At 41.1% G+C, this 144,179-nt stretch overlaps 1 protein-coding gene across 1 annotated transcript; it reads right to left on the bottom strand.

Moving 5' to 3' along the window:
* Positions 1-50,423: 50,423 nt before the first annotated feature.
* TMEM192 (transmembrane protein 192) lies at positions 50,424-142,720 on the bottom strand. The gene is made up of 6 exons (XM_063460023.1): positions 142,619-142,720; positions 112,379-112,525; positions 100,869-101,136; positions 88,817-88,951; positions 58,877-58,979; positions 50,424-50,994 (listed from the first exon to the last, which is right to left on the bottom strand). Exons 1-6 carry the CDS (start codon positions 142,646-142,648, stop codon positions 50,868-50,870), a joined length of 810 nt encoding a protein of 269 aa, XP_063316093.1. The 5' UTR covers positions 142,649-142,720; the 3' UTR covers positions 50,424-50,867.
* Between the last annotated feature and the right edge of the window lie 1,459 nt (positions 142,721-144,179).

The raw sequence follows: 144,179 nt of genomic DNA, 5'->3' as shown, positions 1-144,179 counted from the left end.
ACACACACTCACTAACATACACTCACACTCACAAACACACACACACTCACACACTCACTAACACTAACATACACTCACACTCACAAACACACACTCACACCCTAACACACACTCACTAACACTAACACACTCTAACACACACTCACACTCTAACACATACTCACTAACACTAACATACACTCACACTCACAAACACACACTCACACTCTAACACACACTCACTAACACTAACATACACTCACAAACACACACTAACATACACTCACAAACACACACTAACATACACTCACACTCTAACACACACTCACTAACACTAACACTCACAAACACTTTTTTTTTTAAATCCCCCCAGCCTCCTTACCTGTGGGAGAGCTGAGGGGATTCCCTGGGGTCCAGTGGTGCTGCTGGGCTCCTGGGGGGCCGGTCACCCGGTGGGCAGGCAGGCTGGCGGGCGCGCGAGGGAGCACTGTCTCCTGGGTGCTTCCTCTTCAGCTCCCTCGCGCGCCGCGTACTGATGCCGGAGCCGGAAGATGACGTCATCTTCCGGCTCCGGTATCAGTGCGGTGCGCGAGGGAGCTGAAGAGGAAGCACCCAGGAGACAGTGCTCCCTCGCGCGCCCGCAGTACCGGCCAGCCGGATGACAGCAGGGCCAGCCTCGGGGGGCCCGGAGGTGGCCGGCTCCTGGGCCCCCCAGGAGAAGAGGCTGGCCCAGTGACATACATACCGGGTCGCAGGGCGGCCGGGCCCCCTGGTGGGCCGGGCCCGGTCGCAGCCGCGACCCCTGCGACCCCGGTATGTACGCCACTGCTAGTGCCTAATGGAGAAAGATCAAGGACCCAAGGTTGTACATTTCTTTTCTTCACAAAAAAAGATCAAAAACAGTATGTTGCCCCTGAAGCACTGTCCTTGCTAGGTCATAGGCATCCAGTTACACTGGATTGAATGCAGAAACAGTGGGGTGAAGACTGGGGACTGACTTAAATTGCAAGTATAAATAGAAACCAAAAATCAGCGCCCAGATGAAAATTGTGTTAAGATATTTCTTAAAGAGGCTTGTAAGAGTGGGATAGTCTACAAGGAATGCTTAAAGATACAATATAGTGTTAGGAATACAAAACTGCATTCCTAACACGATCGTGTCCCTGTGCTCCTCTTTATAATTTCCAGTTTTTGACATCTCATGTATTCCTTTGTGCCATTTTGTATATGTGCTTTATACATCATGAGCTATGCTGGCAATAGGAAGATACACATCAGATTAATATGGAGTATTATTATCACTTATGCAGATAAGGTACACTCACATGTCAACCAACGGTGGGGGTGGAATTCAAAAGGAGAACAACATAGCTTCATGGATAGCTATTTTCATTAAAAAAAAAGTAGTCACAGTTAAACAAAGCAAAGATAAAACAATACTCTTCCAGGAGTTCAGGACGTTTCTAGACAAAGCTATTCATACGCAAAATTGAAAAATGTGTATTAATATATATTCCAAACAATATTTTAAAATACATATGTTAAAGTTATGGCACTTTGGCTGACCTCAGAGCCTAGGGTTGTCCATGAAACTGGACACCTGAAAAAAAAAATTTGGACTGTGATCCCAAACTGTTCATCTAAATGGAGGACCCTATATTAATGTAGAGTTTTTGTAATGCAGGTATTTCCCATGGTTCAGCTAATCTCAGTGTGCATTGCACTCTTGTTGTGGATGCAGTGACTTGATGACAGCAGGTGTTCCTGTCCACTGTGGTATGTAATCACTTACATGGGCTTACCCAGAGCTCTGGATAACTTGGAGATTTTTTTTTAAACAGTTGGACAAACAGGAATCCTAAATTAAACATAATCAGGTCTTAGTGCAAAGGATCTGCTTACTAGGTCCCTGCCACTGCTCAATATACACCGAAACAGTAGAGCTAGAATTAGTGTGACACTTTAGGATGGAGTCCACCCATTCTTTTTTTAATGCATTACACAGAGCGTTCATTCAAATTATATTAAAAATAATAAAGTACAAAAGATGTTCACCTTTGAAGTCCATGCACTTCCTGCTAAATTTGCATTTCCTATATTTCCTATATCATTCTTGAACTTTTATCCATAAACAATGGTTTATGGGCACAATGTTGGTTTCTGGGAGATGTCGATCAAGTGTCAGCTTTAACTCATGACATCGTGTATGGAAATACTTTTAGAGCAAACAAGAAATAAACTGCAAGATGGAAGGGAAAGCTTGGAAAGTGTAAGGAAAGTGAGCAAACCTAATTAATAATATCAGGGTTAGTTACAAAAGTGTGAATTCAAAGTAATTCAATATACATTTCAAATCTAAGGCCAGAGTATCCAATCGAAAGCTTATCTGACGTGGATAATTTTTGTATGGTAGTTTTGACCTTACATTTCAAATTAGCTAATTCTCTTTGAATAATCCCTATACTGAATAATCCTGTGTGTAATATTGAAAGGAAAAAAGGAGACTGAAAACAAAATTACCAACTGTAGCTAAACTTTTACATTGCATCTAACTTTTTTTAATTACTGATATGTTATTCCGTCTGCAGTTGTAGTAAACTCTGGAACCATCCTGCAGACTAGGATCTACCAATTACTGTATGTCTTACTCTTTCCCTTTAAGTAGACTGAGTTTCATGGGAAATTTTGTTCTTAAACATATGCAATGTCAAAATCAGCCATTACTGCCATATGACATTTGTATCTAATATAAATTGTGGACAGGCTTATGGCAGGAAGCAATCACATGGCTTACAAATGCTTATTACATTTATCAGAATAGAATGTTGTTCTTTCCACCCTAAAGTTCAGCTATTTATCTCCATAACAAGAACAAATTACTTCGCTGTTCCAATAAATTGTCCATTTCCTGACTTGTATTTATTGGACTAAGACCACAAAGTTAATTTTTACTGTTATTGTAAGAGAAATATATCTCATAATGTAAGAGTGTCAGTAATTGCTTTTCTTGGAAGAAAAAAAAAAGTAATTCAGTTCTTTTTATCTTTTGAATACATTAAGTTTGTAGTATATTATTTGACTGAGATGTATATATAACAAACAGGTCGTTAGTCATTGGCTGCCAAAACCAAGTACACATAGGAAGCAAAATGTTAATGACATGTGGGAGTTCTTATAAGTTCATATACGAGTATATAAGTTTTTCTGTTCATATATCCAGCAGCTAATCTCCCTAATACAGACACATTACTGTTTATTTATAGGTTTGGCAACCTGTTGTACGCCAACTGTAGTATTGACATGAGATATTACTATGGCATATATATTTAACATTTTTGGACACCATATATTGTAGTTTATTAATGTCACTTTTTTATTATGTCTTTTACTTACCTTTTTCCCCTTGTCGCATGGGTCTACCAGCTCAAGCTCCACCTCTTTGGCTGAGATAATCAATGTTGATGATCTCAGCCAATCCAATGCTTCCCATAGGAAAGCATTAGAGGCTTGTACACATGCGCAGCAAAACGACATGCTGAGCCAATCAGATGGTCTCCTGAGAGCATCTGACTAAAACAGCTGATTGAGCTGAAATGGTCTGGGTTCCTTTAATGTTTCTCTGAGTTAAAGGCGAGGTAGGATTTACCTTACAGTACACTTCAATTTAAAGCAATTGTGAGCAAAACAGCATTTGTGTCAAAGCTGCCGTATATCACTGGCAGAAATGTATGGGTCAGCAGATACATGTGTTTTTAATAGCTCTCAAAGCTATTATACATGTCACTTGTCGTAATGCTAAATCATACATTTGTTGCTGTGGGAGGTTATATACTCAGGTGAACCTGTCATAAAAGTTCACTTTAAAATAGGGACAGTAGTTGAATTTCATTTTGTTTCCACTGTTTGTTCGGCGTTCAGGGGAGGGTTGGCAACTTTTGGCCTGGGGCAAGTACAAACTAATGGGCTTTTTTTGTGCATGAAACTCATAGATCTCTGTGTGGATTGGCCTTCACATGCAGAGCATGCAATATTTGTATTTGACAGATGAAGGTTGCATGAGTTGCAATCCCTGCTACCTCCATCAGGTAGGTCTGCACACAGTGACACAGCTTTCACAGAGATATGTGCACACATGAGAGACACAGACTCCATTGGCACTGAATGTCATACGCACTGTCTCATCACTTGTAAAGACCCCCATTTACATCACATATCATCATAATGTGGAACAAAGGACCCTTCCTAAGGGACCAGTCTAAGTGTGAAGAACACTGAAATTGTTAGACATTAGTACACACTTGTACAGTGTTGGGCTGCAAATGATGTCCACAAATCCTGTCTGCTGCCTTACTCATAAGTAGTGTGCCTCCAGCCATCTCAGCACACCTCCTGTAACTGTAATACACAAAAGATTGGTGTGAGGCTGAAGCCCACAATATGCTAGTGACCCAGGGGCAATCCCCCCTTCCCTATGAAAGCCCTGCAAAGACTAATATGAATGATGTGATACTGTAACAAATCCAGGAGCATCCTTGTTGCTTTGCAGAGTTCTAATAACCTTGGAAAGATAAGTATATTCTTATCATGACCTTCCCAATACACTGGCAGTGCATATTGTTTATATGAGTTTGTTTTTTGTCAATTCAGATGTATCAAAGAAAATAGGGGCAGAGAGTGAGAGGAGAAAGAAAAGGGAAAAAAAGCTTTTTTGAGAGGGAAAGGGAGGAGGGGATTAGGGTGGGGGCACAATATAACTTTGCCTTGTGTGATCATTAACCTTGCTAGAGTATTCAGTGAACTCTGTGAGGTAGCCTTATTTGGAACATTGACTCACAGAGAGAACCATCCGAAGGATTCGCTACTTTGTAGCCCACACTGAGGACTAAACATGGATTTTAAGAAATTATTATTTGCTTTATTATTTATCCTGATGAGCCTACTTCTTATCAATGGCCAGAGACCAGGTATGTAGTGACCACCTATTGTAGTTTGTATATGTATGTGCATACATATTACACTTTGTGTGCAAAATGGGTATATTTAAATATTTGAGTGCCAGAGGAGAGAATTTATTGGTTTGAAATTTACAGTAAAATCCATTACATTTGAACTCTAAATTGTTTAACTACTACTGTGTTTAGATCATGATCACCTGTCATTGCTTCATTTATTTATTTATTTATTTAGTTCTATACAGAACTGGAGCAAATGTAATACTATTACCCTTTATTAAGTAATCAAGCATGTGATTTTGGAATTAATAATTTGGGATTTCCCTAATGTTTTATTCTGCAGCAGTTTATTATATAGCAGTTCTTTACATCAATCACCTTAGCAGGTCAGTGACCAAGTATGTTCTTACTGTACAATCTGTGGTGTGCACAGTGTCCTGTTTGAATGACAGGAGCGTTTGCAGCCTCTGGTAGTTTAAATAAAAGGTTAAATATTTACTGCTGTTACTCTGCACTGTGGACTGGTCAAGGATAAACAGCACACAAACTGTACCCATGTACCTTACCACCTATCCAGTGTCAATGCAATCATTTTCCACTGGAGCTTAGTATTGTAGCAACATTTTAAAATAAGAGATGGCATGAGCAGATAAGCAGCTATTCCTGGGCTTTTTTTGGTCTGTTACTCGGTAGATTTGCTGCCATTGTGCTAGATTATTTTAGGACATAGTGTGGATATCTATTGTGCAGCACTGCTTTATATGTTGGAGCTATATACTAACAGAAATAATGTTAACATGAATTATAATTATATCAGTGTAGGATTTTCCCTGAGTTTGATAGGTGGGTATATCCTGTAAAATATTTGATGGTAATATTAAAGAAACCACTGTATGAAAAATAGTGTGGTGACAAAATGGACATTTGCGATTTCTGTCCATTGTTAAAATCAATGTGGAATGTTGTTTGGTAAACCAGATATTTCTGTTTTGTGGAAATGATCAATATTGAGTTTTCCCTCTCTATTGATAATTTACAGCTCCATAGTGTGGTGATTTTAAATATGGATTTCTAGAAGTATGGTACTGTGTACTACAGTACCTCCAAAATATCTCAAGGGCTACAATGGAGGAAAGTTATCATCACACTTAAAGACAAGTGATGCATATATTTATTATAATAGTATTAATCCTGTAGTGTTGGATTAATTAAATAGTCATTTGTGATAAGTTAGCAACTGACTTTAAAATTTAAGTTAAAATAATCAAGCAAAAAAAAAAATGACATCTCAAATTTTCGAGAGCCTTTACTTCCAGTATTGGCCTTCATTTTGCTTGTCAAGTCAGTACAATTAACCAATCTGGAAAGATTCTCCAACTCATATATAGTTTCAACTTTGTACGAATATAGTTTACTTATAAGGTTATTTTAGTTGTACCACTGGGAACTCAACTTGCTTCAAATCAGTGTTTAGTGAATAAACTCCATAGTGAGTAGATCATTCACAATGTGGTCTAAATTTGATTTAAACTCTGTGGTGTCTACATATTTAATAATATATAACCTCTTATACAAATAAAGTTACTTTTTATTTTACAATTTTGTTTTTGTAGCTGACAATAGTATTGCTATTACTGTCATTCTCTCTCATGTTAGAAAAACTATTTTCGAATACTCTTGCATGGAAACTGTTATCTCAAATGGAATAAAGAGTTTTGGACACCTAAATGAACACATGCATTTAAAATGAGTGTCTAAAACTGTCATAAATAGATCTGCTTTATATTTTGGCAGGGTAGACTAAACATTTTACAGGTAATCACCTTGGTCTGTTTTTATTTACACATCTAAGTGCCCATGTTAAAATAGAATTCATTTCATGCTTCGTTAGTTGTAGGAAAGTTAACAGATTAAAATTGCTGTAGGCCTTCACCTGCTCTTCTGAGCATGTAATCTGTCTGTTATCTTAATTTTGTAATTTAGAGTTTTAATTGGAGTAATGCTGCCCATTTTCATATTTTAGCATTTTTAATTACCGTTGGGGCATTGGGTTAGCCATTAAAACTCTTATACACATTAGAAAATAATAAAATGCTAAATTAACACTAATGATCAGTTTCTGGATGTCTAATTATGGCAGTAATTGTGATAGATCTTTAAATCATATGTTTGTGAACAGACTGCTACCAACTAATATCACCAACTTTTCACCTTGCTTTTTTTTTCCCTATATAAATTCATGCTTGATAGAACTTCATCGATTCAAAAATAGAGCATTATGGGTGTGTAGCCTCTTAGCTACGGATATGTAGCCACATTAATTGTGAACGCTGAATGCTTTGAATGCACTTAACTGACACACACCATGCAAATATGGTAGCCATTGTCACTGTGACTGGTCACCATACTTGTGAGCTGTTAAGAAATAGCTACACATATGCAGTTGCACAGTTATCCCTGCAGATAAATTGGGATAACAGACTGGCTGCCTTCATCAACACATTCCAATAAAAAATAGATTTGTTGGTTAAACAAGCTAAAATCTTAACATCATACAAATGCGTATCATTTACCAAAGTTTTAATACATATTAAAAGAAAGAAAATCAGTTAGGAATTGTGCAAACATTTGAGGGCTGTATTTACAGGAAATTCTATTAGCACAGTGGCAATAATCATTTCATAATTCTCTCAATTCTTAAAGGTGGAAACAAGCATTTTATTTCATACGTTTGTCATTTAATGCTCTATAAGTACATCAGTAGACTGCGTTTAGACTGATTATAAACTTTTGTTCCATGAAGTCCTTAAATATCTCAGATTTTTTTTTATTTTTTTTTAGTAAATTCATAACATGTTATTGCATTTACGACCCCGATCTTAGCTTTAATGTTGTTGGCCCTTTAAGATATGAATGGGTTAATGTAATGTTCCTCTTACTGTAAACATTAAAGGAGAAGAATTTTATGGAGGGGCACTATAACAGTGTTCTCTCTTCGGGCGGATTTCTGATCCTTGCTTAACAAAGCTTCAGTAGAGTAGTAAATGCATATCAAATGATAATGGGTGAGGTGCACAATGGGAGACAAGAATAGATTGAAATCAGCAAATGAAAGAACTTACTGGGATTGTGTAAAACTCTACCTGGTCAGGAAAGGTTAATTGTTTCCTTTGTAAGTTTAGAAAAAAGCCAAAAGTTTCAAATGTAGCTGTATATAACGGAATGACAAACTGTATTCTATACCACTTTCAAAGCATCTAAAGTTATTATCATTTTGAAGAATAGAAGTGAGAAACAGTCTTCCTGTATGAATCATGTATGCTTTGCATGGAGTTTCAATATCATATTTTCATAGTGGAAATTATAGATAGAGCATATGCCATTGCTGCTCTCGAATCATAATGTATATTTCAGATTATTGACAAACAAAGGTCAATGTGGATACAAGATTTGTATTTCTCTGATGGGGAGATAAGGCAATTTTACTGTCTGCATGCCTCATTAAGGAACACTATAGGATCAGTAACACAAACATGTATTCCTGACCCTATAGTGTTTAACCCACCATTTAGGAGGTTTGCCCGGGGGCCCTTAGCCCACTTAAAAGTTAATAAAACTCACCTTATTTCCAGCGCTTAGCGGGTCTGCCGGTGCTGGCCCCACCCCCTTGGTGACATCAGCAGAATTGCCAATTTTTAGCCAATTCAATGCTTGCCCCTGGGTAAAGCACTGGATTGGCTAAAATCGGCAAGAGGCGGGGCCAAACACCATTTTGGCCAATCCGCACCTCCTCATAGAGATGCAATGCATCTCTATGAGGGAAATTCAGCATTCCCGTGCAGAGCGTGGAGACTCTGAATTGCACTGCTGCCTACTGTGCAGCACTGAGCCAGGAAGCACCTCCAGTGGCCATCTGAGGAGTGGCCACTTGGAGGTGCCTGTAGGAGCAATGTAAACACTGTCTTTTCTCTGAAAATGCCTGCATATAATAATTATTTTCATTCATGATTCATGATCACTAAGCTGTAGTTGTTCTGGTGACTATAGAGTCGCTTTAAATGTCACACTTTAAAGGGACACTATAGGCACTAAATCAAATTTCGCTAAATGAAGCTGTTTTTGTGTATAGTTCATGCCCCTGCAGTCTCGCTGCTCAATTCTCTGCCACTTAGTCGTTAAATCACTTTGTTTTTGAAGCCCTTGGCACACCTCCTGTGCATGTGACTTACACAGCCCTCTTAAACACTTCCTGTAAAGAGAGATCTAATGTTTACACGTCCTTTATTGCAAATTCTATTTAATTTAGAGTTTCTTATCTCCTGCTCTTTTAGTAACTTTCTAGACCCTGCAAGATGTGTGTGATTACATTTCAATTTACAGAGCAGGGAATAAAATCTTCTAAAGCAAGTTAACATCTGATTGAAAATAAAACCATTTTTTAAATGTAGACTTTTCAGGGGAGGTGTTGCCTAGATGGCAAAGAATTTAGCAGTAAGACTGCAAGGGCATGATGTATATACCATAACTGCTTCATCGAGCTAAAGCTGATTTTGTACCTTTTAGCTATCATAGTTTTTCTCCACATTGTTTTCCTGGAATCTTTATCTCTCTTTCCAATAACCTTGACAAGCATAAAATACTCAGATTTATCTTTCTACCCCTGACCTTATACCCTTTTTTTATCTCTGCACATTTACCTTTCTATCACTCATACTTTGGTTCCTCTGAGTGATCTGATATTTCTCACCAACATCAAAACCCTCCCAATTTAATGCATAAAATAGAAATCAATTTTTTAAAAATCCAATAAGTCCATGTGAACTTTAGTGTTCAGCCATACTTTGTAACATGCATTTCAGAAACACTGTTTTATGAGAGCAATACGGTTAATGTACTTATGTTTAAAGGGACATTCTAGATAATCATAATTACTACAATGCTACAAATGGTGAGGTTCTGGTGTTTAGTGTGTCTCTTTAAATAGGCTAATAAGCATCTGAGTAAAGAAGTTGGGTTCTTGGTTCAGTATACAAACATCAAAGTAGATTTAACTTTAACATTATATTGCTGTCTGGCATAAAACAGAAGTGCAAATATTTTTATTGTGGCGTTTGCAAGTTTAGGATCCATAACTATTACACATTCAATTTGTTCTTGCTGGTTAAAATCTCTGAGGGTAAATGGTATCTATTGATTTAAATGTTTTCTTTTTACAATAAAAAGATAGTTAAAGGCTACATTATTGCTATGCTTCTACTCAAAGGCAAGTCTTGATTTACATTAGTTTTACCTACTGTATGCCAAAATCCTGTCAGTGTCTACAAAAGACATCTATTGTCTTTATGCAATTGCTGCACAAAGCATTGAACAACAGAATGTAAATGAAGAGAAACCTTATATAAATGGGCTGTGTGTGCACAGTTTAACTCGACGTTTCTGGTAGATCCCTAAAAATAAAAGGTTCTATTCTCTTTCTTTTTCGAATTCAATGTTCATCCACCTGGATAAATGGGGGTTCATTTACAAATGTATCAGCTGCTTAACTCAATGGATAGGGCTCCTTTATGAAACACACATTACAATATGCATGTTAACTGTGTTTGTTTCAATGTAGAGTTTTTAAGTATATTGGCTTTAACATTGCTTAGGTACTAAGGATATGCTAGATTCAATTGGTAAAAATTGTGTAGCTCCTTACAGATCCTGATTCTCACAAATTAATAAAAAAATAAAAATGTTTTAGGCATTTCACTTTGGGCTTGATTTTCTAGCAGACTAAATTGAAAGTATCTTAAATAATTCTGTTCCATTTCATTGATAAAAAAAAAAGTCATTAATGTCCAGTAGCAATTTATGGGATATGTAGTGCATCCCGACTCCATAGTTTCACTCAACCTATCAGTTGAATGGAACCGTTGAATCAGCAGATAGCCATATTGTAGCTGATATCAATGTATTATGGATTTGTGAATAGGGCTGTTATCTATACAAGTGTGCATCCATAGGGAAATATTATGTGTGCATGTCAAGGCCCCTGTGCTCTGCCGAAGACATAAGTCTATCCTCTGTCTGTACTCCCAAATGTGAAGCTCGCCTCCAAGATTTCTCCAGAGCTGCACCTTTTCTGTGGAACTCCCTTCCCTTCTCCGTTAGACTTTCACCCAGTCTCCACTCCTTAAAAAAAACTTCTTGAGGAAAGCATATAATTTAAACTGTTAGCGGGTTTTCAACCCCTTCCCCCCATGACTCTTCTACTGCAACTGTCAATATTACCTAAGTTCTCAGTGAATACTTTTCTAGCAATCTATTTCATTGCCCCTACTTATACCTTTGTGTCACTATCCCCCATTCCCTCTAGCATGTAAGCTCATTGAGCAGGGCCCTCAACCCCTCTGTTCCTGTGCCTCCATTTGTCTGGTTATGTGTCTGTTAGTCCACCCATTGTACCGCGCCATGGAATTTGCTGGAGCTATATAAATAATAAAATAATATCATATACACAAGTTGGACAGATGAATAGAATACAGCAAAGGAGGCAGTATTTTTTTTAGTATTTTGTACCTGTGTGAGTGCCTATATGTGTTTCTGAGAATATATCTATATGTGCTTTGTCTGTGAATAGGTATTGGTATGTGTTTGCTTGGAATTTGTGCATCTTTGTGAATATGTATCTACCTGGATATGTGTACACAAGTCTGGAACTGTATGTTGGTGAGCAGCACAGCCAGTAGTTCTGTAAGGGCCTCCCTTGACTTAGGTGCATATATTCCTTTCCCATAGTCTTCCCAAAAGTAACAGGTCCACTTTAACTGTAACTCAAGCAAAAACTAAATTTACTAAATAAATAAAATTGCAATAAACACAGTTTTAAGCAGTAATTTATATGGCGATAAATGTACAACATTGTATAAATGTACAACATTGTAAAATGAGCTATTATAGTATTGCTAAATCTATATTATCAAATTACAAATTGATTTCCATATGGAATGAATATAGCCCTTTCAAGACTGCTGTAATCTTTTATTAAGTTTAAAATAAAATTATTACATATTTTAACTTTTCCCTGAAAACTTTACCAAAATCTTTAAAGTTCCTAGTGTTCCTTGAGTTATATTATTATTTTTTTGTTTGTTTATTTATATATTTATTTTTTATTACCAAACTACAAATGTAATTTATATTTTATTATACCTTGCTTGGCTGTGCTGTTTTGGAGTTGAGCTGCGGCGCAGGCATAAGGGTCAATTCCTAGTCAGGCAGACAGGTAGAAACTGTAAAGATCTATGATGACATACTATACTTTCACAGAGTAATATATTCTTAGATGTTTAAAAAGTGTTATGGTTAATCCAGATAGACATGGACCTCTTGCTCACCATACTCTCTACTGCACTCCAGTTATGGACTGGCCATGTGGGACAAGTCTAGTGCTTTTGGCATTTCCTCTGTAATGACACAATGACACAAGTGAGCTAAAACATGTTTGAGACCTTGTGGATTACACTCTGCATAAAGCAAGAAGTTCAAGCTTGTGTCTAGTGTCTATTAAAAGTTGTTGTGGCTACATTTGCATACCTGAATCATCTTAAAAGTAGAAAGGCGTAAAATACCAACCATTGTTCTCATGTATAGAAAGGTGTGAAGGTATTTCACATCCACATGATGATAATTTTTCGGTTTGTAAATGACTATTACAACAATGAGCCTGTGTGAAACTGGAGTCACTAAAGTCAAACACACACAAACTTTCCATAATTAGTGTAGTTAGGCAGTACCTGAGTTTACTTTTCTGAACTCTTGAACTTTCGGTGAATTCACAGAGTTTATCTTCTAACACATCAAATGTTCCAACAAGAGAGAATTTATAGGTGATGTGACTTATTGACTTTTTTATACTTGTGTAAGTTATTTAAATGAGATGGATACATTTTATTTACTGTATATTATTATTATTATTATTATTATTTTATTATTTATATAGCGCCATCAGATTCCGTAGTGCTGTACAATGTGGTATATGTGTGTGTGTATATACCTGACAATGATATATATATATATATCATTGTCAGGGAGCTCTGTGACACACTACTCTGCAACAAATATTCCATGCTCTAGATTTAAGAGACCCCTTGTGATGTAATTCCAGTAAAATACAAGTTTAGCAGGCTAAGATTGCCACAAGGCATATGTATGTATATGTGTTTGTAGTATCAGTTACTTAATTACACGTAGCTAAGATACTGTCATCACTGTACTGACCAGGTGCAGGAATGTAAGAACTGGAATTACGCGTCCCTCTCCTTTGTATCAGATGAGCCACGTGGTTAGACCGGATGGATGAGTTTAGACTCTATTCATTAAATAGGTTAAGGGTATGTGTGGGTGTAGTTAATTGTGGGAGGAGCTACAGTGCTATATAAGGAATGTACTCTATGTATTCAGTACTCAGACTTTGCTGTATTTTGGTGACGCTAGTCCCTCTGAGTCCCGATCGGTGATCCAATAAAGAATCTCTTCCTTCCTGAAGAAACCTGTGTCCATCTCTCTGTGCTTGGCTTCCGTCAGTTTCTCCGGTATCATTTGGTGCATTGGCCGGGAAGCTCATCGTTCAACGGTAGCTGAGAGGCAGAGGCGTGAGACGGTCTATCTTTGCCCACGTTCTCTACGGCTGCACCCCTGAACTTCTGCGTGGACCTCCCTTCGTCTCGGCGCCACTGGTCTGTTGTCCAGGAGATCATCGGCCTCTACGTGAGAAGTGCTGGGGTGTCCCCGTCGATGAGTGTGAACTCAGGTTCAGGAACGAGGAGGTAAGATAACTGCTGTTTTAGACGGCAGGACCCGCTAGGGGTATACCGATTGTGCGGTAGGCCCAAAGGGGTTTTTGAATCTGTATCTGCCCCCTCTGTCGGAGGGAAGGAGCGAAGGCGCACCGCTCGATCGAACGCTCTTTAGTCAGACCGTTTGATTTGGTTAGTCAGGCGGGGTCCTGGTGTAAGATAGCCCTAGCCGGACACCGGTGTCTTGTCTAGACTAGCGTTCTAGGGTGTATATTACGTTCGCTAGGTCGGAGGGACCGGGAGACTAAGCGGCGCCTGTGTAAATTCGGTTCGCTAGTTCTCATCCTATCTGGGCTAAGTGGGAAGGCGTGTAAATTTGGAACCCACTAGACTTTTGATAGTGCGACTAAGAGGCGCCTGTGTAAATTCGGTTCTCTAGCTCGCTATATATGTGGTGATTGGGCAGTGTGGCTAACCAAAACGGGTGTATATAGTTTTAGGTAGTCCATTCAAGGTACTGACCAATAGTTTAGTAGGGAATTGTAAATGTGTTAACGATTGTTTAGTAAAGTGTATATCTTGTTAGATAGCGCGAGCTCAGCCGTCTAGCGAGAGTGTTAATAGTGTGTTGCTGTATTATAGTGCACGGTACCATAACCCTGTATATTTACTGACATTATATAATAAGTACTAATCATTGTCGTCCATTGCATGTTTAACACCATAACCACTAATAATTGTATTGTGACCTTAACTTGTGCTTTGACCTATGCTAACCGTACTGTAACCGCTATTTGTAAAAGACGATGTTACTGGGGTGTGTTATAGACGGGTAATTCGTATATAGAGAATTATAGCGTGGGTGACTGTGTAGTTACGCCAAAGGGCATAATATTGATTATATAGTGACTGGTGTAGCAGCTGTGTGTGTACGGGAATTCCCTGAGTGTTTATTGTTATTGTGTACGTTTCACTTGGTAACCGTACCACGTGGTGCTGTTGCCAGAGGAAACGGGTGTGACTGTTGAATAGTACGCATGTATAGTAATCGTTGTCGACGACGTTCCACTGTTAAATATGGGTGCGTCGCAGTCAACGATTCCGGATCCCTTAGGATGTATGGTTAAGAATTTTAAAAAGGGATTCAAAGTTTGTGATTTTGGGGTTAAGATGTCCCCTGTACGTTTGGTCACTTTGTGCACTAGGGAGTGGCCTACTTTGGTTGCGGCATGGCCGCCACGTGGCAGTTTGGATCCAACTCTGGTACAGCGCTTACACGTGGCTGTATCAGGTAGGCCTGAACTTTACGGCCAGTTTCCTTATATTGATTGTTGGAGACAGGCCGTAAATGACTCGCCAAAATGGCTCCGGACATGCCACGAGGAACAGTGTCGCCTCATGGTAGCTAGGACTTGTTCGTCCACTAGGGCTGGTGTTAGGCCCATTTTGGACACGCCCCCTGAGTCCGAGATCCCTTTGCCGCCCCCTTACTTTCCGGTAAGAGGAAGTGACGCAAATACAGGAAGTCCTGTAACCCTTCCCTCATTACCCTCATCCACTTCCGCTTCCTCCTCCAGTACAGGATCCACCCCCCCTCGTACTAAATCTCCCCTTCCGGAACCAGAACCCACCCCCATTAGAAACGAATATCCTGATTTGGCGCCACTTCAGACTTCCGGTCAAGCTTCATCTAGCTCGGCCCGAAGTGTTCTATTCACTACCTTTTCCCAAAACCAACCTCCCACATCCCCATACCCTATATCTCCCCGACCGGAACCCATGACTGACGCTTCCCTACGTAGCCCCATCCAAACCCGACAGTTGACTGGTGCCCAACAATTAAAGCACTATCAGATGCCTCTTCGCTTAAATCCCGGGTCAGCTTATATCGATGCCGCAGGTCAAATGGCACACGCTGACCCTGTCTTCGTATATGTCCCTTTCACCACTACCGATCTTTTAAACTGGAAGAAGTGCTGAAAAACCGGTTCTTAAAAGTCGACTCTGTACATTGGGAGGCCACGTAGTAAAACACCAATTCCTTTATATGCCTGAATGTCCAGTCCAATTGCTGGGACGTGATATGCTATCCAAATTACAAGCGCAGATTACGTTCCTACCAGATGGAACAACATCTTTAAAGTTTAATGGACCTTCAGGTATTATGACTTTATCCGTACCAAAGGAAGAAGAGTGGCGACTTTATACAGTGTTGACTAGCCAAAACCCTAGGAGTGATGAGACATTGTTTAACATACCAGGAGTTTGGGCAGAGAACAACCCACCAGGACTGGCCCGCAATATTCCACCAATAAAAATTGAACTGAAACATGGGGTTTATCCAGTGAGCCTAAGACAATATCACATTCCGCAGAAGGCTAAGAAGAACATCCAATCCTATCTGGATAAGTTCATACGGTATGGTATCCTAAAATTCTGTACTTCCCCCTGGAACACCCCATTGCTGCCTGTTCAAAAGCCCGGCACAGATGAGTATCGACCTGTGCAGGACTTAAGAGCAGTCAATGATGCGGTTGTTAGCATACATCCAGTTGTACCCAATCCATATAACCTGCTTGCTTTAATTCCGGGCGGGGCTACTTACTTCACAGTTTTAGACCTCAAAGATGCCTTCTTTTGCCTCCGAATTGCCGCAGAAAGTCAATGTATTTTTGCTTTCCAATGGGAGAACGCTGTAACGGGCTCAAAACGCCAAATGACTTGGACAAGACTGCCCCAAGGGTTTAAAAATTCACCTACCCTATTTGGTTCAGCCCTAAGTCAAGATCTATTGGATTTCGAGTCCATCCCAGGAGAGTGTGTATTGTTACAATATGTAGATGACTTGTTGATAGCAGCAGTTACAAAAGAAATCTGTCAGCAAGCAACGCACGATCTACTACACATTCTCTGGAAGGCAGGATACAAGGTGTCTAGAAAGAAGGCTCAGTTGTGTTTGCCAACTGTCAAGTATCTAGGATTCCATATCTCTGAAGGTCAAAGAATTATGGGGCCAGAGAGAAAAGAAGCTGTCTGCCAAATACCAATACCCAAGAATAGAAGACAAGTGCGAGAATTCTTGGGGGCAGCAGGCTTCTGTAGGATATGGATTCCCAGCTATGCGATACTAGCAAAACCTCTGTACGCAGCTATCAAAGGTACAGAGCACGACCCCTTCTTATGGACCCAAGAACAGCAAACGGCATTTGAAGATGTGAAGAAGGCTTTGATGAGTGCCCCAGCATTAGGTCTACCTGATCACACACGACCATTCTACTTATATGTACACGAGCAAAGAAGAATGGCTGTGGGAGTATTGACACAGTACTTGGGATCATGGCAAAGACCTGTTGCCTACATGTCTAAACAATTGGATGCAGTGGCCAGCGGATTTCCACCTTGTCTAAGAGCCGTAGCTGCAGCCGCCCTGCTAGTAGCTGAAGCCGATAAACTCACTCTGGGTCAAGAACTTTATGTACGAGTCCCACATGCAGTACAGACGTTGTTGGATTACAAAGGAAATCATTGGTTTAGTAACAGCCGTATGACCAAGTATCAAGCAATGTTGTGTGAAAACCCAAGAGTGCATTTAGAGACTGTAAACACCTTAAATCCAGCTACCCTTTTGCCACAACCTACTGAAAGTCAACATGATTGTTTGGAAGTAATGGATGAAGTATTCTCAAGTAGACCAGATCTTCGTGATTTTCCCATCCAGAACCCCGATGTTCAATATTACACCGACGGCAGTAGTTATGTGAAAGAAGGGATCCGCTATGCAGGATATGCAGTGACAACAATAGACAAGGTGATAGAAGCTCGGCCACTGGCGAAAGGAACATCAGCACAAAAGGCAGAATTAATAGCACTAACACGAGCGTTACAATTGGCTGAAGGTTTAAGAGTAAATATCTATACGGACTCTAAGTATGCGTTTTTAACCACTCATGCCCACGGAGCTTTGTATAAAGAAAGAGGACTACTGAATTCAGAAGGCAAAGAAATCAAGTACGCAGCTGAAATCCTACAACTATTGGAAGCAGTGTGGGAGCCGAAAGAAGTCGGTATTATTCATTGTCGAGCACATCTGAGAGGTGATGGTGATGTAACCAAGGGAAATCGGATGGCAGATAGTGCAGCTAAGCGTGCTGCTGAATCAGGAAGACAGGAGTATGTGGGGCATATAGCTGCTCTTATACCAACTCCACTGTCCCAATGGACTCCAGTTTATACAGCTCAAGAAGAGGAGTGGTTAAAGACTGAACCGGGAAAGTATCTGGAGAACAAGTGGTATCAGCTAGAAGATGGAAGAATAGTTATACCAGCATCGCTAGCGGTAGAAATTGTCCAAAATTATCACAACGGGACACATTCTGGGAGAGACAGTACTGAAGAATCTCTCAGGAAACATTTCTACATACCAAGATTGTCCAACTTGACTCAGGCCATTGTACGTAGATGTGTAACGTGTGCTAAAAATAATGCAAGACAAGGACCAGTAAAGCCACCAGGAGTCCAGTTTATGGGGGGACTCCCCATGTCCGATCTACAAATAGACTTTACAGTAATGCCTAAGTCGGGTGGACATCGTTACCTGCTGGTAATTGTGTGCACCTATTCAGGCTGGGTAGAAGCATGTCCTACTCGTACAGAGAAAGCAGGAGAAGTTGTGAGATTCCTGCTACGAGAAATAATACCCCGATATGGACTACCCTGTTCTATAGGATCGGACAATGGTCCAGCTTTTGTTCACCAGTGCCTACAACAACTGACTCATATGCTTGGTATAAAGTGGAGGCTTCATACTGCATATAGACCCCAGAGTTCTGGTAAGGTAGAGAGAATGAATAGAACTATAAAGAACCAGTTGGCTAAAATGTGTCAGGAAACCCAACTTAAGTGGAACGTTCTCTTACCCATAGCTTTATTGCGAATCCGCAGTACCCCTACCAGAAGGATGGGCCTCTCTCCTTTTGAAATCATGTATGGGCGACCACCTCCCGTACTTGGTAACTTAAGGGGGGACTTGAGTCAGTTGGGAGAAGGAATTACTCGGCAGCAGGTTGTAGAGTTGGGTAAAACTATGGAGGAGGTACAGAAATGGGTACAAGATAGATTACCTGTGAATATTTATCCCCCTGTTCATAGTTACCATCCAGGAGACCAAGTGTGGATTAAAGAGTGGAATACTGTACCGTTAGGGCCCAAGTGGAGAGGTCCTTATGTTGTTCTTTTGTCTACCCCTACAGCAATAAAAGTAGCAGAAGTGACTCCGTGGATACATCACTCCAGGGTTAAACCAGCAGCAGTCGATTCTTGGCAAATTACAGCAGATCCAGAGAATCCCTGCAAGATCCGGTTGAAACGCACTACTCAGTCGGAGTAACGAGGAATTATTGTGGATTACAAATTTTATTGTTACAGGTGTGAGTGAGAAGGCCATAATAAAGCCTGTCCGCTTACCAACACATAGTGTATAAGCCAGGAAAGTCTCGAAGGGACACCTGTGAAGACGAGCAGAACTCCATTCCCTGCAGCCCTCACATCCTGGAAGCTGAGGCGCCATCGCACGGACGAAGACTGAGGATGACGGCGAAAGATGTGCTTTTGATAGTGTTTATTTATATGTGTTTTTATATTCAGGAAGGTAGAGGTACCGACACTCCTAGCTGTGAGGTATGCATTAAGACTACGAGAACAGGTAACCATATTTCCCAAACCCTAATTTGGCATTCACAATACGAATGTAAAGGAGATGTATCGAGATGTAGATACTTAAATATAGATTATAGTGTGTGCCATTTAGGAGTAGGAGAACCTAAGTGCTTCAGTCCGGAGTATCAGCCTCGTACAATTTGGTTGACTCTCAGGAATGGAGATCCTCAGGGGACCCTAATTAATAAAACGGTGTTAGAATCCGTACATTCTTCGGGTGTTCTGCTATTTGATGCATGTAAGGCGATATCAAGTGGTAGAAAACCGTGGAATGTATGTGGGGATCTTAGATGGGAGAGGACGTATGGGTCTAATGATAAATATATTTGTCCCAGTAGTAAAAATAAATATGTGAGTCCTAGATGCCCAAATAAAGACTATAACTTTTGCCCATATTGGTCTTGTGTGGGGTGGGCAACTTGGGGACAGACAGTAGACAAAGACATGATAGTGACTAAGTTGCCGACTAGCCCTTATTGTAAGTCTATGGAATGCAACCCAGTCCATATACTTATTAATAACCCCGACAAGTTCTTAGATAAGTATGGAAATTTATTTGGGTTTCAGATATACGGGACGGGTTTAGATCCTGGGACATTATTGTTTATAGGAATAGAGACTGATACGGTATCCTCCCAGACTCATCAAGTATACCATTCCTTTTACGCAGAGATGAGTATAGATAATAAGATCCCCCATAATGCTAAAAACCTGTTCATCGATTTAGCTGAAAGTATTGCCGGTAGTCTTAATGTTACCAACTGCTATGTGTGTGGAGGTACTAACATGGGAGACCAATGGCCTTGGGAAGCAAAGGAGGTAATGTCCGGTTCTGAGGCAGTTGACCAATTAATATCTACACAAGCCGATTATCATATGAGTGTTAGAGGTAAATCTGAGTGGAGATTAAAGACCTCCATCATAGGTTATGTTTGCATAGCAAGGAAAGGAATGATGTATAATACTTCTGTAGGAGAATTAACTTGTCTAGGGCAAAAAGCTTATGATGATGATACTAAAAATACAACTTGGTGGTCGGCTTCAAATGTCTCAGAACCATCTAACCCGTTTGCTAGATATGCCAATTTAAAGGATGTGTGGTTTGATCTATCCATCACATCTACCTGGAGAGCCCCAGCAAATTTGTACTGGATCTGTGGTAAGAAAGCCTATTCGGAGTTGCCACAGGACTGGGAAGGGGCATGTGTGTTAGGTATGCTCAAACCATCCTTCTTCTTGTTACCGATTGAAACAGGTGAGACTTTAGGTGTTAAAGTGTATGATGTGAATCATAGGAAGAAAAGGGGACCCATAGAGATAGGCGCCTGGGAAGATGATGAATGGCCTCCCCAGCGTATCATAGATTATTATGGGCCAGCCACGTGGGCTGAGGATGGTACCTTTGGTTATAGAACCCCTATTTATATGCTCAACCGTATTATAAGATTACAGGCGGTGGTTGAGATTATCACAAATGAGACATCACAAGCGCTCAATCTTCTAGCGAAGCATAATACCAGGATGAGGACAGCAGTGTACCAAAATAGATTAGCCTTGGATTACCTTTTGGCAGTAGAGGGAGGTGTATGTGGGAAGTTTAACCTAAGTAATTGCTGTCTTCAAATAGATGACGAAGGGCAAGCAATAGCTGAGCTTACTAGCCATATGGTTAAACTAGTGCATGTGCCTACTCAGGTATGGAAAGGGTACAATCCAAGTAGTTGGTTTGGTAGCTGGTATGAGTGGTTTGGAGGGCTTAAGGCAGTGGTAGGTGGAGTCCTACTAATTTTAATGTTGTGTCTACTCCTGCCGTGTCTTATACCCTTAGTAGTTAGGTCTGTGCAAAGCCTGATAGGAACTATAGCAGAGAGGAAGGCTGCTGCACAGATAATGGCCATATATAAGTATAAGGCTTTAGATCAGGGAGAAACTATGCAGGAAGATGAGTGTTGAAAAGATTCACATCATAAGAAAAGTCTGGTCTGGTTCATGGTAACCTGAGGTATATGCAAACCAAGGTTAAGTGATGCCTCAAGTAATTGTGAAATATCAGAGGCATCAAAGGGGGGAATGTGATGTAATTCCAGTAAAATACAAGTTTAGCAGGCTAAGATTGCCACAAGGCATATGTATGTATATGTGTTTGTAGTATCAGTTACTTAATTACACGTAGCTAAGATACTGTCATCACTGTACTGACCAGGTGCAGGAATGTAAGAACTGGAATTACGCGTCCCTCTCCTTTGTATCAGATGAGCCACGTGGTTAGACCGGATGGATGAGTTTAGACTCTATTCATTAAATAGGTTAAGGGTATGTGTGGGTGTAGTTAATTGTGGGAGGAGCTACAGTGCTATATAAGGAATGTACTCTATGTATTCAGTACTCAGACTTTGCTGTATTTTGGTGACGCTAGTCCCTCTGAGTCCCGATCGGTGATCCAATAAAGAATCTCTTCCTTCCTGAAGAAACCTGTGTCCATCTCTCTGTGCTTGGCTTCCGTCAGTTTCTCCGGTATCACCCTGGAATGTAAAAATGGAGTAAACACTGTGAGTATATACAAAAAGGTCTATACATTCAAAAGAGACAACTGCTATTAGTGTTCAAATCAGATAAAAATGAATTGCCCCGAGTAACGTGTGCAGTCAATAAACCCTACCAAAGTTAGGAAGAATAAGCTAGCTCCTTCAAGGAAACTATAGCGATATCAATACAAACATGTATTCCTAACACTATTATTTTAATCTATCAATACTACTGTTCCCCCCCCCCCCCCAATGTGTGAGAGTTGGAAGGATGATTTTTACTTGCCTTTCAGCCCTCGCCATGCCTCTTTGGCTGAGATCACATTGTAGATCAGGCTTCCCCAAACTCCGACCCTCCAGATGTTGCTGAACTACAACTCCCATGATTCTAGGAATTAAATAGATAGGCTGAGAATCATGGGAGTTGTAGTTCAGCAACATCTGGGGGGCCTGGAGTTTGAGAAGCCTGGTGTAGATGATCTCAATCAATCCAACGCATTTTCATAGTCACGCTCTATGAGACCATCTGATTGAAATAGCGGAGTTTCACTTGGATATTTTGGTTGAAGCACCGACAGAGAGACAGCCACTAGAAACATTTTAACCCTGTAATGTAAACATTCCTATTCCATTTTACTATAAAATAACAGGGACACAGCACACAGAGATGAAGTGGCCTTGGTGCCTATAGTGTCCCTTGAATTTTTTGCACTGATATTACCTGCTGTTTATGTTAAATGTATGCAAAGTACATTTGTGTTTCAGTATGCGTGACAGAATTAGAGAGACTAGTTTGGTAGGTATGAATACATTACTAATCATTTATGCTGATTGTTTTTAACTAAAGATTTGTCACTGCAACTGTATTATTTTAAGGAACATCATATAGTGCTTTGTAACATTTTTTTGCTCCAAATAGAAAGATCATATAGATCCCAGGGCCCTTCTTTAATTGTTTTATTTTTTTTAAAGCTAGTAATCCATTGCTTAACAGAAACAGCCAATTATTTGCAGCCTGATCCACCTAGGCTCATAGAGAAGCATTGTGGACTTAATCGACATGAGTGGAAATCACCACAATGAGTCAATCAAATGCTTCTCGGATCTAATGCTTCTCGATGAGAAGCACTGATTGAAAGTTCAACATCCTTGTGCAATGCAGGAGGATGTCAAATGTCAAAAACCAGTTAAACTTTGGAAGAGTGACAACCGTTGGAGGTGTAGTCAGCCTTACAATGTAAACATTGCCATATCTCCAAAATGTTTTACATTGCGAAAGCAAAATTCCAGGATCACTACACCAAGAGCACTTCATAGTGATAACGTAGTCTGGGTGCTTAAAGTGGTCCTTTTTTTTTTTTGGTCAATCTTTCTTTTTATTGAGGCAAAGGATTGCATGGGTACAGAATAAAGATGGGGAGACAATAAAACATCATGCAGGATGGGGATCTCACAATTCACGCTACATCTCCAAGCATTGTCAGCCTCATTTTATATGAATAAAGTGTATTAAGGCATGCATATAACAGTATTGTAAGGTAGTTAACATAAAACTGATGCTACTCTTGGAGCCTAACGAGCCTAACGAGCGATGTAGATATACTCATGCTATTTGTCGCGGCAAGTTCATGCGATTGGATAATTTTAAGAGTTGCGTGTTTAGGGATACATTAAATTGCTGCGTCTCAACTGTGTGTGAGCATAAAGAGTGTACAACATACTGAATAAGCCTAAGGTAGTAATTCTCTTGTAGGCAGCATGAGAGTGTGTGTTTGCCGTGTCAATGTTAGGCTGAATGCAGTGTCAGGCTTCACCCCTGTATTCTCTGGTCGCCCGCTAGTGGACCTGAAGCTAAATAGCAATTTAATACGATGCAACTTTGCGGATATATTGTGTAGGTTTTTAACTTGCGCTTGCCTGATATGGGTATCTAGTGAAGTGTGCGTGAACATAGATACGCAAGCTAACCTTAACTATAGTGTATATATTTTCCTCAAAATAACATTAACTGCGCTGGTCATAGTACAAATATAAAAAATTACATCAGGCCTAACTTTGAACCAGCTAGGATTATGAGATACACTGCGTAGAAGATAGGTGGGCTATGTGTAATTTAGCCCACCAAGGCCTTTTTACGTCCAACTATATTTGCACTGGGTAAGTATGGTACATGAAACAAGCCGAATCAGGCACATGTTGGTGTATTAATGAGTCATTGTCACTCGGTATTAAGTGTCTGGCTTACTACATGAAGAACGGTTAGTATAAAGTACACAGGGGGAACATGTCCGCTAGGCGGGAGTTCATCAGAGTGTGCCAATTGAAACAGGTCAGAGAGGGACCCTTGTGTCTCACAGCTGGGAGCTTTTACCGGAGGGGCTGTGAGGTAGGGAGTCTGTAATTATCCGATACCTCTGCTGCGGAAGTTGGCACCGTCTGTCTGGAGGGTCCACAGGGGAGCAGCAGGGTGCGGGTGAGTGTTGGTTACCCTCCAGCCCCAGGTCGGTAGGAAGGCCTGCACCTGTGTACCACTGACTCGGTTTCTCGGTGAGGCCGGGTCATCCCTTTGTTGGGCGCCATGTGGAGCTTGGGTGTTCTGCCGCCGCCCGCGACGGGCAAGCCTCCGGCGATGTGGTCGGTGCTTTGGAGACTGACTCCATGTGGTCTTCGGCCTGGGAAGGCATTGTGGGCGGCCCACGATGGTTGCCTCAATAAGGTAGTAGAGGTTCTGGGTGGTCCATTGTATCGTACGGGTGCCGCACCTCTGCCACTGTGGGGAAAGTTTTGGGCCCGGAGGCAGGCCTCTAGGCCTAGCTGGGATCCTGCAGACGATGCCTGGCTTGCGAGGCTATCGTGGCTTGCAATTGTGAGGCAGTCCGTGGGCAGGTACGCCTTGTATCCCTCTTTCTCGCTGTTCTAGTCAGGTACGGTTTGCATAGCCTCCATTTTGGAGCTTGTTTTAGTGCGGGCCCTGTGTTCATGTCCCGTGAGTCAGGCAGTCTCTTCTGTGGCAGTTCGGCAGCTGAGTGGGTCTGGGCTGGATGGTGCATCTTTTCCTTCAGTTTTCGCCAGAAGTCTTGAAAGATTCTCTCCAGCCTGGCTGCATATCCTTGCTCGTCCTGGCTGCTGACAAGTCGCGTGGTCGCCGCCATCTTTGGCGAGTCTCTTGGCCCTCCGATTGGTTTCTTTGTGCCCACCGTGGCTGGGAGGACTCCCAGTAGTGGACTGGGACCGCCCCCACCGGTCCATAGGGGGGGGTTGCGGGGTACTCGAGTGTGGTGCTCAGCTCTCAGGCCGCTCCGGACTGGGAACTCGGCCGCTGCTCCCTGCCATTGCGCTTTGGCCGCATGCCTCCGCGGGTAAAGCCTGTTGCCTGTTGTCCATTCACGGTCCGCATCACCGGTTCACCGTGTGGATTGAGTACCAGGTCATCGCTTAAGGTCATTGTGTGCCGTTTCATGAGGTTTCGAGGTGCTTTTTTAGCTTTTTTTCGCAGCTTAGTCAGGAGCTTCAGTTGGGCACGTCTTCCCTCCATGGCAGTCAGGCTCCGCCCCCCTAAAGTGGTCCTTTAATCAGTCTAATAATTAATGTCAATTCTACAAAAGTGAAGCTAAGAACATATTTTATCTTAACATGTTGAAATTCTAAAGTATTGCAAACCAAACAATATAATCCATTTTATTTTTATTTTCAGCTAACAACGGTCATCGCAGACGTCTACACAGACCCAACTGTTTCCTGAAAAGGTGTATGCCTCTGCATTCAAGAATCCCCTTTCCATAAGGTACGCATTCATATGTGGGTGGTGGGGGGAGGTACGAGGGAGCAAGCAATTATTTTGCAATGAATGGCATTTTGTGCCTTAATAAAAAAATAAAAATGCACTTTGTATTCGCAATTGCTACTACAATATGTCTAATAGCATATTTGGAGTCTTCTAATTGGTCAGGACACCTAACAGGTACCATAGCTGTCATTAACTGGTGATCTCCATAGGCGTGCGCAGCCTATTGCATTAGGGTGTGCACCCTAAAGCACAAGCACACGCGATATAGATATATATATATATATATATATGTGTATGTATGTATATATACACATATATACACACACACAAAGCTGTGTGATGTGTGTGTGAGGGTGCTGGTAGTGTACTATGTGGGTGAGGGTGTTTGTGTGTGCGTGCTTGTGAGGGTGCTGTGAATGTACTGTGTGTCAGGGTGCTGTTTGTGTGTGTGTGTGCACTTGGGAGGGTGCTGTGAATGTACTGTGTGTCAGGGTGCTGTTTGTGTGTGTGTGTGCACTTGTGAGGGTGCTGTAAATGTACTGTGTGTGAGGGTGCTGTTTATGTGTGAGGGTACTGGTAGTGTGCTGTGTGTGTGTGTGTGTTTGTTAGGGTCCTGTTTGTGTTTGTGAGGGTACTGTTAGTGTGCTGTGTGGGTGTGAGGGTGCTGTTTGTGTAATGTGTGTGAGGGTGCTGTGTATGTGTGAGGGTGCTGTGTATGTGTATGTGTGTGGGTGATGTGTATGTGTGTGGGTGCTGTGTATGTATGTGGGTGCTGTATGTGTGTATGTGCTGTGTATGTCTGTGGGTGCTGTATGTGTGTGTGCTGTATGTGTGTGTGTGTGTGTGCTGTATGTGTGTGGGTGCTGTATGTGTGTGGGTGCTGTGTATGTGTGTAGGTGCTGTGTATGTCTGTGGGTGCTGTGTATGTCTGTGGGTGCTGAATGTGTGTGGGTGCTGTATGTGTGTAGGTGCTGTATGTGTGTAGGTGCTGTGTATGTGTGTGGGTGCTGTGTATGTGTATAGGTGCTGTGTATGTGTATAGGTGCTGTGTATGTGTGTGGATGCTGTATGTGTGTAGGTGCTGTATGTGTGTAGGTGCTGTATGTGTTTAGGTGCTGTGTATGTGTGTGGGTGCTGTGTATGTGTGTGGGTGCTGTGTATATGTATAGGTGCTGTGTATGTGTGTGGATGCTGTATGTGTTTTGGTGCTATGTATGTCTGTGGGTGCTGTGTATGTGTGTGGGTGCTGTGTATGTGTATAGGTGCTGTGTATGTGTATAGGTGCTGTGTATGTGTGTGGATGCTGTATGTGTGTGGATGCTGTATGTGTGTGGATGCTGTATGTGTGTAGGTGCTGTATGTGTGTAGGTGCTGTATGTGTGTAGGTGCTGTATGTGTTTAGGTGCTGTGTATGTGTGTGGGTGCTGTGTATGTGTATAGGTGCTGTGTATGTGTGTGGATGCTGTATGTGTTTTGGTGCTGTGTATGTGTTTTGGTGCTGTGTATGTGTGTGGGTGCTGTGTATGTGTGTGGGTGCTGTGTATGTGTATAGGTGCTGTGTATGTGTGTGGGTGCTGTGTATGTGTGTGGGTGCTGTGTATGTGTATAGGTGCTGTGTATGTGTGTGGATGCTGTATGTGTTTTGGTGCTATGTATGTCTGTGGGTGCTGTGTATGTATGTGGGTGCTGTATGTGTGTGTGTGGGTGATTGTGGGGGGTGGAGGTGGGGGTACATTACTTAATATCCCCCCTCCCTTCTTACTTCATGTAGGGAGGGGGGATCCTTCCTTGCTGCCTTCCCTGGTGGTCCAGTGGAGGTGGGGGCAGATCAGTTATCCCCCCTCCCTTCTTACCTTATGCCTGGGAGGGGGGATCCTTTCTGCTGCTGCCATCCCTGGTGGTCCAGTGGAGAGTGAACTCTAGCCCCGCAGGGCTAGAGTTCACTCACGCGAGATCTGAGCGTTGCCGCGGCAACGCTCAGATCTCACGAGAGGAACTCGGCGGAGCTGCTGGCAAGAGCTCCGCCGGTCCTCTCCTGCCTCCCTCCCTGCATGTGAGCCGGGGAGGGGAGGCTGAGAGCAGAGCCGGCGCTCAGATAGCACCGGCTCTGCATGAGCCGGCAGGGGAGATCCTGAGATCTCCCCTGCCGATCTCAATACACAGGCGTGCCGCAGGGATTAGGGTGTGCCCAGGCACACCCGGCACACCCCGTGCGCACGCCTATGGTGATCTCTCAGTCGCCATTCTTTCGCCAAAAAAAAGTCAGAAATAAACTATAGGACTAAAAAAAACTAATAGACCTCCAGTTGAGGACTACGCAATTATATAAGATGCTTGCAATAAACCCGAGGCTCCAGAATTCGAATAAGTACTTTTTAAATTTAGTGTTTAGTAGTAAAAAGCTAAAATGAAAAATCATGCAAAACATAAACACTCTGTTATGTCTGCTACATGTTAATAAAGCGAATGTAAACACTAGACTTATTCATAAGCATTGTTGGTGTTTTCACACTTAACGTATACAGCAAATGTTTTGGGAGATTTTTAACTCCTCTAAGCGCTAAATTTTAAAAGTACTTATTTGAATCCGGACGCCTCAAGTTTATTGCAAACAACCTGTAGGGTGTCATCAGCCATGGAATGTGTTCAAAGCAGGGATTATCATGAGAACCTTGATAACACATTGAACCTGGTTGGTAAGTAATACCAATATATATGACTAGCCAATCATCCTAACTAGCTAATAAATGAGGTGTTTGAGGTGCTGGTTTATTCTTCATCATTGCAGTGAAATCTCTTAGTTGTCCATTCTAAACAGCTAACACAGTCATGCAATCCGTATGAATGTGGCCGCATGTAACATATAATACATGCCTTTCAACTTAAGCGTCCTGTGAAGCTGGATGCCAATGGGAAGGGTAAAATGGTGTGGGCCCATTATACAATTTGCATCACTGGCTCCACCCAAAGGGGCAGGCCAACTAGAACAGTGGACAGGTCCATCCGTAGAATGGACTGGTCAGCCTGGTGTGAATACATGCCAGGGCAGCCCACTAAGGGCGGACCCTGCAAGGAGCATTTCTTTAGGTCTCTCTGCAGAAATGTAACACTCAGAGCAAAATGCAAGTGCATCTAATAATGTGCCTGTGCAATGCTTGTTGGGAACAGTTCCCTGCTATCCCCCAAAACAGGAGACCAGGGAACAAAGTTCAGATGGCTGGACAGGACTTTAATTAATAAGGTTATATGACCAGTTGAACTTTTTTTTTAAAAAAAAATACAGCCATTGCACGAGTTCATTAGCTTATTAAGAATCCTTATTTTTTTTTTATTTAAATTTTTTTATAGATGAGTCATATTGCAAATAATATATATTCCTAGTTAGTACATGGCTTGTTTCTGGACCCTGGCCCTGTGTTTAAAACATTGTCCGTTGCTAAGAGTGTTTTTAGAATTGCAGTATAAAGTCTCAACACAATGCTTTTTCAATCTAGTGCTAGTTCTGGTCTAGAAGTTGAAGTCTCTCCGTGAGTCCAAACAAGATAAAAAAAAAAAAATAATAATTTAATGTAGATAGAAAAAAATACTATAGTATATAACCAGCATATCTCTAGTTAGACTTTGGGACATTCAAAGTGAATAAACCTGTTGGCTATTAGTCTAGCTAGTGAGTCAGACATTGGAAAAGGTCACAAGACTATTTCTTATTTCAACAGAATTTAACATGGTTTAAATACAATGCCCAGCTCATTACCATTTTAATCAAGAAATATTCAGTTTAATGAGGACACGGGAACACATAATGAGCACATGCCTGGCTGCCAGGATAATTTGAAAGTAGTATAATGCACTTGCTAGTGCCAGTCTGTCATTCATTCCTTATGCTTCACACATGAAAACACAGATCTATAAAATTCCACAAGGAAAATACATGTGCACTTTTCATAGAACTGCCCCATTAATCTGATCCCTAACAATTGAAGAAAACCAATTTTCACAACCCTGAAAGCCTACAATTTGGTGTGTTTAAGTTCCCAATTGAAATGTAGTCGGCGGCCTTGTTCTAATCCCTAATGGGAGCATGTTATAAAAGAACCACGTGATTAAGTAAAATTGGTCTCCTGGGATGTGTGAGCTCAGGAAAACTTTCAGAATGATTAATGTGGGCAGGTCGGAAACACATAAATACAAGCACTTTGTCAGATGGGTTGTAAAGAAGCTGTATTGTCCAAAGCATTTAATCCTGAAATCGTTTTACACAGGCTTACAAATTGAGCATCATTTGCACATTTATCCGTTAAGGGCAAACAAAAAAAAAAAAAAGAAAAGAAAATGAACCTCACTCATGACTAACATAAACAATAAACATGTCTCATAGTAGATGGTTTGAGAATACACATTTTTCATTTGCAACACCTGGCTAGTATTGGCTTAAATAATATGCACCTTTACTAATTCAGATGGGTGGGACAAGTGAATGTAATTATTTATGAAGTGTTTTATCTGCGATTTTTGTAATTTTTTATTATAATCAAGAATACATAAGCACTAGGACTGTTAAAAAAAGTTATATATTAAAAAAAAAAGCTCTATAGGGAGAGACACTTCTTCTGTGACTTGAACCCATGTTGCCTTTTTTATCCTGCATTATGTAATTGCGCATTTAAAAAATTTGGGGCAAATAAAAAAGAATTTGAAATGTTTTTGAGCTTATGACGTTTACATTTTGCAGCCTTGATTCCTTGTTGAAGCTCAATAAGCAATAACAAGGGGATAGCTGACCAACTGTCAGCACAGCAGTGGTCTCGAAAACAAATTTGTGGGAGCATTACTAAAAACACACATAATGACATCACATGCAAGCGACAATCGTCATTTTATATAGATTTTATTTTGCATAATCTTGACAACCTAAAGCAGATATATTGTAAGTTCTCGATTTAGGGCTACATGGACATGGAGTTGAATGAAGTTGAGGAGCCTAATGAGAAAAATTGAATTTCCATTTCCATTGTCATAGTATTTATGGGCAACACATGACATATAGCAAACCTACTAGTGGCCTGCTTACAAATGAAATAAAGCCACAAAGGGGATCAGAACTTCAAAACAAATAGAGTATTATATAATCTGCGAAATTCAAACAAAATCTAGCAGTATGTATCAGTGTACCAAAGTATCCAAAGTATCCAAATATATTAAAGTTGGCACTGTCACCATCTGAATTTGATCCCTGGTGGTGACATAATCGCTGAGATCTGGTGGCCAGGGGGGCAGGCAAAGGTGAGTTCTACTTACTTTAACCTGTACCTCCAGTTGTGCCGCCATCTTTCCTGGCAGGTTCTCTTCAGTTCAGATGCACAAGAGTTCAGCATTGAGGTCTATGGAACAGAATTGCATTCATTGGCAAATAGCGGTCAGCTGATGCTCTCAGCCACTGAATGGTGATGGTCAAGCATGTCACCAGGGAGCCACAGAGCCCAGTGCAGAGCCAGGTAAGGGGTCAAATTGCTAAATGGTTTGCCCAACTATCGGGAAACTGGGCCAAGGTAGCGTCATAACCACTACATTAACCTTAAATGTGGAAACTCTGACCATTACTTAGGAAACTCTTAAATGTGGAAACTCTGACCATTAGCTTGCTACAAAGCTTGATTAAAGAGAACCTGTAATGCCCAACAGTACTTTTGCTCTTTTTAAAGGCCATCAAACTCTATATATATAATGCTAGCAGTTTTTCTAGCAAATGTATAGCTTATCAAAAATACATATTTAATAATAGGTATTTCTTCCACCTATCAATCAATCGTTTGGCATAGACTCAATGCCCGAAGAATTGATTGATGAAGAGTAGAAGAGACAATCCACAGGTGGACCTTCTGCTCTCCGTGCATAGCAACCACAGAGCATGCGCTGTAGTTGCTATGGTAACTCTCTAGTCAATGCTGCTAGCATTGGCTGGGAGTGCAGGAACAGAGCGACTGACATCACTCTGTTCAGACACCGGCATGCTGACAATGAAGGCAGCATGTCAGTGTTATGGATGAGGTTTGCCATGATTGGGGAAGCATCCCAAAGCAGGGCAAATCAGAAACGACTGCAGAAAGGGCAATGGCAGATCGGAGGTGGGACAGTGCAATGCGGGAGTGGAGGGTAAGGTAAGTCTGTGATAGTTATCGTTTCATCTGCCATTGTATAAAAAGGCTGTGGTTTTGTCATTGACACAGTGCAAACAGACATAAATATTTAATAAAGCATTAACTCTTATTCAATTCATATTTTTTTTAAAATATCTGGTCAAAATAGTTAACTTGAATACAGCTGGTGAGAATAATTTTTTAATTTCTGCTATTTTGGTCTCAAGTTTGAAATTCTCTTTGCATTTCCAGTAGTTTAATCTAATCCTATAAGGTGTTTTTTGGTTAAAACGTGTCTCAGTCTCCTTTTTCAATCATATTTCATGTAGTGAAAATTGTGTAGTAAGTATTGCATGATCACCCTCCCTCCTATATATGATCTAATCCTTAAATAAGGTTCATTTAATATGCATACATAGATTGGCAAATTGAGAAATAAATCCCATTCTAAAGAGAACATAAACAGTACAACATTTAACTGAAATAATACTCAATTTTTCTAATTTATTTTTTTCATAGACTCTTCCTGAAGACTGCAATGTTTGCATGGTAAGAAAATTTAATTTATAGTATTTATAGTATTGGATAAATACTGGTGAATGCACGAGAATTAATTGTTTTCTTCCACCTCATTCTCTACCAGGGACGTGTTTAGTAAAGTCATAAATATAATTGACCTTTCAGGGATGTTTTTTCTCCTTTTCAGAGACAGATGTAAATGTTCCTTTGAGTCAGATTCATTATTCAATGTGAATTATGATGCTTGGTTGAGAAGTAATGTAAAAATAATTGTTGTGTTATAAATCAGATGTTTCTTTGGGGGGGGGGGAGAGGGGGGGGAGAGGAGTTAATTACCCCAAATGAAACGCTGTCAGCTGGTAGTGAGCTGTAAAGAGATCACATAAATCACAGAGATGCTCTGTAAGGAAAGGACAAGGTCAGTAAGTAATGCTTTTCCTAGTCAGTAAAAGACATAAATTGCTTCAAACAATGGATGATGAATTTTAAAAATGCACAAAAATTAATCTTACTATATTTTTCAATTCTATTTATTAAATTGTAAATCGAAATATAAATATAGGATCATAGAAGTGAAGTTTGTTTCACCATCTCATAAAGAATAATAAACACGAATTAAATATGTATCTAGAGGAATAAACAAAATATTAGAATGACTTATATTGTAATTTATGCTTTCCTACACACACTTTGAAATGTATAGGGTTAACAGTTCATGCTATTTTGGGAGATAGAGATGTAAAAATACAAGTATTATAAACGATTATATGAGAGGCCATGGATAATTGTGTTTTACGCATCTCAGAATATATTATAACTAGAATATTTCAGTGTTTCTTTTTCACACCAGTTTTAGGGGGTTGGTTGTTAATTTAGGGTAGGGCACAGCAAATGTACAGGCACTGACTTGTGCAGGATATGATGCCATCCTGCATGCCTGTCACACGTCTGCTTAAAATAAAGCCACTTTAATCTTTATTTTTAAGTCCATTGAGTGCACTCCGTCACATAGTATGTACGCTTTTCATATATGCTGATATGTTGCATTATTATTATTATTATGTTATTATTTACATAGCGCCGTCAAATTCCGCAGCGCTTTACAATGGGTGGACGAACAGACATGTAGTTGTAACCAGACAAGTTGGACACACAGGAACAGAGGGGTTGAGGGCCCTGCTCAATGAGCTTACATGCTAGAGGGAGTGGGGTAAAATTACACAAAAGGTAAGGATAGTATTAGACTAGTGACAGTTGCAGAAGAGGAATCAGTTGGTAGCTATTAAGAGTTTAATTGATACGCTTTTATGAAGAAGTGGGTTTTTAATGATTTTTTGAAGGAGTGGAGACTGGGTGAGCATCTAACGGAGGAGGGAAGCAAGTTCCACAGGAACGGTGCAGCCCTTGAGAAGTCTTGAAGGCGAGCATCAGAGGTGGGAGTACGGACAGAAGATAGACGTAAGTCTTCAGCAGATCGTAAGGGCCTAGGCGGGACATACTTGTGTATAAGGGAGGATAGATAGGTGGGAGCAGCATTATGTAGACATTTATAAGCAAGAACCAGAATTTTAAATTGAGCTCTATATTTTATATGAAGCCAATGTAGGGACTGACAGAAGGGTGCGGGCGGACAGGAAGATGAGCCTCGCCGCCGCATTCATTATGGACTGTAACGGCGCAAGTTGGGAGCACGTAAGACCACTGAGAAGCAGATTACAGTAGTCAAGGCGAGAAAGTACAGTGGAATGGACCAACACCTTAGTCGCATCTGGCGTTAAGTAGGGGCGGATGCGCGCAATGTTTTTGAGATGGAAATGACAGGATTTGGTGATAGATTGAACATGAGGCTTGAAGGAGAGGTCGGAGTCAAAGAGAACACCTAGGCAACGAGCCTGCGTGGTGGAGCTGATGGTAGCACCATTGACTTGGAGGGAGACAGACACAGGAGTAACAACACTTGAGGAAGGAAAGACCAGAATTTCAGTTTTGGTCAAGTTTAGTTTAAGGAAGTGGGCAGCCATCCAGTTAGAAACAGCAGAGAGGCAGTCAGAGACACTAGTATGTATTTTAAAAAACTTTTTTTCAAAGACAGGACTGCATATGAGTATCACTGTATCACCTGTCACGCAGGAGCAACAGATTCTCATTTGTCCTTTTTTGGTTCACATCTATCATATACCTGACAAAATGAATTGTGTATCTGGCACAGTGACTGGTAGCATTTTGAAAGTCCATCTTTTGTAGGCCATTCTTCACATGATGTTCAACACAAGATTATTCATCAATGTTTTCTGGAGCAAGTAGTTCTCAACCCAGTCTTAAAGGCACAACAATAGTCCAACTTTTTTTGGTAACCAGAAACTGAGAAATACCTAAATCCTGAAAACTTAATATAATTTGAGGTTAGGTTGGGAACCCCTGCTCTGGAGAGTGGTTAAATCACTTACCTTACAAGATATGTATCTCTCCTTTTCAGCACTAGGTAAGAGCAAAATATTATCACATAATCTGTGGCTTTCAGGTTTCAGCACTTTAGCTACCAGATCAAGTGATACATTATTCAAATGGACTGGAAAGATAGAGCTCTGTTTGTTAAATATCAGGTCCACTAATTGACTGATACAATGCCTATTAAAACATTACTATCTCAAGGGCTTCCACAATCCTATTGAAAACCTGAAAGCGATGATGAATGAGTTGTCTGATAATTTAACTGATTGTAGGAAAAGGCATTTAATCGTTTGACCCTCATTGAAGTGAAGTAGGGGCAAGCTGCCTCAGATGCATATGAGGGTATTTAACTTACAGTGTAAACGTCCCACCCCATTAGTCCAAATAAAATAGCCTGCAGAAAGAAATCATTGTTTGAATAAACACCATTGTCTGACATTATCAGCTTTTCTCAGAGAGAACATTGCAAGGAATGTAGCAAACAAAAACAGGTTTTGGGTGGCTCTCGAGACATGAAAATTGTGTATATTAAATCTTTACACTAGTTGTTTCCCCCAATATTTAAAGTGTTACAAAAATGTAGAAACCGGGCATTAAAACCTGATATGTGTTTTGGGAAATTGCAATTTAAGTTCTGAAAATAAAAATGTGGTAATTTATGATAAGCCCTATACTACACATCTGTCAAAGGGAGCAGGAATACAAAATATCCTAGAATTTGTTTTTATTTATATAATTAAGAGAAAACTCTTTATTTTGACTTCTCCCCCTCCATAAGTGATCCTAAAAGTAGGAAATATGTTACAATTTTATATAGAAACACTATAGAGTTAGGAATACAAATAGGTTACATACCTATTTAGGTCCCTCCCATGCCTGGAAGGTTGTGAAAGTTTTACTTACCTATCAGACCTCCCCTTGCTGGCCTCTGTCCTGCCACTCCACCTTCTTGGCTAAAATTATCAAGATTGATGATCCCAGCGGTGATGGCCGCCGTCACTGAGTACCATGCCCACTGCTTACTTGTGGGTTTTGCCCTTGTATCATGTGATCCCTCTGTGTTTCCCCATGTATTTCTATGCCTTTCGTGTATTGTGCCCGTATCTCTCCCCCTTCCCCCTCCCTTTTCCTGTCACAGCAGGACGTGGACACAGGGACACTGCCAGCTTAGGATGCAGGGGCTGCTGTGTCCCTCTTCCATCCCCCCTATCAGCTTCTTGGGATTGAAACAGACCCTATGTAGAGGTCTGTGCATGTAAAACCATGTGTGACATAATAAATAGAGTTCATTCCTGTTGTACCTCCAGAGCTGTGTGATGTGCCCAGTTACCGGGGGGGGGGGGAATTGATGCCTGCTTGTTGTAAGGGTCCCTGAATGGCTAAAGGAAGGGAATTAGCCAAGGTAACCGGTTGGGTTACCAGGGGTCTACTACACCAGCCATTTCAATATTTACCCATAGGTAAACATTGATAGTCTGGTGCGAATGCATGGAAAACTGCATGGCTACATAAATTAAATGCTATCTAGTAGAGTGGCAGAGCCCCTAGGAGCGGTGTTAACTCTGTAATGTAAACATTGCAGTTTCTACAAAAACTTGAGATGAAGTGGTCTGGGTGCCTTTAGTGGTCATTTAAAGAGCAGAGCTTTCAGAAACAATGCCAACAGGTTGTAGATTGTGCAAGTTTGTTCATACTCCAATCTATCCCAGAATCCTTTAGACTATATTACATTGTTGCTATTTTAAACGCCAGGGAAGGAGTTACAAGATTTAGCCCAGGTGGCAAATACAACCCATTGACGTGTTGGTACAGAAAGTTAGAACATTTGACATTTAATATTTTATTTAAAAATTTTGGGATTTGACCCAACAAATTCCTTTCCTATCACTTATGAGGTCTCTGCAATGACCTTCAAGGGTGATATGATCATTGCATGAAAGAACATGGACAGTAAGGGATCAACATATCATTTCAGTAGTCCTCCTTACAGAGTACAGCCAGCTTCCTGCTTCAATGTTTGGTAGATGAGGCTGTCAGCATTGTGCCATATTTGTATATTACCATGTTCTGCTATTATCTGACATATAATATAGATGTACAAATAATAAAATACAAAGTGGTTCCTACTATGTGTTATGTATGGAATTTAAATTTAATTCTGAGGCAAATGTAAGGAGGATTTCTCATAAAAGGGTTTATTCGCAAAACAGTGAATTGTGGAAAATGTAAAACCGAAATGCTAAATTCTAACTAAAATAGCCAAGCTGTGACAGTAGCAGAGTTGGAGAATGTGTCAATACCAGATCTCTTTTCAGTACGCTGTTCCAAGTTTAGTGAATAAACCCACAGAGTCTTTCAGGAAATTTCTATATACCTACAGACACACAGAATCACTTCAACCAGACAAACATACAGAAATACATATGGAATTTTTCATGAAACATTTAATTGTGGTGATTTAAATACTCAATTGCAACACTTAAAACAGATGTACTGTAAAACAACTGTTTTTTTTTTGTTAGCTAATGGCCGAAAATTCCACAATTGGGATTTAAATTAAACACAATTTACTATTTAGAGAATTTAAGCCCACTCATACAGACAGAGTTACATTAATGCAGATACTGACATAAACACCTAAGAACATAGACACATATGCATGCACACTCATGCAATTGCAGATACGCACATACATATACAAATAATAAAACATCTACACGCACAGACACAAAATCACATACACACGCGCAGAGGCGTAGCGTGGAGGGTGCAGGGGGGGCCGTACGCACCGGGTGCAACATCTGGGGGGGGCGCCAGGGGCATATTAGCCGCGAGGCAAACAAGGCATTTGCCTTGGGTGGCATTTTCCAGGGGTCGGCAAAAAAAGCCGCCCCCAAATGCCCAAGGCAAATGTCTTGTTAGCCTTGCGGCTAACAGAGATGCCGGCGGGCTGCTAGGCTGGGCGGGCGGCATTGGTGGGCGGCCGGCAAGGGAGCACTTCCCCTGAGCTTTCTGCTCAGCTCCCTCACGCGCCTCAGAGTGAGGCTGGGAGCCGGAATATGACGTCATATTCCGGCTCCCAGCCTCACTCTGCGACGCGAGAGGGAGCTGAGCAGACAGCTCAGGGGAAGTGCTCCCTCGCCAGCCTGCCGCCCGCCAATGCCGCCCGCCCAGCAGCCACTGGACCACCAGGGAGGAAGAGAACCCCCTCCCCCCAGCATTTCCAAAGTTAAGGATGCTGGGGGGGTTACATTTAAAAAAAAAATATGTGTTAAAAATGTGAGTGTGTGTATGTCTGTTAGTGTGTGTGTGTGTGTATGTCTGTTAGTGTGTGTGTATGTATGTCTGTTAGTGTGTGTGTGTATGTATGTCTGTTAGTGTGTGTGTCTGTTAGTGTGCGTGTCTGTTAGTGTGTGTATGTGTCTGTTAGTGTGTGTGTGTCTGTTAGTGTGTGTGTGTGTCTGTTAGTGTGTGTGTGTCTGTTAGTGTGTGTATGTCTGTCTGTTAGTGTGTGTATGTGTCTGTTAGTGTGTGTGTGTGTGTCTGTTAGTGTGTGTGTGTGTGTGTGTGTATGTTAGTGTGTGTGTGTGTATGTTAGTGTGTGTGTTTGTCTGTTAGTGTGTGTGTGTGTGTGTGTGTCTGTTAGTGAGTGTGTGTGTCTGTTAGTGTGTGTGTGTCTGTTAGTGTGTGTGTGTGTGTGTCTAAAAATCCACGGGTTAGGGGGTGGAAATTACTTGCCTTGCCCCGGGTGCTTGACAACCCACGCTACGCCACTGCACACACGCGCGAGAGAAAGACAGAGATTTTTATTTTTACATTATCTCCCCAACACAGCTTTAGAGGCAGGGGACATAGTGAATAATGACCAGAAGGGAATTGTAAATTTAATAAAACAATTTTATACAAAGGGTTAGAGTAATCCTTTAATGCTATCCGGACTATTCATTAAGAATACACTGCTTGTTTGGATTTCAGGATTTAATCTATACTCTTGTCACAACCCCCGAGGTACTCTATATTTCTGTGAGGAAGAGTCACTGTCCTCTCTTTAGAGGGAGAGCTCTCCAGCATTACAAAACATTTCTGGGTCTGGTGTACAAGCCAGATAGCATCAGTTTACACCTGGTTAATGGACAGCAGCACTCATATGGTCAGTTTGTCAGTGACTGTGAAGTGCTTTTTTAGTAAATGACCCTTCTAGATCAGAAGATCATAGAACAAATATGGACTTTGCCATGTGGAGATAAAAAACAAAACACTCCAATACAGGAATCCATTTTTTACTAAACTGATTTTCTGCAGCATGATAGCTCTGTGGAATTGCATAAAACAACATATACTCTGTTGCATGTTTTAAAATCCATTTTCTTCTGTCATGTACCCTAACATGTTCCATTGCACTTTTTTTTTTTTTTTTAACTCTATTATAGGTTGGATATAATCGTGGAAGATGCATTCGGAAAGAAGTTTGTTTCTGCTCCTATATTGCATGTGCTGTGCCACCCAGTGGTTTACTCTTTCAAAACCACAGTTTTTTCATCTTAGTGGACCAAGGCCATTCATCCCTTTATCCATCCAGCATCAAGAACAAGCGTCTTGCCTTCCAGAACAATACCATTGTCAAATCTGTTTTTTGGGGTTTAGTCTTGAACTAGATCAAAACACTAATTCAGCACAAGACAGATAATCAATATGAAAGTATAGATGTCAAAGATTTTATTAGAAATATATATATATACAAATTATGCAAAAATTCCAATCCTACCTTCTCTGGCAAGTACATGTTGACAAGATAGCAAGTTCCTAAATGCTCCTGCAGGGTTCTGTCTACAGCACCATATGTAGCCACAAGAGAAATAAACACTCTTAAATAGCTAGACACGTCTTTTGCAACCCCACATTGAGTGGTAGCAGTCTGTTCAAGTAACCAAAATATCTTGGGAAACATTCTGTTAACTTATGACGAAGATTACTTCCACAAAGGAATGTTGGAATAAAATGACGATATTGTATCTCTCATATTGGGATACATTTACGAAAGCAGCAGTAAGGTGAAAGCAGGAAAAAAAAATGGTCAGAATCCTGTGGATTAGTCATTTTCATGACGATTGCTTGATTTACAGAAATCTACTAGCCTTTCCTATTTGCCCCATTTTATTAACCGCCCTCATTACAGTTCACAAAGCTGTCTGTGCCAACATGATCTAGACAAACAAACCATTGCTTAAGCAGACTTTTTATACATGTGATGCCATCTTCTACCACTACAGTGTATTAAAGTCATCGTCAAATCATGTCATATAAATGTGAATATAATAATATTAGGCTATGAAAAAAATAAAATATATATATATATATATATGTACTTACCTGAGTACCTTACATATATATACTTACCTGAGTATTGTGTTTTCCCTTCAGTATGGCACAACTACATCAGTCACTACATAACACACAGCATCCCTCTATTAACACTAGGAGCTAGGGGATAATGACATGTCACCATTTATTGTGGCTACAGAGCTAATCTTGGCCTCTGTGATTATATAGCTTTGCCTAATCAGATCAAAAAAGTATAATATTTTATCAATACATGTGCAAGCAATTAAGCTGTCACAATGTGTAGGTTAAATCTTATGTGCAAATGTGTACACAAGAATAATCTATTCATAGCCTAAAGTGTTATTTTTTTTAGGAATTCAAGATAAATCGCAAATTTTAGGCCAAAGAACAAGTCTGTATTTTTGTTCTAAAATTTGAATTTCATTTGTTGCTAATTCACATTATAATTATTAATCGTAACAGTTTTGTTTCTATCACCTTGTTGTATTTATACTTATGTATATAGGAATATGTATATAAAATGTTAACGCATTTTTTTTACTGTAGAAAACATTGTTATTGTAATAAACATATAATTTTGTATGAATAAACTGATTTAAAGAGTTCAGTTTCTACTAGTAAATGATTTTCCTTTTGTAAGACTCCGTTTCTGAATGTATATTACATACCAAACCACTGTGGAATTGTTCCAATTTGAGGACATTTTAAGAAAAATACAGCTTTATTGAGAAAGCACCAGCTTGTGAGTAGTTGTCATCCAAATGGCAAATTACCTTTGTTATGCATTTAAAAAAAAAAATAATCACAACTTGGCTATGTTTGCAAAAAAAAAAAGCAACATGCCGTATTATCTGTCTAGCTATAAATGATCTATATAAAAGCATATGTTTAGAAAATGGCACATTTTCTACTGTAGAAAACAGAAAAGGAGAGATAGTTGTGTTGGCGCTCCCAATATAAAAAATATATATATACACATACAAAAAAATCTTACATCCACAGTGAGCACACAGAGTATACTTAATACAGGAGTACAGCAAAATTCCATTCATCTGAAAAACAAAAAATAAAGGTTAGCGATAGATATCCAGGACAGGAACACCGGATTAAAAAAAATAATAGATTTTATTGTAAATAAAATGTATACAATTTAAAAGTAAAATAAAAGGAACTAAAATCTATATAAAAAGCAGGGCACATATACATCCAGACATAAAAATATATATAGAAAACTGCTCAAAACAATGTATTGGGAGCGGTATGTGAAATAGCCATAAATAAATAAAATAGATAGTTCTATAAAGCAAGTTCCAGAAAGTCAGCAGACGCATTTAGGCTCAACATGCAGCCTTCTTCGCTGCTGTATGAAACTCCTCTCTGGTGGGTTTAAATATCTATTCCGAAGTGTTTAATGCAGTCCAGCTGTGTTTCCTGTTTCACATCACTTCTGGTGTGGCTGTTACTGTGCCATGTCACCACAGTCTGTGACAAAAAAAAAAGCTCCATTTTGTTTATGGGCAAAAAGCCCTTAAATTCATATAGGTGTAGAGAAATGGAAAATACTTACTGAATTATTCAAAATCTAAGGGAAAAATAATATATAAAATATATTAAAACCATACATACATAAAAACTATTTTAAAAAATTGTGTACATATAACCTTATGTTACACATATACTATTTACTAATCCAAGGATACATAGTTCAATATAGAAAAACAATTGGAAATATGAAATACATATAAATATAATTTATAAACAGGTAGTTACAAAAAAAAAACATATGTATAAAATTGTAAACAATATACTTTAAAATATGAATTATAAGTGGGTTCACCTGGAGAGGAGGAGACAAGAAGGAGGAGGTAAACAGAGAGAGGAAAAACAACCAGCCAAGAAATAAATTCATATTTAAAGGAAATGGATCAATTTAAAATCCAAATTGAGTCCTCTAGGGGCCAATCTGCCTAGAGCAGTGGTTCCCAACCCAGTCTTGCAGTACACCATGCCAGTCCAGGATTTAGGGATTACCCAGTTGTGTCTAAAGTGTGTTTTTTCTCTTTCTAAAAACACCTTATACACAAGTGAGTAACAACCAAATCCTGGACTGTTAGGGGTTACTTGAGGACTGGGTTGGGAACAACTGGTCTAGAGTAAAGATTCATCTACTCTCAATTTTACTCAACTCCCTAAAAGTATCCTTTCCTCTCCAAAAACATCGTTATTGTAATAACCTAATACTTTTCTTTGTAAACTGATTTTAATTAAATTTTGTTCTTTTTAAATTTTTTCTTTGAAGTTATTAGTTTCTGATTATAAGCAATATAACTGCTGTGAAAAAGTTCTCGCTTAGGGAAAATTATTTACAAAATAAAATGAATAGAGGTAACCCAACTGGCAACTGACATTTATGGAAGGTGAAAAAAAAACACCCAACAACACAATTTGGCTATTTTTCAACTCACTGCTTAGATAACCTCCATGATATTTGGAAAGCTTCCAAAATACATAGTCAGAGAAAAATATCTGCCTATCTGCCTAAACTACAAAGTACACGGCCTTCGCCAATGTTATCCATACTCTCCCCAAACCAGGGAAGGGGTAAATGGAAAAACAAAAACTTTAAAATAATATTTCCACTTACAATAGCGCATATAATTCTAACGAAAAACTGATTTTTCACAAGACTTTCATTACTGATAATAAAATAAAAAAAAATGAAAAACAAAATGCTACCAATGGATATAATTAAAAGGAACACTAAAAAGACGGCATATTCCCCAAAACATGCCTTAATCTCTGGCTGTCAATTATTATTATTATTATTATTATTATTATTAATAAAATATTTTGCCAGGAGGGATACATGGAGATTTCGCTAGTTTTCAAGTATGTCAGCTACCATTTAGTCTGGCAGTGGAATATACAATAGTATTCAGTTGATATACAAAATGATGCATGGCCTCATTGGGTCTACCCAGATTGAATATTCCAAGAGAGTCTAAAATATGATGCATGCACCTTAAAGAGTACTTGCCATGACAAATACAACTTAACCTTAGAGGGAAATTATAGGCACACAGACCACTTGCTCTCTTTGAGGTGGCCTGGGTGCAGTGTCCCTGTCCCATTAACCCTGCAATGTAAATGATGGCAGTTTACATTGCAGTGTTAAGCCTGCCTCTAGAGCAGCGGTGCCAAAAAGGTACAAACTACAGCTTCCACGATGCTTCATCATTCTAAAGTCATGCAAAGCATAAATGGGAGTTGCAGTTCTACAACATCTGGGGATATATCTTTTGGCCGCCCCTGCTCTAGAGGTGCTTCCTGCAGGTTCACAGAGTTTGACTCCATGTAACTATGTTTGACATTCTCATGCTTTGCGTGATGATATCCAGAATCTTCAAAAAACAAACAAAAAAACAGAGAGTCAATTGCTTGCTGCACATGTGCATTAGAATCCCAAATAACCATAAAGTTAGAGCAGGAACTCAACCCAGAATCAGGTAAGTGGGGAAAAAAGGGGTTTTACCCATTTATCTGCAGAAGGAGGGCATGCGGTTTTGTATTCCTAACACTGTAGGGTTCCTTTAAATATAAGTAAATCTAATTTCATCTATACACTGTGCTCGCCGAATTGCAGCAAATGTCAGGTACCTTACAAGTACATATAAGAAGGCTATTTGATCTCATCTCTTTATTTTTGAACCTATTGAATGCAAGGAAAAATTGTGTTTTTACCTTTTAAAAATTAAATGTACACAATGTGTTATGTTTGAAAAATAATCTATACACACAATTGCTATATACATACATATATAAATGTTATTTTTTTTAAACAAAAAGTGCTTTGTAGTGTAACGGACTAAAGATAGCTAGTTAACATGCATACACTTTTTAAAAAGCAATCCAACATACCAGGGATTTCTGTCCACACATTTGATTAAGATTGAAAAACTGATCAGAAGAGGCACTGTCAATATGGATATAAGGAGTCAATCTAAGATAATTAAATGGGTTTTATTGATGACATCTTTCCAGGGTTGACTACATCAACTCTGTGTTTTTGACATCATAAAAGGCAAATTAACTTCCCCTTCTATGGAGGGATTTATAAGAAAATGATTTGCTTAAATCTGCTGTACACTTCACCACAGGAATAGTTTATCCGGACAATTGCTCGCAAATAAAATGGTTACTACACCTAGGGAAACAATCGGAATTTTTTTTACTGGAAAAAATCATTAAATAAAGAAATATAAATATATATATATATATATATATATATATATATATATATATATATATGAATGTATGTATGTGTTTTTTATACATTAATCAGCCACAACATTAAAAACAAATGCTTAATATCCTGTATATGCGTGTACTGCCAAACAGGTCTGATGCGTCAAGGCATAGACTTTACAAGACCTCTGAACTTTGATTTATTGTCTTGGCACATCCCACAGATGCTCAATCTGATTGAGATCTGGGGAATAGTGATATCGCGAACATAAAATTTTCCGTTCGCGAACAGCGAACGCGAACCTCCGCAAATGTTCGCGAACGGGCGAACCGCCATAGACTTCAATAGGCAGGCAAATTTTAAAACCCACAGGGACTCTTTCTGGCCACAATAGTGATGGAAAAGTTGTTTCAAGGGGACTAACACCTGGACTGTGGCATGCCGGAGGGGGATCCATGGCAAAACTCCCATGGAAAATTACATAGTTGATGCAGAGTCTGGTTTTAATCCATAAAGGGCATAAATCACCTAACATTCCTAAATTGTTTGGAATAACGTGCTTTAAAACATCAGGTATGATGTTGTATCGATCAGGTAGTGTAAGGGTTAAGCCCGCTTCACAGTGACAGACCAAACTCCCCGTTTAACGCACCGCAAACAACCGCAAACAGTCCATTTGCACAACCGCAAACTCCCCATTTGCACAAGGTTGGATACCAAGCTAGCCATGTCCCGTTCCTTGTCCTCACTGATGTCATTAAAGGTCTCTTCCTCCACCCAGCCACGTACAACACCAAGGGTCCCCAAAAGGTGACAACAAGCCCCCTGTATTTTTTTTTTTTTAAATGTACACTACTGTTACACCAGATATGAGTTGCACTGGTGTGACACTGTGCCCTGGCAGGCCCTGAAACGCACACATGTGAAGGAAACTGACTGCTATTATTTCACAGTCAAATTTCTAGTTTTTTTTTAAATGTACACTACTGTTACACCAGATATGAGTTGCACTGGTGTGACACTGTGCCCTGGCAGGCCCTGAAACGCACATGTGTGAAGGAAACTGACTGCTATTATATTACAGTCAAAAAAGTTTTTTTTTTTTTTAAATGCAAGCTATTGTGACACCAGATATGAGTGGTGGCACTGGGCAAGTGGGCACAGTATACGCTGTGAGCCTGACACACACACTGGCAGGCATGCAGGCAACTGCAATTAGATTACACAGGGAAAAAAAAAGAAAAAAGCAGACTGATGTTCTAGCCCTAAAAAGGGCTTTTTGGGGTGCTGTCCATACAGCAGAGATCAGATGAGTCCTTCAGGACTGTAGTGGACACTGAATACACTAGCCTAGCTATCGATTTCCCTATTAAATCAGCAGCAGCTACACTGTCCCTCCTCTCACTAAGAATGCAGCTTCCGGGGGGCGGGGCCTAGCTGTCATGGAGGAAAGACGCACTTCGTGTGAGCTCCCTCAATATCTCACTTTAAGCAGCTATCAACAAGCGAATTTCACCCCCAGAAGGGGATGACCCAGCAATGTTGCTCCTACCTGACCGACCCGACATGCTTAATAGCAGTCAGCAACTCGACAGAGTCTTACTTACCTCCGCGTGGCAAGTGTGGCCTGGTGTTCACCGGGCGGGAGAGGCGGCCGATCTCCCGATCCTGGGATGCCCAGAGGCAGCTACTTCCCAGCAGGAGCTCCGTTACCCCCCCCCTCGGACCGGTGGGGGTTATCCCGGTCCACCCCTGAGAGGGTGTCTGGAGCTAATGGACGCACAGAGCACAGCCGCCCAGGCTTACATACTCATCTGCGACTCTCCCAATATGGCGGCAGCCGCGTGTCCTCCTGGTACCAGCAAAGCATGGCAGGATATTGAGCCTAAGCTGGACAGACTCTTTAATCAATTTTGGAAGCAAATAACAAGCAGGAAGCCCCAACAAGCTCCACCACAGCTAAGCGAAGCAGTCCCCATTAAAATCCACCAATGCAAAAGGTGTCGAAGACGGGACCGGAGGCACAAACAGAAATGCAGAGCCTGCCCCACGTCAAGCACTCGCCTCCACCTTAAGCCACCACAATCCCGCACTGGACGTGAAGCACCACCGGGACAGATCCGACCACCCGACAAAACAAGCTTCCAGCACCTCAAGCCGCGAACCCGGCACTCAGCCAGAGACTTGCCTTTGTTGTTCCAGGTATCAGGGACTCCCAGGGTCTGCACCTGGCTCCCAGAAGGGATCGGTTGAGCACAGGCAGTAAACAGCAGCCTGCCAAGCATGTCCCACTATAGCCGATCTTCCACACCATGCCTTTGATCACATGAACTGCTCTCTGCACATTAACTAATCGTAAAGTAGCAAGCGTTTAAACATGTCATTATTTCACCTCCTAAAGAGTTTATTGTCGTAGTTCCTTACATGCATTTACCTTAAACGTTCATGTATTATGTTATTCACTAGTCTCATCTCATGGGGCGACTCACACTTGATTTATAACTAGTGGTGGAGCTGCTGATATAAATACACAGTTGATAACATGCAAGCTACACCCTAAACATGACAGCCATCTTTCACAACAATGTACTGCTATATACTCATACCCTCAGTGCAACTAGCCATGATATACGCACGTTCAGCCTAGCATGCTCAAATATAACACACTTCTGTCTAAAAAAAAAAAAAAATACAAAATACAAAAAAAAAAAAGAATGCAGCTTCAGAATTAATCTAAATTGTATGCTGTCTAGGAGGAGGGAGGGTCTGCTGCTGATTGGCTGGAATGGGTCTGCTGACTGTGAGGTACAGGGTCAAAGTTTACTCAATGATGACGAATAGGGGGCGGACCGAACATCGCATATGTTCGCTGTCCACGGCGAACGCGAACAAGCTATGTTCGCCGGGAACTATTCGCCAGCAAACTGTTCGGGACATCACTACTGGGGAATTTGGAAGCCAAAGCGACAACTTGAACTCTGTCATGTATCCGAAATAATTTCTGTACAATTTTTGCAGGGTGCATTATCCAGCTAGAATAGGCCACTACCATCTGGAAACACCATTGCCATGAACTGGTTTACATGATTTGTAGCAATCTCTAGGTAGGTAGGTGGTACATGTCAAAATAACATTAAACATGAATGCTAGCACCAAAAGGTTTGAAGTAGAACATAACACTGCCTCCACCTACTTTCTTCCCAACATGCATCTCTTCCCCAGGTAAACGAAGCGCACGTACCCAGTCATCCACCAAAACAAAAACAAATAAAAAAAAAAAAAATATTCATCAGACCAGACATTCTTTCACTGTCCCATGGTCCAGGTCTGATTATCACGTCCCTATTGAAGACGCTTTCAGAGTTGGATAGAGGTCATCATGAACACACTAACCAGTCTGCAGCTACACAGCCTATACACACTATGTAGTAATATAATCAATGTTATTCACGCTGGTCAGTGGTTTAAATGTTGTGGGTGATCAGTGCACATTGCCCTTACAATATCATAGCTGTTTAGCTGTGGTAGCGTCACTCTAAGACCCTAATTTTCTCTTCCCAGTACCCAGCCTGTTGTGTACACTTTGTGGCAGGATGCCCGTAACAAGGAAACCGTCGGAGAAGGAAGTGGCAAACATGGCAGCATGTTCACCTTATGTTTAATAAAATATAAAACACAACAGGTGGGGAAAGGGTGGCACTTTTAGCTTAATTTGATATTATTTAGTATAGCTGCTGAATACACTCTGTGGGTACTCCAAAATCCCACCACAATATATAAATCGCAAAAAAACACAACTGAGAGTCTGGTTGGTGTTTTCACCTACCCAACACTTCGTTTGAGTGCAGCGCTGTATAGGTGTTTACAAAGGAAAAGGACATAAAAAACATACAATATTGCACCATCTCAATAAGTATAACAGAAGTAAAGTGATTTTTTTTTTGTGGGGCGAGTTAAAAAAAATATACACTTTTTTTTTTCAGAGCCTTTTATACGGATATAGGCTCTAAACACTTCAACTTCTGTGCCTTTCAGGTAGGCAACTTAACCTTTCTAGTGTTGTTCACTCTCCTTTATTCCTCAAAATTGTACATATAAAGGAAGAAAAACGGAAAACCTCTGGGTGACATATTTTAAGCTTTGGTGTATAAAAAAAAAAAAAAACTCAAGTAAAAGATGGGTACACACCTTTTTTAGAGCCTTTTTAATAACTGTCTCCAAGTATGCAGGCTTTGTGGCAATTCGCAAGGTGACACTATCCTTACTGGATCCAATGTGCAATATGGAGAGGACTGATCCCACAAAAATAAAAAAAATAAAAAAAATCACTTTACTTCTGTTGTACAATATTGCACCATCTCTTGTTCTTTATGTAATTTTCCTTTGTAAACACCTATACAGCGCTGCATTCAAACAAAGTGTTGGGAAGGTGGAAACACCAACCAGACTCTCAGTTGTGTTTTTTGTGATCACCTTCGGTTTAATCCTGCTCTGCATTGTACCAATGTCAGTGAAATGTTAAACTGCATGGTGCTATGAAGAGTCTAATTAGGTAATGTAAGGCTCATTATTATTGCTAGTATGGAAATTCGCATTCTGGATAGAATCAAACGTCTCGATTTAACAAGGGGTTTTAAACATTTGCAGCACAGCTGCCTCACAAATACTGGGACCATTGGTCTTACTGCACTTATAAAAAAAAAACCTCATATAGCTTATACACCAAAACTGCTTAATTTGATGCTCAAAGAGGGTCCCTGTAATTAGTTTAGTATGAAGCGGTCGGTAGTGTTACTATTTATTTATAATAATGTAAATTATTATACATGGAGAAAAAAAAAAAGACAAATGGACACAAATTATGTTCAAATATTCTTTATTATGCATTACAAAAAAAAAAAAAAATTAAAAAATAATTAAATAAGAATGCAACACCAGAGATGCGAACATATTTAATGGAAAAGAGGCTGACCACCACCCAGAAGGAAGTAGGCCTTGCTATAAATAAAATACAATGCAAAATAAATCTAGGCTCAATTAGAAAACAGTAGCTAATACTTCTTTTTCATATAAACTTGAGTTAAAAAATACACACATGATATTAGATAAGAATTTATTTATTTTTAAAAATAAACTTATATAATCCCTTTGTTTATCACATTTTCCAGGGACATTCTCAGATTTGTTTAAAAAAAAAAAAAAGGCAAAAACAAATGCCATAAAAGGGACAGTAGGCACCAGAACCACTTCTAAGTTTTGCGGATCTCTGGAGGTCCCTGTCAGACTGTTACAATGACTGCATCCACAGACAGTCAGTTAATGATCATGCTCTTCACATCAGCAAGAGAAAGGAAGGAATAATCACAGCAGCGGTGGTCGGGCTGGAACTGTTGGAGTATAGCTGCCACACAGGTCAATTATGGTCAAGGATGTTTAGGATTAAAAAAAAAAAAACAAAAAAAAAAAAAAAAACCTAAACACTCCAAGTATCATAACTACTACAGCTTAACACGGTTTTAAAGGAGTTTCATAATGAACATTAGATTCCTCATAATCAGTGTAGAATATTTTTTTTATTATGTTGAGCATTGGTATACAGTTGGTTTTGACCATTCAGAATTACCATTAACCCTTTCGGGGTGACCAAACAGGGAGCCCTTCTCAACTGGGCGGTGTGGAAATTTGTAACCATGGCCAAATACTATAATGCAGTGTTAATGCCATACAAAAACAGTGTTCATGCTGGAAATGATTAAACAAAAACTGAAAAGGCAGCTAAAGCCTTGGCCTCCTAGCACATTAACCAATGCAATAAGGCTGTAGTGTATGTGGTGCTTGGTGTGTCCCTTGTAACATATTTAGTTTAAAAAGTGATCCTGAAGTGCGCCATTTAAGAGAAATAATAAATTTAGAATATTCCCAGTGTCAGAGCAAATGAGCATAACAAGAAAATGTGTCAATGCATGTACTAGAATACAGCCTTTAAAAATAAAAAGTCACTAGTTCTCTTTTGCATTATTTTGAGGAGAAATGGAGAGGAATAAATTAATTTGTTCTAAAGTTACATAAAAGGTTTTCAATTTGCAACTTCCACAAAGCAACCCAGCTATTTGTGTCCCCAAAACATAGCCTTTGGACGTGAATGAACACTTGTTATTCAGTAAGTAATGCTGGATGAAGCAATTCTATGTGCTATAAAATGTTTTAATACAGATTTAAAGACCCCAAACAGACAGAACAGATAAATAAATTTCATTCTTCACAAAATTCTACAAAATGTTTAATACATATCCTTAAGAATAGTCAGGGCAATCAAAGACAAGCATCGTCCTTTAACAGGGGTTTTACTTTTTACGAAAAAACAAAAAATGGCCCTGATTGTAGGAGATCCCTGCTGGCCAGATCCTCTTCAGTCCCACGTAAATGTCCTGCTTTAGCTGTCATAGTTTGGTTGTGAAGTCAAAGCAAGTATTTGCTTACTGAGGAATGCATTGTGGCGTTGTAAGTATTCTATGGTATCGGCCTGTTTTTCACTCACTTCTTCCAAGCTTGCTCTGTCCCTTTAAAGAGAAAATTTGACATTTAAATAAAAAATAAATAAATAAAAAAAGGTATAAAACAAAGTGATCATTTTTTTTTCTAGTGCAAGTCATTTCTTGTTGTAGGATTGCTTAGTCTCAATGATTATGACATTCCAATATTAAATAGATTTATTTAACATGAAACATTGTCAAAGCTTGTTTAACCCCTTAACGACGCAGGACGGTTCAGGACCGTCATCGGCATTTTTGCGTTGCCGACCGACGACGGTCCTGAACCGTCCTAAATTTAAGAGGTACTTACCCGATCGCCGTCGTTCCCCCGGCGGTGCTCCCGGTGTGGGGAGACTGCCTGCAGCCCAGACAGACAGTCTCCCCATGGCGGATTAGGACCCCTGTGACCACATGGTCACAATAGGTGTCCATGTGTCTGCCTGCAGGGGGACTGTCTGTGTTGACAGGCAGTCTCCCTGCATGTGTAAAATCATAAAAAAAAAATAAAGTTAAAGTGAATAAAAAAAAAATTATTATTATATATATATATCATATATATGATATATGATATATAGACATATATTATACCTATATAATATACGTCTATATATCATATATAATGTCATGCTAAGTGTATTTTTATATTAATATGTACATATATTAATATAAAAATACACTTATAATTAAATTACACACGTATATATAATATATATAATAACTATGTTAGATGAAAGTGATGTTTGTGCCAGCATTCTCCCGTGCGCCATTAGTATTGCAAGTCCAGGATGAGTTCCTGGAATAGCAGTGGTCTGATTGGGATTCTCTTGGCTGTGGGATGATATTGGAAGAAAAACTGTAGGTTGGAACGAGAAAGGGCATCAGCTGCTGTGTTATGATTGCCCGGTATGTGTTCACAGATCAGGTGAAAGTGTTGTGTTCCTGCCAACCATGCGAGTCTCCTGACGAGACCTGTGATTGTCAGGGAAGACAATCCCTGTTAATTATTTCGCATGATGCCGTGTTGTCTGTGTAGCATTTTATGGTCTTTCCCTTCCACTGGTGGCCCCACTATCGGGCAGATTTTGAACAGGGTAGAGGTACTGTTAAATGATGGCAGAGTTGTTGTCTCTATTGGCCATTTGTCTCTCAACCATTCGTCGGCAAAAATGGCTGCAAACCCTGAGTGTGCTGCTGCGTCTGTCCAGAACACCGGAGAGTTTTCTGTTAAAGGTGGAATGAACAGGTCTACCCCGTTCCAGTGCTCAAAGAATTGGCTCCACATGGTCAAATCTACCCTAGCCTGTCCGTCCAGTGTGATTATACTGTCATGGTGTGGTAGGTTTGGTAATAGACTAAGTAGTCTTGCAATAAACACGCGACCTTGTGGGATTATCTTCATGGCAAAGTTCAAAGAATCCAGGAGAGATTGCAAGTCTTTCTGAGAAGTGGTCCCTCTGATGAGGAACAAAATCGACCTCTGCCTAGATTCTCTGAACTTTGTCATCGGGGAGACTTGCTTGCATCGCAACGGAGTCTAGGCATATCCCTAAAAATGTCAGTTTGGTGGTGGGACCTATGGTTTTCTCAGCAGCTACTGGCACCCGTAACGTGGAAAATAGCGCTATGGTCTTGGCTATACTCTGAGGTGTGGCATTGGGGTTTTCTCCGGTCAGAAAGTTGCCCAAGTAATGTACTATGACTGGACAACAGTTTACGTTCAGCATGAGGCAGCACAGTGTTTCTGCGAAAAGATCGAATAGTTTGGGGCTACTCTTGACCCCGAAAGTTAACCGGTTGGCGAAATAAAGACCATTCAATTTTATTCCATGCAAATGCCACAGTGACAAATGTAAAGGAAGTAGCTTGAAGGCATTGGAAATGTCGGTTTTGCCAAGCCACTATCCCAGCCTTCAAGATTGCCTGTATGGCATTGTCTACCATGTCATATTGCAATGACAATTCCATGAAAGGTTTCAATGAATTTAGACTTGGTACAACAACAGAATGTGGAACAGACAGGTCGATTATCAAACTTTTTTATGGTTATATTTCCAGGTTGCAATACCTAAGGGGTAGGTGCTCAAACATGTGAATGGTGGACTTTAAAATGGCCCAAGCATAAAGCCTCTCTACTTCTGTTTGAAACAGGTTGTCTACTCTAGTTGGTCCTATAGTGGCTGATTGTAGGTTGTTACACTCGAGTGTGCCTGTTGGTAGTGCGATTAACCCTGTGTGGAACCCTTCCATGAAACCGGTGATTAGGAATTGTACTAAATCCTGTGAAGGGTGAGTGTTAAGGTAAAAAGCCAACGTGTCGATCTGAACTTCGGTCAGTCTTTTCCTGGGGAAGAGGCGGTTTGGGCACATGGTCTTAGCGTGGGCTCGGTAACAGATGGAGCAGAAATGCAAGACAAGGTCTCCCCAGCTTGTCTTTTAACCCTTTCTGTTCGGCTCTAGTGCTAGGGGTGATGTAGCTAGTGGTGGCTAAAATGGGCTCAGAGCACAAATTGGTAGAGCGAGAGTTTGAAGAGCAAATTGCACAGGCCGGTGGTACTAGCCCGGCAAAGTGGCAACTGAACAATTCAGTGTCCATGTGACTCCAATCTATCCTAATGCTGAACTGCATAAAGGTTGCCGCTGCCTTGGCTGAAATGATTTGTGATAATCGTAAAAATTGGTACCACCGTACTGGTTTCCCAGATCTACCAACTTGTGCATGTACAAATCTAGTTCCTCTCTACGTGGGGGAAAGTTTAAGCATATTACATCTCTATATAACCCAAAGGCTAGTACAAAGTCTGGTATGGACAACTTCTTACTTATCCTAGGATCTTTGGCTTTGAGCACTACTGACAGGTCACCGTAGTTGTAAGTCTTGTTTTCAACTAGGTCTTGTGATGCAACCAGTAAGGACATGAGGTTTAAGTCTTTTCCCTCGCATATTTCTATCTTGAGGTTGGTAGGGACCATATGTGCTGGTGTGAGGATGTGTGTATCGGAGCCCTGTGAAATCTGTGACAATACCCTGTGAGACAGTTTGGTCGATGATTTGTGTAGGAGGGTTATCTGGGGGAAACACTGTGGTTGGTGCTGGAGATTCCAACTTTTCCATTCTTTGGTTCAAATTATTGATGGATGCCAGCATTGCGGTCTGAACCCTGTTAAGAGTGTCATAAATGTTATCTTGGGTACTGGACCCTGGCTGTGGATTTTCCGTACTGGTCATCATAATTTTGTATAACTGCCTTCCTGGCAGTGGCAGGATAAGGTATCCCCCTATGCCTCAGCTCTGCAGCGATCTTTGGGATTGTCCATGATCTTAAAGGACAGGGGCTAATAACAGGGTCTGGATTCTCGCCTGGTGTAGGGGCCGTAGTTGGAGTGGGTGGTCTAGCTATCGTATTTTGTAGGGAGAAGTCCTCTCCTTGGTCTGACATGTGAGACATGCTAAAATTAAATTTAACGTGAGTCTTATCCCAATATTTGGGACTTGCGTTAACTAGCGTCTCTTTAAATGCAAGGTGGCGAAGAACTTAACTACTTGTGAGATGGTGAGGCCCAGCTAATTGCCAGGTGGCTGGTAGAGGCGCTGTATTATTTGGCCCTGTGCCGTGCCATCATAATTTAGGCAGGGTGTCGGCCTCTCGGGAACTTGATAAGTGGTAAAAAGACAAGGAAAGGGACGCCCTTTCTAAACTCTTTTTTCTGACATATGTAGCAATTTAATAATACATGTACTGAGAACTTTAAGGGTTACTGCCAAAGAACACCCCAATATTTGTTCAGCAACATCTCCAGAGTACAGTGATACCACTCATGTATAGGTGTGTCAGGTTTCCTGGGGGATAAAATACCTTATTTTTAAGGGTGTGCATTCCAGTTTTCCCAACTTGGAATTTTCACAGCGGGTCATCATGCACCCATGTTCTTTTGGGGACATTTTTGAAGCCGGCCATGTAATTTACCCTAATCAAACCATATATTTTTGAAAATTACACAACCCAGAGTATTCAATATGGGGTATGGTCAGTCTTTTTTAGTAGACACTTAGTCACAAACACTGGCCAAAGTTGGCATTTTTGTTTGTGTGTTAAAAATGCAAAAAATACCTTGGGTTGTCTTCTTTTGCAAATGGAATGCCATTGTGGAGGTAATTCTCATTCCTGGGCTCTCAAAGGCAACATAACCAAACTGACAAATTTCAATGTGAAAAAAACAGTAGGGGAAAGAGGTATTGCTGAACACAAATATTAGTGTTTCAAAACAGTAAAAAGTATCACAACAATGACATCCTCAGTGAAAGTGCAGTTTGAGTGTGAAAAATGCAAAAAAAAAAAAAAAATAGTCATCACTGTGATATGTTTTCCGGTTTTGAAACACTGATATTTGTGTTCAGCGAAGTCTCCCAAGTAAAACAGTGTCATGGAAAGTTACAGGGTTAAATACAGTGCTAGCAAATTAAATTCTCTGGACTTTCGGCCTGGGTTGTCAGGCATGTCCCTCAAATTGCAATTAATCAAATTACTTACCGTATATACTCGAGTATAAGCCGACCCGAATACAAGCAGAGGCACCTAATTTTACCACAAAAAACTGGGAAAACTTATTGACTCGAGTATAAGCCTAGGGTGGGAAATGCAGCAGCTACTGGTCAATTTCAAAATAAAAATAGATCCCAATAAAATGACATTAATTGAGGCATCAGTAGGTTGAATATTGTTTTTTAATATTTATTTACAGTGTGTATATAATGAATGCAGTGTGTGTGTTTGTGTAGTGTGTATATAATGAATGCAGTGTGTATATAATGCAGAGTATGTGTTTTCGTGAATGCAGTGTGTATGTAATGCAGAGTGTGCGTTTTTGTGAATGCAGAGTGTGCGTGTGTTTGTGTAGTGTGTGTAAACTGGGTGGGGGGAGGGAATTTTTATTTATATTCAATTTATAATATTTTTTTTTATTTATTAAATATTTAATTGTTTAACTTTTTTGTTTGTTTCCACTCCCTGCTTGTTACCTGGCCAGGGAGGGGGGATATGTCATTCCATGGTGGTCCAATGGCATGGGCTGAGCAGTGGGGGCAGCAGCAAGCTGTTAATTACCTTTACCTATGCTGAAAAATCTCTGTTAACGCTTGAGTATATACGGTAATTATGGAAAAATATTACAGAAATATGCATGTAGAATTTAAATATACATATTTATAGATTTTTATAATTTTATAGACTTTTTTAAAACTTTTTTTCAAGTACGTCAGCAGTCCTTAAGTACTGTTTTTTTGTCGGACGTACCGGATACGTCCGTCGGGAAGGGGTTAAAGGAATACTATAGGTTTCAAAATAATGTTCACTTAATCATGTTTTGGTGTATTGCCCCTGCAGTCTCACTGCAATTTAGGAGTCATATCACTTGTTTTGCTTTATGCAGCCCTAGCCACACGTTCCCTAGCTGTGATTGATACAGCCTGCAAGGATAAATAAAAATGGTTTCACTTTCGGACAGTAACATGCTTTAGAATTTTTTTTATCTCCCGTTCTGTAAATTGAACTTTTATTGCACACAAGATTAACACACACGATTAGACTTTTATATCTATTTATTGTTTGAAGCAAAGAGGCGGCTATTAACAAAGCAGTAGAGAAGACATTTTAAATTAAAGGGGCTCTCCAGTGCCGTCCCCTCTCCCTCCCACCACCTATCCCCGGTTGCTGAAGGGGTGAAAACCCAGTCAGTCACTTACCTGAGACCTCTTCATTACGTCAGCCGGTGGGGGAGACCTAATGCGCATGCGCAGCAAAGCCGCACATGCACATTAGAGCTCTCCATAGGAAAGCATTGAAAATGCTTTTCAATGCTTTCCTATGGGGAATTGAGCGACGCTGGAGGTCCTCACACAGCGTGAGGACGTCCAGCTACGCTATAGCACAGGTTTTTTTGTGCTATGAAGCAGGAAGTGACCTCTAGTGGCTGTCTAATAGACAGCCACTAGAGGAGGAGTTAACCCTGCAAGGTAATTATTGCAGTTTATAAAAAAACTGCAATAATTACAGTTGCAGGGTTAAGGGTAGTGGCAGTTTGCACCCATACCACTCCAATGGGCAGAAGTGGTCTGGGTGCCTGGAGTGTCCCTTTAAAGAGATTGTGCAATACAGGATTATAAAATCTAGGTTATGTCTCAGGAAGTGTTTAGGAAGGCTGTGCAAGTAACATGCAGGAGGGTGTGCCCAGAGCTGTATAAACAAAGTGATTTAACTCCTTAATGGCAGAGAATTGACCAGTGAGACTGCAAGGGCATGATCTAGACACCAAAATGCTTCATTAAACTAAAGTAAATATAGTGTTCCTTTAAAGGCAACTTTCACTAAAACATCCTGTTTTAGCTTTATTCCTAGTCAGGAAGATCTTCATAGATACCTCATAGATACTTGATGCCTTTTTAGCAAATGTCCAGTGTACGTTAACTTTTATATATAGACATCTCTAAAATATATACCGTATTTACTTGAATCTAATGCGCCATCGGATCTAAAGCACACTTAAATTTTTTAAACGCGGAAGCTGGAATAATTTTTCACCGGCGAATGTAATGAGCATTTGCTGGGGCGAAACGAGCTGCAAATGGGAATTTTGCCCCATTTAATTTGAGTGATACGCCTGCCGTACCTTTTAGCAGTTGTTGTCAGAGCAAGTGATAAAGTGAGGAGCAAGTAGGTAAGCAAGAGAGTAGTACGCATGCGCGGTTTGTCTTTATTGCACTGTGCTTTCGTTTTTGTTAGTACCAAAGTCGTACTCTAATCTTGTGTGCATTCAAATTTTGTAGACTTTATTTTGCCAATAAAGGTGTGCATTAGACTTGAGTAAATATGGTAAGTTACTCCTTGTGAATGATCCTCTTCCACCACCAAGGTACACATTTTACTGGGAGGATGCAGGATGAGTTTTTAGCGAAGGTGAGCAAGTTTTCAGCCAACGGTGGGCAATTTATTTAATATTTTTATTTTATCTTGATCCTTTAGAACAGCATTTCCTCCAAAAGATAGGAAACATATTCTAAACTTTTTGAAGAGTATTACGGAACTCACAATCTTTTGCATTTATATAAAACAGCCTAGCTCCTGTTGGAGCAGTGGGACAGGAGAGGAAACTCTGCTGCACATTTTTGGGATTGTTTAGAGATGGTGCTCTTTTGGATGCATTTGCACTCTACCTTATATCATCTAGTAGAGTTTCCACCCGCTTCACTATACAAAATTGCAGGGGGAAGGGGGGTTTCTTCCATTCACTGCTCTCTTTTTGCTTGGTACCCCTATGATGCACATATTCCTCTGGATTTAGCCTGACCAAGGGATACCGTAATTCTGCAAAATTAAATTTATATCCTTCATCACTAGACACTGTCAGTAAGTCTTCTTGACACTATTAACTTAGAATATTATAATTAAATTTTTATGTATATTTCCTTTACATCACTTCCCATCCCCTGCGTGGGATGTTTGTTTAGTCGTTTAACATATGCTTAACATATGAAGACAAGGGGAATTTTATTTGAGGAGCTCCTTCACATGGATACCAAAATGGATTCCATTTTGAACTACCAAAATGTACAATGTACCTTCTTTCCATGAACTGATGCAATACTGTATGGTAATATATGAATCTTATCACTTAGAAAATCAGTAACTTTTACAGTAGTCTGTGGTAAAACCCTTTCAAATACTTAGCAGGTCCAACTGGTTCAGTTTAGCACCACCACCCCTGACTTTTATATGTATTTATGGTTTGTAGCAAAAAAAATAAATCCCTGACAATACCATGTTGGGCCGGGTGTAAACAAAGTGCTGACCAATAGATTGGGGATAAGTAAATAAAATATCTTGTTTCTATATATGAACTAAATGCAAACACATACCTGAATCCAATTCCAGGACTTGAATTTCTCTGATATGTGTTAAGATTCTCCTCTTCAATAATATCTGGTCTAGGCTTACTGCTGTTAAATCTATATATTTTCCCTGGCGAAAAAAACAAAACAAACAAAGATAAGAGTAAGGTTAAACATACGAACGCCATAATGCTTACAATGTGGCCCTAGTATATGGTATAGAAGCATACGAATGTTACAATAGTATATTCACAGTCCCTAGAGACACTAACTTTAAAGACAGCTCTGTATACATTCCCTAAAAAAAAAAAAAAAAAAAAAAATGCTTAATGTATTTAAAAAAATAAATAAATAAAAAGTTTTTAATTTAAGCAATCCAACAGAAAAAAAGGTGGAATCTTTACCTGACTGAGCAAATGTTTAACCTTGCTTGAGCTCTGATGAGTAACGGACAATAACACGAATCAAAGTCTCACTGACCATATCTGCACAAGCAGGGCAAACCCTGATTGATGAACAGACATATCTCCATGTGCATATTACGCCTAATGGTTGGAGAGTTGATGAAAATTGACACGTTTGCGAAGTATGCAGTAACCCTGCTGTGCAGGCTGACCAATAAGAGGCAAGATGCAGCTGCGAGACAGGTAGCTGTGTGTGTGTGTGTGCGTGCGCGCGCAACAGTGTCCATTAACTAGTTACCACTATGCTGACTACATAGCTATAAAGGCGAAGAAAGTTAAAAATACCAAAGGACATGTATACATAACTTATGATGATCTAAGAAAGTGTCAATCCACACATGGCAAAGCATGGATGGTGCAGGATTCCCTAATTGGGTCATGGTTGGCACACAGCTAGGTGCTGAGGTAGCAGAGAAGAAGGAACTTCTCTATATCAGAGATGTGCTCTCTGTTCACACAACGTCCTGTTTTGGTAGTTCTATGAATATATCCATTAATCAGAAGATCCTGCGTGAGGGTGCATACCATAGTTGCGCAAAACTCCCTTTCACTGCAATAAATGAATCAAATTTCTTTTAATCTACAACTGAATTAATCAATTTGCCCACGATTTACACAATGGATCAATTTGTTCAGACATAGATTAACAAGAATTTGATTTGTTCGTTGTAGGTGAAGTCATTTTGTGCACAAGTCTAGCACATACTACTCAAAGAACAACCAGAGCTTGAGACCCAATGCAAAACCATTCCAGTACTCATCATACAGGTGTATATGGTTTAAATGCTTAAACGGAAACTAGAGGGCCAGGAAAACATAGTTGTTTTCCTGGAACTATTGCTGCCTATAGGGCCATGCCCCCACCCCTTGTGTCCCTTGGCGCTTGTTCAGGACCCACCTTTGCTCCAATGGCTACGCTCACATTAGTATGTATAATACTTTCCCCAAGGTGTTTAACATGACAATGGATGTCTGGTAGACAGCCACTAGAGGTGGAGTTAACCCTTGAAAGGTAATTACTGCAGTTTATTAAAAACTGCAATTATTACCTTTGCAGGGTTCAGGGACCTGGGACTATGCACCCAGACCACTTCAATAAGTTGAAATGGTCTGAATTCCTATAGTGTCGCTTTTGGAAGCAGTTTCTACATAGGATTTTGTTTTACATATGAAAGTGCGGTTAAAAATAATGAAGTCTCAACTATACCATATGAAAAAGACACCTACCGACCTCTGCTGGCGAAACTGCGGAGAGAAAGGGACGTACACCCACATGTGGTGGCACTGCCCCAAAGTAAAACTTTTCTGGGCGGAAATCCAAAACACTATCATCCCAAATTCTAGCCAGACCGGTAGAACTAAATCCATGGACATTCCTACTGGCCAGACCCCTAGACGATTGGCCCAGACCAGACCAACAACTACTCAACAAAATAGCCCTAGCAGCCAGACGGGCCCTGGCCCAGACCTGGCTACAACCAAACACACCTCCAATGACCACAGTACTCAATAAAATCAAAAAATGCCACCTCATGGACAAGCCCACAGCCCAAATACGGGGCTCTACCAAAAAATTTACTAGGACTTGGGAACCCTGGGAAAATTACATTGACCAACAATGACACAGATAGACAGAGGACGTGTTACCCAAAACAAAAGACCAAGACCCTCACCCCCCCCCCCCCCCCACCCTCCTAGTTCTTCACCAGAGGACCGAACTAACCGGTACTCCGGCCCTATGTTCTACTCCCAAACAAGTTAAAAAGTTAATTCACGTTTTCTTTTTCTTGCTAAAACTAATGACAATGAGAAGCTACAAAACAAGTGTACACTGTATGGAATATATTATGAGCCTCTGTTTGTATTCATACATATAGCACTGAACCACAATTGGGCTTTTGCATAAGCCACACTGTACAAAATGTGATCACTATTGTCATTGCAAAATAAAGAATCATAAAAAAAAATAAAAAAATGAAGCCTATGAGGGCGTACGGACATGTTGGCCCCCCAAAAATAAATATGTTTAGAGAGTAAGGTTGTTTAATACTGCATCTAAAAAGCATTTTGCTAGTATTATGGTACCAGTGAGGGGCCTTTCTTAATTAGCTGAAGTGTGTACTATTAATAGCAAAGCACACCTTGAAATCCTGGTCTGGTCATTCAGGCAAGGAAGTGAAAATTATTTGTTTCTAATATCAAACCATTATTTGCCAACATTTATGGCACTTACAACGGATGTTCTACAATTGCGTCAGACACGCTGTTGTAAACTAAAACTTTCCACTACAAAATGCTGAAGATTAGGAACCAAACATTTGGTGTGTGTCTCTACAATTTAGATTTTATATGGGAGGATGTATGTACATCATGGCCTATTAACATACACCTTCTTGTAAATGTAATGTCCTTTCCTCCCCCCAGCACACACACACTTTTTCTTGTTAAATAGACCACCTGCTTGTGTGATCACAGAGTATATGGCTTTACCAATTCCAGCCACAATGGTAACCCCACAGAAGCACACAGATATCAAACAGCAGGTTGTTAAGTAATCAGACAGGCCACCATCAAATCACTTGTTGGTGGTCCATTTCCACCCTCCTAGAATGTAAAATACAATGAATAACAGAATTGCAGGGCACTTCATACCCATTCAAAAAACACAAGCAAATGAACAAACCATAAACCAGGACAAAGCAACACAGGCCTTAAGAGTTTGGGAAGCTGTTCATTTGGCTTGAATAATAAAAAAGCCAATCCCCTTAAACAGAAATATTCTGTTTGGGATAAAGGCATATTTCAAAGAAATAAAACATTTACATAAGAGCATCAAATGTTGTAACCAAAACCCCCACACTCAAATTAAGGCCTCAATTTTATATTTTTGCATAAGCTTTTCAAAACCTTACATTTTACTTATTTTTTTTTTCATCTCTAGGATAGAATATATATATATATATATACCTGATCCTGATGAAAGTTCCAGTGGGAACTGAAACGTTGATCTTTTAATATGGAAATTCAATAAACTAAGTTTTAACTTTACCAAGTCCGTGAGTGCTGATCACCATCTACAATTATATACATATATATATATATATATATATATATATATATATATATATATATGTAAAAAAAAAAAATTATATATATATATATAATTATTTATTTTTTTTACTTCTTTATTTTTCATTCGGCATGATAGTAGGTCACATATTCAAAATCGCAATAGAAACAAGAGTATATACGAACATGGCAATATGATATTGGTACAAGTAAAGCATGGTAAATGAGGTTTTATAAAATGATATAATAAACTACGGAAAACTAACAGAGCTGATGTTTGTATCCCCCGGGGGGTAAAATTACCGTGAACAACTACAATTACCGTGAGTAAGGATATGTGACAAGGAAACTATACTCCAAGAGAAGTTTTCCGCTCTCCAAAGTGCAACTCATTGACTACGGGCAGGTGGCTGTGGGCAGGAGGGTTTGGGTAAGTGCTACAGCGCACCTTAATGTTTCGGCCTATAAGCCAGTGGGCTATATGTGAGTAGTGCCATGGTTCCCAAATTGTTAGGATATATTTTAATATTTTGAAAAACTAATATCCAAAAATATTAAATCAAGACCTAAAATTGTAAAAAAACAAAACAAACAAAAACAACACCAGTGTCCAAAATCAACAAAGGACTTAAACTTCCTTTTTATTTTAGCAGAGTACACATACCAAAAAAAAGGTAAAAAAAAAAAAAAAAAAAGGTTGATTGTGAAGCAATTTTTTTTGTGGATTAAAGAGGTTAAAAAAATAAATTAAGTTTAATTTTCAATGAGAAAGATGCAATTTTTTAATTTTATTTTTTACAATTCTTTATTTTTGTCGTGCATGATGATAAAGATTGCATAAGGTATACTTGTGAGGTTGCAATGAGTGTACATCCAGGGCAAAATAAGTATATAGATACATTAGCACATTTTGAAAAGTGGGTAAAACGAGGTGCAGAGTAAGATAGTAGTTGAGACAGGTATCCCAAGAGCTGTATGCACCCAGATTAGTCTGGCTAGAATAGGCAGTGATAAAATAATAAAACGAGAGATAAACATTGTGGAACATACCAGAGTAGTTCCCCTAGGAGCCCTTCCCTCCCCCCCCCAATGGAAATGTAGGAGAGCTAAGAGGCATACATTTCTTAGGGTATGCGGCATAACAATATTCATGAGAGAGAGTAAATTGCTTTAAGTTCAGCACAAGGTGAGGTACGATGTCGTTGTTTGCCCATTGCGTCAATCACACTATGCCCTCCATCGGCCAGACCCAAACCTCTGAGATTATGCTATTCTGCTTGGCTCGTGTCAGATATGTAGGCAGGTGGGCTCTTGTTAGCTGTTGACTCCCCCTCTCATCTTGTCCCATGCTGACAGACCTTTGTTGAACTCTTGGGTGTTGGGGAGTAGCTTGTGTGGCTTATGCTTCAATGCCTTCTGCTGTAGTCTCCTCCGTCTCTGGCGCCCCGCTCGGGTGGTTGTGGGTGATGGGCGGCTGTGTGGACGCCGGTTAGCTTGATGGTGGTAGATGGGTGGTGTCCACCTTGAAAGAGTGGGAGGCTGTGGTTGATATAAGCCTATCTTCCGACTTCCTCCAGAATGCATCAAAATGGTTGTTCAGTCGTGTGAGGATATCTTGTGTAGCGTTGTTTGGGCCATCGACACATGCCGTGTCCGCCATCTCAAGTAGGTCTCCGTTTGCTTTAACTAGCAATATCCGACATCTCAGCATGCTCGAGGTAGCCTCACTTGGGTGGACCGGGATCACCCCTGGCGGTCCGAGGGGGAGGTGGGGGGGTGACAGGGCTTGCTCGTGCTGTAAGCAGCTTCAAGACACTTCCAGGTCATGCGAGCGGCCACCTTCCCTGCCTGATGCGTACCAGGCTGCAATGTTGCTTGTGGTACCAACTGGCCCCAAATGAGTCGCATAACATCCCTGTGTGCCCCCTGTTGTGGGTGGCAAGTGGGTGTTTGGAACGGATATTTGTCTCGCTTGAATAAGGCGTGGTTTGCTTGTTTTCCCAAGATTGTGTGGAAGCTCATGAAAAGCACGACTCCACACCATGATGGTCAGGCCCTGCCCCCAAAAAATGCAATTCTAAAGGGAAACTATAGACACCAGAACCACTACAGCTTAATGTAGTTGTATTGGTGTCAATAGCCTGTTCCTGTAGACCTCAATGTAAACGCTGCCTTTCCAGAGAAAAGGCAGTGTTTACATTGCTGCCTAGTAACAGTCACTCAGATAGCCACTAAGAAAGTCCTTGGTCAGTGCTGCAGTGTGCAGCACCTACGTTCAGTATCTCCACGCTCTGCATGAAGACGCTGAATGTTCCTCATAAGTATGCATTGATTCAATTTATCTCTATATGCGGATTGGCACAGTGCTGTGTTTTGCCACACATGCAAAATATTCTCCCAATGCTTTCCCATAGGAAAGCATTGGCTTAACTGAGATCATTAGGAAATTGGCAGGGCGTGGGAAATATAGGAGAGTAAAAACACCTTTTTCCTGCGATTGAACAAAAAAACAAAACAAAACGCACATCACTCACAGTACAGAGGTTACCTCATCTTTACAGTGGTCGCATCCATGGCTGATGTGAACCTGAAGACAGTCTAACCCAATGCTCATTATAGAGGGGACCGTAGGTGCATGTGCAGTTCTCGCAGCAATGCACGTATGATTCTGAAATAGCTAATCATTTATTCTGGAAGAATTATGTAATAAACATATTAATCCAGTGCATTTTAGATTCAGCTGAATTTGGGATGATTGTTTGGTCAAAGGTCCAAATTGGCCCTGAAGCAGTTTTGGTGACCCATGCAGTCTTGCTGCTCAATCCTCTGACATTTAGGATTTAAATTACTTTGTTTATACAGCACTAATCACACCTGCCCTGGCTGAAACGTACCATTTAAAAAAATAAAATAAAAAAATTCATATCAGATATTACATCGCGTTGTCTTCTGCTCTGTTAATGTGCAGGCTCTAGCAGGCTATTTACAGAGCAGAACATATTTTTTCATTAAACAAGTGAACAGCCTGTGCAATAATGGAAGTTTAAAACTTAGATCTCTTTGCATAAAGGGTGCAGGAAGGCTGTGCAGGGAAAGTGTGGCTAAGTGATATAACACCTAAATGGCAGAGAACCGAGCAGTGACATGGCAAAAATGCTTCATTATGCTATAGTTTGAGAAATTAGATTGTCCGTTTCAGCATAAAAAGAAACTGAAAGCTGTATTGTCATAGTTTATTTAATACTATAGCCATTGATCTCATGCTATTGTATGAGCATCCAAGGAAAATAAATATTTTAAAAGCAAACAAAAAAAATGCTACTTGAAAATCAAATTTGATTGCAAAAAATTAAACAAAAAAAAATTAATACCAAGAGGTTTTCTTTATCGATCATATCGAGGATAATGGAATGTCGGTATATCACTTTTTCTGTGCATGTTTGAAATGGTATTGATTTTAAATAGGGATTGACCGATTATCGGTCTGGCCGATATTCTGTATTTTAAGCAATATCGGTATCGGCCAATAAAGATACCGATATTGCCGATAATGCAGGCCAGGGCCGCCATGAGGGTCCTGGAGGGCCCAGCACATCTTACTTACCTTCCCAGCAGCTCCCTTCAGCTCCCCTGTAACTCTTGCGAGTCCTGCGGTAGTCAGAGGTTTGCCACGGGTTACCATGACAACGCTCCTCGCGGCACACAGGCCGCTAGAGAGTTAGACAGGGGAGCTGAAGGGAAGGTAAGTAAGCGTGTGCTGGGCCCTCTCTACACAGTCCATGCCACCAGACCACCAGGGAATGCCATATCCCCCCTCCCTGGCCAGGTTAGAAGCAGGGAGGGGGGACTAAAACATTAAAAAAAAAATTCAAAATTAACCCCCCCCCACACTTTACACACTTAACATACCTACACAATCACTCACTGCACAAACGCACACACTCTGCATTCATTATATACACACACTAAACAAACGGCACGTACACACTCCGAATTCATTATATACACACACTACACAAACACACACACACTGCATCCACTAATCAAATACTCTCACTGCATCCACTACACACACACACACACACACACACACACTCTTGAAAACAAATTCTGACTGGCATGTATATTTTGTGCATTTACCTTAAGAAACAAAAAAGATTTGCAAATAAATAAATAACATGTTCAGTTAACAGTAGATTTGTGTAGAAATAGTATTTTTATTTTTTTATTTTTTTTTAATGGTAAATGTACAGAATATCGGTAAGTTATCGGCCTGAAAGTTCACAGATTATCGGTATCTGCGCTAAAAATTAAATATCGGTCGATCTTGAGTGAATTTTGAGTGTCAGAGCATATAGAAAATACCATCAAACACAACTCAAATACAGCACATTAAAAACATACAGGTACTATTTTGTAGGATAGACAACCACAAATCATCAACATTTCTCTACAGTCATATTTTTGTTCCTATAACCTAAACTATGTACAGGTAGTGATTTGGGAAACCAAAATAAATTATTTTTTTTCAGCCATCAAGTATACAAACATTCACGTTCAGTTATAATTCAAGTATCTAAACGTTCCCCCCTTTTTCTTTTCAAATTGTATTTTATTGAAATCTCATTAAAAAGTAGTCATTCAGTATAACAACGGTACATGAACAGAACAAAAACAAACTTCACACCACCATGCATGATACAATTGTTACGAAGGGCTAACCATTTCTCAGGGTGAATGGATCACACAGGTCAACAGGTCATGGGAGACAGTAGTGAAAATTGTGTTAATCTAGTGCATTCAACCAAGGGTAGTAAGAAGAGTAGTGCGAGCTGGATGCCAAATTTTTTCACCTTCTCTTTCTGATTTTTAGTAAGAGCCAACATCACTTCATATAAATAGTCTGGCGTTTTGGATTTTATTTTTTTTTTGAGTGTGGATTACTTTTTTTTTCCCAGCATAGGATAATTAAGCTCTTAACTGATAAAATTATATAAATTGCTAAAGCATGTTGGAAGAAAGATAGTGAGGGCAGGAAGACAGTGCATGAATAAAGATCTTGATACATATGTAAGGTCTTCAAGCATAAGTCATAGAGTAAGTAAAGGATTCTAGTCAAGAAGGGGCGTAGTACTGCAATGTCCCACCTAATATGGTATGTAGTACTTTAAACTTGTAGACCTCTCCAATAGATTGGGCTAGCGGAGTCATACATTCTATGTAAACCTGTCTGTCATAATGTATTTATGGTGGGCCTCTATGTGGTTATGGCACCATATCATCTTATTCAATCCCTTGATGACCACAGCCACTCACACCTGGAGTAGGGAATATATATATGTCACATTGCCGTCCCGCTCCTACAATTGCATATACCGGAGATTGGTTTCATAATAGCATAACAAAAATAAGACAAAATTATCTTAATAGGGGAAGGTCAACACCTATGAAAAGTGGAGATAATGGCATAGATTTATACCAAGATAAATGTACATGTTCACTTTAATGAAGATAGAAGAAAACCAAAACCGAGAACGCAAACAATACTTCCCTTGTAAAGAACTAAAACCATCCAACGAAGGAGTACATAAAAAGTTTCTGAATACTATAAATCCATGGGCTCAGGCACAACTCTGAGACACCGAATGGGGCAGCTATGGGTGCAAAAAGATGCAGTTTAAATGTATGCACACAGCTATCCCATGTTTTAACAGGTAAGGAAGTTGTAAATTAGGAACAGAGAACCTATTCCTGTCTGAACCTTTGTGTGTCCACAGAAAGTCTAGCAGAGACTGAACTGGAATTTAGCAACTCTCCATGTCTACCCATTGAATAGTCCACTAGTTGGCATGTAAAGTAACAGAGCTAAAAATGGCATCCTTATAAAAGTTAAGCAAATTAGGAACTCCTATAAGTTCTTGGGAGGAAGGGCACTGAAGAAGCTGAAAAGAGACCCTTGCCTGTCACTTGACCCATATAAAAGAGGTAAGTAGCTGCTACGCCAATTTGCAATATGAGGAAGGTAATGAAATGGACAGGGTCCTGAACAAATACAAATGTCAGTAATATTGTGGTGGAATCTCGGTAAAAATAAATTTAGTAGGCCGAGATTACCACGTGGCATGTGTACGTGCATATACTGGTGTATCGGTCGGTTGGTTGCACGTGGCAAAGATACAATCAGTAGTGTACGGAGCATGTGCGAGAATACCGGATGTAGTATTCCCCTCCTCCATTGTGCTGGGCAAGCCATGCGGAAAACCGGAAGTTAGTTCTTATTCGATTGATTGGTTAAGAGAATGTGTGGGTGGAGCTACTTATGGGTGGAGTTACATGCTTATATAAGGAGCCTACACTATTGTCCGGGGCTCAGAACTTGTTGTATTTTGGTGACATTAGTCCCTCTGAGTACCGATCGTTGAACCGAATAAAGAATCTCTTCCTTCCTGAAGAAACCTGTGTCCATCTCTCTGTGCTTGGCTTCCGTCAGTTTCTCCGGTATCAATATAATCATTTAAATAGAAAGTATGCAATCCATCCACAAGATCTAAATGTGCCCCTATGAATTAAAAGTTTGCGTAATTTGGCAAAGAAAGGTAGTCAGTTTTGAATAAAGTGGATAATGATTTAGTTAGAAACAAGGTGTAAAAAAAAAAAAAAAAAACAGAATTGGAGATGGTGAAGAATGCACTGTCCTCATATTGTCAGTACCCTGCTGTGATTTGATAAATCCTTAATGGTCATTGTGCATCAATTCTGGGAGAAGGGGAGAAAATGTTTTGTATTACTATTCAGGAAAGAAATTGTCAGAAAAGTCTGCTAAACTTTGGGTACCTGTACAAAGTACCTGTTGCAAAGATAACAGTTTTTTCTAAAGTTCTAGCTCTTGCAAATTAGCTCTTATAGTAGATAATTTCTCTTGAAAAGCCAGGGAAGAACTGTGCTTGCTTGAGAATTAAACTAAACCATTACTATATAACTAATATGAATAATGCCTGGACAATTTGCCCATGTTGAGCAGGAGTCTAAAATAGAAGTGCCTGACTTTTTAGATTTGTAACAAGATCGATAATGCACTAGAAATTGGGGTCTCCACGAAATTTAAAATATGAGCATTCCCTTTTCTAGCTTCTTGTAAAGCTAACGATCTTTCAATGGGGTATTAAGCCCTTTGGTATTTGGAAAAAAATATGTCAATGTCATAAGGTGAGCATCATAAATACAGTGGGCGAATCAGGCCCAGGTTGATCTCAGCCATGGAGGCGCAGCAATACTGGCGTGGCAAATAAAGTGAGCAAACTCAACTTTTCACTGCACACATGGGCGGCGCGGTGGGCACAGCCACATCATCCCTACATGTTACTTAAATACACATTTGAAAAACAAAAACAAAAAACTGTCTTAATTTTTTTTATTTGCCCCTAGATTCAAAGTAAATTTGCCATGCCCTGACTTCACGTCTTCCCCAAATTCCCCTGATACAAATACTGTTGTACCTGACAATCCTCATAATCAGCCATTTGATTTCAATGGACTAAAGTATAGGAGTCAGGATAAGCAGTTGCAAGCTTCTGTAAATCACCCGGTGAGAATCGGAACTGTGGATTCACACGATCGACTCCATTGGCAGTCAGGCCATGCATCCCAATAGCTTACGTTATAAAGTGAACACGTGTTTTCCTTTAACTGAAGACTAGATTATATCATATCATCAATGAAGTCAGACATATTAAAAAACAATCAGGGCACTCGCCAAAGTAGGAATTCAAAGCGGATTTCAACTTTAAAGGTCAAAATAGACAAAATGAAAAAAATTCAGCTAGCTATACTTTTACTTCAGATACTGTTGTGTTACATTTCAAATTCACTTTAGTTAATTACTTTGTATATAGAGCTAGTATATACACACACACACACACACACACACACACACACACGGGAAGAATTTTTTTTTTGCAAAACTACTAAAACAAATCCCCAAATCTATTGAATCTAAGATTCAAGGAATCCAGAGCTTAAGTAAATTTGAAAAAGGTATTACCCGGTGTAATCTAGCCAACATACATTAAATATGTATAAAACATTCTAATTGGAACTTGTTTGTTGTGGTTTGTTGCTGAAATCGAAGAGCAGCCTAATCCTAAATATATACACAAGTGACTTCCATTTAGATAAGCGATCATTATCTTGAAACAGGTGCAAAGAACCAAATCCTAAAATGTATTGGAGCACAGCAAGACTAAAAGGACTGAAGCACAACTTCAAACACTGCAAATCACAAAAAAAACACTACTTATTTGGCCGATTGTGCATTTTCAGCAGCCTGCTCTGTGCTACTTACTTACGTTTAATTGTAGTCGGCTCTGCTCCCTTTGGAGCACCAATGATGTAAGAGTGAAGGGAGCAAGATTGAAAAGAACGAGAAGAAAAAAAAAAAAAGGAACTTTGATGTGGAGGATTAGACAGAAAACATTGAAGGTTTTATTTTGTTGCATTGCAAGTGAAAACCATCACAGGTCAAAAACTAAAGAGACAATTAGCTATGAGACTTACATCAAAGTAAACCATTGTGCTTCAAAGGGAACTCAAAAGAACAGAAAACAAACTTTTAGGCTAAAACAATAGGGATCACAAACCTAAGAAAGATAAGCAACAATTTAATTACCTTATAAATGTTACAGGAAAAGGTTCATACTGTAGTCAGACATTAAAAGGACACCCCGGAGGGAGGGGGAGGGGGGGGGTTACCCACAAGCCCTGCTTTTTTGAAGCATTATCAATAACAGAAGAATTATACTTCTGAACTTCCCAGTTGCAAAAAGTCAGAGCTCTGATCCTCTGAAATTATATATAAAGCATGCTTCAGACTTGAGAACAGGAGGTTCTTCAGAAAGCTTGTCATTAAAAAATTCTGTTAGTCCAATAAAAAAGGTATTACAAGATAAGAATTGTATCTGTTTTTTACACACACACTTATATTACATTACATTACGATAGCACAAGTGCATTTAGGAAATCGGTGAATTGGTTAGTAAATAGTCACTCACTAGGGCTACATTTTTAAACAGCTTGCAATATGACACTGGTTCTTCGGCACAATTAATTAAATGTTGAAATTGTATATTCGTCTTAAAGAGTCACACAGAGGGAAGGGGCTGTTAGTGATGAAGCCTCATCATTCATACTTTAAATATGGGCATCAACACAGTGTTTAGGTAACTCATTACTTGATCTAATTTGTTGTATACTAGTTTTCAAAAGGTTTTAAATAAAGTATTTCACCACTGCAACTTACAAGACACAACTGCAAATAGCATATTAATCATAAAAAAAAAAAATATCAATAAAAAACTGATTGAGTAAGTAAATGGAAGGCACCGGTTAAACCCTTTCATAATGAAATCTACAATCAATAGCTATCAAAGTCTAAAACCGTTTCACTTCCTGTACATACAAAAGAAAATACATTGATTTCATTGTTCCCAGTTAAATAAAAAAATGTAAAATAAAATTCTGAAATGCTTCAACAATACCGGGGCACATGGCTTATTTCCCTATCACAATGTCTAACTGATACCGGAGAAACTGACGGAAGCAAAGCACAGAGAGATGGACACAGGTTTCTTCAGGAAGGAAGAGATTCTTTATTGGATCACCGATCGGGACTCAGAGGGACTAACGTCACCAAAAATACAGCAAGTTCTGAGCCCCGGACAATAGTGCAGGCTCCTTATATAGGCACATAACTCCTCCCATATTAAGCTCCATCCGCACATTCTCTTGACCAATCAATACAAATAAGAATTAACTTCCTGCTTGACCGCATGGCTTGTCCAGCACAATGGAGGAGGGGAATACTATATCCTGTATTCTTGCACATGCTCCGTACACTACTGATCGTATCTTGCCTCGTGCAACCAACTGATCGATACGTCAGCATATGCACGTACACATGCCACGTGGTAATCTCGGCCTACTAAATTTATTTTTACCGAGATTCCACCACATTCCCCCCTTTGATGCCTCTTGATATTTCACAATTACTTGAGGCATCACTTAACCTTAGTTTGCATACACCGCAAGTTACCTTGAACCAGACCAGACTTAACTTATGATGTGAATCTTCAACACTCATCTTCCTGCATTGGTTCTCCCTGATCTAGAGCCTCATATTTATAAATTGCCATTATCTGTGCAGCAGCCTTCCTCTCTGCTATATTTTCTATCAGGCTTTGCACAGACCTAACTACTAAGGGTATAAGACACGGCAGGAGTAGACACAACATTAAAATCAGTAGGACTCCACCTACCACTGCCTTAAGCCCTCCAAACCACTCATACCAGCTACCAAACCAACTACTTGGATTATACCCTTTCCATACCTGAGTAGGCACATGCGCTAGTTTAACCATATGGCTAGTAAGCTCAGCTATTGCTTGCCCTTCGTCATCTATTTGAAGACAGCAATTGCTCAGGTTAAACTTCCCACATACACCTCCCTCTACTGCCAAAAGGTAATCCAAGGCTAATCTATTTTGGTATACTGCTGTCCTCATCCTGGTATTATGCTTCGCTAGAAGATTGAGCGCTTGTGATGTCTCGTTAGTAATAATCTCAACCACCGCCTGTAATCTTATAATACGGTTGAGCATATAAATAGGGGTTCTATAACCAAAGGTACCATCCTCTGCCCACGTGGCTGGCCCATAATAATCTATAATACGCTGGGGAGGCCATTCATTATCTTCCCAGGCGCCTATCTCTATGGGTCCCCTTTTCTTCCTATGATTCACATCATACACTTTAACACCTAAAGTCTCACCTGTTTCAATCGGTAACAAGAAGAAGGATGGTTTGAGCATACCCAACACACATGCCCCTTCCCAGTCCTGTGGCAGCTCCGAATAGGCTTTCTTACCACAGATCCAGTACAAATTTGCTGGGGCTCTCCAGGTAGATGTGATGGATAAATCAAACCACACATCCTTTAAATTGGCGTATCTAGCAAACGGGTTAGATGGTTCTGAGACATTTGAAGCCGACCACCAAGTTGTATTCTTTGTATCATCATCATAAGCTTTTTGCCCTAGACAAGTTAATTCTCCTACAGAAGTATTATACATTATTTCTTTCCTTGCTATGCAAACATAACCTATGATGGAGGTCTTTAATCTCCACTCAGATTTACCTCTAACACTCATATGATAATCGGCTTGTGTAGATATTAATTGGTCAACTGCCTCAGAACCGGACATTACCTCCTTTGCTTCCCAAGGCCATTGGTCTCCCATGTTAGTACCTCCACACACATAGCAGTTGGTAACATTAAGACTACCGGCAATACTTTCAGCTAAATCAATGAACAGGTTTTTAGCATTATGGGGGATCTTATTATCTATACTCATCTCTTCATAAAAGGAATGGTATACTTGATGAGTCTGGGAGGATACCGTATCAGTCTCTATCCCTATAAACAATACTGTCCCAGGATCTAAACCTGTCCCATATATTTGAAACCCAAATAAATTACCATACTTGTCTAAGAACTTATCGGGGTTATTTATAAGTATATGGATGGGATTGCATTCCATAGACTTACAATATGGGCTGGTAGGCAACTTAGTCACTATCATGTCCTTGTCTACTGTCTGTCCCCAAGTTGCCCACCCCACACAAGACCAATATGGGCAAAAGTTATAATCTCTATTTGGGCATCTAGGACTCACATATTTATTTTTACTACTGGGACAAATATATTTATCGTTAGACCCATACGTCCTCTCCCATCTAAGATCCCCACATACATTCCACGGCTTTCTACCATTTGATATCGCCTTACACGCATCAAATAGCAGAACACCTGAAGAATGTACGGATTCTAATACTGTCTTGTTAATTAGGGTCCCCTGAGGATCTCCATTCCTGAGAGTCAACCAAATTGTACGAGGTTGATACTCCGGACTGAAGCACCTAGGTTCTCCTACTCCTAAATGGCACACACTATATTCTATATTTAGGTATCTACATCTTGATACATCTCCTTTACACTCGTATTGTGAATGCCAAATTAGGGTTTGGGAAATATGGTTACCTGTTCTTGTAGTCTTAATGCATACCTCACAGCTAGGAGTGTCGGTACCTCTACCTTCCTGAATATAAAAATACACATAAATAAACATTATCAAGAACACATCTTTCGTCGTCATCCTCAGTCTTCGTCCGTGCGAAGGCACCTCAGCTTCCAGGAGGTAAGGGCTGCAGGGAATGGAGTTCTGCTCGTCTTCACAGGAGTCCCTTCGAGACTTTCCCTGGCTTATACACTATACGTCGGTGGGCGGACAGGCTTTATTATGGCCTTCTCACTCACGTACCAAGTCTCTGAAACAAATAACATTTTGTAATCCACAAAGTTCCTCGTTACTCCGACTGAGTCGTGCGTTTCAACCGGATCTTGCAGGGATTCTCTGGATCTGCTGTAACTTGCCAAGAATCGACTGCTGCTGGTTTAACCCTGGAGTGATGTATCCACGGAGTCACTTCGGCTACTTTTATTGCTGTAGGGGTAGACAAAAGAACAACATAAGGACCTCTCCACTTGGGCCCTAACGGTACATTATTCCACTCTTTAATCCACACTTGGTCTCCTGGATGGTAACTATGAACTGGGGGATAAATATTCACAGGTAATCTATCTTGTACCCATTTCTGTACCTCCTCCATAGTCTTACCCAACTCTACAACCTGCTGCCGGGTAATTCCTTCTCCCAACTGACTCAAGTCCCCCCTTAAGTTACCAAGTACGGGAGGTGGTCGCCCATACATGATTTCAAAAGGAGAGAGGCCCATCCTTCTTTCACATAACTACTGCCGTCGGTATAATATTGAACATCGGGGTTCTGGATGGGAAAATCACGAAGATCTGGTCTACTTGAGAATACTTCATCCATTACTTCCAAACAATCATGTTGACTTTCAGTAGGTTGTGGCAAAAGGGTAGCTGGATTTAAGGTGTTTACAGTCTCTAAATGCACTCTTGGGTTTTCACACAACATTGCTTGATACTTGGTCATACGGCTGTTACTAAACCAATGATTTCCTTTGTAATCCAACAACGTCTGTACTGCATGTGGGACTCGTACATAAAGTTCTTGACCCAGAGTGAGTTTATCGGCTTCAGCTACTAGCAGGGCGGCTGCAGCTACGGCTCTTAGACAAGGTGGAAGTCCGCTGGCCACTGCATCCAGTTGCTTAGACATGTAGGCAACAGGTCTTTGCCATGATCCCAAGTACTGTGTCAATACTCCCACAGCCATTCTTCTTTGCTCATGTACATACAGGTAGAATGGTCGTGTGTGATCGGGTAGACCTAATGCTGGGGCACTCATCAAAGCCTTCTTCACATCTTCAAATGCCGTTTGCTGTTCTTGAGTCCATAAGAAGGGGTCGTGCTCTGTACCTTTGATAGCTGCATACAGAGGTTTTGCCAGTATCGCGTAGCTGGGAATCCATATCCTACAGAAGCCTGCTGCCCCCAAGAATTCTCGCACTTGTCTTCTATTCTTGGGTATCGGTATTTGCACAGGTATTACACAGCTTCTTTTCTCTCTGGCCCCATAATTCTTTGACCTTCAGAGATATGGAATCCCAGATATTTGACAGTTGGCAAACACAACTGAGCCTTCTTTCTAGACACCTTGTATCCTGCCTTCCAGAGAATGTGTAATAGATCGTGCGTTGCTTGCTGACATATTTCCTTTGTAACTGCTGCTATCAACAAGTCATCTACATATTGTAACAATACACACTCTCCTGGGATGGACTCGAAATCCAGTAGATCTTGACTTAGAGCTGAACCAAATAGGGTCGGTGAATTTTTAAACCCTTGGGGCAGTCTTGTCCAGGTCATTTGGCGTTTTGAGCCCGTTACAGCGTTCTCCCATTGGAAAGCGAAAATACATTGACTTTCTGCGGCAATTCGGAGGCAAAAGAAGGCATCTTTGAGGTCCAAGACTGTATAGTAAGTAGCCCCGCCCGGAATTAAAGCAAGCAGGTTATATGGATTGGGTACAACTGGATGTATACTAACAACCGCATCATTGACTGCTCTCAAGTCCTGTACAGGTCGATACTCATCTGTACCGGGCTTTTGAACAGGCAGCAATGGGGTGTTCCAGGGGGAAGTACAGAATTTTAGGATACCATACCGTATGAACTTATCCAGATAAGATTGGATATTCTTCTTAGCCTTCTGCGGGATGTGATATTGTCTTAGGCTCACTGGATAAACCCCAAGTTTTAGTTCAATTTTAATAGGTGGAATATTGCGGGCCAGTCCTGGTGGGTTGTTCTCTGCCCAAACTCCTGGTATGTTGAATAAGGATTCATCACTCCTAGGGTTTTGGCTAGTCAACGCTGTATAAAGTCGCCACTCTTCTTCCTTTGGTACGGATAATGTCATAATACCTGAAGGTCCATTAAACTTTAAGGATGTTGTTCCATTTGGTAGGAACGTAATCTGCGCTTATAACTTAGATAGCATATCACGTCCCAGCAATTGGACTGGACATTCAGGCATATAAAAGGAATTGATGTTTTACTACGTGGCCTCCCAATGTACAGAGTCGACTTTTAAGAACCGGTTTTTCAGCACTTCTTCCAGTTGCTCCTATTACAGTAATAGTCCTTCCAGATGGAGGAGCAACTAGATTAGTCACCACTGAATGTTCAGCACCAGTGTCGATCATGAACGCACTCCTTTTTCCCCCTATTGATACATCGACCATAGGCTCCGCTCGACCAAGGGGGATGGAGCCCGGTCGGTATCAATAGTCCTCCATGACCGTGTCAGCCAATCCTACAAAGTCCCTGCCTTCTCTATCGCGGGACCTTTGCGCTGCTGGGAAATACCTATCTTCCCTAACACTTCCTCTGTTCACATTGCTCCCTCTATTACCATTACTCCCTCCGGGGCCTCCTCTTCCTCTCGCTCTGCCTCTAAAGTTTCCATAACCTGTCCTAGGTCTGTCTCTCTCATACTGTTCTCTTCGCGGACACTCATTTCTCCAATGCCCTTCTTCCCTACAGTATGCGCACTGATTTCTACTTAGAGGTTCCTCATTCCACTTACTATCGCCTCTATCTGGGCCCCGTCTATCTACGCCTGCGATCGCTACCGCTAGCATATCTGCCTTTCTACGCATCTTGCGCTCTTCCTCTTTCTTACTGTTTCCCTGTTCATGTATACTTTATTCGCTACCTCCATTAGTTGGGTGATGGACATACCTGCAAACCCTTCTAACTTCTGTAGCTTGCGCTTAATATCTCCGTAAGCTTGGCTGACAAAGGCGGAGTTCACCATTCGGGAATTATCTGCGTCTTCCGGATTAAAGGGGGTATACAAGCGGTATGCCTCCAATAATCGGTCATAAAAGATACTGGGCGCGTCATCACTTTTCTGAATCACCTCAACTGTCTTCGACATATTAATAGCTTTCTTTCCTCCGGCTTTCATGCCAGCAATTATAGCGTCTCTATAGGCTCTGAGTTGAACCATATCAGCACCACTTACATTCCAGTCGGGATCGGTGTTAGGATAATGTGTTGCGGCCCATGCTGATGGATTGGCTTGATTCAAAGCACGGGCTTTATCCTCTAGCGCTTTAATGGCCGCTTGATTAATTCTTGTCCTTTCCTCATTATTGAACAAAGTCATTAATAACTGCTGGCAATCAGCCCATGTCGGGTTATGTGTCTGAACTATTGAGGTGAACAGATCAGTCATAGCTTGTGGTTTCTCAGTATACGAGGAATTGTGGGTCTTCCAATTCAAGAGATCGGTAGTCGTGAATGGGACATATACGAAGACTGGGTCAGCATGTGCCATTTAACCTGCGGCATCGATATAGGCTGACCCTGGATTCAGACGAAGAGGCATCTGATAATGTTTTAATTGTTGGGTACCGGTCAGTTGTCGGGTTAGTATGGGGCTACGTGGAGGGGCGTCAGTTAGAGGTTCCGGTCGGGGGGTAATAAAACATGAGGATGTGGGAGCTTGGTTTTGGGAAAAGTTAGTAAAAAGAACACTTCGAGCCGAGCTAGAAGAAGCTTGACCGGAAGTCTGAAGTGGCGCCAAATCAGGATATTCAGATCTAATGGGGGTTGGCTCTGGTTCCGGAAGGGGAGATTTAGTACGAGAGGGGGTGGATTCTGTACTGGAGGAGGAAGCGGAAGTAGATGAGGGCAATGAGGGAAGGGGTGCAGGACTTCCTGCATTTGCGTCACTTCCTCTTAAAGGAAAGTAAGGGGGCGGCAAAGGGATCTCGGACTCAGGGGGCGTGTCCAAAATGGGCCTAACACCAGTCCTAGTGGACAAACAAGTCCTAGCCACCATGAGGCGACATTGCTCCTCGTGGCATGTCTGAATCCATTTTGGCGAGTCATTTACGGCCTGTCTCCAACAATCAATATAAGGAAACTGCCCGTAAAGTTCAGGCCTACCTGATACAGCCACGTGTAAGCGCTGTACCAGAGTTGGATCCAAACTGCCACGTGGCGGCCATGCCGCAACCAAAGTAGGCCACTCCCTAGTACACAAAGTGACCAAACGTACAGGAGACATTTTAACCCCAAAATCACATGTTTTGAATCCCTTTTTAAAATTCTTCACCATACAACCTAAGGGATCCGGAATCGTTGACTGCGACGCGCCCATACTTATCAATGGAACGTCATTGACAACGAATACTATGCATGCGTACTATTCAACAATCACACCCGTTTCCTCTGGCAACAGCACCACGTCGTACAGTTACCAAGTGAAACGTACACAATAACACAATAAACACTCAGGGAATTCCCGTACACACACAGCTGTTACACCAGTCACTAGATAATCAATATTATGCCCTTTGGCGAAACTATACAGTCACCCACGCTATAATTCTCTATATACGAATTACCCGTCTATAACACACCCCAGTAACATCGTCTTTTACAAATAGCGGTTACAGTACGGTTAGCATAGGTCAAAGCACAATTTAAGGTCACAATACAATTATTAGTGGTTATGGTGTTAAACATGCAATAGACGACAATGATTAGTACTTATATACAGTGTCAGTAAATATACAGGGTTATGGTACCGTGCACTATAATACAGCAACACACTATTAACACTCTCGCTAGACGGCTGAGCTCGCGCTATCTAACAAGATATACACTTTACTAAACAATCTTTAACACATTTACAATTCCCAACTAAACTATTGGCCAGTACCTTGAATGGACTACCTAAAACTATCTACATCCGTTTTGGTTAGCCACACTGCCCAAGCACCACATATAGCGAGCTAGAGGACCGAATTTACACAGACGCCTCTTAGTCGATTACTATCAAAAATCTAGTGGGTTCCAAATTTACACGCCTTCCCACTTAGCCAAGATAGGTTGAGAGCTAGCGAACCGAATTTACACAGACGCCGCTTAGTCTCCCGGTCCCTCCGACCTAGCGAACAAAATATACACCCTAGAACGCTAGTCTAGACAAGACACCGGTGTCCGGCTAGGGCTATTTACACCAGAACCCCGCCTGACTAACAAAATCAAACGGTCTGACTAAAGAGCGTTCGATCGAGCGGTGCGCCTTCGCTCCTTCCCTCCGACAGAGGGGGCAGATTCCATACACAATTCAAACCCCTTATGGGCCTACCGCACAATCGGTATACCCCTAGTGGGTCTGCCGTCTAAAACAGCAGTTGTCTTACCTCCTCGTTCCTGAACCTGAGTTCACACTCATCGACGGGGACACCCCAGCACTTACTACGTAGAGGCCGATGATCTCCTGGACAACAGACCAGTGGCACCGAGACGAAGGGAGGTCCACGCAGAAGTTCAGGGGTGCAGCCGTAGAGAACGTGGGCAAAGATAGACCGTCTCACGCCTCTGCCTCTCAGCTACCGTTGAACGATGAGCTTCCCGGCCAATGCACCAAATGATACCGGAGAAACTGACGGAAGCAAAGCACAGAGAGATGGACACAGGTTTCTTCAGGAAGGAAGAGATTCTTTATTGGATCACCGATCGGGACTCAGAGGGACTAACGTCACCAAAAATACAGCAAGTTCTGAGCCCCGGACAATAGTGCAGGCTCCTTATATAGGCACATAACTCCCATATTAAGCTCCACCCGCACATTCTCTTAACCAATCAACACAAATAAGAATTAACTTCCTGCTTGACCGCATGGCTTGTCCAGCACAATGGAGGAGGGGAATACTATATCCTGTATTCTTGCACATGCTCCGTACACTACTGATCGTATCTTGCCTCGTGCAACCAACTGATCGATACGTCAGCATATGCACGTACACATGCCACGTGGTAATCTCGGCCTACTAAATTTATTTTTACCGAGATTCCACCACATAACATCTATGGACTCCTGCTTTATTTTGTGCATGTGAGCATCCCCTGGACACCCATTCCTCCGAAACACCTTACCCCCCCCCCTTTTGTGTTTCTTCTTGCTCTTGGTTTTGTTTTCTTCCCTTTTGTTGGTATGGATACGAAGATTTTTTTCAGTGACTCATGTATCTGTTTCTGATATTGGATATTTGTACATACATCTAAATTAAGTTTTGTAAAAACAATGAGTTACGAGTACACAAAATATTGCACTATATTATATATACACGCACACATGTACACACATACATGTACACACACACACTTATATTAATCTGCTCTTAAACGCAGTGGTTACCAAACCAGTCCAATAAATATATAAATAGGGCTATCTTACATAATGCACCTTCACCATTCTGTATCTGGCATAGTATATAATTTTCAAGTTAGGCGTCTGGTTCCTTTAATATTAGGACAGCATCAGTACAAGTGCCAGTTTGCCTGTGACGGATGGGAGTTGAAACCTTTGATTATTCCCATTTTCTCTTTAGCAATATGCCAGGAGAGAAGCTGGAAAAGGAAAATTGCACTCTCTCTGCCTACCCAGACTCTAGATTGTTATTTCATTATTTCATGGGGACTGAATTACTGGTTCCACCTGCTAATAGTATGCCACCATTGTTCAGAGCCTAGCCTTGTAATCCAAGGCTATAAATATTAGAATGTGGCCATAAAATGATGCATGTTGTTAACAACAACAACATTTTAGTTCAATCAAATAATGCTTGGTTTGTATTAACAAGGCCAAATGCGAGAAAAAAAAAACACACAAACACAACATTAAACCATTCTGTCAGCCTGTACTGACAACACATGGATTCATATCAATTTCTCCAAATTTTGATCAGGTCATCAGTATATCACAAAAGAAAGATGCATATCAATTATTTCTGTACAATATGCAGAAATCAATATATTGAAGGAATATAATTTTTTCCTAATGCTTTGGCATGCATTGTTCACAGTAGCTAGCTGTATCTTGTGGATTCTAACGGACAGGAGTGGCTCTGTTGAATTAACAACATTACAAACTGAAATGTGCAGTGTGTTAAAATTAAAGTCTGGCCTTTTACTTCTGAACTTTCACTTTTTGATAAATCAATTGCATTAAAAGGATGCTTGTCATTATACGATTACAAAGATTACAGTGTGAAAATACCAGATGGATAGCGGTATCTGAGACTATGCCACACAATGTGCTTCCGGCAGCAATCTAATGATAATGGTAAAAAAGTAATTTAGATCATAGATCTTTCCTTTTTGAAATGTTTAATTGTAAAACAAACTCTGACCAAGTTCTCACACTTACATGCACAAGATTAACTCTTTATCCGTCTGCCTTAACTAGCAGGTGTACATAAAAGCAGCCACAAAGTATGTCTCTATACTACTTTATATCTCTTGGTTATTGCCAGTTTATTACACATAATCTTTATACACGTTATTTCACTTAAAGACAAACAAATGTCCAAATGCTGACTGAAAAAAAAAAAAAAAAAGTCACAAACAAGATTGAAGTCCCTGACCACGTTCACCACCGATATGATTCCAATTTTATTCATCTGATCAGCCACAAGTGCTCTCCATTTTCCCTTACATGTGTAAAGTAAACCTGCAATCAAGAATTAAAGTCCTGCTTTGAGGATGTGAACGGAGCTGGTCACTGTTTTAGACATGTTTTAACTAAGGCAAGTCATAAACCAAGTACCTCTTTAAGATGGTATTTGTATACCTAAATTTAATAGGGAGGGGAATTCTGTGCAGTTTACGGTTATTGTCTAAATTGGAAAATTAATTTACAACCCTCACTTCTACTTAATGTTATTTAAAGGAATACTATAGGGTCAGGAACACAAACATGTATTCCTGACCCTATAGTGCTAGACCCACCATTTAGGTGGCTTGCACACCCCTTAGTGCCCCTAAAAATGTATAAAACTCACCTTGTTTCCAGCGCCGCGCTAGCTCCGCCCACTGGGTGACATCAGAATTGCTGATTTTTAGCCAATCCAATGCCTTCCCATGGGGTAAGCATTGAATTGGCTAAAGTTGGCAGGGTCAAACACCATTTTGGCCAATCAGCACCTCCTCATAGAGATGCATTGAATCAGTGCATCTCTATGAGGAAAATTCAGCATCCCAATGAAGAGCGTAGAGACTCTGAACGGCACTGCTGCCTACTGTGCAGCACTGAGCCCGGAAGCACCTCCAGTGGCCATCTGAGGAGTGGCCACTTGGAGGTGTCCCTAGGGGCAATGTAAACCCTGCCTTTTCTCTGAAAAGGCAGGGTTTACATGAAAATGCCTGAAGGGAGCTATTATACTCACTAGAACAACTACATTAAGCTGTAGTTGTTCTGGTGACTATAGTGTCCCTTTAAAATATACAATATAGTCACCAGAACAGCTACAGCTTCTTGTAGTTGCTCTGGTGTCTATAGCCTGTCCGTGCACGCTTTTTAATGTAATGTTTCAGAGAAAAGGCAGTGTTTACATTACAGCCTAGGAACACCTTTAGTGTCCACTCCTCAGAATGCCACTGGAGGTGCTTCCTGAGTCTGTGCTGTACAATGTGCAGCATGGACATTCAGCGTCTCCACACTCTGCATTTCCCTCTAAAGATGCAATGCATCTCTATGAGGAGATGCGGAATGGCCAGGGCTGCATTTGGCTCCACCCCTGCCCTGCCTCCTTGACGGAGATAATCAGAATTGACAATCTCAGCCAATCCCATGCTTTCCAGTGCTTTGGTATTGTGATTGGCTGAGTTTATGAATTCTGATGTCAGCCAAGGAGGCGGATGGAGGGGGGGGGCAGCACCTGCAGACCCGTTTAGGTGAGCTTTTACTATATTTAAGGGTGTATGGGGGGCTAGTATACGGTCAGGAATACACGTTTGTGTTCCTGACCCTATAGGGTTCCTTTAAGAATTAATCGTGGTGGTAGAATGCTGGATGTGCAGAATTTATGCTTGAAAGTCTATACACGTGACTGAGACAGCAAGGAGTTCTGTCCCAAACTGCCGAATGCGAGTCCTGTGCAAAAACTGCGTCTGTTAGGGTGCACATGCAACCCTTGCTTCTATCCTTGCAGGCAGTGCTACAAACACGCCGGCATGGGGAAGCTTGAAAGCTCATTCCCTCTAAAGTGTATGCCCTTCTAGCCTACCTCCATTTGGAACACATACATATAAGCAAAAATAATAAAGTCATAAAGATAACACTCTTCAGATTTGCTATTAAAATAAAACAGACACCTCTTGCCAGTGTTTGATACAACTCTTGGTAGTACTCTAAGGCACTTTAAAATAAATGAATATTGCTCTTAATATATTTATTAAAAGAAAGCCCTTCGGCTTTCTTTCTCCACGCCTTCCCTTCCTCGCCTCTAATGCTCAGAGCCCTCGCATGCTTTCTGACCAGGGGAAAATGGTCCAATCAAATGTGTCTCAGAGAAACATTCAATTGAATTTCAGATGATACCGTGAAAACAGTGTCATGCAGTAAGTTAAAACGTTCATTATTTCTATTAACTAAGGGAGGAGTACCGTACCTGGTTAATGGAGTATAATAAAGCTTAAAAAACGGATTTTGAATGAAAGGGTTATAAAAGGTTCCAAAGCAATTATTTAAAAGGTTACTACAAAAAAAAAATAAAAGTGGCCTAAAAGAATTCTTGAACTAAATAACAAAAACAAAACTGGACAGACAGACCCCTTCAAAACCCACTAGACATTGCATAGCTCAGCTGAAGTGTTTGATCTTGCTTGTGAAAATATAGCTTCATTCTACTAATTGCTCAACTAGCTGGAAAAAAAATTAATTATCAAATATTGTAAGAAGGTCTTATGAATGTTTCCAGTGAAGAATTTCTCTTTTCTCTAGGCTTCAAACAAACATATGAATTCTTACCAAGACATGCATTAGGTTTTAAGTTTTCCAGCACAAGTACACTTAACATTAATTATTTGTGGTAGATGGTATTTAAGAACATGTAATTTAAAAAGCAAAGGTCAACGGCAAAAAATTAATTGAAGATTTCCATATTGAAATCCACAAGGTAGAACCAAAGTGCACAGCATTTTTATTCCAATTTATTCACGGGCAATTCATTCTTTAAAGATACAGTAATATTTCCATTTAAATTTAGCTTCTATAGAGAATTAGAGCCTATGAGAACCTAAATTGTCAGCCGTTTACGCATGCCCTTCTATTAAGAAGCTGAATAGGTTTTAAATGGGTCAGACAATCCCAACCACATTAATAAACCACAAAGGTTCGGTCGCTTAGCTTAAAACCCACTGAATCCATTTGCAGTTATCTATATGCCATTTAATATATAAAACCACATTCATGCATTTTCACTACAAAAAGAAAAAAAAAATGAACACGCAAATAACCATATTTTATAGGATGACTTTTTCGCATCCCATATGCCCATGTCCAGGAGGAGGTTTAAGTCCCCTTTCACCCCCAGCTGCAGTTCCTCTTATCACAGGATGAGTGGAGCTTCTTAATTAAACAAATAGCAGTTCACAATTCAGGGGAAAGGGGAGGAAGAAAGCGTGTTACAAGCGTACGCCCTCTATTCGGAGAGATCTAGTAAAAAAAAAAAATGTAAGATTTCTCCTTTGCAGCTGTAAGCCGGCTTCCTAGTTCTTGGATGTCAGATTTTTATGAAGTGCAGTATTTATAGGACACAATGTATTCTGTTGTAGAAATCCAGCGGGTCTGGCCAGGACATGTGGAGGGGAGGCAGGTGTAGTTCCTCTGACAGCTCTCGTAGGTCCTGTGGGGTGCGGATCAGCCTAGGGCCTTGCTGGGTGGTGGCTATCAGGCCTGTAGGGAAGGTCCAGCGGTATCGGATTTTCTGGGACACAAGCAACCTGGTGAGTGGTTTCAGTGCTCTGCGATACCCCAAGGTGGCTGGGCATAGGTCTGGGTATAGTTGTAGTTGTCGGCCTTCAAAGTCGATGTCACCTCTTGTGCGCGCTGCATGCAGGATATCTTCTTTCAGGGAATAAAGTGCAAGGTAGCAGATCACATCTCTAGGCGGTGCTTCTGGTGGACCCCTGGGTCTCAAAGCCCTGTGTGCTCTGATGAAGTCTATGGGGGTCTCTTTGGGGCGACTCAGGAGCTCATTGAATATGGCCGTGAGTGTACCTTTAAGAAGAGCGGGTGAGTCTTCCCCTTCTGGCAGGCCCCTTATTCGTAGGTTTTGTCTGCGGCCTCTGTTATCCAGATCTTCTATGTGTCTGGCCATTGCTTGCATTTGGGTGTTCTGTTTAGATTGGGTTACAGCATGGGCTGCTTGTGCTGCAGTGAGGGAGTCATGGTCTGCTTCAATCTGGGCCATGCGGTCTGCTATGCCCTGGATATCAGCTCTAATCAGCTGTATGTCTGCCCTGATGGAGGACTGCAGGGCTGAGGTGGCCTGGGTAAGGTCTGCCCGTGTGGGTAGTGCTTGTAGGAGGGCTAGCCAGTCCGGTGGTGGGTTTCCCTGGCTTCATCACGGCCTGGGGAGAGGGAGTGTGGCGTGGAGGCCTCTGATTGTGTGTAGGCCTCGGACGGCGCCTGGGACGGCGGATCCGGCGCTGCGGCCAAGAACTGCCGCATGGAAGCGGTCTGGCTCACCTGGCGGGTCCCCGTTGGTCTGGGGGTGTTCCCCGCCTTGGTGTGCTTCCCCATTCCCGTGTCCGTGGCTGGTAATTTGTGCGTGGTAGAGTGGGGCCGGAGGAGCTCAGTCTCTATGCGGCCATTTCGTTCCGCCGCCAGGCCACGCCCCGGACACAATGTATTCTGGCACAGTGACCTGTTACCCTATACACTAGAACCTATACAATGATGGAAACCACAACAACAATATGATATTCAGTTAAGTTGTAAGTATAACAATGTAACTATAACTATAAGCCATTTCAGGACCACTACCAACAGGGAAATGGCCATTGCACGCCTTCATGGCAATTGTATTCTTTGATGGCAGTGGTCTCTTTCAGTAGGATAACGTACTCTGTCACACTACAAAAATTGTTCAGCATAACAGAGTTCAAGGTGTTTCCTTGGCCTCCAATTCCTCAGATCTCAATCCGGTTTAGCATATGAGGCATGTGCTGGAACATCAAAGCCGATCCATGGAGGCCAGGACCTGTACAGAGGTCTTATGGACTCCATGTCTTGACGGACCAGAGCAGTTCTGACTGCACGAGGGAGACCTACATGATATTAGGCAGAAGGTTACAGTGTTCGTTCCACCGAAGCAGCAGCCGCAGAGACTTGTTTCGCTGGCCCAGCCATGCTTTCATGGCATCATGGAAACAGCCACTTCAACCACTAGATACAAAGAAATGTGCTCCAGTCTCTGCTGCTCACCCACCACCAATGACCATAAAAAGTAAGACCCAGGAGGCAGATCGAGTTACGGTATGTGTGACTTTGCACAATGTACTGCTTGACTGAAACGTTGTGTGACTGTGTGCCATTGATAGGCACTTCCCCCTGGGAGAACAAAGGCAGAATCGGCTCTTCATCAAATGCTGCTCAGTTAGCATTTGATTAGCACAGCAAGGAGATTTATAGCTTATATGCCTCCTAATGCTTCCCGCCACATAATGATGAAGAAACACCAATATATCTAGAGTTGGTTTCTTTCCATTTAAAGCAATATATTTTTCTCATAATATGTGAAACTAGAGACTCAACATCAAATTAAGTGCAAGTTTTACAGGCTGACTTGCTAAAACATCAAGACCCCTTACACAAACACAAACCAGGTTTCATATTTACATAGAAAAAAGTCCTAAGAGTCAAGGTGTCACACTTTGAAACAGATAGAAGGAAGTTTAACAATAGCATCCAAAAATTTTGCTTTTTTTTTCGCCGTTTTTTATTTTTAGGATCCTTAATGCAAGAACCATTTAAAATAAATATATAAATACATAAGGGGGTAACAGCAATCGGATTAGATGAACACTATGAACCTTGTAATAGATCAGTCATCACATTTCAGAGAAAAAGCCTTAGGGACACATACTAAGAAGGTATGAGAACAAGAAAGCTCAGTCTCTATAGATAAACACACTTGAGAGGGCATAGAGGAACATCAAAGAAACATGGGCAGGAGGGAGGAAACATCTCATTCCATGGATTGCAAAGAAAGGCCAGCAGAGCAAAGACAAAAAATAAAGGTGGTTGAACTGGAGACTTACAGGGTTATTTGCTAAAGTGAGTATTCAAAGTGAATTTTAAAATTTAAATCCAAAATAGCTCAACTGGAAAAATTCTCAGCAAAATTCATTATTACAGCCTTATATTTGAAATTCACTTAGAATTTCAGATTTGCTTTGAATTCTGAATTTGTCACAATCTGTAAGAAGACACCATGCAACAAAATAAAACCTACCAAAACACAAAAGGTAAATCTGCAACACCAGCAGATACATACTGACTATATAAGATTTTTCAAGTAGAAATTGTAGCCGTATTAGTCCAGTGATGTAGATGTAAAAAACAGATAAAATTCGTATCTTGTAATACCTTTTTTATTGGACTAACAGAATTTTTTTAGTCCAATAAAAAAGGTATTACAAGATACGAATTTTATCTAAGATTTTTCAAATAGCCTTTCACTGTGCTACTTCAAAAAGAGCAAAGCAGGAATAATAGAGTCGGGAAGCATTCCTTAGCATTCCTCCCGTGTAATTCTTTGAGTTCCGAGCAAACACCACAACTTTAATTGTGTACTTTCAATTGATAACATTTCCTGTTTTTTTTTGTTTTGTTTTTTCACCTTTGCTCAAAACGTTAAAGATAGTCTCAACAATATTGTTAAAGAAGGGAAGACGTTTACACATGTAGCAATAATGAAACAAAATGTAACAGGCTGCTAGGTATTTGTGACACGTCGTAAACCGTTTAAAAGGCATTGCTAAACAATAGATATCTCAACAGAGTAATACGGATGGTATTTCTCACCTGCATATATTAGAAGGTATGTCAGGGACAAGATCAGCTCCAGGATCAAGACACTCAGAATTAAACTGATATACAGGTGACCACGGTTTTCAAAGGAATCCTGAACAGAGACGATCACAAGAATGGCAGTATTTCCTTAAAAGAAATAAAAATAAAAATCATTGTGTGTTCTAAATGGTGAGTTAAGGCAAACAAAGCTAATCAAATAACACACACTTTATATAGTTTATCAATGAAAATGTGTGTGTAAAAATGTAGAATATAAATTAAAAAAAAATACTTGGGAAATGTGCATGTTGATAAATAGTAAAAAAAAAAAAAAAAAATAGATGAATTATGTAACTTCTAAACCAAAAAAATAAAAGCATGACAAAATGACCTAGTAATTACCAATTACATAAAAAAGTGTATACATTTCTGCTTTACAGAAATGATTAGGTTTTTCCATTATACTGCCAACGCCATAAGGAGATGACCTGCATACTTTGCTATTTATTGCAAATACAGTCTTTGAAAGCAAGAATACCAGATGTAATCTATGGGTAACGCAAGTCACGGTTTACAGGAATCTATCAGTGCACACAAAATGTATAAACCATTCATTTCTAAAGCATTTAACATCTTCTAATTGATAGAGTTTATTAAAAAAAATAATAAAAACAAAATTGTTACATCATAAAAAGGTAAGTGCAAAACAACAGACTGCATATTTATGTATTTACAATCTAAATCTTTAAGTTTGGATTAAAATATTGTTGAATGGCTAAGGCAGTGGTTGTATGACAGGCAACAAAGGGTTCTGGTCAATTAAGTATATTCAAAGCAAGGTCTAGTTACCAGTGGGGTACCTCAGGGATCTGTACTTGGACCCATTCTCTTTAATATTTTGATTAGTGATATTGCAGAAGGTCTTGATGGTAAGGTATGTATTTTTGCTGATTAGCATGTAAGCTCATTGGAGCAGGGCCCTTAACCCCTCTGTTCCTGTGCGTCCATTTGTCTGGTTACAATTACATGTGTTAGTCCACCCATTGTACAGTGCCACTGAATTTTGCTGGCGCTATATAAATAATACTAAAATTTGCAACAGGGTTGATGTTCCAGGAGGGATAAGCCAAATGGCAAGTGAGGTGTGGCAACTGACATTTAATGTGGATAAGTGCAAGATAATGCACATTGGGCGTAAAATCCAAGGACAGAGTACAGAATATTTGATAGAGTCCTAACCTCAACATCTGAGGAAAGGGATTTAGGGGTGATTATTTCTGATGACTTAAAGGTAGGCAGACAATGTAATAGAGCAGCAGGAAATGCTAGCAGAATGCTTGGTTGTATAGGGAGAGGTATTAGTAGTAGAAAGAGGGAAGTGCTCATACCATTGTACAGAACACTGATGAGACCTCACTTGGAGTATTGTACACAGTACTGGAGACCGTACGTATCTTCAGAAGAGAGTTCAGAGATGGGCTACTAAACTGGTTCATGGATTGCAGGATAAAATGTAGCACGGAAGTTTAAAGGATCTTAACATGTATAGCTTGGAGGAAAGACGAGACAGGGGGGATTTGATAGAAACATTTCAATACATAAAGGGAATCAACACAGTAAAGGTGGAGACTATATTTAAGAGAAGAAAAACTACCACAACAAGAGGACAGTCTTAAATTAGAGGGGCAAAGGTTTAAAAATAAAATCAGTAAGTATTACTTTACTGAGAGGGTAGTGGATGCATGGAATAGCCTTCCAGCTGAAGTGGTAGAGGTTAACACCGTAAAGGAGTTTAAGCATGCCTGGGATAGGCATAAGGCTATCCTGGAAGAAAGGGATCAGCACTCTCTCTATACAAGAATACAACAGTAAGAAAAAAAAATAAAAAAAAATGTGGCAGCACACCTAAAAGTAGTGGCGCTACCTTCCCTCCTTTTTTCTGTGCCGTAAGGCTATTCTGGACTTAAGATAACGCCAGGGACTAATTAAAAGTATTTCGAAAATTGGTCCGAATGGTTCTATTCGGCCGTACATTCTACGTTTCTATGTCAATTTTGCCAATTGTTTGACAAAATTATTTCTCTGAGAGTGTTGACCTTTACTCTTAAGTCAATAACCCTAAACAGAGATGTGCCTCATCACATGGTTTTACATCTATGGGTTTACTTCTAAAGGTTGATTCAGGGGAGATATTCCCTCCTATTAGAGAATTGCAGCCAAAAGTAAAACCCCTATCTGTGGACTTAAAATCTTCAGTGGTTTTATTACAGACTTTTTTCTATTTTACCAACAGAGTAGCAGATGAATATTCTGGTGGAAAATTCACCAAAAGGTATATAGTTCCATGCTATTGCTTACCACCAATGGAATATTGGCAAGCAGACACACACAAATCCTCAGAGAAGTTTAAAGATTACTCTGTTAACGCTAGGTGCCAGATTGTGGTGAGATTGAACACCATATAACTCCACACAGTGCAAATAGATACAATTACTGTCGTGTATCACCTGCAAATATCAGGTTGGGCTTTGGAAAGTCCTCCTTGGGAAAAGAAACTGGAGAAATCATGCTTCCACTTTGAGATACGCAAGTGATGCACAACAGTAATTTTTCAATTTGCAATTTGTATGGTGTTTTTCCTCTTCACAATCTCTCTGGCACCTAGCAACATGAATTAAAGATCCAGACTGGAGCCAGTGCCATGCTCCAATACACAAAATATTCTAAATGTACAGTCAGTTGCTGGTCTCTAGTTAGTGGTCCTTTTGGATTACAACCTGTACTTTGCAAAAAACAGAAACCCACAATTAAAACGATGTTTAAAACAGTGTCCATTACCAAGACTTCCTGCAGAAATGCAAATCTATGCACAAGAACTGCTTCACTACGCTAAAGTTGTTTTAGTGACTATAGTGAGGGGTGAAAAAAAATAAAATAAAATTCAGCGAGGGTTAAAAGATTACACCTAAGCATTGCAAATAATTAATATTTTATTTACATAAGTAGTCATTCTTTTCACTACTTGTCACATCAAAGAACACTTAAAGAGGTTATACGTGCCCCATTAACTACAAAATAAAGTTTTCAGGAAAAAAAAAAAATATATATATATAAAAAATACTTTTATTATTTATATTTTTATATACAATTTGAGAGACGTATTGGAGAACAGAAAATAAATTGAAAAAAATAAATATCATAGCAAAGCTACTTGGACTTTAAATTAAATTTGGATTTACAGATAGAACCAAACTACTGGTGAATGCATGGATAAAAAAGAAAGTACAATGCATACAATCAAATGTATTCGCACCTGCATTGATAAGGCTGACAGAAGGACAGAACAAGAGGTGCAGCATTTTCTGTAAACGGGAAACTCTGCTAACACACTAGAATCTAAAGCAATATTGTAGTTCTATGGTCAGCTATATCTTCTGTGAGCTTGGGTACAGCAGGATTCGGGGGGCATGGAAGCTACAACACCCTAGCCAATTATTTTTTTCTCTATAGATTGGTGGATTAGTGGACATTTGGGGGAGAAAGAATATATAGAGAAGCAGAATGGAATCCCCTTGTAGCGAATGCCCGGCACAGTCTAGTAAATAGATTATCAACTAGATCACCCACTACGTATACCCATAACTTGGCTTTTTTGAAGCCAACAACTTATTTAGCTAAATTCAGTATACCTAAGCCAACATGCAGAAACATTAGCCCGTGGACATAAAGCAGAACAGAGTTGAGCCCTGCTTAACCTTCATTGATACAATAGACCCATAACAAAGCAAAGGGGGTGTGGAAGATAGACGTTTCTAGGAACAGATAAACCAGCAATGGCCCCTGGCTATAGAAAGAGTGAGAGTTTTATTTTCCTTTAAAAAGATACACTGCAGGTGGACGCAAGGTTTTTTGTTTTTGGTTTTTTTTAAACAGTATTATGCTAGAAATCCTAAAACAAGTGGGGAGAATAATAAACAGATTCGGGATTTCTACATAAAGTGGCTGTGCAGTTTCTATTAATTAGCATGAGCAGGATAATATGCATAAATAATGAACACAATCCAGCAACTGGCTTTAATTCACATTTAGATACTTTTTTGTATTTTTTTTTTTTTAAGCTCGGACAACTAAAAAGGGTATTCTAATGAACCCAACCACAACACCTCGCTGTAGTGGTTATGCGGCCTTGAAACCCATGGTGACATCCCACAACTCAATATCAAACCATTTCAGAACTGTTCAATAGAAACTGATAGTCTTCATTTTATTCTCGTTACCAATCCAAAACACATCTACACTATCAAGTTCAATTTCATCCAACCTGGACAATAATTATTGGCTCAGAGTGCTGGGTGTGTGTTAGTGTCAGTGAGCCAATTAAGGTCATCTAGATTGGATAAGAAACATGAAATTGCATTGATAATTCATAATTAAAGGCATTAAAACAACTTTAGCATAATGAAGCAGTTTGGGTGTATAGATCATGCCCCTGCAGTCCCACTACACAATTCTCTGCCATGTAGGAGTTAAAATATCACTTGTTTCGGTTTAAGCAGCCCTAGCCACACCTCCCCTGGCAGTGACTCGCACAGTCTGCATGAAGAAAAGGTTTCATTTGCAGCCATCGACAGTGAATGCTCCTGAGGAAAAAACGCGTAGGACTTTTTGTAGGAATTCTTTTACTTTTAATTTTGTTCGTATGCCATTCTTCACCTACGGAGTAGCCTGGGAAAACTGGATATCCTTGCCCCAAGTGGGGGTGGTGAGGTGCTCATGAGACTTTATATTTTGTAAGTGTAATTTGTATTAAATAGCTAAAATTATTTGAAAAATTTGCATGTGTTTTTCCTCTTCATTACTATATGTCGATATAATCTGAGAGCAACAGAAGAAACCCCATACCCACTTATTGGTGATAAATCTGCAATCAATTTACTTTTGTGAGTGCAATAATCCAAAAATAATTGTTTAGAATCTTAAAATGTTGTCCATGCAATATTACCCTATATTTGGTTTCTGTTTTAAACTTTTATTTATTGTCAAGGATCAATGAAATCCATAAGTAATATAGTTATGAATATTGCATTACACATAGCAAGTTTGATATTGTAGGCATTACATTGTTAATTACTTTATATGGATAACACATATATATATATATATATATATATATACACACACACACACACACACACACAGAATATATATAAATAAGATTGACAAAACAGAACTTAAAAACTAAATGAGACACGCTCTCCTTCATGTGTTCCGGGTATTTACGAATTGATTTTGCGCTATTGTAAAGGCTACCAGCTTCAGGTTTCGGTTCTTTGGAATTTCCGTTATAGGGCTATCCTGCTATCTTCCTGTTCAAGAACCAGTCAGTAAACTCAAAGAGTGTTTTTAATTCAGGATTGGATATCCAAGGAGTCAATATATGGTTGCCAAGTAAGAAGTTTTTTTTGTTGGGGGTGGGGGTAAAATGGTAGATCCAATGGTGCCGTGACCAAGATTATATGGACTGATTTTGGGAAATGGCTTGATTCTGCTACTGTTCCACCTAGTGTTGCAAAAAAAAATAAAAAAAAAAATCTACTTTGTAATTGTATTACATAATGGTCTACTTGTTTCCAGAATATCTGAATCTCTGGCACCCTCAAAAACAGTGATATAGTTCTGATCCATCCATCCTTCCTACATTTTTGCTAGGTTTATTTGTAGATACATTTATGTGGTTTTCGGTATTTTAGGAATAAGGTCTGTTTACTACAATTGTAAAATGCTGTGGAATATGTTGGTGCTATATAAAAGCCAATAATGTAATAAAAAAAGCATTGTTATCCATTCTGACTCTTCATTACCTCTAAAAATGTGAGAGAATAAAAATAGGGGGATTAAGGATCCAGCAGGAAGAAGCAAGTCTGTATAAAGAAGGAATGGAAGGATGAAGCCAAATAGAGATTTGGCTAATTTTTTTTACTAGTAAAACAAAGCTTGGAAAGACTTTAATTTATTTATATTGTATAGATGTACACACCTATATATTATTATTTTTGCTATTTAAAACACGCCAACAAATTCTGCATTGCTGTACAATAGATGGACTAACAGACCATTATCTGTAACCAGACGAGCTGGACGCACAGGTATAGAGGGTGTAGAGGGCCCTGCTAAAAAAAAAATTATATATATATTTAAACACATTTTAAAAAATATACACATTTCTTTTGATGCCGCTATTTTACATAATAGTTCTTGTTAACAAAAAAAAACAAAAAAATAAAAAAATACAGAAAGTTCCTCAACCTTATGCAAAGCCTAGGGACAACACACACTGGGGCAGGGGGTGGGGTCGTGCTATCACTGGACGCGGGAAAAGCCTTTGACCGGCTAGGATGGGGGTTTCTGGAGGCTACCCTACAGCGGTATGGGATCCCGGGGGGCTTCATTTCAGTGGTCAGGGCACTATACTCGGCACCAAGGGCTCAGGTTCTAAACTCAGGATTCGTGTCTAACAAAATTAAAATCACTAACGGGACGAGACAGGGGTGCCCCCTGTCCCCTCTGTTGTATGTACTGGCGCTGGAGCCTTTGGCTGCGGCGATCAGGGCTCACTCAGATATCCATGGAGTTCAAGTGGGAGACGGGGAGTACACTCAACCTCTTCGCGGACGACATACTCTTGACCCTGACACAACCACAAATATCCTTACCTAATCTATTACAGTGCATACAAGACTATAACAAAGTATCCTATTACAAACTCAATCTCACAAAAACACAGGCACTGGGAATTCACCCTACAAACACTGACTGAATCCTTTAACGTCGACTGGAGAGACGATTACATAACTTTTCTAGGGATCAAGCTAGCCAAGACGACTCACCAAATGTTCAAACACAACTACGAGAAGCTATCGCAGGAAATAACAGACGCTCGACCAGTGGAGCAATGACTTTTACTCGTGGCATGGACGCATAGCGGCATTTAAAATGTCACGGCTGCCAAAATTACAATAGTTATTCCGTACGCTGCAGATTCCAGTCCCTAGGCAATATATGATCACATTACACAAAACCATCATGCGATTCACGTGGGCAAATAAAACACCTAGAGTTGCACTCTCCACAATCAAAAAAACAACAGAGAAAGGGGGCATGAGCTTCCCGGACATTAAATTATATTACAAGGCCGCGCTTCTATCCATGTTAGCCACGGCACATAGGGCGGAAAAACCACCACAATGGGTAGCTATCGAATCCCATTGGTCATGCAGGGCTGGGATGCACCACCTATTTTGGGTACCAAAACACCTAAGACCAGCAACACCCCATGTGCTAGAGACCACTAAGCTACTGATGCACACATGGGACTCATGCAGGGCGCACCTTAGCGGCTTACGGATAACATCATTAGCCTCGACAATGTACAGCATATATCTGAGGAACCAAACATTTGACTATCGGACTTGGACGAAAGCAGTGTGCACACATATAAACAACCTGTACGATGGGACCTCCCTGAAACAATTCCCGGACATACAAACAGTACAAAGTACCAAATAAAGCGCTTCTCATACTTACAGCTCAAATCTATACCACAACAGCCCAGGCCCCTCCTACATCATCCATGATTTCCAGATATGACACATGGTGCCTCAAAGGCAAACCACACAAACCCTCTCAATGGTATATGGAGCGTTAATAGCAGGCACACACACCTCCACAGACAATGTCATACAAGCATGGCACAAGGACCTAGGATGTACTTTTTCAGAGCACCAGTGGTCCAGAGCCTTCACAATTCATAAAGGCAACACCACTTGCATAACACACTTTGAGCAAATAAGGAAACTACAGTATAGATGGTATTTGGTCCCAACAAGGCTGGCACACATGTTCCCCGGCACTTCTACCCAATGCTGGCGATGCAGCTTGGACAGAGGTTCACTATTGCATATATGGTGGACGTGCAAAGACATCCTACCTTACTGGATCATGGTTAGCGACATCATTGATCACCTACTACCCATGAAGCTGACTTTAACCCCAGCAATAGGTTTCTTATACATATGGCCAGAGGGCATGTCCAAAGTCCACACTAAACTCCTATTCCACACGATAATATCTGCATGCAATCTCATAGCAAAAACCTGGAAATCGCATGTAGTCCCCACAAAAACCAGGCTGGTTACCCAAATCCAAACTAATTGGGAATACGAACACATGGCGGCCCAACAGCTTGGGATAAGAGGGGCAACTATAGAGGCGGGCAAAATCTGGGAAAAGTACTGGAACACGGTGAAACTTCAGATAGCTGGAGACAACTAGAACTGCAAAAGTAGTCCGTGAGTGGCTACCCTTAAAGAAAAGAGACACATGGGAGAACAGAAAAAGCATACCTAATCAACACACACCAGGTAGATGTAAAACATATAGACAAGACTAAACCTACTTGTGTACATAAGTTAACCCCCCCTCACCCATCCACATCTCCTCCCCCCCCCTCCTCCACTCCACTCCCCTCCCCTCCTTACCGCACCACAAGGTACAGAGGAATTTACAAAGGTATAACAGCATGTGAAGAACAGATTGCTTGCCATTGAGACACCTCAGGCATGAGGTAAACCTTTAATGTTATCCAACATTGTTAGAAGAACTGTACTGTGAAAATGCAAGACTTGATCACACCTGCATTGTTTGATTGTATTCCCCCCACCTTTCTTCCTTTCTGTACCCCAACACATACTTAAAAATATGAATAAAAATTGTCAAAAAAAAAAAATACAGAAAGTTTAACAAAGTGCAGAAAGACTAACCATACAACTGAAAAAAATAATCAGAATATTTGTGAAACTACAGCTCCACCTAGTGGCTTCATGAAGAACATGTACTCTAGGCTTGCATATGTTACAAATCTCTCACTTGTAAATCATAAATATTTGGCATAAAAAGCCCACAAACTTGGAGGGTTATTCATTGAATGGCACATTTTCAACTTAATTATCCTGCAACTTACAAAACCAGGCATTTCACTTGCAATTAATTTAATAATGTGAAAACACGGACTAGGAAACCAATACAATATGGCTTTATAGAACCAGTTGACCGTGAATCCTTCATGGGATCATTACTTCTTTTGGTTATTATTAATATAGCGCCAGCTAATTCGAAAGCGCTTTACAATGAGTGGGGAATTTACCAAATGAGACAATAACAAAAAGTAACAGGAACAATAGGTAGTTGAAGACCCTGCTCAAATGAGCTTACAATCTAGACGAGGTGGGGTTTAAAAACACAATAGGAAGAGTATTGAGGAAGACTGCAAATAGACATGGTGGGAAAGTAGCAGAACTGGAGGGGAGAGTGGTGTGTGGCCCTATAGGAGAGAGTGAGAGGAAGGTATGAGAGACAGAAGTTACTCTTGGAGGCCATAAGCATTCCTGAAAAGATGGGTTTTAAGGGACTTCTTAAAGGATTGAAGACTAGGGGAGAGTCTGACAGGGGTAGGCAGGCTGTTCCAAAGGAAAGGAGCAGCCCGTGAGACATCTTGCAGGCGTGAATTTGCAGTAAGGGTGCGAGCAGCAGACAGGAGAAGATCACCAGTATAGCGGGAGGAACAGAGTGGGCATACCTATGAATCCATGAAGAAATGTAAGAGGGGCAAGAGTTGGTTATGACTTTATAGGTAAGGGTTAGTATTTTAAATTGACACCTGTAGGGTACAGAAAGCCAGTGTAAGGATTGACAGAGGGGTGAAGTGTGAGAGGAGCGAAAGGACAGAGATCAGCATGGCAGCAGCATTCACAGAATTTAGGGGGGGTGGGGTAAGGCAGGTACCATCAACCTGCAGGGAGAGTGTTAGGAAGAGAAAAAAAAAATAAGGTTTTAGAGAGATTGAGTTTCAGAAAGCAGGAGGACATCCAATCGGAGATAGAAGAGAGGCAATTGGTGACACGTAGGACAGCAGGGGAGGAGAGATATCTGGATGTCTCCTGCGTACAGGTGGTAGTGGAATCCATATGAATTAGTCTGCTAAGAGAGGCAGTATAGAGAGAACAAAAGGGGACCAAGAACTGAACCTTGAGGGACTCCGACTGAGACAGGACGAGAAGAGGAGGTGTCGATGGAAAAAAGAGACACTGAAGGAGCATTGGGAGAGATAGGAAGAGAGCCATGGGAGGGATGCGTCACAGAGACCAAGAGATTGAAGAGTGGCCATGATCAACAGTGTCAAAGGCAGCATAGAGGTCAAGAAGAATTAGTATGGAGTATTTGCCTTTGGATTTAGCTGTGATTAGGTCATTTGTAACTTAAGAGCAGTCTCAGTAGAGGGGAGGGAGCGAAAGCCAGATTTAAGAGGATCGGGGGTGGGGGTTGGAATTTAGGAAGGGAGTCATACGAGTAAAGACAAGTCTTTCTAGAAGCTTTGAGGGAAAAAAAAAAGCAGGGATATGGGTCGATAGTTGGAAGGGGAAGACTGGTCTAGGGATGGCTTTTTTAGGATGGGTACGACAGTAGCAAGCTTAAGGGGAGCAGGGACAACACCAGATGAAAGTAGTTTAGGATGTGTTTTAAGGATGGTACAAGAAAAGGGGAGAGAGATCTGATAAGATGGGAAGGTACTGGACCAAGTAGACAGGTGATGGGACGAGAGGAGAGGAGAAGCAAAGCCACCTCCTGTTCTGTAGCTGGGGACAAAGCCTGTAGGGTAGGGAAGGTACAGTCGATGTGTGGTTACGAAAGGGAGGAGCAAAGAGGGGAGAATTCTTTCCTTAACTGTTCAATCTTGTCAGTAAAGTAACATGCAAGGCTATCTGCCCAAAGGTCATTTTGAAGGGTGGCTTAAAGTGGGTGAAGGAGAGAGTTGAAGGTATTAATGAGACACCTGGGATTGCGTGAGCATTAACTAATAAGAGATGAAAAGTAGGATTGTTTAGCAAGGGTGAGGGCTGTGCTATATGAAGACAAAATTAATTTATAATGGTGGAAGTCTGACAAGGTGCGGGGACTTCCTCCAGCAGCATTCAGCTGAACAGGAGCATATCTGCAGGTAGCGTGTTGACTTTGTGTGCCACAGTTTGAGGCACGCCCTCCTTGAGGTGCGTGCTTGGAGTGGGGCTGCAGCGTCTACGGCAGAGGTGAGGGAAGCGGTTTATAAGGAGATATCCAGAGAGGGACAGGAGAGGGTAGGGTTGGATGAGAGTTCGGAATGGATTACAGTTGATAGCTGCTGAAGATCAAGAGAATTCAAAGTTGAGAGGGGATTAGTTTGAGGATATTGGGTGTGGGGGCACTCGAGAACAAATTATAGGAGGTGGTGGTCTGATAGAGGAAATGGAGTATTACAGAGATTGGAGACAGGGCATGCATTTGGATAAAAAAAAAGTCTAGGGTATTGCCAGTTACATGTGTGGGAGAATTTGTCCATTGCGATAGGCTAAAGGAGGAGGTGATTGAAATAAGTTTTGAGGCTACCGAGGACAAGAGTGAGTTTATGGGAATGTTGAAATCCCAGAGAATTAGGGATGGGATATTGCTTGAAAGGAAGTCAGGCAGCAAAATGGTCAAGGAAGAGATTAGGAGAACCAGGGGGCCTTTAAATAACTGCAATGTTTGCAGATATGGGTTTCAATAAGCGAACTGAGTGAGTTTTAAAGGAGGAGAAAGACCGTGAAGGGAGGGGTGTGAGAAAAAGAGAAGGCCAATTTCTTTACCCCCAAATGTTTGTGGGTTTTTTTTGTTTTGTTTTTTACTTTTGAATTAAATTGCAAAATTCTGCTTTTGTTTTAGTTTTCCCATTTCCTAAATAATTGTACAACTACAATGAAATTCAACCAAACATGAAAAATAAATTACATCAAACCAACTACAATTTTAGCTGGCAACATTTTTGGCTACAAATCTGATGGTTCATAAATAGGTCTGTTGGTACAGAAGTATATTTCTTGTAATGTCAGATATTCAGGTTTTTGATATGCAGGTAAATTGGCATACTGTAGATTATAAGTAAAGCAATCACAATCATAGACTGGAATTATTTCTCAGAATGAAATTGTCTCACCTGTTGAAAGGACAATAAACGGAAGCCGTTTAAGATGTTTAGTAGATCGATATAGGTTAAGATAACCATGGTTTCGAATTTTGGTGTGATGATACTGAACAAAGCGTTCATTGAGAACATGAATTATCCATAGAAATACTTTTGCGATGACCACAATAGTATTTAGTTGAAATGGTTCAATGTAGGGTTTGCATTTTTTTTCCTTAACCTCAGCCTCAGCATACACACAAAAATAAGCAGAGACCACCGTCAGTGTTACTAATACCAACTGGAAAGGGGGGGAAAAAAAAGGGAGGGGGAGAGAGAGAAGAAGGATTGTGTTAATCGTAAATAGCAGGTTAGTTTTTTTTTTTTTTATAAAAAGCATTTTGCTAGGAATAGTACACAGATTTCAGACATTTACATGCATGTGTAGCGGAAAGCACTTACATTGCATTTTTAAAAGGAACACTATAGCATTAGCAACATAAAAAAAAAAAAAAAACAAACACACATGTATTCCTACCTAATGGACAAATTAACAGCTCAGATCCGGAGGACCACAGGGAAATTTGAAAAAAATCTGGTTGGCCTGTGCTACGAGTGATTGAGGAAGCAAAAGGTGAAATCAATACTTTACAGTTAACACAACTCTAGCTATTGAATTCAACCCGGCGACAGAAACCGAGATATCCTTCGAACAGGGGCACTCTGGAGACCCCACCTCCAGAGGTTGTAAGCAGGGCAGATCACTTTAATGCAAGAGCGCATCCGGGAAACGGATCAGTTTGCCTTCGGGAGATAGAGCTACTGGCGGATCCTCCTGGCTCTTCCCCTCCTCCCTCTCTTTCCCTTTCTCTACTTTCTTGGAGGAGTGCCTTCTGTTCACTTCTCCCGCTTATCACCTTTTCACCTTTGTTTAGATAAACAATATAGAGCAGACTTATTGCAGTAATTATGGGACGAAGCACATATAATAGCTAGACTACGCACGTTCCCGGACAAATCTACATTTCGGATGGAAACATAACTCAGGTGTATGAACTCCCATGTGGTGCTACGAGAAGCCTGTATTAATATTTTACATGTTACAATTACTGTTAAAAACACCAAGACAGCATAAGCACTATAAAGTCGATACAAAGTATATAGTATGACAAGATGAGGACCAAATTATGTACAGCCATAAATCACATCGTAACCCACAAGGTGGACTACAACGATAATAAGTCGACTTACGCTGTTACTGTACATGTTTATACCTATGTTTGTATTCGACACGACGCGGTTATGCATGTATTGTATTCTGTTGGCCTGTCTTGGAACAAATAAAGAATGAAAAAAAAAAAAAAGTATTCCTAATGCTATTGTGCCCTACTAAACATTTAGATGACGGTCACCACAGTTATATAAAAAAAAAAAAAAAAAAACAACACACGATGGAGAACAGATAATCAGTTCCAACAGGGATGTCCCTCCAGTGGCAGTAAGTAAAACCGCCACTAAAGTGGTGTTAAACCCTGCAATGAAAACCGTGGTGTTCATACCGAGTTGGAAAAAAATAAAAAATACTTTACATTGCATCGTTAAAATGGTTTAAATAAAATTATCTGGGTGCCTTTGGTGTCCCTATAGCATTCACATAGAGGGGAGTATTTAGGAAAGTCATACATACACTGATCAGCCACAACATTAAAACCACTTGCCCAGTATCTTGGTGGGTCCTCTCATGCTGCCAAAATAGCTGGACATGGACTCCACAAGACCTCTGAACGTGTCCTGTGTAACCTGGCACCAAGACATTAGCAGCAGATCCTTTAGGTCATGCAAGTTACAAGATGTTCCAGCACATCCAATAGATGCTCAATCCAATTGAGATCTGGGGAATTTGGAGGACAGAACAGCACCTTGAACCCTCTGGCATGTTCCTCAAAACCATTCCTGTAAACTCTTTGTAGTGTGCATTATCCTGCTCAAAGAGGCAACTGCCTTAGGGGACACTAGGTAGGTGGTACATGTCAAAGTAACATCAACATGAATGCCAGGATCCAAGGTTTCCCAGAGCAGAGCACTGCCTCCGTTGGCCTGACTTCTTCTCATAGTGTATGCTGCTGCCTCTCTAAACCTCCCACACACCCCTGATCTAAAAGAAAACTGGATTTTTCAGACATTGCTCCATGGTCCAGTTGGGCACTCTGATCAGTGTGTGGCTATGCATTAAACTGTGATGGACGGTGTGCTCTGACCCCTCTCTATCATGGCCAACATTAAGTTTCTCAGGAATTTGAGCTTATTTGCTATCGGAAGAGACAGACTAGCCTATGTTTCACACGTGCATCAATGAACCTTGGGCAACCATGACCCTGATGTCAGATCTCCACAGTTATCCTTCCTTGCATCACTTTTGGCAGGTACTAACCACTGAATACTGGGAACACTCCACCAGACTTGCCATTTTGGAGGTGCTGTGACCCAGTCGTCTAGCCATCACTATCTAGCCCTTGTCGAAGTCCCATTTTTCTGCTTCCAACACATTAAATTCAAGAATGGACTGTTCCACTTGATGACCAATATATACCAAACTTGACAGGAGTAATAATATAATCAATGTTATTCACTTTACGGGTCAGTAGTTTTAAGGTTGTGGACGATCAATGTATCCTAGGTAATATTTAATAAGTATTGGCAATGTCTTAACAGACAGACACAACCCTCCAACTTTGTTCTATGGCAGTGTCTGACACATGGCCAGTAGCTGGAGTCCACATTCATTCTTCATTCAAGCAAGGTACAGGGATAATTATCTTCACCTGGACTGCTTCCAAGTTTACTCTAGAAAATATTTTTTAAATTTGGTCACTATAACTCTGTACTTGACAGTCATCAGGATTTTTCTCAAAAAGCCACAAAATAAAACCGAAGCTCCAAAAAGATATATTGAGCTTTGGAGAGTCTCTACACAAATTACATTTTATTAATTTGCTTTTCGCTTGAGAAGTTATTTTGGAACATTTGTTGCACTATGGTTTATAGTAGAAGCTATTAAGTGGCAGGAGGTTTATAATTATTTATATAAGGAATCTAGTGTACTTATTGCAGGGCTCAACGAATTTGCTTTGAATATAGGAGTCAATTAAAAGTTAGAAGCCAGGTTTCATTAAATTTACAAAGCTTTATTTTCAACGACAAAAATACAATTCATAAATAGACACTCTAGTCACCAGGACCACTAAAGCTTAATGTAGGGGTTCTGGGGTCTATAGCATGTCCCTGCAAACATCTACATTCAGCGCCTCCATGCAGAGTGTTCATTTCACCACTGCTTAGAATGCCTGTTGCAAAAATAAATAACCCAAAAAAATACAAGATAAATAAGAATCCTCAAAGGCCTGTACATCTACTTTACAGTGATTTGAACAAGTGTAAATAGAATAAATGATAGTTTTGCACGTTTGTGCCAGAGTTGCAAATGCTTTAGATGTTAGATGAACATCTGATCTTTATCTTTTACGGAGAAACTGAAATATTTTCTGTGATTTTCTGCAATTGGAATATGTAGGCAGGCATTCCTTAAGTCGAGGGAACATAGCCAAGAATCGGTTTAAAATTATATGGGTTGCCCATATGATGGTTTCTATTCAACCTTTTTTCCCTCTATGATGAATCGGTTTATTTCTTTTAAATCCAGGATGGGACAGTATGAGGGGTCTGATTTTTGAACCAAATTTTTTTTTTTTTTTTAATAGTTTTTGAGTATGTTCTGGAGAGGCGGTCTCCTGTAGGAACTACTTCAATAACATTTTTCTGCTAAAGAGTAAATAATCCCCATATGGACCAACTTAACTGTGGGACACAGGAAGATATTTGGAGAGATGGAGTTTAATTTTAGCTGGTAACCTCTTTGAATAATAGACCGCACCAAGCCGCCTGTAGTGGTTTTCTGCCATGTTGAGTAAAACCCTAGCAGTCTTCCTCCCATGGGCCTGGTGTCACTGTTTTTTGTCAGTGAAATTTCTATTTCCTTTGTTGAAATTAAAGGTGCATTTCTGGATTCTTCTATTAGAATTTCTCCAAACGGAGGTTCTATTTTTGCTAGAAAACGCTCTATTACAGGAATTTTTCTTGTGTTCTTCTGGTAAGTCTTTTTTACCTTCAGCCATACGTTTAGAAAAATCATCTAGTTGTGACCCAAATAAACTACCCAGCTCAAAAGATAAATCACACAAGGCATTCTTTGATGTCTAAAAACAGAAATAGCAAATATGGCAGAACAAGCAATATACGCTAAAAAGAGGGATAGCACATCAAATAGAAGATACAACCTTAAGATAGAGCGGGATATTGCAACAGATCTAGAACAAAATGAGACAATATAGTGAAGTATGAATGGGCAAGAAATTAGATATCCAGGAGGTAGAAAACTTACAAAAGGTATAGCCGTTCTGCACTTGTCTCCCTTAAAGGGTATATGTAGCGATTCAATGTCTGGCTTGCACGGTAAAATTCCTCCAGATATAAGATCCTCAAAATGGATAAAAAAGGAATATACATAGAGTAGTACTGTACAAAATTATCAAAAGTTTATTTCACTGATTGTACTTACATCAAGGTAACAATCAGCGAGCATATCTCCACTAACAAGTGGACCAGGATGGTAAATGGATAAGTATGCAGATGGTATATCAGCTGAAGTACCGTGTAAAATACAGGAACAAATATGAATAAAAACAAATACAATAAAATAATATAATATTGATACTCAATCCAACGCGTTTCGTCTTTGGAGACTTCTTCAGGGATGTGAGTGCTGTTCCAAAAAGTTCTTGCTTTTGTATCCATGGATCCAGGTGATTTCTATTTGGTCTTCCGAAAAAGCAATGGATATACAATTTAAAAACACTGAAGAATGGGTTAAATCAAGATATTGATCTCATAGGATTACTATAATATCCCCTGTTAGGTATTCCTTTCTTCCTCTTTTTTTCACTCAGTAGGCTCATTTGATTTTGGAATAACATATTAAACATGTATCTAACTGCCATTTCCTCTTCTTTATAGAACACCTAAGAAGGGTACGCCTTTAATATCGTATTTTTTGTATGTGTGCTAGTTGGAAATATTACCGTATTAAGTTGTATTTTGAGTACACATATCTGGATTTTGTTTTGTTCTTATTTGTTTATTTTTGCAATGTACATATATGCGGATCTACATGACACCTCATCTCATTTTTTATATTTTTATGTTTTTTGTAATAGTTTTTTTTGTAGAATTTTTTCACTTCTATGAGTACTCAGTGGTCACACATCTTAATAGATGTTAAGGGTCTCTTTTAGATTCGCATAGATACCATTTTATTATGTCTTGATTCTCATTATTTTATATTTTTATCGTATATATTCTGATTTATTTTTGGGTTTTATGTACATTTTACATGAGGGTTTCGGCTGTCAGTGAGCGTTTTTCCTCCGCCCACTGCCGTCCTGATCTTTGAGCTCGTTTTACTATATGCGTTCCACGGTTGGAACGCAAGAATCAATATGATGATATGCGTTCCACTGTTGAAACGCGGAAGTATATGCACGCCAAGAAGGACGTATGACGTCAATCTAAGATTGCCCAATGAGAAAGCGGATGAAAGAAACCCGGAAGTGCCCGATCCCGCGGGTTTTTTTCGGAAGACCAAATAGAAATCACCTGGATCCATGGATACAAAAGCAAGAACTTTTCGGAACAGCACTCACATCCCTGAAGAAGTCTCCAAAGACGAAACGCGTTGGATTGAGTATCAATATTATATTATTTTATTGTATTTGTTTTTATTCATATTTGTTCCTGTATTTTACACGGTACTTCAGCTGATATACCATCTGCATACTTATCCATTTACCATCCTGGTCCACTTGTTAGTGGAGATATGCTCGCTGATTGTTACCTTGATGTAAGTACAATCAGTGAAATAAACTTTTGATAATTTTGTACAGTACTACTCTATGTATATTCCTTTTTTATCCATTTTGAGGATCTTCTATCTGGAGGAATTTTACCGTGCAAGCCAGACATTGAATCGCTACATATACCCTTTAAGGGAGACAAGTGCAGAACGGCTATACCTTTTGTAAGTTTTCTACCTCCTGGATATCTAATTTCTTGCCCATTCATACTTCACTATATGGTCTCATTTTGTTCTAGATCTGTTGCAAGATCCCGCTCTATCTTAAGGTTGTATCTTCTATTTGATGTGCTATCCCTCTTTTTAGCGTATATTGCTTGTTCAGCCATATTTGCTATTTCTGTTTTTTGTATTATTGTTTGAGTGAGTGAGGTACACTCTTGGTGATAGCACACTCTCTATTCTTATTTTGGATTAAGGCTATAGTACACACCGTTTGCAAATTCTTTGATGTCTAATCTGCCAAGCAGCTCCTAAGCCAAACCGCTCATTTAGCCACATTAGTTAGCCAAAAGGATTTTGCGGCCAGTTTAAGCACCTCTGATGATGAATCAGTCAGGAAATGTGTGGCCAACTTAATATTTCTAAAAGACTTCACAGATTCATCCATGTAGACATTTTCAAGGCTATCTAGCCAAAATCTTGGAGCATTAGCCACTGAAGTTCCAGCAATAATCGCCTTGCTCGATAGGCTGCCTAGGTGAAAAGCTTCTTTAAAGAGGACTCTGTTCTGTCCCTTGTGTCTTGGAGGCCACAGGAATCGGCAATCGGTAGGGTTGTTTCTTACCCAATTGTGCCACCGGCACATCCATCTTGGATATAACTATTTATTAGAATCTTCTTGAACTGCAAAGATGGTTTTAAAATGTTTTGAAAGATATTTCCACACTCTTTCCATTAGCTGATTAAGCATGGAGTGTACAGGAAAAGCCTTTCGTTTTCTTCTTTAACCTGTTTTATCAGCAAAGGATTCATCCACCTCCATAAGATTCTGTACCCCTTATCAGTTTGTACAGAGCATCTTTATGAGAAAAAAAAAAAAAAAGCTATCCGAAGAAACACTGGAATCTTAAGCAGATGACTCTTCTGTAGAAGGTTCAAAACTTGAATCTGTCTTATTTGTTTGCGCTCCCTCTTTGATGGTGTAAAAATAGACTGAGACTTTTGCGTTGTATCAAACTGTGGCACAGCCAGAACAGATTGCAAAGTGGTGGGAAAAAAATACAAAATTTCACACCTGAATTGGAGATCGCATTGCTGCAATCTCCCAGTGGAAAGCATTACAACCTGTGTGCGTTCCACTGGCAGGACCTCCCAGCATGTGCATCTTGCGCACGATTAGCTATATCAGGCACCCGGCCTGGACACACAGATGGCATAATTAGTGGAACACACGCCGTGTATGCAGAGGAGAGAACAGACACGCTGAGCCTCCTCTCTTCCTGGAAAGAAGAGACTGAGCCCTCCCCTGCCGCAGCACCACGCCTCTAAACACAAATCTGCTGCTTGCTTACCTGCCGAAGGCAGGCAGAGAACTGCAGATTCTAGGATTAGGGGTAATATAACAATAGGAGGAGTTAGAAGGAGAATTAGAATAGATCCTTTTAAGACATTGGGAATTTCTAATTTGTAAAAATAGATCTCTTGCACTAAGGCCGAAAAGGTACAATTTCCTTATGCTATTCTTTGATTTCTGCTAGGCCCAGTATCAAATTAGAAAACCTGCTATCTTGGAAAAGATTTATGAACGCATTATGAACTAAAGGAATGGTTTGATTTTTGCCATGACTTGAGGTGCATTACTCCGTGCACAAATCATTCAGAAAATGTAAAAATAACTGTTAGTACTGCATGCCCTCGCAATTACATAACATGAAATCCGTCCCTCTTAATCTCTGACTGCCTCTCTGCTATTTTCAACTGGAAATGGTCCTACCCATCTGATGACGCATAGGCGTCTGATTGGAAAACAGCAACACTGCCATTTGGGTAAGAGGAGCTAGGGGCTGTCCGGTGGATGAAGACGCTGCCCTCAAAATCTGCACACCTGTTTCTACCCACGATCAGTGGAATATGCCGTTAATTGGTCCACTGGGGTATTTATACATTCTCAATACGGAGGTAAGGCTTAGCCCCTGACGAAGGTGCACTGTAATGCACTGAAACGCGCGTCGGGTTACTGGTTTTATTTTTTCACTTCACTGCACTTATGGAGGCACTGTTTGTGTAGCACTTGAATTCTTTAAGCTTGGACCCTTATTAAGGGGGATCTTGGGGGTAATTGGTCTTGGCATGGTAAGGTTAGGGACAGCATTAGAACACCCATGAAGGGGTTTTCTAGGAGCACTAGGGATACTATATAGGCATGGACGTTGCCAGATCTCTAATTTAGAGAAGCTATAGATCTGCTTTTCCTTTTCTATAGCTCACTGTCCCACTAGCCTTTATCCTATTTTGCATCCAGAGACCATGCTATATTTCTTTGTAGATATGTTAATGCTAATGTAATTTACCGATTTTTGTACCTGCTAGACCTACCCTGCTTTTGGTATTCGCTCAGCGCACAGTTAAGGTGATAGATTGATAGAGCCATTCTGTCGTTTTTTTTGGAGGCATATTTATTGTATTTTTAGCCCCTACCGACAATTGTTCTCTTTTTTTCTGAAATAGATTTATCCTAAGCTTTAATTAGCTGAGCTGAGACTTTTTGGCATTGGAGGGTCCTGCCCTGGCACTGTCTCCTGATATATCCCTTTTATGTTGTAAATTAATAAAGTATTTTTGTTGGGGATGCTATAGGAGACTTTGTATCCCTGAGCAGGTTACCCCTTGTCTATTTCCTTGGGATCCAAGCGTATTTTAACAGGTTGCATTTTTTCCTCTTTGTATTTGTTCAATTAAAGCCAGTTGAGGTTGTTCCCCCTCTTCCCTTTTTGTGCTGTGGGGGAACAGTCTCCCTTTGATTCTATTCTGGAAATGCTTACAGCCTAGGTGTTCTCTTTAACTCTGACATCTTCTCCACCCATCATGTCCAGTCGATTGCCAAATCTTGCCACTTCCATCTTGAAAACATAGCGCGCATCCGCCCCTATTTAACGCCAAATACAGCTACGTTGTTGGTCCAGGCCGCTGTTCTCTCTTACTTTGACTGCTGCAACCTGCTTCTCAGTGGTCTTAACTGTTCCCAACTTGCCCCGTTACAGTCTATAATGAATGCGCCCGCAAGACTCATCTTCCTGCCTGCCCGAACCTCCCACCTCTGTCAGTCCCTACATTGGCTTACCATTAGATACAGGGCTCATTCTTGCTTACAAATTTCTACATAATTCTGCTTCCATCTACTTATCCTGCCTAATACCAAAGTTTGTCCCATCTACACTCTGCTGAAGAACTATGTCTATCCCATGCTGGTAATCCTACCTCTGATGCTCGCCTTCAAGACTTCTCTAGGGCTGCACCGTTCTGGGATAACGGACTGGGTGAAAGCTCTGTTAGACTTTCACCCAGTCTCACGTCTTCAAGAAAGTATATCAAACTTAACATTCTCCTTCCCCGCACACCTATTCCTCTCCTTCAATTGTCGTTTAAAAATAAATAAAAAACTAAGCACTAAGCCCCCAATGATTGCTTTTCTAGCAATTTCGTTTTCTACCCTTACCTTTTGTGTCATTATACCCCTCACATCTAATATGTAAGCTCATGTTCCTGTGTGTCCAACTAAATAGGAATTATATTTTTGGTTATAAATACATGTCTGTTAGTCCTCCTATTGTACAGAGCTGCAGAATTTGTTGGTGCTTTACAGATCAATTCTCAGACACATGCTGGGTGGATTGTCTAGGTATAGGCAATATGGCTCACATTTGGTGGTTATGTTCATAGCTTAGTTAAAATGGTAGACCCAAGTATCACCGTATTCACATCAAAATTAGGACTATTTAAAAAAAAAAATCCATTAATCTACTACCAAGATGGATAAAATTATTCTAGGGCACATTTTGAGAGCGATCACTTCTCGTTTGCCTCGGTACTGGAAATCTTCTACTGTCCCTTCCTTTAAAGAGGTATAAACCTTAGGTTTGGAAAATAAATTGTATGAGGTAGCACTCAGGCAACCCTCTGCAATTTATGATCAACTTATTCATCGTTAGACTAAGTGGGAAAAGGATATTAAAAACATTATCATTTGTAATTTGGAACATGAAATATTATGGTGGAATAATGGTCATGTCAAATCAATATTTTCTTTGGATATATTCAAAATGTTGATTGCATATGGTATTAGCGAAATCATAAATCTAAAGGATATTTTTGGACTGTGCTTCTACACAGAGTGCAGATATGAGTAAGGAATATACAGAAGCCAATGTCTTACATGTGATCATGACAAGATCTACTCTAGACAGAACATGCAATTAATTTATAGAAGCAACAAATACATTCAATGTTGCTAGACATGAGCTGTTATTTCCTTACTTTTATGGATGCTTCTGTGAGAGTGGCATAAATATTTAGTACATGGCCAGACAAATCTCAGGCGCCAGGAAGTCTAAGAATTTTGTGAGCCTGTTCCCTCCAAGGAGGGCGGGCAGCTGCGCATTTTGTAGGCAGGAGTGAGGGAGCTGTAATCTTCCTGTTCAGCTCCCTAATGTGCCACTTATTGATGCCGGGCCCGAAATATGGCATCACCTCGGCCCCAGCATCCCGAAGCGGCACACCTGACCACGAGTGTGTGTGTGTGTGTGTGTGTGTGTGTCATGGTAGGTGTGTATCAGTGTATGTGTGACAATGAGCGAGTTATGTGTAGGTTACCAGTCCGCCTTCCCATGGGAATGTTGTTTTTACTCACCTTTGTTTCCACTGACTCCCCGCAGCTGGCCCCACCTCTATGACCGAGATAATCAAGCTTGATGATCTCTGCCAATCCAATCTTTCCCATAGAAAAGTATTGGGAGGTTACTGCATATGCGCTGCAAAACGCTACACCAAGCAGTATCTCCTCATAAATATGTATGGAATCAATGCATCTCTATGGGGAATGTATGACGACTCCATGCAGAGTGTGGAGATGCTGAATGTAGGTGCTGCACACCGAGATAGGAAGGACTGTAGTGGCATTCTGAGTGACTGCCTCTAAAGGTGTCACTGGCCAGCAATGAAAACCCTGCCTTTATTTTAATAAGCAGTGTTTACATTGAAACGCATGCAGGGACATGCTATACTCACCCGAATTACTAAATTAAGCTGAAGTGGTCCTGGTGACTATAGTGTATTTTAATTTATATGTTGCTGTTGAAAATAAAGCTTTGAAAGTTTAAAAAACATTTTTTTTTTAAATTGGCTCCTAAATTTTTAGCTGGCTCCAAGATTCAAAGCAAATTTGCATGCATACAAGTCTATAGATTTATATAAACAGAGCAAGCGTGAATATTCATTAGAAACGTGTGACAAAGTGCAGAAGAAATGTTACACTCAATAGATAAAAACATGTCATACTGACAGGGCTGACAATTTAATTTCTACAATATCCTGCTAAGATGACAATGCAAGCATAAAACAGCAACTTATTAGAACTTACTTGTATCACAGCTAGCAGAATAGAAATAGGGACTGTAGGGATAGGGTTAAACATGGGCCTGATGTCAGGCTGAAGTTTGTCTGCAGGTAAAAGAGTAGCATCAATCAAGCATTCCTCGTCTGCACTCTGAGTCAGCTCTCCAGAACTCTAGAAAATAGGAAAATGAAACGCACTTAAATACTCTGCAACAATTTGAGTTGTAAGGAAATAGTTTACACGCCATGTATTCCTTTCTGTTACACTTGTATAGAATGAAATAGATAATCCTGATGGTGTGTATTGAATTGGTAGTAAAGAAATAAATAACAAATGCAGCCTCGTTAAATGTTTCCAGAAATCTTTGCTTAAATTGTTATGGAGAAGTGAGAGTGAATGTATACAAATTCCAACACAATCAAAACCAGAATATTATTTGCAGGCAGTGAAGTATTTAGAATCTGTGCTGCCCTAGGCATGACGGAAATCGGGCACCCCCTAATTTACATTTGCCCCACCCCTTCCTGTTAAACAACTAACACACACTTTGAAAGACACTCTCAGATACACTGACATACACACACATCTACACACACCCCGACAGCCAGACAAACACACACATCTACACACACCCCGACAGCCAGACAAACACACACATCTACACACACCCCGACAGCCAGACAAACACACACATCTACACACACCCCGACAGCCAGACAAACACACACATCTACACACACCCCGACAGCCAGACAAACACACACATCTACACACACCCCGACAGCCAGACAAACACACACATCTACACACACCCCGACAGCCAGACAAACACACACATCTACACACACCCCGACAGCCAGACAAACACACACATCTACACACACCCCGACAGCCAGACAAACACACACATCTACACACACACCCCGACAGCCAGACAAACACACACATCTACACACACACCCCGACAGCCAGACAAACACACACATCTACACACACACCCCGACAGCCAGACAAACACACACATCTACACACACACCCCGACAGCCAGACAAACACACACATCTACACACACACCCCGACAGCCAGACAAACACACACATCTACACACACACCCCGACAGCCAGACAAACACACACATCTACACACACACCCCGACAGCCAGACAAACACACACATCTACACACACACCCCGACAGCCAGACAAACACACACATCTACACACACACCCCGACAGCCAGACAAACACACACATCTACACACACACCCCGACAGCCAGACAAACACACACATCTACACACACACCCCGACAGCCAGACAAACACACACATCTACACACACACCCCGACAGCCAGACAAACACACACATCTACACACACACCCCGACAGCCAGACAAACACACACATCTACACACACACCCCGACAGCCAGACAAACACACACATCTACACACACACCCCGACAGCCAGACAAACACACACATCTACACACACACCCCGACAGCCAGACAAACACACACATCTACACACACACCCCGACAGCCAGACAAACACACACATCTACACACACCCCGACAGCCAGACAAACACACACATCTACACACACACCCCGACAGCCAGACAAACACACACATCTACACACACACCCCGACAGCCAGACAAACACACCCCGACAGCCAGATCTACACACACCCCGACAGCCAGATCTACACACACCCCGACAGCCAGATCTACACACACCCCGACAGCCAGATCTACACACACCCCGACAGCCAGATCTACACACACCCCGACAGCCAGATCTACACACACCCCGACAGCCAGATCTACACACACCCCGACAGCCAGATCTACACACACCCCGACAGCCAGATCTACACACACCCCGACAGCCAGATCTACACACACCCCGACAGCCAGATCTACACACACCCCCGACAGCCAGATCTACACACACCCCGACAGCCAGATCTACACACACCCCGACAGCCAGACACACACAGATCTACACACACCCCGACAGCCAGACACACACAGATCTACACACCCCGACAGCCAGACACACACAGATCTACACACCCCGACAGCCAGACACACAATCACTCAGACATACACACACACACACACACACTGACAGCCCCCTTTCTCCCCCCCCCCCCAAACATTAACCAATTACTTTTTCTATTTTAGTTTAATTAAAGGGACACTATAGTCACCTGAACAACTTTAGCTTAATGAAGCAGTTTTGGTGTATAGAACATGCCCCTGCAGCCTCATTGCTCAATCCTCTGCCATTTAGGAGTTAAATCCCTTTGTTTATGAACCCTAGTCACACCTCCCTGCATGTGACTTGCACAGCCTTCCATAAACACTTCCTGTCAAGAGAGCCCTATTTAGGCTTTCTTTATTGCAAGTTCTGTTTAATTAAGATTTTCTTATCCCCTGCTATGTTAATAGCTTGCTAAACCCTGCAAGAGCCTCCTGTATGGGATTAAAGTTCAATTTAGAGATTGAGATACAATTATTTAAGGTAAATTACATCTGTTTGAAAGTGAAACCAGTTTTTTTTCATGCAGGCTCTGTCAATCATAGCCAGGGGAGGTGTGGCTAGGGCTGCATAAACAGAAAGAGCGATTTAACTCCTAAATGACAGTGAATTGAGCAGTGAAATTGCAGGGGAATGATCTATACACTAAAACTGGTTTATTTAGTTAAAGTAATTTAGGTGACTATAGTGTTCCTTTAAGGACACATGACATGTGTGACATGTCATGATTCCCTTTTATTCCAGAAGTTTGGTCCTTAAGGGGTTAAATCCACCCAGTCTCCCTACCTTTGGGAGTGCTGGGTGGATTTTTTTTTACCTGGGGTCCATTGGGTCTTCTTGCAGGAATGGTAGCAGGCATGCAGGCGGTTGTGCGGCTAACTAAAAATCAAGGCAGACAGGCGGCGCTGGCGAGGGAGCACTGATTAATGAGCTCTCTGCTTAGCTCCCTCGCGTCATATAGGACGTCATATTCCGGCTCCCGGCATCACTCTGCAGCCCGCAAAGGAGCTGAGCAGAGAGCTCACTAATCAGTGCTCCCTCGCCAGCACCGCCCGTCTGCCTGTATTTTTAGTTCGCCGAATGGTGCCAGGCTAACCGGGTATTAGCCTGGGTATTTGGGAGCGGCGTTTTTTGCCGCCCCCTGGAAAGTGCCGCCCAAGGCAAATGCCTTGTTTGCCTTGCGGTAAATACATCCCTGCTTGCAGGGACTTTGCTTGTCCATTCTTTTCATCCAGGGTACCCAAGGTACGTACAATGTATTAACATGACAAAATATTCTTTAGTCAGAAACAAAAAAGTTAGTGATCCATTATTGAAGCATAAAAGAAACATTAAAATACTTTCACCACACTCCCTTCAAAGTCAAAGGGGTCTTTCTCCATCACACTGGCCTTACATTTCAGCCCTCTTATTTGACATATCCCACTTTTCTCTAAAAAAAAATATCAGTGTTTACATTAAAAAGCCTGCAGTGACAGGCTATAGAGACCAGAACAGCTACATTAAAGTGACATTATAGACACCCAGACCACTTAAGCTCATTGTAGTGGCCTGGGTTCATTATCACAGGCACCTTAACCCTGCAAATGTAATTATTGCAGGTTTTAAGTAACTGCAAAAATTACTTTACAGGGTTTAATGGATACCATAGTCACCAGAACACTACAGCTTTTTGTATTTGTCCTGGTTAGTAGAATCATTCCCTTTAGGCTTTTTGCAGTAAATAGGGTCTTCACATTTACAGCAAAGGGATAACCTCACTGGCCCCTCCTCAGATGGCTGCTAGAAGTGCTTCCTGAGGCAGTGATGCACAGTTCAGTGTCTTGACCCTCTGCATGCAGACACTGAACTTTCCTCAGAGATGCATGGATTGGTTCTGCCCCTTATCTGAACTAAAACCTAGACTTTGTGCTTGTCCCCACCTAAGTTTAAGGATTTCTCTTTAAGTGCCCAAATTTTCTATATTGTGTTTTTTTTATATTGGCTCTTTTCATATTGTATATGTATACCTAAAACAATAAAGGGTGACTAAAATGTTAAAAAAAAAAAAAAAAACACAAAATGTCTCCATATTTTTGCTTATAATAATTACACCTACAGTGCAAATAAAAAAATAAAAAAGACAATCATGACTGCTACAGTAATCTATTTTGTGTTACATGCCTCATATCTACAATCTAGAGCAGGGGTTCCCAATTAATTTTTCCTGTGGAACCCTTTGACATAGTGTATCAACGTCGTGGAACCCCTCCCCCCCGCCCCCTTACCCAGGGAAAAAAAAAAAAAGAAATTGCGCCTTATTTGTATGTCAAGGAGTGTTTGTGTATATCTGACACACAAGCACATAGATAGACACACTTCGACACAAAGTGTGTGTGTGTGTGTGAGAATCTGACACACAGATACACACACTGGCAGATAGTGGCACACAGAGTGTATCTGTGTGTGTGTGTGTGTGTGTGTGTGTGTGTGTGTGTGTGTATCTGCGTGTCAAAGTATGTTATATATACATACATGTATCTGACACACAGATACACACATCTTGACTCACAAATGCACAGTGACATACACAAACCCTGACACAAACCCTGACACACACACACACACACACACACTCTTTTACAGCCACAAATACAAACAAACACATACACTCACTGTCCAGCACACATACTCTTTGACAGACATACAAAACACATACAATTTTTTTTATCCACCCAGCCCCCCGACCTTTAGGAGTGCTGGCATGGAGTCCCTGGGGTCCAGTGGGGCTGCTGAGCGGCTGGCGAGGGAGCAGTGATCTCCCTGCTTAGCTCCCTTGCGCGCCTCTTAGTAATGCCAGAATGAAAGCATCACTGCTGTGCGCGCGAGGGAGCAGAGCAGGGAGATCACAGTTCACTCGCAGCCATTTTATTTTTTACATTTTTGGCGGAACCCCAAGGTTCCGTGGAAAACCTATTGGGAAACGCTGATCTAGAGTAATTTTTGGTAGTTAATGATTTTTGGTAGTTTACCAACCTCCCACTATAACAACCCTAACCCTATACTTACATTAACCATATACCTACTCTACCCTACACTATCTCTAAAACGGCATTAACCTTAAAGGGATCCTATAGTGCCAGGAAAACAAACCCCTTCAGCCACTTACTTGAATCCAGCGCCGATGGCCGCACGTGCATTAGACCTCCTCGTAGGAAAGTATTATTCAATGCTTTCCTATGGGGAAAATCTGATGTCCAGCGTCAGATAACGGACCAAAAGTCTGTTTGGATTCTGGAAGCCCTCTAGTGGCCGTCTGTTAGACAGCCACAGAGGGCAGACTTAGAGCTGCAATGTAAACATTGTAGTTCTTTGGAACTGCAATGTTTTACATTGCAGCACTAAGTGCAAAAGGGTCACAGCACCCAGACCACTTCAAAGACCTGAAGTAGTCTAGGTGCCTACAGTGTACCTTTAACCATACCCTAATGCTACACTAACTAGAACCCTACCTTGAATCTAAATTCGAAGCTTAACCCCACCACTAATCCTAAAGAAACCCTCTAATATCAATTCTGAGATTAGAAGATGGGTTTCCTAGTTAAAACTGCAAAGAATGGTCCGTGACTGCCATCTACTGGCCATTTTCATAATTACATTCCGTACACTTATTAATAGAACCTGCTTTACAGCAGATTACATTGTGATCGGTGCTGGGCAGCTGGTATAGTACAGAGACTGATCACAATCGGCATGGAGACAGGCAGACCTTGTCAAGATTTAGTCATACATAGAGGGGCTCCCTTTGCAAGCCTGCAAAACAAATACCACAGCAAGTGCATGATCACACAGACGTGGATTTTTGTAATAAGAGTTAAAAAGTGCTTTTTGTAATAAGAGTTAAAAAGTGCTATCTGGCAATCACTTCCAGCACTGCATAAAGCTCATCGGTCAATCTGGGGACACTACAAATATCTATAGCGGACACAGGGGAGCCCAAGGTATTCATTGATATCGGTGTTTCTTTCCTTGTCCGAGTAGGGCTTTAACCCTGCTCATTCAAAAATCTAAATATAGGCAATTCACACAGGTGCTGCATGCAGTTCATCAAAAAGTCTGACACCAATAAAAATGGCCGTAGCCATCGATGGATACCTGGAACTCATTGGTGTTAGCAAGGATTTAACTATGCTCACACCAAAACTGGATGTGTCAGTACACCCTTGCAGCATTAAAAAAGGTATACTACAAGTGCCAGGAATACAAAGCTGTATTCCTGGCACTATGGCTCCCCCTGCCTCCTTCATTTACTTACCTTATGCGCCTCCTTCAACATCCTAAGTATTAAACTTCCCCCATTGGAAAGCATTGAATCAATGCTTTCCTATGTTGGAAAAAAATATGATGCAGGAGGTACTCATGCATCAGTTACTAGACCAAAGTATCAGATCCCCCCCCCCATAGAAAAGCATTGATTCAATGCTCTCAGAAAGCGCCTCCAGTGGCTGTCCAGTTTCTCTGGAACCGCAATGTTTTAACATTGCAGTACAAAGTGCAAAAGGGACACTACAACCAGACCACCCCAATGAGCTGTGGTATGGGTGCCTGTAGTGTCCCTTTAAGGCCTACTATAGTTAGGACATATTGACACATACCAACATCCTTGAACTTTTACTAGAGGATAAAAACTACACTTGGGAAAATAATCTACTGCTCAACTAGAAAAGATAATACAGCAAAATAAATCACAAAAAGATCCTAGTTCCATCGCTAGATCATTCTTTACATGTTAGGTTACCTAGGCCAATAGTATGTTTATTGAATAGTTTCACATCGTTAGTAATTAGACTTCTTCTGTTATATTGAGCTGTAGATGTATGCAAAATTGTCCCCATCAAAAAGACCTTTTAACCCCTTAAGGACCAAACTTCTGAAATAAAAGGGAATCATGACATGTCACACATGTCATGTGTCCTTAACCCCTTAAGGACACATGACATGTGTGACATGTCATGATTCCCTTTTATTCCAGAAGTTTGGTCCTTAAGGGGTTAAGGGGTTAAAGGGACACTAAGCACCAAAATAATTTTTGCATCATGCAGCAGTTTTGGTGTTTACCTCATGCCCTTGCAGACGCACAGCTCCATTCTCTGCCAATTAGGAGTTAAAAGAAATGAAAAGAAGTATGGGTTGGCCTATGAGATTTTCAAATGTGGACAGACAGGGAGGGGGTAACCCTCGGGGTATAAAGTGGAAAGGGAAGAAGAGGCTGTCCTTCTGAGGTACCTAATATGAGGATGTAGGTAAAGAACAAGATCTTCTTAAATAGTTAGGAGCCACAAAGCGTAAAGGGTAATTGTGGTGTATTAGAGAAAAAAAAAAAAAAAAGGGAATTAGAGCAATACTTTAATAGTGAAATAGACAATCCTAACTAAACCAGTCACCAATTTAAATAGCAGTAGTGTGATGGTTAGCTAGCAGCTAGCAATCAGACTTCCTAGCATAGAAAAAATCGGGATGGATAGGTAGGGGGGGTAGACATAAAGGGGAAGACACAACTTAAAAAGTGGACACAGGCTGTGTAATGATCCAAAACCTGTGTGCACAGATATGTATTCTAATAGTACCTAGTGGAGGTCAACACGTAGAATATCGGGCTACACTATAGGTAGAGACAAGTGTCAAATTAGTGTAGCGTGTTGAACTAGTAACTAGGTAAATACTCCAATGAATAATTAGAATAAGGTATCGAAAAAACCTCTTATCGAGAACAGATATGCTGCTGTTACTAGCTACTTCCGATAGGGGGGGATAACCGTGTGTATCCTGTATACCGGAGAACAGATATGCTGCTGTTACTAGCTACTTCCGATAGGGGGGGATAACCGTGTGTATCCTGTATACCGTGGTAAGTATACGGTACAGTTACCCTATCCACAGGAGTTATAAGTGCGTGGATACTGCTGTACTTCGTGCGGTAAGAAAACAAATTACTGACAGGATTAGAATGACTGGGGTTATGTATCAGTTTACCCTAATGAGGCACTGGGTGGAAGATAAAGTATTACTTCGCAAAGCGGTATAAGCGGTACTGATTGTCTCCTGATTCAGAGAGACTTTAAGGTAAGTAACCTCTCCAGTGCTGATGGGTGTTTGTCCCCGATGGAATGTCAATTTCCCATAGTAAGACACTGTGGGGAAATATGACCCTCAGTTGGGCAGCACTAGAGGCAGTAATGGTCTCCCGGGTCGGAGAGACCTGAACACACCGTGGCTGCTTTGGTGCTGAGCGGGTGACACTCGATTGAGCAGCTCGGGAGGTAAATATATAGGTCTCCCGGGTCGGAGAGACCTGAGCGCTCCGTAGTAGCTTTGGTGCTGAACGGGAGTTGCTAGCCGTAATATATTGTAATATAGTGATAGCGGCTAGGAAGGGTGGCCCAACTATTATCGTTAGATAACTTTCTAATAGTAGTATTAGAGGTAGGGAGCAGAGAAAAGTCAGAAAGATGCCTTCAAGGGCATCGGTAATAGTAAAGCAGAGGTGAAACTTATTTGCTAACCAGGGAAGTAGCGTTTAAGTAAAAGTAGCCGAATAAGTAGGTATAGTCAAATAGTGTATTAGAGACAACGGTCTATCTATCAATTATTATACACTGTGTGATCGCTTAACCCAAAAACGGCCTGATGCCTTGGTGGGAATCTCGAGCAAATAGAATAATTTGTAGCGAGTAGTGACAGGACCGATTGGGTATCTTGTTGCAGTTTAGAAATGGTGTCGGAAGGACCCGACGCGCGTTTCGCCCTGTTTAGGGCCCTGTTTAGGAGTTAAAAGAACCTCCACTGCTTAAATGCAAAATAAATAAATACATCACTGGTTAGTAGATCTATCCTAAATGAAAAGAAAAAAAACTTATGTATTTAATTTTGCATTTTTTTCCATTGCAGTTACATCTAAAACAGATTGCAAAACCTGCAGTTCTTTTGTCTGCCGCCTTTACAAACAATCCCCTCCTAACCATCCCAGACTTTGAGGCTTTCCAATCACATACTTCCCAACGCAGCTCAATAAGAAGTCTTTGCAAGGCAGGTGCTCTGGGCAATTGCTGCCTCTTAAATGGCACATGTCACGCAAACTTTTCTGCAACCTTAAGTGCTTTTGGGGTCTAGAGTGTCCCTTTAAAGAACTTGTTTCTGTTTATGCAGCTCTAGCCACAACTCTCCTGGCTGTGGCTCACACAATCAGCATGAAAAATGTATTTATTTTGCATTCTCTTCTTTTGGGACATTCTTTTAGACCAATGGCATCACAGGAGGCTCTTGTTTGGCCATTAACAGAGCAGGAAATAACGTTTAAACACACTGAGCAATAATGGAAGCTTAAACATTATGTCCCGCTTTTGCAGGAAGTGTGAAGGTCACATTCAAGGGAGGTGTGACTAGAATTGCATAAACAAATTGATTTAACTCCTAAATGGAAGAGAATTGAGCAGTGAGTCTGCATCTGGATTCCAAAAATTACTTACCGTATATATTCGAGTATAAGCCGAGTTTTTCAGCACATTTTTTGTGCTGAAAAACCCCAACTCGGCTTATACTCGAGTCAGAGTCTGTATTATGGCAATTTGCATTGCCATAATACAGACAGGGGTGAGAGGGGGGCTGGCAGAGCTGTACTTACCTTTCCTGCAGCTCCTGTCAGCTCTCTCCTCCTCTGCGCTGTCCGGTCAGCTCCTCTATCAGCTCACACTGTAAGTCTCGCGAGAGCCGCGGCTCTCGCGAGACTTACACTGGGAGCTGACAGAGGGAGCTGCACAGACCGCGCGGAGGAGGAGGGAGCTGCAGGAAAGGTAAGTACAGCTCTGCCAGCCCCCCTCTCCCCCCCACTGAACTACCAATGACACCGGACCACCAGGGAAGGAGCCCCCCTCCCTGCTATGTATCAAGCAGGGAGGGGGGACGAAAAAAAATATAATAAAAAAAATAAAAATTATAATAATTAAATAATAATACAAAAAAAAAATATATAAAAAAAATAAAAATAATAATAATTAATAATATATTAAATGCCCACCCACACCAACACATACACAAACACACACTGCATCACACACACTCACAGTTCATTCATATACACACACTGCACACACACACACACTGCACACACACACTGCACACACACTGCACTCACACACACACTGCACACACACACACACACACTGCACTCATACACACACTGCACACACTGCACTCATACACACACTGCACACACTGCACTCATACACACACTGCACTCATACACACACTGCACTCATACACACACTGCACTCATACACACACTGCACTCATACACACACTGCACTCATACACACACTGCACTCATACACACACTGCACTCATACACACACTGCACTCATACACACACTGCACTCATACACACACTGCATCACACACACACACTGCATCACACACACACACTGCATCACACACACACACTGCATCACACACACACACACTGCATCACACACACACACACTGCATCACACACACACACACTGCATCACACACACACACACTGCATCACACACACTCACACTTCATTCATATACACACACACCGCACTCACACACACCGCACTCACACACACCGCACTCACACACACACTGCACTCATACACACACTGCACTCATACACACACTGCATCCACACACACTGCATCACACACACTCACACTTCATTCATATACACACACTGCACCACACACACTGCATCACACACACTGCACTCACACACACACACACTGCACTCACACACACACACACTGCACTCACACACACACACTGCACTCACACACACACACACTGCACTCACACACACACACACTGCACTCACACACACACACACTGCACTCACACACTGCACTCACACACACACACACTGCACTCACACACACACTGCACTCACACACACACTGCACTCACACACACACTGCATTCATTATATACACACACTGGAAATAAATATTCAATTAATATATACGCACACACACTGCACTCATACACATACACACACTGCACTCATACACGCACTGCACTCATATGCACACACTGCATTCATTATATACACACACTGTAAATAAATATTCAATTAATATAATTTTTTTAGGATCCAATTTTATTTAGAAATGTACCAGTAGCTGCTGCATTTCCCACCCTAGTCTTATACTCGAGTCAATAAGTTTTCCCAGTTTTGGGGGGTAAAATTAGGGGCCTCGGCTTATATTCGGGTCGGCTTATACTCGAGTATATACGGTAATTTAGATTACGTGATTTCTGTTGCCAAGACAGTGTCCCTCTATCAATAAAGTATACAGGTGGTACTCGTTTTGCGACCTACCTGTTTTACGATGGCTCACACTTGTGACCAGCTCTCTCGCATGGTGGCAAGTGTGAGCACTTGTGGGAATTAGGATTCCCTGCTCTGCTGCGTTCGGGGAATATTCAACATATGTGTAATTAACAAAAAAAAAAAATTAAAAAAAATTAAAGACACATTTGTGGGCTTTACAGTCCTAATCACACATTCCTTGGCTGATACAGGTTTCATGAACAATGATTTAATTTTCAATCAGATCTGATAGCACAGTAAATTTACTTTAGAAGTTCCTATTACTTGCAGTGTAATTTGAACTTTAATCACACTGTTACATACAAGGCCCCTGTATGCTCTAGCAGGCTAATAACAGAGCAGGAAAGAAGAAATTCCAATTTAAACACACTATGCAATGCAATTTGTTCTCTTTACAGAATGTGTGAAGGGAGGCAGTACAAGTCACAAGAAGGCGTGTGTGGATAGAGCTGCATAAACAAAGGGATGTAGCTCCTAAATGTCAGACAATTGAGCAGTAAGACTGCAAGAGCCAGGAAGCCCCTGCAGTGGCCATCTGAGGAGTGGCCACTTGGAGGTGTTCCTTTCTCTGAAAATGCAGTGTTTACATGAAAATGCCTGAAGGGAGCTATTATACTCACCAGAACAACTACATTAAGCTGTAATTCTGGTGACTATAGGGTCACTTTAACCCCTTAAGACCGGAGGGCGTACTATTACATCCTATTATAGACGGCTCTAAACGCCGCCGGGCGTAATAGTACGCCCTCCGGTCTTTCCTTACTTACCACGCCGGCGATCGCGGTTGGGGGGACTCCCAGGGAGCCCCCCCGCGGCAGATCTTCCTCCTCCGGTCCCCCCCCAGCCATGTGAGAGTGAGGTCCTTGCGAGGACCTCACAATCACATGGCAGGGATAGCTGGCTTCTGTATTGCCAGCAGGGGGACTGCCTGTAATGACAGGTGGTCCCCCTGCTGGCTGAAAATAAAAGTTAAAAGTGTACAAAAATAATATATACTTAGATCATATATATATATATATATTATATATATGATCTAAGTATATATATATATATATATATATATATACATACATACATATATACACACACATACACTGTATAGGTGTATTTTACTATTAATATATATATATATATATATATATATATATATATATATATATATATATATATAATTCTATATATATTAATATCAAATTACACGTAGACTGATACTGATTAAATATATATATATATATATATTTATTGCTATATATTTTTACATATAATATAAAAAAATTAAATATGTAAATACGTTAAAAATAAAAAATTAAAAAATATATAGATGTGTGTTATTTCGTTCTAACTGTATTGTGATATTAATATATATATTTATATCAAAAAACACGTAGAACGAAATATATATATATATATAATTTTTTTTTACACATATTAATGTAATATTTTTACATAATTGGGTATCTTAATTAATTACAATTAGCGGGACCTGCCTGACAACCCATGCCGAAAGTAAAGGGAATTTAATTTGCTAGCACAATATTTAACCCTATAACTTTCCAAGACACCATAAAACCTGTACATGGGGGGTACTGTTCTACTCGGGGGATTTTGCTGAACACAAATATTAGGGTTTCAAAACAGTAAAATGTATTACAACGATGATATCGCCAGTAAAAGTGCTTACACGGACGATATTATTGCTGCGATACTTTACTGTTTTGAAACACAAATATTTGTGTTCAGCAAAGTCTTCCGAGTACAACAGTACCCCTCATGTACAGGTTTTATGGTGTTTTCAAAAGTTACAGCGTCAAATATAAGGCTCGTGTTTCTTTTTTTTCCCACATTAAAATTTGCCAGATTGGGTACGTTGCCTTTGAGACCCTATGGTAGCCAAAGAATGAAAATTACCCCTATGATGGCATACCATTTGCAATAGTAGACAACCCAAGGTATTGCAAACGGGGTATGTCCAGTCTTTATAGTAGCCACTTAGTCACAAACACTGGCCACAATTGGCGTTTTCTTCATTTTTCACACACAAACAAATACTAACGCTAACTTTGGCCAGTGTTTGTGACCAAATGGCTACTAAAAAAGACTGGACATACCCCATTTGCAATACCTTGGGTTGTCTACTATTGCAAATGGTATGCCATTATGGGTGTAAATTTCATTCCTGGGCTACTATAAAGTCCCAAAGGCAACGTAACCAATCTGGCGAATTTCAATTTCAAATGTAACGTGCTATATTTGACCCCATAACTTCCCAAAACCTGTACATAGCGGGTACTGTTTTACACGTGAGACTTTGCTGAATACAAATATGTGTATTTTATTGCAGTAAAAGCAAACAGTATCATGACGTTGACAGTTAAAATGTCATGTAGAACTAATAAAATTTCTTATTTACTCCTATTTTTTTCATATTAAATTATGTTTCATAGCTAAATATTTGATATTAAATGAAAGCCCTGTTTCCCCTGAATAAAATGATATATAATAAGGGGAGGGGGGTGCATTTAATATGAAAGGTGAATTACGGTTGGACAGCCATATAGCGCAAATGCCAGGTTTTGTTTACATTTTGTTTCGTTCACAACGTGTACATTTGGCTCCGTCCTTAAGGGGTTAATATGGTGGCAGTACGATAGGGGTGTGCTCTTCCCTGGGACAAGCATCTGAAAGAAATGAACGTAAAAAAGATCCTGCCCCATTGGGTATAAAGCACTAACCTTCCAAGATCCCACAGTTTGTAACAAAACACCAGAGACCTCTTACTGCAAAAATTTTATTTATTATCAAGGGGGGGGGGGGGGGAGACTTGTACAGCCACCATATTAAGGAAAGAGGAATCTACTGTAGGTATTTTAGTTTTAGTTTTTCCTAACATAAGGTGGCAGTACGATAGAGATATATCGAGATCCCCAAAAAACAATCTGGGCGGGAATTAGGTAACCACTGCTGAAAGCACCTTACGCCCGAAAGCTTCTTCAGAGACAGAGAATATGTCTAGCTTATAATGCTTCACAAAAGGTGTTGAAGGAAGACCATGAATCTGCTCTGCATATATCCTCTGGAGAGGCTTTAGCTTTTTCCGCCCACAAGGTAGCCATAGCTCTAGGTGAGTTTGCTTTAAACGAAGGCAAAGGGAATTTTGAGGAAGTGTAGGCCAATGTTATGGTATCTACTAGCCATCTAGCCAGACTAGCCTTGAAAGCTGTGAGACCTTTGAATTGTCCAAAAAAAAAAAAAAAAAAAAAAGTCTGATCTGATCTTCTGAAGCCAGATGAACGATCAATATAAATTCTAAGGGCTCTTCTAACATCTATCATATTCCAAGTCTTCTCCCGTTCAGAGGCTGACGGAATACCAAAGGAAGGCAATACAATTGGATGATTGATAGTCATAGATGTGATGACCTTCAGAAGAAAGGATTGTTCTGGATGTAAGACAACTTAGTCTGGAAAGAAAATAGTGGAATTCAGATTCTTTTAGCAGATGTTATTGCTACTAAAAAGGCTGTTTTTAAGAGACAAAAGCTTCAGGGAAATTTCATCCAAAGGTTCGAATGGTTCTTCACAAAGGGCCTTAAGAACAACTGACAAATCCCATGAAGTAAAGAAATTTCTCTTAGGAGGTCGGATGAGCTTTACGGCTTTGAAGGACCTCTGAATCAAAAGGTCTGAAGCCAAATTCTTGGCCAGGAAGTGGCTAAGAGTGGAAAGGTGAGCCTTGAGTGTAGATAACCATATTAAGACCACAAAGAAATCTTGTCCAGATTCTTAAATAAATGACCAAAGTAGATTTTCTGGTGGAATTAAGTAAAAGCTGTCATCTTTCATCCTTAACACCTTTGTGATGTAAAACCAGCCTTGCATCAGCCATACTGTCAATCTGAACATCTTTAAGATTTCTAGGGGAATCCCTGAGTTCTGCAGGAGATTTGTTGATAGTGGAAGTTGCCAAGACCTCAAAGCCATTGTCCTCAACTCTAAGAACCAACTTTGGTTTGGCCAGTATGGAACTACTGCTAGAACCAACGCCTTGTCAGTTCTTATTTTTTGTAGAATCCTTGGAATGAAGCTTACAGGAGGAAACACATAAGCAAGTTTGAAGTCCCAATTGATCGATAGACCATCCAGGACCATAGGAGAGTCTGCCTTGAAGAGGGAGGCAAATCTTACTACCTTTGCATTCTTTCTTGCCATAAGGTCTATGACCGGCATCCCAAATGTCTCCACAATCTGAGAAAATATCACAATTTAAGGACCATTCGTTCTGGGACAATCTTGATCTGCTGAGATAATCTGCTATAATGTTGTTTATACCCCTTATATGAACAGCCGACAGATCCTCTAGATGATGTTGAGCCCATGACATCATTTTTGTGCAGAGTATCTGTAGTTTTCTTACCCTTGTACCTCCTTGTTTGTTGATTTATGCGACAGTAGTTTGGTTGTCGGATTGAATTCTTACCGACTTTCCCAGAATGAGGGATTTGAATTGAAGAAGGGCATAAAAAACGGTCATCAATTCTTTGAAACTTTCTTCTACTGACCATATGCCTTGTTTAATATGGTACTGAAGATTAGCTCCCCATCCTATATCTGATGCGTCGGTGGTGATTATGATCCAATCCTTTGGTTGAAATGACAGACCTGTAGAAAAAGGATTAGAGATTCTGTCCACCGGTATAGTTTATTTTTTACAGGCTCTGAAATCTCCATTATGGAATCCAAATCTTTTTTGGACCATTGTGTCAGGATTTCCCACTGTAATGGTCTTGATTCCTCACTGGCCCATTTTACAGCTGGAATGGTAGAAGTGAGATGTCCCAGAACTCTCATGGCTCTTTTTATAGTGCAACTTGTTTATCTTGATCTCTTCTCCAATCTTTTTCTTCACAGGAGGTAGGTGGATCGAGAGGTCTTTTGACTTGGTAATAAAACCTAGGACCATTGGATGGTCCTTGTTGGATGAAGTTGTGATTTCTCTAGATTGATGACCCAACGATGCTCCTTCAGGATACGGAGAGTGAATTTCATATATTATACCAGAGCATTTCTTGAGCTTGCCTTGACAAACCAGTCTAAGTAGGGAATGATTGTGATACCTTCTTCCGCAAAACCACGGTGAAAGGTGCCAAAATGTTTGTAAATATCCTTGGTGCTGAGGACAGACCAAATGGTAGGGCTTTGAATTGATAACGATGAATCTTGGAACCCTTTATGGCAAATCTTAGGTATTTTCTTGAGAATGTGCAGATATGAGTCTTTTAAATCCAACGTTGCCACAAAATCTCCTCTATGCAGGACCTGCGTCACTGATGTGATGGACTCTATTCTGAAGTGGTGATATGGAATCATACGGTTTATATCCTTCAGATCTAGAATGGTGCGGAACGACAAATCTGGTTTTAGGACCAGGAACAAACGAGATGGGCCTTTGGAACGCTCTCTATGACCCCCTTTTTTTTTTTTTTTTTTTTTTTTTAATAGGATCACAGTGGCTAAAAACAAAGCATGGTTCTTTAAATTCGATTGGTAGGAGGATACTAGGAAATTCGGCTTTGAAGGGCCTGCAAATCTGGTTTTGAATCTATTTTCTACCAGATTTAAAATCCCACAGATTTGAAGTGATGTCTCTCCATCTGTGAACAAACTTTTTTATCCTTCCTCCCACTTTTATAGCGTCAATCTTTTGACTATCGGTTCTAAAAACTTTGTGGGTATCAAATCTCAGATCTTTCTTTTCCCAATGAAAACAAAACTTGTATCAGCCATCCAGGCTTTCTGCCATAGTGAAAAAATAAAATAAAAAATGGATCGGTGCGAACAGACCACAAGAGAGGGCAGTTCACCTATACAAATGGGGTTCCCTCCCAAGCCTCACAAAACATAAGGATGAAAGGAGAGGGAAAGGTAGCACCTATAGTTAAAAGTACATAAAATATTAAAATGTCCAAATGAAGAGGTAGATTGGTGATAGTAATTGTTGATAGTAGTTCCTAGATCAAACATAAGTTGGGATCCAATAGTACAGAAAACAGAAAGAAGGACTTCGAAGGTGTACCATTGGAGTCCTTTCTGTTTTCTTATATGCACTATTGGATCCCAAGTTGTGTTTGATCTAGGAACTAATAATAATTTTGCTGCTTCCCCTACCAATCTACCTCTTCATTTGGAGTGTCTCATTTGGACATTTTAATAGTTTATGTACTTTTATCTATAGGCACTACCTTTTCCTCTCCTTTCATAATTTTTAGCCATAGTGCTCTACAGGAAATAGATGTTAATCCCATAATACGAGCAGAGAGTTTTGTTACTTCTGTTATATCTAGAAGGTAATCATTAGACAATTTAAGTTTTCTGAATATGTGTACCATATCCTTATCTTGTTGATCCACTAGGCAATCTTCTAATCCCTGAATCCAGTAGGATTGAGCTTTAGCTACTGAAGCTCCTGCCATTGCAGCTTTAAATTGGAAACCTGCAGCTTGGTAAGCCCGTCTGCAAGAGATTTCAGCCCTTTTATCCACTGGGTCTTTTAAACCAGACACTTCTCCAATTGGAATTGTTGTCTTTTTAGACAGTTGTGCTACTTTCATATCAAAAGGAAATTCTTCCGGGGGGCGGGGCTGGACCGCCGTGCTGACCGGTCGCATGGCGGAGGGGCTCCAGAGGAATCGGGCCTTTAAGCCACAATAGGCAGCTTTTCTTACTCGAACAGAGCCTGAAAATACTCACACAGCTGTGGGAAAGGTAGTGGACCCCAAGATCGGGAGTTTCGGGCCCCCTGTGGGGGGCACGGGACTTCGGAGGATGCGGCCTACTCTGGGGGGAGCGGGATAGACGGCCGCTGCCCCGTCTCCCTCCCCCACGCGCTGGCTTGTTGGGCGCTTGCCTGCCTCGTTCCCCCCCCTCTGGGCCGGGGGGTCATCCCGGTCCCCACTGGGACGAACTTGAGCTGACTAAAGGCCCAAGGCCCACAGTGTAAGATGGCGGCGGCGGCTGAGAGCACCTTACTCCTTAACAAAGGACGGTGCAGCGAACACAGCGACGAATCCACCACTGCCCCAGCCGGGGAGAGAAAGTGACCAAGAGAGCCACTGGACCCTCTGCCCGCAATACACGCCTCCCTGGTGGAGACAGGAGTCGGAGGGGAATTATGAGCCCACTGAGCTGGCTCGCGAAGCATGTAACAAGCTGGCCAAGCATCTAACTCGGCTGACCACCAAGCAACAAAAAGAAAAGCCTTATTACCACCCAAAGGTACACCAGTGACATCTGGAAGAGCCTGTAGTCCCCTTTCATCTTGCACCATGCCGATCTGCTGTAGAGACCTGCCATGGACTGTAAGTCCCAAGCGACATCATCTGCCCAATCTATACAAGCACAGAGTCTTCCACAGCCAGACACAGACCGGCCTTTACAAGAGACAACTGCTCAACACATGCCACCTAAGAACTGACACTCTTGGACGAAACATGCAGCCATACCTTACCCCTACCCACTTCTCTCTGCCGGGTCTCACATGGACACATGTAATAGCACAGACTGCTCGGCCCCAGTGGTTTTCACTTTAAGCCTGTTTCTCTTAAAACGCATGTTATGCTATTTGTCCTCTTCTTTACTCGCCTAGAATGAGCACAGCAGCACTAGCATTTACCGAGCAATTACACACCTAAGCCTGGCTATATTAATGTTGATTCTCGCTAATTAATATGCATACCCTGCATCTCTCAACTCATATCACATGTCTAGATAACACTCTACCTGAGCATTGCCACTTGTGAAACACATGTAGGTGTAGTTTCCTTCCTGTCTTACTCCACATATAGAGTGTGCATGTATAGCCTGAATTTATTCCTGATGTTATCTTGTCCTCAAAATAAAAGGGAAAAGTGCCAATGTTTCAGATACATGCCAATGTTTTAATATCTCTATTTTTGAATAGCTTGCAACTACTGTTGTGGTAACGCAAGCTTGTCTGTTATAACGTGCACTACAAAAATAAAATAAAAATAAAAATAAACCGCTCCGCATCTCGCATACGCAGGTCCACCCTGGAAAGACCGAAGTCGGCTGGGGGAGCCGGGCTACCCTCCGTACAGCAATATTACCGAGCCACACACCTACAAAGAGTGGTGGACTGGCACGCGCGTTCAGGTACCAAACGGTGGGTGCCCATGGAGGTGCAGCAGGCTCGGGGGACGGTCCCAGCCAGACTGATGGCTTGGCTCCCTTACATACGCGGAACTCCGAACCCAAAACCCACTCATCGACGCCACCCTTAGGGTATGGTGCACGCTGCGCTACACGCACCGACTCACCACATCGCCAAGCCCACTTACCCCGCTCGCACACAACCCGAATCTAGCAGGGGGCTAGCAGGGGGTCTTCCCCCCTCGGCATTTAGGAACTTCAGCCGGACGGACTGGATCTACCTACACCAATGGACTGAAGACAGAGCCCTTAAACCTCTGACTGACGTAGTAACGACTCAAAGACCGACCCCACTAGACAGGTTCCACTACCACCAGGTGAAAACATATTACACGAACCTCCGAGGCAAAGATCACATACATAGACAACTGACTGAATTCGAACACCTGTGCACCAACAGAAACCACCTAGAACACGCAATTTCCCACCTTTACACTACACTACAATCGCTAGGCAATGAAAGCCCTCTGGGGTTCACGGAGAAATGGGAGAGGGAGACGGGTATACGCTTGACAACCCAGGAGTGGGACAAAATCTTCCTCCTAACCCACAAGTGCTCCATTAGCTATAAATACCAAGAGGTCAGCTACAAACTACTCACACAGTGGTATAGGACCCCGGACGTACTTAGACACATGCATGGCACTACCTCTGGCGAATGCTGGAGATGTAACTCTGCCCTTGGTACCAACCTCCACATCTGGTGGTCATGTCCCCGCATAGTTCCGTATTGGCAACTGATACATTCCAAGATCAAGGAAATTGCAGAAACAGATCTTCCACTACAACCACTGCCAATGCTCCTACACCACACACCCATACCTACCCAACGGTACAAAAAAAATCACTCACGATACACCTGCTCTCTGCCGCGAAAAGCCTCATCCCACTGACTGGAAAAGCCAGACAGTGCCCACCTACAAACAATGGGTGGACAAGGTAGAGGAAATACACAATATGGAAATGCTGACCGCGTCCCTGCGTTCGGACAAGTATGCCCTCCTCTGGTACCCCTGGACGTCCTATATCGCCCGGGGACGGGCCTGACCCGCTTGCTCGACCTCCGATAGTCCCTTGGCGACTATACCTGCCACCCCGTCCCCTATCTCACTGGGAAGTCCTTGGTCCCAGATTCCCCACTCACCTCTTTTCCCTCCCTTATACCCGAGACAAGCCACGACTGACCGAGGCCCGTGCTCTGACAACACTCCAGGTCGAGAACCCTCTCTCCACATAGGGTGACCACCCCCCAACAAACTTTGATGCACGGCCACACACCCCCTGTTCACCACAGACCAGCCTACTCCATGTGTCACTCACGTTAACCACAACCCAGACCTCCAACGGAGTTCCGCCCACGCGGACTACCTGCAGGCTGACTGCTCATAGGCCATAACTGTATTACCGTTATCGCTTCCGACCTCCTATTGAATCAGACACACTGTTAATGCATATACTGTACAATGTAACATGATGCTTGATACCCTCCCCTCCCCCCCTTCTCTTTTTTCGGTCTCCCTCCCTGTCTTGAAAAATTCTACAAATAAAGAATGTCAAAAAAGAAAAAGAAGGCAATTCTTCCCATTTGCCTTCTTCTTGTAACTTGAATATTTGTTTGAAATGTCTAGAGATAAACTCCCTCTTTTCTGGAATTTTCCATTTCCTATTCATGAATTCCAGAATATGTTTCTGTCTTGGCATGGCCTTTTTATTGCCTTCCTCTGGCAAGGCGATATTAACTTCTTTGATAAACCTTTTTAATTCCTTGTGGGAAACCCAAATTCCATCAATGAGGAATCACTAGAAGTGTCTGAAAATTCAGACGTGGAGCATTCACCAGAAGACAACTCAGATCTAGAAGATGAACTTTTCCGTTTAGGTCTTTTACAAGTTTTCACTGGGCTTGCTTTTGAAGTAGGTCTGAACTAGGTTGTCCTGGAACCAAGATAAAAAAAAAAAAAAAAAAAAAAAAAAAAATGGATTTCATATCCTGTTGCTTAGATCTTTCCAGCTTTAAGGACGAACATTGATTGCAGATTCTTTTCTTTGTGCCATCTGTTAGAGGCGTAGAACATTCACTACATACCAAATGCTTAGTTTTATAAGTAGCTTTTTGGGGCACTGGAGCAATCACTTTGTCCTTTTCCATATTGTCAGGACAAACAGGACTAGACATTGCAAAAAACCCAAACAAAATAAATATATATATATATATCTTTACATTTTTTAAATTAAAAAACCTTAGCAGAGATTTTTAAGATTAAGACCAATAAATCTCACCTCTAAAACCTCTGACCTGTGTGGGAGGCTGGTGACAAGTGAGATCCGTTCTGAGTTGCCTCCATGCACTCAGTAGGACCTGCACAACTTTTTATAAGAAATATTTTTTAAATTTGGTGCCAAAAAACATAAGTTCCGATCGCTGTGCGTACTCATCCTATTCGAGCAGTGATTGGCTTCCTCTAGGGACTGCCCACTTGTTCCGCTGTAGCCGCACCCGGCATAAAAAAACAAGCAGCTCCTACCGGCTCTGTAATCGGCTCAGGACCATGCAGCTCTCCACCCAGGAGGCCATCAGGTCAGTCCCCCCCCAAGCATCAACCTGTGTGCCTCACCAGTCTTCTAGTCTTCAGATGCTCGTCCGTTCCTGTTGGAACAAGAAAAAGAACTGTGGGATCTTGGAAGGTTAGTGCTTTATACCCAATGGGAGAGGACCTTTTTATGTTTATTTCTTTCAGATGCTTGTCCCAGGGAAGAGCACATCCCGATCGTACTGCCCCCATATGTTAAGAAAATATAAATTAATCCAATTACACAAGTAATTAGAAACACGATTCATATTTCTTTACACAAGTGTCCATATTCTCCATCTCTTGTTCACATTGGTTAGTGGTAAGGAGGGAGAGGATATTGGAAGATGCAGCATATTGTTCTGGTGTTAGGGCCACTCTGCACACTTCCGGACCCCTTTCTCTTCCATATAACAATTTCAATCCCTGTGTTGTGATTGTAAGCTTGTTTGAGCAAGGCCTTCCTCACCTTGTCTGTGTTATAAACCATATGTAAATTACTTGCTGTCAAATAACCCAATTTTATAATTGTAAAGCGCTGCAGAATATGTTGCCACTATATAAAATTATAATATAAATACAGTAATTACTCCTAATATGCACATTTTAGCAAGTGCTGACCTCAAGTGGATTGAATGAGCACTGCAAAGAGCACATATAGTAGTTTTGTCTCGTGAATGTGATCAATGTCAAACTGAAAAGCACATTGCTTAAAAGTTTGCCTATGATAAAAACACACTCAAAGGCTTTTCAAATTATTTTGATCACGAATGCCAACATAGTAACAATATTCAGTCTGATCTGCAACTAATCATTTGCATATGAGACTGATCTAGCCTACAAGAAAAGCGTGTGGAGGTAAACTATACAAAGAGGAACAAAGTGTAAGTATCAGGGGAGGAAGAAGTAAATTGTATTGTTGTAATAATTCACACTTAAAAAGGAACCCTATGGCGGGGCCTGACAGCCAAGATGGCCGGACGTGTTTGCTAGCAGCTTCTGCACATCTGAACTCAATCCAAACGAATCCTACTTGCAGCGACTATAAAACAGAGAGGAGCAGACAGTATATTGCTACCGCAACATTTGTGCGCCCGAGGGTGTCCCTATTTCGGCCTAAGCACCTTGGAAACACGCTGTCCGAACATGCGGCCTAGCGGGAATGGCGGCCTGATACCTGGGGGAGTCGGCCGATCCCCCAGGACTGACCCGGCAGCGACCGCAAGCAAGTCGGCAGCCCTGCAACCCCCCCCCTTTGGACCGGTGGGGGTTATCCCGGTCCCCCTGGGCTAGCCCCATGGACTCACTAAGCGACCAAGCAAACCCCACATCAACCCGACCGGTAAGGCCTAAGATGGCGGACGAGCTCTCCTCGTGGAGGCCAGGGCTGAGCGGGCCAGAACCGGTCCAACTAGGCCCACCAAACTACACGCAACGACGCATAGACAAAGCGTTCCAACAACTCTGGCGACGACTAGAGGCGTGGATGGCGGCGCAACAGGCCCAATCTCAGGAGAAGGTACGCAAGGCCGCGACCAGCAAAAGGCCTAAACCTCCTCAGGGCAAACCGACTCCACAAGTCATTACAAACACCTTCTTTAACTCGACAAGGCGGTGTCCCACTCGGAACAGAAGGGAAAACAATCATCGCCGACGGAGAACCCGCACCCACATAAGGCGACTACGCAATGCGAGACATACAACACCCCACTTACCTGCATACACGAGCGGGAGTAGAGGAGTCAGGCACCAGACCCAAAGTCCTGAGGTGACTTCCAACACACGACTGAGACCAAGCCGACGCTATCGGAAAAACACAACATCTATTCGCCCACCGCAAAAACGCACACATGAATCAAGTTGGGGAATCCAGACGGAGGGTCATCATTTGGAGCTGACAAGCCGGGTCGGGTCGAGCCCCACATCGGATCATCTACTAAAGCACACCAAAGGCATCGGCTGACAGATTGCAGCAGCCCTTGATCCAGCTACAAGCCTACTTACAGTACGGGACTTGGATGTAACAATCAAACCTTTTCACTCTATCTGCCCAGTCCATCTCAACGGTTTAATGTTTGTTTTGCCCTGTGAATTAACCGTTACTTTTGTAATTAACCCATATGCCTTTAAATCCACATGCAGTCAACACGTCGCTTTTAAGAATTTAAGCATGTACTAACCAGCATCCCTGCAATGGGAGACTAACTACTAGACTAAGCCTGTTCCCCATAGATGTAAGGATTAATAGAGAGTAATAAGCTCTGTCTTGGTTCACCTGTTACTAACGTTATTCTGTTAGACTTCCATTTTAAAAATGTAAAACGCGCAATTGTCTCCTTACTTAAGCATGGCAAACTACTATTAAGCATAGTTGAATCGTATACCTAGCATGTTTTATAACGAAATGCCAATGTCAACATACCGTTTAACATTTCATAATCTTCTATTAGCATTTCTTTGAGCCTGTCCTGTGAGCTTGTTTTACCCGCGCAAAACTTAAGTCCTCCTACTAAAGTTGTTAATGTTCGTTAAACACTCTAATTTCCTAACAATATGCTAGACTAAACATGTACCTCCCTGTTTACACGCATTGCCTAAAAGTATATTATAATGATCCTCGACTATTGTCAACGAATTGCACACCGTCAGATATCCTGAATATAAAATCCATGTTTGTATTGATGCCTACCAGTGTCACCTTTTGCATACGTGCTTGGAAGGTGCAGTAATATCTTATGCCACCGAATATGTATGATACAGCATTGTGACTAGTCCAATATGTTATTAATACTAAAATGAAAGCATTTTTGTAAAACTAATGACACTGCTAAGGTGGCCTCTAGCATGGCTTTCGCAACGATCTAACGCTCATATACTTTCACTCTATGTTTAAATCCAATTGTTTACGCCTGATAACAATATAAAAAAAAAAATGTGCTTGATAATTCATGTACCCCACATGTTCCACGTGGAAAAGCCTGAGGACTGCTTTTGGGACACCTCTCGCCTGATTGTACTATGTATTTTGCACGTCAAAAATAAAGAATTGAAAAAAAAAGGAACCCTATAGCGGTAGTAATACAAATATGTATTCCTAATGTTAAAGTCCCCTAGTTATTTAGGTGACCAGGCCAGCGCTGCCATGGTTATAAAAATAATGTTAATTTTTTATTTATTTTTTATTTTAAAGAGTGATTTACGTACCTTTCAGCCTTCAAAGTACTGGTCTGCTGCTCAAGCTCTGCCTTTTTGGCTGATCTCAACCAATGTTTTCTCATAGGAGCATTGGGAGGCTAATGCTTGCACCAGAGGACTAAAATAAAGTTTTACTCTGCTATCTTACGGAAGGTTAACATAGCAATGTAAACATGGTCATTCCTGCAGAACAGCAATGTTTTCAGCTGCAGGGTTAACAGTGGGGGCACATGCCACATGATAAAGTGGTCTGGGTGCCTATAGTGTTCCTCTATGAAATAAAATCGTGGTCCAGGTACTCAAGGTAATAGCCAAAAAAGCAGCTTTATTGGAGCAAAAAATGCAACGCTTCGACCCAGCGGGTCTTTGTCAAGCTTGTGAAGTCGAATCATTGCTGTTTTTGCTCCATTAAAGCGTTTTTGTGTTTTGTTTGGCTGTAACCTAGAGTGTCTGGATCGCTATATTATTTCATATATCGAACGTGTGGTTTGGTCTTCCTCAGATCCGGTGCACGTTGGCAACCTGATGAGTTCAGTTTCCTCCATCTACCTACCATAGTGTTCCTCTAAGTGTCCACTGCAATTGTCTTCTTTGTACAACCACTCACTCTTGACAATAAAAAGTAAAGGGGACAAGTGGTTGTTGCATTTTTGCAAAAATCAATGCATATGGCTTTATGCTTTTTTTATTTTTGGTGACTGGAGTGTTAAATTCAATAACAGGATGTGCCACAGAAGATCCTGGGCTTCCAATGAATGTACGTTTTCCTTGCGATACATAAAAACACAGCTTAGCAAAAGCGTAGCAAGCCCTACTCTCTTTCACCTCTTAGAAGCTTCTCATTGAGTAGCCTCTGGGGTGGAGCTGTGAAGAGGCACATAATTGCCGCTTTCCAATGCTTCTCAGTGCGCTGCGGTACAGTTTATTGAGAAGGAGGGAGTGCAGGCGAGTGCTAGCCCAGTGTTCTTGCCACTTCTGTTACCTCTGTGCAGCAAACAAAAGAAGAAAACCTCCCTGACTGTTTTAGCCCCCAGAAATAAAAGTACTGATTTCTATTAAAATTAACAATTTTATAAACTGTCCCAAAAGATCAACTCCAGACACATAAAGCACTTCAGAACCCCATCTGGACTGCTTCTTATTTTAATAAGATCAGATCGCACATATTAGAATGAGAGGCTCCTGATGAGTTAGGGGTTTGCCTGAAGCTGCAGACAGCATCTCTTGTTGTGAAGCTGCAGGAGTAAAAAAAAAAAAAAATTTAAGTTTACAATAAAATGCATAGAAATTAATTCCCACTAAGTGACGTGTCTAAGTTTCTCCTCTCCAATAAAAAAAAAGAAAACCTATATTGCACAATGTTGTATTAAAGCATTACTTTTTAAAAGAACACTTTAGGATTTGACGATGGATGTCCTTATGCAAAGCGTGCAGAGGTTCAGTGTAGTTTCATGGAGTCAAGCTCCCTGAAACTGCTGTATGCACCTCTGGTGGCTGTCAGGATGACATCCACTAGAGACAGTATAAGAACTGCAATGAAAACATTGCAGTTTCTCTAAACCCATAAATGTTTTAAGCTAAGGGGAGCAGGGACATTGCACCCAGAACACTCCAATGAGTCTGGGTGCAGTTACGTGATGCCGGGTGCCGGAATTTGACTTCACTCTGGCCCTGACATCACTACAGAGAGCGTGCAGGGAGCAGAGAGGAACTGCAGGAAGATTAGATAGCAGTAGCACTGGAACCCAGGTAAAGATCCACTCTAGCTCTCCCAAAGTAAATAAAAATAAAAACTTTGTAAGTGTATGAGAAAATACGTGTGTGTCTGTTTAGGTACCTCACCTTTTTCTCACGTTGTGCGAGTTTTGCCACTTCTGGTCCCATTTCCATAGCGGAGATACATTTTCTTATAGGAAAGCATTGGGAGAATATTGCACATGCGCAGCCAAGTGATCTGCCGCACCAATCCGCATCTCCTCATAGAGATACAATGAATCAATGCATCTCTATGGAAAACATTCAGCGCCTTCACGCAGGGTCAGGCTTTAGACAGCAAAACAACTACATTAAGCTGTAGTGGTTGTGATGACTAGTTTCCCTTTAAGAATTGCATTTTTCTCATTGAAAGGAAGATTTGTTAAAAAAAAAAAAAAAAGCTGGCTCCTAGTTTCCAATCGAATTCGTCAAGCCCTGCCATATCGTGACCAGTTCGATGGGATATATTGTTTCAAAAGCAGTCCACCTTAAAATTTCATAAGGGATTCAGCAATAAAAATAAATTAGCCTGGGATATAATTTTGGGAAAATGTGTCAGATAGGAGTTGGATAAGGGGACGAATTTTGTAGAGCCGATCAAACAATAGATCGTTATTAAAATGGAGGAATCACAGAACTTACTTGTAGCGATCCCTCTTCATAACACATGGGAAAAGAGGGGTAGCCAGGATGCGATGCTTGTGCCAATCAGACCTGATACTTTTTCACAATACCCATTACAAGGTGACATTAGTGGGGTGCCACATGGATTTTTTTTCTACTGTAGTTTCACAGAAAGATACATGGTTGGCAAACAAGTTGGTTTTCTTAACCATCAGCTCAAATATATCGTCCAACATAAAGAGGCCAAAGTAATTCAGTGGCTCACAAGCATCTACTTATACATCAGGTATAGTCATGAATGGGGTATTTCTGGGTAAGTCAGGTTTGTGGGTACCCAGTTTTCTTCTGGCACTGGGCGTCCTAAGCACCTTTCTTGTAGAGGGTGTTAGGGGAACCATCATTTGAGGACTTACTTAGGGGCTCACTGTCAGAGGCTGTAATAGGGTCACTGTCTGCGAGATTGTCAATATCTGAGCCTGCCAGAATGGCAAATGCCTCTCCCGCCATATAATAGCATGCCATTGTAGGGGGATTTATTTAATATATGTCACTAAAGGGATAATCTAATTAATTTGCTTACCTGCATACACACACACACACACACAATTCCCAATTTCCTACAGAAAACCCAGCAACTAACCTATAAATTAACAAAATTACTGATTGCAGATTAAATAGTTGCGAGCAGCACTAAATGGGTTATAGCGGGTAGCACGGAAAATGTAAAAAAAAAAAAAAAAAAAAAAGGAACATTGGCTGAGACATTGAAACAATGATTGTGGTGACAGGCTGTAACTGCATCACATGCTGCAGATCACGGTCTACAAGGGGGACTTCCTGGGTAATAAAGCGAACTGGAGGGAGGTCTAAAAAGGCATAAGCCCACCTCCTGCAAAGTAGCATAGCACACCTACCGTCATTAAAGGAACACTATAGTCACCAGAATTACTACAGCTTAATGTAGTTGTTCTGGTGTGTATAGAATGTCCCTGCAGGCATTTTACAATACTGCATAGGAACACCTCTAGTGGCAGTAACTCAGATAGCCAGTATAGGTGCTTCCTGGGTCAGTGCTGCACATTGTGCAGCACTAACATTCAGCTGAACACTCTTCAGAGATGCACCGATCCAATGCATCCCTATGAGGAGATTAGGATTGGCGTTTTACCACGCATGCGCAATAGTCTCCAACTCCTTTCCTATGGGAAATCATTGGATTGGCTGGGATTGACAAATTTGATGACCACCAAGGAAGTGGAACATGGTTTGAAGCCAAATACAAGGAGACACTTGCAGCACTGCAATAAAGGGGAGTAAAAATCATCTTTCACTTTCCTGGCAGGCCAGCCGGGGGCCTCAACTATGTTTTCACAGATACAGTGACAGGAATACGTTTGTATTCCTGTCATTATAGTTTTCCTTTAAAGGACCACTATAGTGCCAGGAAAACAAACTTGTTTTCACGGCACTATAGTGGCCTGAGGGTGCCCCCACCCTCAGGTTCCCACTCCCGTGGCGCTGAAAGGGGAGGAATGGGTTAATCCCTTGGCGCTGTGGAGTCTCCTACCGCTTCTGACGTCCCTGGCTGAATGCGCATCCGCGGCAAGAGCCGCGCACACAGCCAGTCCATAGGAAAGCATTCTCAATGCTTTCCTATGGACGCTGGCGTCTTCTCACTGAAAATCACAGTGAGAAGCACGGAAGCGCCTCTAGCGGCTGTCAATGAGACAGCCACTACAAGCTGGATTAACCCATAGGTAAACATAGCAGTTTCTCTGAAACTGCTATGTTTACAGCAAAAAGGGTTAAACCTAGCCTGACCTGGCACCCAGACCACTTCATTAAGCTGAAGTGGTCTGGGTGCCTATAGTGGTCCTTTAAGGTTTTAATACGGAGTTACATATAGGGTATTACATGAAAGCACCATTTCTCTTTATAAAAAAAACGTTATATGATTATGTATGGGGGATCTTGAATTGGAGAAGTTGTGGTACAATGAACACATGCCAGAAAAGCCTAGATCACAAATGTATTGCATCACAAAAAGCCTTGGACCTGAAGGGGTTAAAGTTAAAACAAAATAAATTACAATTCCAGATAACGAACGCTTTATGGAATAGCACAGTATCACTTCCAATTCCCAGCCTGCACAATTCGGTCACATGACACAACCCTCTCCAGTCACATGACCACAACAAACCAGAACTCCCCAACCAGGAACCGTTACAATACAGACCCCGTGCGGGCCACGCGCTCTAACTGGGTCACTGTCACCATAGCAACAACACAGTGCGAACAGGGCATCGGGGAATAGACACAGAATGGTCCCTGGCACGGGTCATACAGGTGGCAATCTCCCAGTATGGAGGCTGTCAGACCTAACACACACTGAGTTCCGTCTATCACAGCACTGACATGGCGGGAATGGCTGTGGGTTACAGTGAGCACACACTCATATTACATACTTCGAGCAGCAGCCTGCGACCTCTCTCCATCCTCCTGCTTACATTGAAAGCCCGGGCTGCCAGCGGCTCCTAATATCCCTCCCCACAGCGGCCAGCCCTCCCCTTCCCTTCACTGCCGCACGTGTACTTCCTGTACGGTCGGGTATAGCAATCTGACAGACCATCACTGCACACAGCCTCACTCACTGACATCACTGCACACAGCCTCACTCACTGACATCACTGCACACAGCCTCACTCACTGCACACAGCCTCACTCACTGACATCACTGCACACAGCCTCACTCACTGACATCACTGCACACAGCCTCACTCACTGATATCGCTGCACACTGCATCACTCACTGACATCACTGCACACAGCTTCACTCACTGACATCACTGCACACAGCCTCACTCACTGATATCCACTCACTGACATCACTGCACACAGCTTCACTCACTGACATCACTGCACACAGCCTCACTCACTGACATCACTGCACACAGCCTCACTCACTGACATCACTGCACATAGCCTCACTCACTGACATCACTGCACACAGCCTCACTCACTGATATCGCTGCACACTGCATCACTCACTGACATCACTGCACACAGCTTCACTCACTGACATCACTGCACACAGCCTCACTCACTGATATCCACTCACTGACATCACTGCACACAGCTTCACTCACTGACATCACTGCACACAGCCTCACTCACTGCACACAGCCTCACTCACTGACATCACTGCACACAGCCTCACTCACTGACATCACTGCACACAGCCTCACTCACTGATATCCACTCACTGACATCACTGCACACAGCTTCACTCACTGACATCACTGCACACAGCTTCACTCACTGCACACAGCCTCACTCACTGACATCACTGCACACAGCCTCACTCACTGACATCACTGCACACAGCCTCACTCACTGACATTGGTGCACACAGCCTCACTCACTGACATCACTGCACACAGCCTCACTCACTGACATTGGTGCACACAGCCTCACTCACTGACATCAGTGCACACAGCCTCACTCACTGACATCGGTGCACACTGCATCGCTCCACTGACATCACTGCACACAGCCTCACTCACTGACATCGGTGCACACTGCATCGCTTCACTGGCATCACTGCACACAGCTTCACTGACATCACTGCACACAGCCTCACTCACTGACATCACTGCACACAGCCTCACTCACTGACATCACTGCACACAGCCTCACTCACTGATATCGCTGCACACAGCCTCACTCACTGATATCGCTGCACACTGCATCACTCACTGACATCGCTGCACACTGCATCACTCACTGACATCGCTGCACACTGCATCACTCACTGACATCGCTGCACACAGCTTCACTCACTGACATCACTGCACACAGCTTCACTCACTGACATCACTGCACACAGCCTCACTCACTGACATCACTGCACACAGCCTCACTCACTGACATTGGTGCACAGCCTCACTCACTGACATTGGTGCACAGCCTCACTCACTGACATCGGTGCACACTGCATCGCTCCACTGACATCACTGCACACAGCCT

This window comes from Pelobates fuscus, chromosome 6, assembly GCF_036172605.1.
Source record: "Pelobates fuscus isolate aPelFus1 chromosome 6, aPelFus1.pri, whole genome shotgun sequence".
In the NCBI taxonomy this organism is placed as follows: Eukaryota; Metazoa; Chordata; class Amphibia; order Anura; family Pelobatidae; genus Pelobates; species Pelobates fuscus.
Note: the sequence above shows the minus strand (reverse complement) of the source record. Positions and strands in the feature narration are given on the sequence as shown.

What these genes read in the sequence shown, in the direction of transcription:
- TMEM192 (XM_063460023.1), bottom strand. Translation starts at nt 142,648, where the DNA reads ATGGAGAGAGGTCGCAGGCTGCTGCTCGAA. An exon ending in ATACCTTCTAATATATGCAG is followed by an intron (nt 58,980 to 88,816) that starts GTGAGAAATACC and finishes TTTTTTCGCCAG; the next exon opens with GGAAAATATATAGATTTAAC. An exon ending in AGTCCTGGAATTGGATTCAG is followed by an intron (nt 50,995 to 58,876) that starts GTATGTGTTTGC and finishes TTCTCTTTAAAG; the next exon opens with GGACAGAGCAAGCTTGGAAG.